The sequence below is a fragment of the Emys orbicularis genome, chromosome 4 (assembly GCF_028017835.1).
Source record: "Emys orbicularis isolate rEmyOrb1 chromosome 4, rEmyOrb1.hap1, whole genome shotgun sequence".
In the NCBI taxonomy this organism is placed as follows: Eukaryota; Metazoa; Chordata; order Testudines; family Emydidae; genus Emys; species Emys orbicularis.
Window position 1 is genome coordinate 22,942,740 of NC_088686.1, and position 144,179 is coordinate 23,086,918.

The 144,179-nt window shown below is 41.3% G+C and overlaps 4 protein-coding genes and 1 non-coding gene across 7 annotated transcripts in view; 2 read left to right on the forward strand and 3 right to left on the reverse strand.

The window, feature by feature from the left end:
- Positions 1-5,696: 5,696 nt before the first annotated feature.
- TECPR2 (tectonin beta-propeller repeat containing 2) lies at positions 5,697-71,626 on the reverse strand. Its single transcript, XM_065404399.1, has 19 exons — positions 70,880-71,626; positions 70,609-70,737; positions 69,457-69,588; positions 66,835-66,992; positions 62,468-62,780; positions 57,622-57,754; positions 50,851-51,336; positions 49,004-49,995; positions 46,838-47,021; positions 44,854-45,027; positions 42,534-42,714; positions 40,858-40,999; positions 38,344-38,584; positions 35,371-35,460; positions 32,017-32,265; positions 25,832-25,980; positions 7,392-7,533; positions 6,203-6,352; positions 5,697-5,897 (listed from the first exon to the last, which is right to left on the reverse strand). Exons 1-19 carry the CDS (start codon positions 71,096-71,098, stop codon positions 5,740-5,742), a joined length of 4,422 nt encoding a protein of 1,473 aa, XP_065260471.1. The 5' UTR covers positions 71,099-71,626; the 3' UTR covers positions 5,697-5,739.
- A 5,848-nt stretch (positions 71,627-77,474) lies between these two features.
- Positions 77,475-87,552, forward strand: CINP (cyclin dependent kinase 2 interacting protein). Of its 3 annotated transcripts, none has more exons than XM_065403848.1 (5): positions 77,475-77,526; positions 78,919-79,090; positions 79,888-80,014; positions 84,796-84,925; positions 87,237-87,552. In XM_065403848.1, exons 1-5 carry the CDS (start codon positions 77,520-77,522, stop codon positions 87,437-87,439), a joined length of 639 nt encoding a protein of 212 aa, XP_065259920.1. In that variant the 5' UTR covers positions 77,475-77,519; the 3' UTR covers positions 87,440-87,552. The 3 variants fall into 3 exon arrangements, with proteins under 3 accessions (XP_065259920.1, XP_065259921.1, XP_065259919.1); XM_065403849.1 differs by having other exon boundaries at positions 78,922-79,090; XM_065403847.1 differs by lacking the exon at positions 77,475-77,526 and adding an exon at positions 77,533-77,638.
- Positions 87,553-91,969: 4,417 nt separating this feature from the next.
- On the reverse strand, positions 91,970-109,510 carry ZNF839 (zinc finger protein 839). Its single transcript, XM_065403667.1, has 8 exons — positions 108,662-109,510; positions 105,915-106,847; positions 101,468-101,719; positions 100,548-100,640; positions 98,948-99,100; positions 96,914-97,054; positions 94,581-94,719; positions 91,970-93,355 (listed from the first exon to the last, which is right to left on the reverse strand). The coding sequence occupies exons 1-8, from the start codon at positions 109,508-109,510 to the stop codon at positions 92,343-92,345; spliced, it is 3,573 nt and encodes a 1,190-aa protein (XP_065259739.1). The 3' UTR covers positions 91,970-92,342.
- A 1,291-nt stretch (positions 109,511-110,801) lies between these two features.
- Positions 110,802-110,875, reverse strand: TRNAI-AAU (transfer RNA isoleucine (anticodon AAU)). Its single transcript has one exon. It is a non-coding gene; the product is annotated as a tRNA-Ile (tRNA).
- Positions 110,876-128,536: 17,661 nt separating this feature from the next.
- MOK (MOK protein kinase) overlaps positions 128,537-144,179 on the forward strand; it is a 17,344-nt gene continuing 1,701 nt past the window's right edge. Inside the window, exons 1-7 of the mRNA XM_065403986.1 lie at positions 128,537-128,571; positions 130,889-130,959; positions 137,750-137,828; positions 137,973-138,021; positions 139,201-139,379; positions 143,025-143,126; positions 143,791-143,964. Of these exons, the coding sequence (XP_065260058.1) occupies positions 128,552-128,571; positions 130,889-130,959; positions 137,750-137,828; positions 137,973-138,021; positions 139,201-139,379; positions 143,025-143,126; positions 143,791-143,964 (674 nt within the window). The 5' untranslated portion in view covers positions 128,537-128,551. The remainder of the gene's footprint in view (positions 128,572-130,888; positions 130,960-137,749; positions 137,829-137,972; positions 138,022-139,200; positions 139,380-143,024; positions 143,127-143,790; positions 143,965-144,179) is intronic.

Genomic DNA, 144,179 nt, shown 5'->3' on the forward strand with positions numbered 1-144,179 from the left:
ATATCACCACTCTGCAGGCTGGCTATATGGCAGATTTTCTAATCCTTTAATCATTATTACTCTTCTCTGAACCCTCTCCAATTTCTCAACATTCCTTCTTGAACTGTGCATACCAGAACTGGACACAGTATTCCAGCAGTGGTCACACAGTGCCAAATACAGAGGTAATATAACCTCTCTACTCCTAAGGAAATGTCAGGACCTTTGGTCAGTATCACAGTGTGCTCATTTGCAGTTGAGCATCCACATCACCATCCAAATCTTTTTTAGAGTCTCTGTTTCCCAGGATAGAGTACCCCCTTCCAGTAAGTATGGCCTACGTTCTTTGTTCCTGGAGGTACACATTCACATTTAGCCATATTAAAATGCATATTGTTTGCTTGTGCCTAGCTTACCGAGCAATCCAGATCACTCTGTCTCGGAGACCTGTTATCTTCATTATGCCACACCTCCAATTTGTCACTTGCAAACTTGATCAGTAATGATTTTATGTTTTCTTCCCCCAGTCATTAATAAAAGCGTTAAATAGCATAGTGCCAAGAACGGATCTCTACAGGACCCCACTAGAAACACCCGTTTGATGACTATTCCACTTTTACAGTTATCGTTTGAAACCAATTGAGTAGCCAGCTTTCAATCCATTTAATATCTTTTTAGTTTTTAATCAAAACATCATGCAGTACCATATCAAAGATCTTATAGAAGTCTATTACATCAACACTATTTATTAACCAAACTTGTAATCTCAAAGCAGGATATCAAATTAGTTTGACATTTGCCATACACCCATGTTGATCAGCATTAGTTACACTACCCTCCTTTAACTCTTGATTAATCAAGTCCCATCTCAGCAGCTCCATTATCTTACATGGCATCTATGTCAGACTAACAGGCCTATAATTACCTGAATTATCCCATTTGCCCTTTTTAAATATTGGCACATCAGGGAAATTCCAGAAGACTGGAAGAAGCTAGAGTTCCAAGACTTCCTGGAAATCAATGTTCATGGTCCAGGGAGCTCTAAAGCCAGCTCTTTTAAAACTCTGATGCAAGTTATCCAGACCTGCCGATTTAAAAATGTGTAACTGTAGTAGCTGATGTTTAACATCTTCTGAGATACTAGTGGAGAAAACAGAATAGAGCAGAGGTTTGTTAAAAAATTGAAGGCCTTTAACTCATAACTGGATTTGCTACAAAGCATTTTTTTATGGGGTGCTCCTTAAGTCAATCCAGAACTCAAGAAGGTGCAATCTGTAGTGGCCTGTTAAGCAGTGTTTCACACTGGAAGAAAAAGACTCTTGAGCTTCAGGATCTGCATGGGCTGCCTATTGGTTTTGGGATGATTTAAGGGGATGGTTTTAGTCTAAAGAGCTAGGCACCTTCCTATTTGGCAACATCTACACTGGGAAAATGTATTGGTTAGAAAATGTTAGCACCAATGTGAAACCTGACAGCATCTAGAATAGACAGGAGCAAGTCATATTTAAAAATGTTTGGTGGTCATGGCTGGGATCAGGAGAGGCACTGAGAGGAATCCCCCTAGATTTAAAAGTGAGGGAACAGCACTCCCCTCCAGTCTGAAATAGCCAGTCTACTAGCCTTCAGGATTCTACTTGTTGGGCCTGATGCAGAGGGAGGAGCATGATGGGGTTGGGCACGTGTGAGGGTGGGGAGTTCCGTAGTGGTTGAGGTTTGTTGGCAATTGTGGGAGTTTTCTTGTTCTTGCAATTTGTGTCAAGGATGCAAAGGGGCATAGGGAGGTGCTGCTTTTTATATTTGTATAAATATTTTTTAGAAACTGAAAACAAACCTGCAATTAAAAGTTTCTTATTTCCTTAGCCTCAGGAGAACTTTTATTAGAAAACAACATACATACGTACATAATTCATCTAGTATACAATTCTCCTCAATGCTTTTGACAGTTAATGTACTTCCAACAAACATTTCTCCTTAATACAACTTACTTTCTTCTGTTCAGTCCTGCAGTGAAATCAATATGAAAACTAAACTATTTTCATCTGCCAAGAGCGGTAATCTATACTGCACCCATCCCTGGGCACCTGACCTGTAAACTGTGACTTGACAATTACTTCTGTGTCATAGCAATGGATTGAGGTTAGAAGCAAAAGATACAATTTCACTGCAAGCTTCAGCAGAAGCTGGGTTTTCAGGACAAAAGCTATACTGATCCTCACTGAAGACACTAACATCTGAATCTAAGCAGGAGAGCCAGGGTGGTCTTGTGGTTAGAACCTGGGAGTCAGAAGCCCTGGCTCTGACGCTAATTTATTAATCCTTGCTGTGCCTTCCTGTGTGAATCAACCTCTCTGTGCCATAGTGAGTACCATAATGTCCAATATCCCTGGGAGGTAGGTGGGGAGGTGGACTCAATATACAAGTGCTTTGAGATACTGGGATATTTACAAATGCTAAGTATAATATTGAGGGCACAGATATTGTTTGAATCCTCTTCATTTGTGTCATTCCTATGCAAGACCTTCCTTTAATGTGCAAATGAAACTTCTGTACATTAGCAAAGAAAGTGGTACCATGATATCACAGTAGCAAATGATAAAAACATAGGAATGGCCATATGGGTCAGACCAATGGTCCATCTAGCCCAGGATCCTGTCTTCCACCAGTGACCCGTGCCAGATGCTTCAGAGGGAATGAACAGGAGAGGACAATTATTGAGAGATCCTGTCGTCTAGTCCTAGAATCTGTCAGTCAGAGGCTTAGGGACACCCAGAGCATGGGATTGCCTCCCTGACTATCTTGGTTAGCAATTGATGGACCGATCCTCCATGAACTTCTCATTCTTTTTTGAACACAGTTACACTTATGGCCGTCACAGCAAGTTCCACAGGTTGACTCTGCATTGTGTGAAGTACTTCTTTATGTTTGCTTTAAACCTGTTGCCTATTAATTTCATTGGGTGACCCTGTCTGTCGATTACCTGTTACAGAAGGCCAAGATCAAAGGCCTGAGCTGTATAAAGAAATGAGTGATCTGCCCAGCCTTTGTTTTGGTTCTGAATTTTAAGGCAGATAAACTTGTAACCACAGGGAAAACCCAGTTGTTGGTTTTGAAGGTGCACCTCAGTCCCTCCTATTCTCTCCCTGTAGCACATGATAGTCTAAGTCTCCTGTAGGCTGTAATACTTTGGCCACATTTTGGCTTTAGTGTGCAGGTGTTGGGTGGTGTCCTGTGATATACAGGAGGTCAGACTAGATGATCTAGTGGTCCCCTCTAGCCTTAAACTCCAGGTCTATGACTCAGGACTAAAACCTACAGAGTCCTAGGTTGAAGTTGGGGGTGACCTGTTTGCAATAAGGTAATATTTCTTACACTGGGAATGTCTTATGTTGTATAGTGCTCAAAGAACTTTGATGCATGCGTATGATGCTTTGAAAATAGAAATTGTGTTCTTTAATGTACCCAGCCCCCATCATAGTGTCTGGCCCTTCTGGCCATTGCTGGGTGGTATTTCATATGCATGTTTCTCCAGCATCAAGAGGAGTTCCCAGGATGAACAGACTCCCTTTTCTATTTGTCAGTCATAATAATTGAGGCTCTGAATACAGTAGTTTGAAAAAAGTCTAGTTTATTGCACTCTCTCAAAGCACAACAAAAATAAAAGAAAATCAAAAGTACTGAAATAAAAGAAAGTAAGGAGGTTAAAAGTGTTTCAAATTATTACCTGGGTTCAGTTTTAATCAAATTACACAAAAAAGTCCCATCAATTTAGAAGGGCTTCCAACACCAATTAATATTAATGAACAAAGCAAAGTACAATATTATGCAGTGTACAAACAGCTAGCAAGCTTGAGCCATTACCAAGATGACTTTTTAAAAGTGTAATAAAAAAAGTGTCAGTATTAAATAACACCGTTGTATCTGAGCATCTGGTCCTTGACAGGGAGTGAGGAAGACGTCTTGTCCCTCCTCTGAACTGGCTGACTTGGGAGCTGCCACAAGATATCTTTAAACTGAATTTCCACTTGCCAAGGGGTTCTCAAAACACCCTGCCATGTTTGTATATAACAAACTGGGTAACTTCAGAAGCTGAATCCATTAGAGTGCAGTGCCAGGCAGACTAAAAAAAGAAGAAACTCTGTGGCAGTCTCCATATACAGATGAGAAAGAAATCAAAACAGATCAGCTGTCAAAGGGAAACAAATCTGACCTCTGCCCAAATCACCCCAGATTTAAAAATCAGACAGAACCAAGTCAATAATACACATGCTATATTTAAAAAAAAGTGAACCAAGTTAGTTCTCTCTACAGTCAGATTTACATTTAAACCTTTCACTGTGTCTATTCCAAACCAAGCACAGAACGTGCAAGAGCTATTTTGAAAGAGAGCAGAGGTTAAAAGGAAACTTCTTTCTATGCATTGACTCCTAGGTTCTCAATCCTGAATTCTCTCTCCACTTTTTCCTCATCTCCTCCTGAAGCTGGCTCATTTACAGCATTGGTTAGCAGCTGTTTAAACATTCTGATGATGTATGAGTTTAGAATGAACACAAAAAATATTCTTCCGCTTACATCAGTGAACTCAAGTTCTTTTCATCTACAATTCTAGTCTTTACAAATGAGGTATCCTTTAGAGAACATTTAGAATATAAAGAAAAATAAACAGCACTGATTAATTTATTCAGCACGTTGCCCAGTTCATTAAACACCTCTGCTGCAACATTTAAGACACTTCAAAATTTAGCTAATGTAGCTAAAAATCACAATATTGTTAAGCACCTCCCCACAATATATCAAACTTTTTATGGGAGATAGAATTAATTCTATCTATAAGAGAGAGAGAGAGAGAGAGAGAGAGAGAGAGAGAGAGAGAGAGAGAGAGAGAATTAATTCTATCAATTGCCATATTTTTTAAACTGTCTGAATTTGGTACTTTAAAAAATAAGTCCAGGCCATAAAGCACTGGCTATAGGCACAAATACAGTGCATCAGGTACCAAGAAAGCTGCCTCACACAATCCTGCCAATGTACCAGAAACCTGATCCACAACTTTGCTGCTATTCCAACCCTGGGCCTCATGGAGCAGTCAGTCAGTTTCTTGATGGTATGTGGGGTGGACAAATATCCACCTGAGATTAGGGTAATTTCAAACTTCTCATCTGTGAATGAAACCAGTTATTGAACCCAAATGTCCAGAGATGGAAGGTCAGTGAAGCATTGGAGATTTTGAAATGAAAATGGTCCAAACAATATTCATTTTGACACCCGTGCTGTAGAATAAGTTTTTAGTCCCTATTGGGATCATCTTAAATTCGTACGACACGACAGACGGCATTTCTCTAACTGGAGTTTCAAGTACAGGAAGAAATTGAGAAATATTGAATGTTTCTGCTATTGAGAAATATTTAATGTAACAGAAAGCCTTCTCAAAAGAAGTACATATATATTAGTGTGCATGCTGTTGTAAAATATTCACTTTCACTGCTAATAAGGTTAACAGAGTTATATTTCCAAATGAGCTGCTAGGGTAATACAATTTAACAATTTCAGTATGCCACACTTACTGTCTCCCAAGAAATACTGGAACAAACATATGAATGCACAGTTTGGGGGTTATTTGACAGGTCAGTTTTTTAGTAAAAAAAGTGCTAATATTGCATTTTAAATACAAGTGACTTTAAACCCCAACATTTTCTATGCATGTTACTGGAAATATAAGCATTGCTCTCTCGTTATTCCACTGCCTCACATGCTTGAGTGCCTTCATATCACTTCCCATTCATCTTCAAAATCATCAGGGTGAAGCAAAACAGAAGTGTCACTACTTTTTTGCAAGCTATGAGAGTGACTGAATGTTTTCGTGAGGCGCTGAAGAAGGTATCCTGAAGAACCAATCGCCCACAGTTCATCTAGAGGTGTCACTGCCAAGCAAAAGTTATCCAGATTTTAATTAAAGCAGTATGTTCCAGTTGCAAACACTCAAAAAGCAGCTTATATTTCACTAAATTTTTCTAACTGGACCCAAGGAAGAATTTGGGGGGAGGGGAGGAAGAGGGAATTATAAAAGCTAAATTGATTAGTCATGGTCAAATAACAAAACAGCAGCACTTAAAAATAGTATTTATCTTTACTAATAATCAATTTGAGCACCATCAGGTAGAACACACAATAGCTATCATAAGATCAGTCAGTGAAGGTTTCAGCTCATCATACAGAACTGACTTGCCTGTTAAACAAGACACACTCCCTGGAATCTTCTTCCAGTAGTCTCCTGCTGGGTTTTTGTCAGTAATGCCATACCGACGTGCTACATCTCCATTTGGACAGCATGCCCAAACAGTTCTTGTACTTATAGCCAGCTGACATGCCTGCAACCCTAAATGGAAAACAAGAAGGAAATAATAACTAAATGCTTTCTTATTAAACTGTATGTAACATAGTTTCATATAAGTAAAGCAGGTGAGATTGAGGTATTTTTATGTAATTCTGTAAATGTCCCATGGGAGACGTCTCTAGCATTAAAGGTACCAAGGCTGTAAAGTTTTCCACATTTCTTTCTTGACTGTCCCTTTGACTTTAAGACGGTTGCCCAAGCATGAGGGCAGAATTTGGACTTAAGAGTTAAGATGGACATGACAACTTCCTCATTATGATGAAAGTGGGAATAATCTTACATTTATTTAACACCCTTTCACCAAACTGAGCTCAAAGGATTGTGCAGACTAACTATGTGGATGTATATAATTTCCTCCTTCCCTGCACAAGAGCGGATTCCCCCCTCCCCCTGACAGAAATGCAGTCATTTCTGGAGTGGAATTTGGGAACTTTTTAAATGCACACAGCAACACTACTCAGCCATTTAGGACAGGAGGTCAGGAAGAATACTGTATCCAACTTCAACCAAACTTTTTGGCAGGCAGATGGAATTTGTCCAGGACAAGGGGGTTAATATATGTAGATTTGAAAAAGGAGATGAAGTTTTTAATAATCACATGGGGGCAGGACCCTGGTTTTTTCATCACATTCAAAGACAGAACTTCCAGGCGCACAGCAGCCCAGACACCTTGCGGAGCATTGCTTTAGTACCAAGTCAGAGGGAAGAGGGCACCACCAGCACCGCTGATTGCAACAACTTGGAAATGGTGCGGTGCAGCCTAATCTACAATGGAAACACTTCCAGAATCGGAAATTTCTCATCAAGGGGCACTTACAACGTTTAGTGAAAGTGAGACCATATTTAAGAGACACGTACTCAAGTCAAGATAAGGATTATCTGGTAACCAAATCAGTCTTGTTAATCACAACAATCTAGCACGCTTGGCATTGGAACAGCTCACTAACAAAAACAGAATTAAAGTGTTTCAGGGATTGAATGTGTGAGAGGAAGCACATAGGAATATCATCATTATTTTTACCTGGTACATGTTCCCAGTCAGTGCCTACTGGCATTTCTTCTGTAATTCCTATTCGTACATGGACATTCCATTTGCTATCAATTGCCCATAGCATCTGATCATTTGGACTTGAATGAACACTGACCAAGTTTATTCCCACTGGCTAGAAACAAAAACAGTACTTAAAGTCTCAGGCAGTACAACATTTAAAACAGGACAATTCACTCTCTTACAGATATCTGCTATGGAAGTAATAAAATATGTCAGACTACAGACAAAAAACAAAAACAAAAACCCAAACCCTGACAGTTTTCCAAATACAGACCACACTGCATAGTTACCATGTAAAATGTAATGTTTCCTCTATGTTAACGCGTTAAGGTTGCAAAAAAGGAAATAATCTGGGCCGGCATAAATTGATGCTACTTTGTTTTCAAAATCTAATTGTTTTATTAATTAAAAATGCATATTTTAATTTGCAACATCCAAGTTCAGTAATTGCAAACCTAAATTTTATTATTCCAATGTTCATATAAGCAAATCAGTCAGCGTTGCAACTGGGATAGGGCGAGATTAAAAATGATTTGTAAATTCAGTAGAAACCTTCCTATGCAAAGCAACAGATGCACCAATTCATTATTTTCTTACTGCCTTCTCAAATTCTCCCAGCATATTTAGATCTTGACCGGTATTGACAAAAAACACACTGGACATTTTTTAAAAGAGTCCAACTGTCTCAGATTTGGGGCCATTTGGTGACTTGCCTTCACTGCACCCACCCTCACTATTACTGAGGGGGTCTGGCTTTGCAGGTTATGTCTACACGGCGAGCGAGGGGTGTGATTTGACACATACTCACGCTAGCTTTCATTGAGCTAGCACAAGTATAAATAGCAGAAGAGGTGCAGGATGAGCCATGCCAAGTACAAACTCACCAGTTTCAGGCAGGTATGTACTTGGCTACCGTTCTACCACAACTACACGGCTATTTATACTTGAGATAGCACAAGTATGCATACACAAGCAGAGGAATCATACCCCTAGCTCGTAGTCTAGACATAGCTGCAGATACATCTTCTTAGGTCTGGATCACCCACATTTTCACTAGAATATCTGAAATCCTAGTTTCCTGGGAGCCCAAGTGAAACATTTCCCTCACTCTATTCCCAGGCATCAGTCCTTATTCAGTGAAGACTCCCACTGAACTCTGGGGAGCTTTGAATGAGCAGGGGGGAAACTTATTTTATAAGCTTTTATGTGGTGCTCATCACTATAGTCTCCAAGTCCCTCACAAACACTAATTAATTTAGCCTTATCACTCCTGTCAGGTAGGGGAGTATTGTCATTTTACAGATGGGGGCAACTGAGTCAAAGAGAAATTAATCTATTTCCCAAGATTGCAAAGGAAGTCTGTGTCTGAGCCAGGATCAAAACCCAGATTCACCCGGCTCCCAATCTTGTGCCTTAACCACACCATCACTATGTCTTTACCTATTAGGACAGCGGTCCTCCCACTCATCTCAAATATGGAGACTAAAACAGACGGTGTGGTTTTCAACATTTAATCCAATGTACCTATAAACAATGAATATTTGGTTTTCTGTCTTTGCCTACAAAATCATTTTTTGAAAGTAAGTTTCTGTTCTGCTAGCATCTAAGTGCTTGGGAAAAATCAGTGCTGATTAAGCAGTTTATAAATACAAATACGTCAACTTCCAAACATCAGTTGTGAAACGACATCAAGAAATGACAAGATATAAAACAGATACAACAGAAATGTTTTTCACTAGCTCAGTAGTTCTACTTAAGTTACCAGTTATCTCAGTAAACAAACTGCTGAATTTTCAGGCTTGTTTGATTAATTCTATCAGTTTAAGTCTTTTTCTTGGCTCCTCTCTTGTGTCAGGGGAAGTGAAGGCAGAAAAGTTTTCCACATCTGTGTGTAGAGTTCTGAAGATTCCATCCGTTAGACCCTGCTACCCTTGAGGTTCTGCATTACAGCTCTACTCATTCAGGTTCAGGAGGACCGAACAGGACTCTCCACAGCCTGGCAAAGCCAATCATCTTTAAGACACATGCGTTGCTACTCAGTGGCGGAAGGCTCTCCACGACTTCTGGGGACTAATCTAGAAGTCTCTTCAGCACTTATAGCCTAGGCTGGAATCAATCTAAAATCAGACACAGGTGTTCCACATTACCAGTAGTTTGGTCTTTTTTGGGGCTATTTCTGTTACCCAGAAGTCTCCTACTGAGTAATGTCTATAATAAGTTTCCAAAAGAAAGGAGATAAATTAAGGAGAAACATACATGGCAGAGCTAACCATGTGTGTATAATCCTTTCAAATAAAATTCTGCAGTGGCTAAGCACTTTTGGTATTGAAAAAAGGAGGGAAGTGTGAGATACACAATATAGGAGGTCTGTCAAACTTTTTGCATTCAGGTTTTTTAGCAGCAGATTGGACCAGAAGTATGTTGAATTTAATGCTTATTTGTTATTTGCAGAAGAGGAACAAGTCAGATGCACAATAGCAGGAAAGACTATGAAGATTTGTTCTTGGAACCCACCTGTTTTTCCTGTTCGAAAGAGCAGCATTATCAGTAATGCCAGAGAACAGTCAAAGCAACATTAACTCTATTTACTGAAAAGCTAGAGCAATCACTTATTTCCGCAGTATGGCATGAAATCAGAGTGTTAACCAATGTACATATGTATGTATTACTTGCACCACATCAATATGTATTACACACACAATATGAATATTGTATGTATAAATGTTGGGCAGTTATGCCAACTGAACTGTATTATTTTTCTCACAATGCTGTTCATTCTTGCTCCCTGGTATCTCTATAATACCTTGGAACAGGACAACTCATAATTTGGCATAAGTGGATAGGAAACAGTCAAAAGCAAAATATATCAACATCCTGCCCCCATACAAGCAGGGGAGGTACCTTCATGACCAGTATCTAGAATGCTAGTATCCACAACAAAGATTAGAAATGTACAGAACAACAAGTTAAGAAACTGGTAAAATCCAGTGGGTTGGATCTCAAGTGACGTATACAGTACAGTGCTTTCTAACTTGTAAACAACGATCCTATAGAAACAAGTATCAGAGGGGTAGCCGTGTTAGTCTGGATCTGTAAAAAGCAACAGAGTCCTGTGGCACCTTTAAGAGTAACAGATGTATTGGAGCATAAGCATGCGTCTGACGAAGTGGGTATTCACCCACGAAAGCTTATGCTCCAATACATCTGTTAGTCTTAAAGGTGCCACAGGACTCTCTGTTGCTTCCTATAGAAACAAGCGGCTTTGGGGGCATAACTTTGAAGTACACCTTCTGTGTAAGGTGAACATGCTGAGAGATAAGAATTGCTTCCTGGAAGGACAGTATGTATATCTCCTTTTCATAATGTACTGTTTTACCTTTAGACAATACATTTGGCTAAGTTTGGTTATTTGGTCAAACATTTTTCATAATGAACCACAAGTATAGTAATACGTGTAGCCAATTTGACAACAGTATGAATCTTCCTTCCATCTTCTGCTCCTAACTCGTAAATGTACCAGATTTCTAGAATTTTTTGGCACCTAAGCTTTAAGAACTCCATATTATGTTAAACAAACATCTTGGAAGGAGGATGGGCCAATCCTCTTGACCTCTCCTATACCCATTTCAAACTTCAAGCTCCAAAATATATTTCTCTCACAAATATTTTAAGGTACAACATACGAGACCAAAAAAAAAAAAAAAATTGGGTGTAGTCAGCCCAAACCCAATTAATTGTACTCAAGCTGGTCATACCTAAGTCCACGATTTTGGCATGGACGTTACAAATTGTGAATTTAAATGAAGTCAGTGAAATCTTGGAAAAGACTGGAGGTGGGGGGAGACTTGGACAGAAAACCCATCCCATATTCATGCTGCAGTGGCAGCTCCCGTCCTGAGAGGCTGATCCCAGCTTTCCACATCTGCCCCTCTGTAGATTGAGATAGAGGGGCAGACCAGCCAAATCTGAGTGGCACCCAGACAGGAGCCACCATTGTAGGGTGAGTGCGGGATGGGCTCTCCAACACCCACCCCCACTCCAGCCATTTCCAAGTTTTAACAGGCTTTATTTGGGCCACTGAGAACCAAGCCACTGAGAAATATATTTTCCTTGAGGAAATCCCTGAAGAAGCACATGGCTAATCTGCAAAAAGAACAAAAGCTACATGGCTCCTGCCAGGAAGGCTAGTGCTTGCTCTCCAATCCCTGCCCACCCACCCCTCCGTGCCTTTTCATTTTCCCCCCTGCACTTCTGCTGTGAAGTTTACCAAAAAAAAAAAAAAAAAAAAAAAAACCCACCCCCAAAAATACCTCTCCAGCAAATCATCAAAGATCTACAACCTATCCTGAAAGATGATCCCTCACTCTCACAGATCTTGGGAGACAGACCAGTCCTCGCTTACAGACAGCCCCTCAACCTGAAGCAAATACTCACCAGCAACGAGACACAATACAACAAAAACGCTAACCCAGGAACCTGTCCTTGCAACAAAGCCCGATACCAACTCTGTCCACATATTTATTCAAATGACACCATCATAGGACCTAATCATATTAGCCACGCCATCAGGGGCTCGTTCACCTGCACATCTACCAATGTGATATTTGCCATCATGTGCCAGCAATGCCCCTCTGCCATGTACATTGGCCAAACCAGACAGTCTCTACGCAAAAGAATAAATGGACACAAATCTGACATCAGGAATCATAACATTCAAAAACCAGTAGGAGAACACTTCAACCTCTCTGGTCACTCAGTAACAGACTTAAAGGTGGCAATTTTTCAACAGAAAAGCTTCAGAAACAGACTCCAATGAGACACTGCTGAGCTTGAATTAATATGCAAACTAGATACCATTAACTTGGGTTTGAATAAAGACTGGGAGTGGCTGGGTCATTACACATATTGAATCTATTTCCCCATGTTAAGTATCCTCACACCTTCTTGTCAACGATCTAAAATGGGCCATCTTGATTATCACTACAAAAGTTTTTTTTCTCCTGCTGATAATAGCTCATCTTAATTAATTAGCCTCTTAGAGTTGATATGGCTACTTCCACCTTTCATGTTCTCTGTGTGTACATATATTTCTTACTAGATGTTCCATTCTATGCATCTGATGAAGTGGGCTGAAACCCACAAAAGCTTATGCTCAAATAAATTTGTTAGTCTCTAAGGTGCCACAAGTACTCCTGTTCTTTTTGCGGATACAGACTAACATGGCTGCTACTCTGAAACCGGTGCCAAAATTGTCGTCTTCGTGCTCAACTAATCCAAAAGTTCTCTCTAAAGAATATTCAGTACAATATATTTCTAAATAAACTCTTTCCTTACAAAATATCTTATCAGGACTAACGTGCTTTAAAAACTGTCCAACCACACATCCATGCTATTGGCTTGCTTATTTTCTATATGCTTAAGATAACAAGTGGGGCAAAGCTAGAAAAAAAAAAAGTTAAAGCTAAGCAAATTAATATGAGTGACAACAAAGACAATTTTCAAACTATTTTTACTGTGTATATGCACTGGCACTGCCACCCACCCACACCAAACAGAACACAGCGTGGGGTAGTATAATGCTTTTATGGGCATAGCTTCATTACTCACAAAGGTGAGAGTTATACAAGTCATCCTAAAGGATTGCTAATAGAGTCCTTATACCACCACATCTCATCATGTATTTTGTGTATGTTAATATTTTACAGAAAAGCCACTATGAATATTTTAGAGAGTTTTAAAATATTTTGCTGGTATTATATTTGAATCCTTTCACTTCCAGATCACCTTAATGCTTGAGCGAAATAAGAGTGCTAAATGCAGGTATATGGTTGCAATAGAAATACTATTTGGATATGAAGTTGTTTTATTTAGTTTTAGTACTAGACTATCAAGGATCAACTTGCCAAAAGGTAGAGTACTTTGGCATGCAAACATGCATGTGTATTTTTGCATGCAGACCTACAGTGGCACAATTACTAAAACTGCACGCCCAATTTGGGCACTAAATACCTAAAAATCTATTTGCATGCCCAAATACCAGATTTGCACCTACAATTACAGTATTTGCACTTGAAAATAAAGGGATTGCAATACACAAACTAGTTCATATGTGGACCTCAGTCCTCAGCATTTAAAATTCTGAACCTCAATAAGATCACCTCCATAGTTTTGGAAAGTATAGGATGCCTCATTGAAGAAAGGAGGGGATTTCTCAGAGAAGCAAGCACTCTAGATTCTAGTTTCAGCTCTGTTCTATGCTGTATCTGGTAACGGTCATTATCAAAGCAGTTTTTAAAAGCGTTAATTCATGTGATTTAAACATTCTTAAGAAGTTTGTGCTGCCAATGCCAAAATGGAGACGGTAAACAGAACCCTGCTAATTTTACAAGCCAACACCGTAGTTTCTCACTCTCCAAACTCACCAAAGTAAATACAAGTGACCTTGCAAAGCCATTTATAGAGACAGAGCAAAACTAGATATTCCATTAAAATCACAGATTAGGGTTAGTAGGGTTACCATACGTCCGGATTTTCCCAGACATGTCCGGCTTTTTGGTCGTCAAATCCCCGTCCGGGGGGAAATTCCAAAAAGTCGGATATGTCCGGGAAAATAGGGAGGGGTCGTGGGGCTTGGATCCGCGCTGGGGCCGGCGCGCCGGGGCCCGATCCGAGCTGGAGTCGCCAGGGCCGGAGCCGCTCAGCCGGTGCCCTGGGGCCGGAGCCCGTGGCCCGGAGCCCGAGCCGAGCTGGAGCCGCCGGGGCCGGGGCAGGCCGGAGCCGCTCGGCCGGGGCCAGCGCGCTCGGCCGGAACCAGGGCCGGTGCCCCGGGGCCCGAGCCGAACCGGGCCAGAGCCACCAGGGCCGGAGCAGCTCAGCCGGGGCTGGTGCCCGTGTCCCGGGGCCCGAACCAAGCTGGAGCCACCGGGGCCGGCGCGCTCCGCTGGAACTGGGGCTGGCGCCCCCGGGGCCCGAGCCGAGCCGGGCCGGAGGGGCCGGAGCCGCTCGGCCGGGGCCGGTGCCCCGGGGCCCAAGCCGAGCTGGAACCGCCGGGGCCGGGGCGGGCCAGGGCTGGCGCACTTCACCGGAACCGGGGCCAGTGCCCCAGGGCCCGAGCCAAGCTGGAACTGCTGGGGCCGGGGCGGGCTGGGGCTGGCGCCCCAGGGCCCGAGACGCTCGGCCAGGGGGCCGGACTGGGCCGCGCCTCCTCGCGCCCCTCGCCCCAGTTTACCTGCTGCCTGCCTCCCTGTTTCAGGCTTCCCGCGAACATTTGATTCACGGGAAGCAGGGGAGGGGGAGCGTTCAGGGGAGAGGGCGGAGACTTTGGGAAAGGGGTGGAGTTGGGGTGGGGCCGGGGCGGGGAAGGGGGCGGAGTTGGGGCGGGGCGGGGCCCCTTGGAGTGTCCTCTTTTTGTTAGTTTAAACAATGGTAACCCTAGGTTAGGGTCTTCTTTAAACAGCCATTGATCCAGAACTGAATACAGCTCTGAATACAAGACCAGCATAATTTCCATACTTGCTTTAACCTGATTCACATTTGAGAGGACAACCAGGAGAAGCCTTGGAGAGGGTTTTTGTTTTGTTTTGTTTTAATTATTTTTTTAATCTCAGCTGCTTGAAACAGCTCACATGTTTGAGCACAAGTCCAAGTGGAGAAGCTGAGGCACCCCTCAGGTGCACACTCTTGTTTAACTTTAAGCACATGAATAGCCCCATTGGTTTCAGCAGGACTGCTCATAAGCTTAAAGTGACAGTTATAGGTGTCTTTATAGTATTAGGGATGTAGGGTACATCTACACTGCAAAAAACCTCACGGAAGCAAGTCTCTGAGTCTGTCAATTGAGACCAATATGGCTACAACACCACCGCACACAAGAAACTCTACTGTAATGCACAGGCACAGCAGGGCAGGGATAAGGTTTGTGTGCTGAACTTTCTGACTTTGGTGCAAGAAGAAAAAAAACTGTTAATATGACTAAAGGCTGAGATTTTAAAGATTCTGATAGCCAATCTGATAGCTTTCTTCGATAGGATAACGAGTCTTGTGGATAAGGGAGAAGCTGTGGATGTGGTATACCTAGACTTTAGTAAGGCATTTGATACGGTCTCGCATGATATTCTTATCGATAAACTAGGCAAATACAATTTAGATGGGGCTACTATAAGGTGGGTGCATAACTGGCGGGTTAACCGTACTCAGAGAGTTGTTATTAATGGTTCCCAATCCTGCTGGAAAAGCATAACGAGTGGGGTTCCGCAGGGGTCTGTTTTGGGACCGGCTCTGTTCAATATCTTCATTAACGACTTAGATATTGGCATAGAAAGTACGCTTATTAAGTTTGCGGATGATACCAAACCGGGAGGGATTGCAACTGCTTAGGGTCATAATTCAAAATGATCTGGACAAATTGGAGAAATGGTCTGAGTTAAACAGGATGAAGTTTAACAAAGACAAATGCAAAGTGCTCCACTTAGGAAGAAAAAAATCAGTTGCACACATACAGAATGGGAAGAGACTGTCTAGGAAGGAGTACGGCAGAAAGGGATCTAGGGGTTATAGTGGACCACAAGCTAAATATGAGTCAACAGTGTGATGCTGTTGCAAAAAAAGCAAACATGATTCTGGGATGTATTAACAGGTGTGTTGTGAGCAAGACACGAGAAGTCATTCTTCCGCTCTACTCTGCTCTGGTTAGGCCTCAGCTGGAGTATTGTGTCCAGTTCTGGGCACCACATTTCAAGAAAGATGTGGAGAAATTGGAGAGGGTCCAGAGAAGAGCAACAAGAATGATTAAAGGTCTTGAGAACATGACCTATGAAGGAAGGCTGAAAGAATTGGGTTTGTTTAGTTTGGAAAAGAGAAGACAGAGGGGACATGATAGCAGTTTTCAGGTATCTAAAAGGGTGTCATAAGGAGGAAGGAGAAAACTTGTTCACCTTAGCCTCTAAGGATAGAACAAGAAGCAATGGGCTTAAACTGCAGCAAGGGAGGTCTAGGTTGGACATTAGGAAAAAGTTCCTAACTGTCAGGGTGGTTAAACACTGGAATAAATTGCCTAGGGAGGATGTGGAATCTCCATCTCTGGAGATATTTAAGAATAGGTTAGATAAATGTCTATCAGGGATGGTCTAGACAGTATTTGGTCCTGCCATGCGGGCAGGGGACTGGACTCGATGACCTCTCGAGGTCCCTTCCAGTCCTAGAATCTATGAATCTATGAACTATGACGTTGTGCAGTCTATATGGTTTTATAAAAATTTGATAAATGAATATAATGTAACTGGGATATGCTTCATGCAAAAGGTCTCTTGTAAGGTATCATTACAAAGCTTATAATCTACTGAGTGTGGTCATCCTATTGGTATAAATGTACCACTCTTGTATCTAAAACTAGAAATATAAAATATAACTGAGGGCCTATTGTAATTATGCAAAGTGTGGGCCATTAATGGTGGTTTGGAATCTTGATGACTCCCATTAACCAGGACCATTGTCTGCAGATGGCTGTGTTTTACCTGTGAGTCTTACTGTATGTGTGTGCGCGCTGGCAAGTGGGTAATGAAGTCTTGCAGTGACATGTGATCATGTCACCTGAACTGGAATCCATCTTTAACCTGGTGCTTTTCCAGTGAGGGGGGGTGGAAACCAAGAGGGACAAAGGGTTCCCGCCTTATGCAAAAGATACATAAAGGGGTGGAACAGAACAAAGGGAGTGAGAGGAGCCATCATGAAGAATCCCCTAGCTACCACCTGAGTTGGAACAAGAGCTGTACCAGGGGAAAGAATTATGCCCAGGCCTGGAAGGTGTCCAGTCTGAGGAAAAAACTTACTGAAGCATCTCTGAGGGGGAGATTATCTGTATTCAGTTTGATTAGACATAAATTTGCGCATTTTATTTTATTTTGCTTGGTGACTTACTTTCTGTCTGTTACTACTTGGAACCACTTAAATCCTACTTTCTGTATTTAGTAAAATCACTTTTTCCTTATTAATTAACTCAGAGTATGTATTAATACCTGGGGGAGCAAACAACTGTGCATATCTCTCTATCAGTGTTATAGAGGGCGAACAATTGATGAGTTTAGCCTGCATAAGCTTTATACAGGGTAAAACGGATTTATTTGGATTTAGACCCCATTGGGAGTTGGGTATCTGAGTGCTAAAGACAAGCACACTTCTGTGAGCTGTTTTCAGGTAAACCTGAAGCTTTGGGGCAAGTAATTCAGACCCTGGGTCTTTGTTGGAGCAGACGGGAGTGTCTGGCTCAGCAAGACAGGGTGCTGGAGTCGTGAGCTGGCAGGGAAAACAGGAACAGAGGTAGTCTTGGCACATCAGGTGGCAGCTCCCAAGGGGGTTTCTGTGATCCAACCCATCACATTAACATTGTGAAAAAAATTCCAGTGTAAAAAAAAATGTAGCATGTGTTTCTTTAAAGGTCCACCACTCAAGTACTGCTGGACAGGTTTTCTTCAAACTTTCCCCCCCAAAAAAACCACCCACCAACCAACCCATTTCCCCTTAAGTGAACAGTAAAATTTTCGAAATTACCCTTTGAACGAAAAAGTTATAAACCTTTGAAAACAGGACCTTATAGTAAACCTGCTCTCTCGCTCTCTCAACCACAGTTAAATGCATATAAAGACCACGAAAGCTTATGCCCAAATAAATCTGTTAGTCTTTAAGGTGCCACCAGACTCCTTGTTGTTTCTGAACAGCTACAGTAAGTATTAACAATGTGTTCCACCTAGAACAGTCAGTATGCCTGATCTGGCCATTGCAGAATACAGAAAGTTGGTGAGTAAAAAATAAATCTTGATTAATCTTTCCTAACAAAAACAATGAACCAGGAACATCTGCACCCGAAGACAAGAATCTGTGTCCATTATTACTAGTCCAATCTGAAAACTACAAGCAAATGTTGCTCAAAAGATACTCTTGTTCTACAGACTGTGTCCCTTTGAAGGTCTCACACTTCAGTACTGACTAGATCCAGTCCTTCTTGGCCTTTAAAACCAGATGAGCTTAAGCCTACTCTGAAAAAAGCAGCACTGACTCTCTCAAGCATCCAGAAACTGGTGCTTTAATTACAATTTTTTGTGAATTAATTTATTCTGGGATGAATCATTTTATCTCTAAATCTCGCATGAAAAGCCCTTATCCAGCAAGTATTCCATCACACACCTAACTTTAAGCATGTGAGTAGTTCCACTCAAGTCAAGGCATGTATTTAAGTACCTTGTTCTAAACATTTTATAGAAAGCTGTGCCAGAGACAAGTTAGAAGTTGAAGATTATCTTTTCAGTTACTTAATCCTGTAAAGAGAATGGTTAAGGAATATTTTTTTTAAATAGCAAGGCATAGATTTATCTGATTAAAATAATTCACAGAATATATTGGTGAAAATATGTCAACAGATGAATGCGCAGGTGCATTTCAAGAGCCCTGATTTGATTTGAAGTAACAAGCAAATGGATATTTGAAGGAGGAATGGTGTCTTCCCCCCCCCCCCCCCCACACACACACACACTCCCAACCTTCATTTTTTTAAAGATATTTATTAAAAATTACTATATTGAACAAGCCTGTTAATTTCAAGGTAAACACTTGCTTTTTGGGCAAATAGCCTAAAGAGAAGAAAGTGAAAATACCAGTTTAAGATGAATGTTTTTAAAAGTAACACACAGAAAAACATCACCACGCACTGCAGTAATCTAGTCCCAGAGTCTTTAGGGTGTGGTGAAAACATTTTTGGTACCGATAAGAGTAGCTATCAAACACGTGACAGGCTGCACGCATACTTCCTGCACCATGACGGTAGCAATATCTTAAAACAAAAAATACTGGAAGGCTAGAATTCTTAGCAAAAGCAGCTTAGAGTATGTTAATATTGGCTTTCTTGACCGGTAGGAAGAGGAAAATTTTGTCTCTCACTGGACAATGGAATCAGTTTGAAACAAATACTTTCAACAGTTTTTATTAAAAGTGTTGAAAGAGTGTGAGTGTGTACGTGCGTGCACGTGTATATGAATGATTGCCTGCTAATTAAAATACTTCAACTACAAAGATGGTTTCTAACAGAATAAAACGCTGATATTAAGGAAAAGCAAATACTTGAAACGAGACACTATGGAATTCTACATCAGCCGAATAAGCCACTTTAGTGGGAGCCTTGATAAGCTGTATTTAACCAGTTTCATTTATCTATAACATGCACTGACTAAAACACTCATGTGAAGCATTGCCAAGTCATTGTTTGCCTTCCCCCCCCAATTGAAAAAGACAGTCCTCTAGGAAAATCCTCTCCCCCATCACTGCCTTGAATAGGTCCCACGTGGCTAAGGAGGGCTGGCACTGGTTCTGCTGAAACTTTGAAAAAACTTTGAACAGCCTTACCGGGTCAGACCAATGGTTCATCTAGCCCAGTACCCTGTCTTCCAACAGTGGCCAGTGCCAGATACGTCAGAGGGAATGAACAGAACAGGGAAATTATTGGGTGATCCAGCCCCTCTTGTCCAGTTCAAGTTTCTGGCAGTCAGATGCTTAAGGACACCGAGAGCATGGGGTTTTGTACCTGACCATCTTGGTAATTGCCATTGATGGACCTATCCTACTTGAACTTATCGAATTCTTTTTTGAACTCAGTTATACTTTTGGCCTTCACAGCATCCCCTAGCAATGAGTTCCACCAGTTGGCTGTTGTATGAAAAAGCGCATCCTTATGTTTATTTTAAGTCTACTGCCATTAATTTAAATTGGGTGACCCTTGGATCTTGGGTTACATGAAGGAGTAAACAGTCACTTTCTCCACACCATTTATGATTTTAGAGACCTCTATCATATTCCACTTTAGTTGCCTCTTTTCTAAGATGAGCAGTCTCAGTCTTTCTAACCTCTCCTCATATGGAAGCTGTTCCATACCCCAATCATTTTTGTTGCCCTTCTCTGTACTTTTTCCCCCAATTCTAATGAGTCTTTTTTTGAGATGGGGTGACCAAAATTTCACACAGTATTCAAGGTGTGGGCATACCATGGATTTATATAGTGACATTATATGTTCTGTCTTAGGAACCATGAGGAAATGGATAATAACATTGATAGATTTTTGACTGCTGCTGCTGCACATAGAGCAGATGTTTTGAGAGAACTATCCGCTATAACTCCAAGATCCCTTTCATGAATGGTAACAGCTAATTTAGACCCAATCATTTTGTATGCATAGTCGGAATTGTGTTTTCCCATGTGCATTACTGTACATTGATCAACACTGAATTTAATCTGCCATTTTCTTGCCCAATCACAGAGTTTTGTGAGACCCCTTGTAGGTCTTTGCAGTCAGCTTTGGACTCAACTATCTTGAGCAATTTTGTATCGTCTGCAAACTTTGCCACTTAACTGTTTACCTCTCACTGTTTACAGTAATGTTTCTTCTAAGGCAGTTTTAAGGATTGGTTATGATACACAATGAAATGTGAATGGGTCACAGATTTTTAACATTTGTGCAGAAAATCTTAGCATTCTAACTGTGCTAAAATGGGTAAGTTTTCTGCTGGTGATAAAGTCAAGTTGAAAGATCAGACAAAAGTACATAGATTTATTGTTTGTTCTCCTGTGTGCTTAGGAGCCCTAATCATGGACCAGGATCCCATTGTGCTAGGTATAGTACAAACACAACAAAATGCATGTGCCTGCCCCCAAGGAGCTTATGATTGTCAGAAGTAGACTGCTTAGAGGAAATGTAGAAAAGTCTTCAGGATTCACTAACTCAGACTACAAGAAGCAACGAAGAGTCCTGTGGCACCTTATAGACTAACAGATGTATTGGAGCATAAGCTTTCGTGGGTGAATCCCACTTTGTCAGACGCGAAGTGGGATTCACCCACGAAAGCTTATGCTCCAATACATCTGTTAGTCTATAAGGTGCCACAGGACTCTTTGTTGCTTTTTACAGATCCAGACTAACACGGCTACCCCTCTGATATCAGACTACAAGAGATCATTTACAGCCAATTACATGAACTTCAGCAGTACTCATCTGCTAATTAAAGAAAGTGGATGGCACTTACACAAAATGGTCAAATAGTAGCCATCTAATTAGGTAAATCCTTTCCCTTCAACACTAGCCAGAGATTAAATGAAAAACTTGGTTTAAACATGGTAACTTCATTCCACCTTCTCTCCACAACGTCTTTGTTATAAAGCAGAGTAGAGATTAGTAGGTGAATTGCTTTTCTCTGTTTATTTTTGTAATTCTGCATCTACTTTATTACTTCTTTAGACTGGGTGTCTTGGAAGCACTAAATTTATATTTCATAAACATTCTATAACACTGTATAGCTGGACACATGATATAGTGTAGCATTATCTTTGTATAGCATATAAGCTTTTCATTTTATTGCTTTCTGTATTTGCTATAGTCAAATCATACCACGAAGAGAGATTTTTGACCAGTCTAGTCAATGGCCTTATATAGCAGCTCCCTTAGGGCAAAGGTATCATTGACAGTTTTAAACATGTTTTGTAACTTTTAGAAGTGTAGAAACTACAAAATGGAACAGACAGAAGTCTAGAAAACCACTGTTCAAGATTTTCCAGCACTTAATCTAGTCTTCTTGCTGATCACAATTCTAAGGTGTTGGATAAGACAGGAAAGAATGAAACAAGATGATATAGCAGATCTTCATTTACATGAAGTGGCACAGCAATCATTGTCCAGACTGTGGGGAAGAGGACGGAGAGATGGAGAACAGGAATGCCTACATGTCCATTTTAGATTAGCTAATCAGATTCACCTTTCTTAAAAGTAGAGGTGCGGTTTAATTGTTAGCTGATTTTATTTTGATTAAAGTCTTCTCAAAACTGCATTGTTCCTGAATACAGCCCATGAAACTACTTGAATACTGATATATAAGGAAAGCTATGATAGCACAGCTTCTGAGCACTGACATTGTTAAAGCAGAGCCTGTAGTTTATGGGCACTTCATGAATCCTAAGCTCTGGAATACAGAAGATCATATTTTTTACATTCATGTGAGATTGAATTTTAAAACTTACATACATTCTATATTTTCAGAGAGCTTCTGTACCTCAAGCAGCTGAAATGCAGTTTTGCCCTTTGATTTTCTTCTTTAAACAGAAAATATGATTGAACTATTCGTAAATATTTCTGACAATACTCTTGCTGCTATGAATATATAGTGATGCAGTATAAACTCTGTGTCAAGTCAATTAAGGGACAAATATCAACTAAGGAGCAGCTAATAGTAAACTAGGTAGTATTCCCTGAAGGGCTCACTAATCAGTCATTGATTTGTTACATTTGCTGGTCAAATGTTACGTTACCATTTGAAAGTTTATGTATTTTCTTATTTTGCATTCAGTCTTCACATGTGCATGAATAATTGCCCTTTTAATACTGTTGTAATGACTTGATCTAATGCCCTGGAGTTGCCTCAGGATTATTATGTAACCAATGAGTTTTCATTTTCACTGCAAGAAAGAGTTTGAATTTTTTGCCTTTTGATGTTGACTTATTAAATTTGCAATGCTGAAATTTGGCAAGAGGACACGAAAGAACTACATTGCTCTGGGTATAAGAAAGTTATCAGCTGGAAACACTGCATCTTATGGGAAGATGCTGTCACCCAGATGCTTCGGGAACTGTAGGAAATAACTATGTTCAGCCTTATCCAGTTGGTAAAAGCTAACGGATTGTCAGAGGTTACTTCAATTTGATATTTTTGCTGTTGGAAAGCTCAAAGTAGAAAACAGGTTGGTGGTGCTTTTCAATTTTTGTTTTTATTTTAAGTAATTTTACCTATGGGAAAAGCTCATAATTGGGTTTGGGTTAGGGTTTCTCCCACCTCCCCCTTTTCTACATAGTCAATAGGCAGAAACTATGCTTTTCATTGATTATGTCAGAAAGAACCATATGCAGCAGCCATAGAAGGGCGAGTGACGTAATCTACCTTCTATTGCTATAGTCATTGTTCAAAGGACAGTTGGTGGTAACTTATTGGTCTGCCCCTCTCCTTTGCAAAACACCCTCTTCTTCAAAAGTGGCCACCTGTCTGGCTCATGTCCATCAACCCCAAGCAGTCAAGGAGCCTGAGCACTGCTGTGTTAAATGATGAGGTGCAACAGAGCCTCATTTCTCTGTTGCCTCCTCCCCTTTTACTGGTAATCCCCTGAGGGAGGCGGAACTGGCAGCTGGCTATCATGAGATAAGCAAAGCTAAAAGGGAATGATGTAAAAACAAACTATTTTTGTTTGTCAATTATACATGCTGGGATTTAACTTCATTCCATATTATGATTTTTTTAGAACACTACATTTTAAAATATTCAAGAAAAAGTCTGTAATGTTGTTAATGTGTGACTGGAAGATTGTGGTTCTCACAGCGAGAACTTCACATTAGCCACTTTTAATTTGCTAGCAAATTAAAAAGAAACAACCCCAGACACCCCCCCACACAAATTTTATAGTTCAAGCTTCCTTTTTGTCCTCTTTTCCCAAGCAAGTGTTATTCAAAACAAATGATTATACAGCAGCACTGTACTTACCTATATCTGGTAAGGATTCAAACCTTGGTTCTATTACATGCCTATAAAGCATCTTTGTTAATAAAAATCTGTCATTTTTAGTAATGATGGGAAACAAGACACTTTATGAGCTTTGCAACAGTTAAGAAAAATTCTTTAAAATGGAGTTACACAAATTGTGTGGGGGTATTGGGCAGGAAGAGCAGCATTTTCAGGATAAGTTACGTGTAGCATTCTGAGATCTAGGACTTACAAAGTTTAAACCTGGCAATTGCAGCCCAGCAAGCCTAACTTCAGCACTGGGCAAATTGGTAGAAACTACAGTAAAGAACGGAATTATCAGACACACAGATGAACACCAATTGTTGGTGGAAGAGTCAATGTGGCTTTTGTAAAGGGAAGTCACATCTCACCAACCTAATAGAATTCTTTGACAGGGTCAACAAGTGCATGGACAAGGGTGACCCAATTAATATAGTGTACTTGGATTTTCAGAAAGCCGTGACAAGGTTCCTCACCAAAGGCTTAAGGAAACTAAGTAATCAGGGGATAAGAGGGAAAGTCCTTTCATTGGCTAGTAACTGGTTAAAAGATAGGAAACAAAGGGTTATCAGTTTTCACAATGGCGAGAGGTGAACAGTAGGGTCACCCAAGGATCTCTACTGCGACCTGTGCAGCTCAACGCAGTCATTAACTGTTCACTCCCTTTTCCAGATCATTAAGTGTCAAAGTTTGCAGATGATACAAAGTTATTCAAGATAATTCCAAAGCTGACTGTACAGAGTTACAGGGGGAATCTCACAAAATTGGGTGACTGGGCAACAAAATGAAAGATGAAATTCAGTATTGAGAAGTTCAAAGTAACAGACACTGGAAAAAATAATTCCAACTATGTATCTAAAACGATGGGGTCTAAATTAGCTGTTACCATACAATTAAGAGATCTTGGCATCATCGTGGATAGTTCTCTCAAAACTTCAGCTCAATGCACAGCAGTAGATAAAAAGGCCAACAAACTGTTAGGAACTAATAGGAAAGGGATAGAAAAGTAAGACCAAAAATATAATGCCACTTTATAAATCACACTTTGAAGATTGTGTCCAGTTCCAGTCTCCCCATCTCAGAAAGGATATAGTGGAACTGGAAAAGGTTCAGAGAAGGGCAACTAAGATAATCAGGGGTATGGAACGGTTTCCATATGAGGAGAGACTAAAAAGATTAGGGCTCTTCAGTTTAGAAAAAAAAAAAAAAAAAAAAAAAAAACTACTAAGAGGGGATAGGATAGTGATCTATAAAATTATGAACAGTGTGTGTGGGGGGGAAAAGTGTTATTTTCCCTTTCCCACAATACAAAAACCAGGCGTCACCCGATGAAATTAACAGGCAGCAGGTTTAACACAAACAAGAGGAAGTACTTTTTCACACAACGCACAATTAACTTTTGGAACTCATTGCCATGGGATGCTTGATGGCCAAAAGTATAACTGGGTTTAAAAAAAAAAAAAAAAAGAAGAAGAAGAAGAACTAGGTAAGGTCATGGAGTATAGGTCCATTGATGGCTATTAGCCAAGATGGTCAGGGATGCAACCTCTGACTGCCAGAAGCTGGGAGGGGAAGACAGGGTTGGATCATCCCAAATGCCCTTTCTGTACTCTTCCCCTGAAGCTCTAGTACTGGCCACTGTCAGAGACAGGATGCTGGGCTAGATGGACCATTAGTCTGACCCAGTACGGCAATTTTTATGTTCTTAAATTCAGACTTTTTGCGGTTCTCCATCTATCACCTTTTCAGAAGGAAAAGTGTTGAAGTTCCTTGATTTTCAAGGCAGATCGCTAAATTACCACATTAAAAAAAAGTTATGATTCACTGTTTTACCTGTACAGGTGGCTCAATCATTATCCACGCAGGAAGCATCAAACTTGGGTTTAGAGGCTGAGTTCCTACACGGAAGTAAACGCCGCCACTAGTATCACACGCCCAGATGTGCTGATTTCCACATGCCAAACTGGTCAATTTTATTGCTCCTAATGATGAAGAGACGGTTAATAATTTGGCATGAACTTTTAAAATTCAGCTAATCTCTACTGTAGAATTTGACGTTTGATTTTACAGAAATATTTCTAAAAAACTAACATTCAAAAAGTTATCAGTATAATCTATGCATTTTGGTAAAAGGGAGAACATTTGCGTAAAACTCCAGTCTAACAATAAAGCAAATGGGGGAAAAAATGAAGATCTCTTTTACATTTCATGCGTTTATTCTAGTGATTTCTCCTCATCTGTCTAAAACCGCCTATTTCATGCAGTATCCTGCCATTGATCAACAACATTTTGACAGTACATCATGTTCTATCACTACTGCTAGAGAACAATGTAATTCAAATGATTATCGTCAGAGAGTAAGAGGCAGAAACCATATGAAATATATTTTTTTCCTATGCTTAGAGAGAAACTTTCATGCGACCTAAAGTGAACTTTCTTCTGCAGTTAGTCATGCTTATAGAATCTTAATGATCTAGGTCTATAAATACATGTCAGCAATGAACATTCCAAATGTTACCAGCAAATGCTAAGGGTGGGTTAATATTTCAAGGTTAACAAGCCTTCATTACTTGTGTTGAGTAAAAAACCTATTTGAAAAGCGTCTCCCTATTTGTGTCACAACTTTCTTATTTTATAGTGGTCACAAGAAAACTATCAATGCTTTAATCCTAAATAAACAAGCTACATGAAGGCATATAGCTCTGAAACAAGTGTGTTCCAGAGTTCTTAATTTTATTCTCTCTCTCTCTCTTTCACAACCGGATTACAAATACCCATCAAATTAAGCTGTGAAATGTCTATGATTTATAAGGATGGGAAAGAAAGCCTATATGATACTGTAGACTGAAATGCTGTGATCTTGAGAATTCTTACTCTTTCATCTTCATTTACTTTTAAAAACATCCATACTATCCATTACAGTTAACATTTGGATTTTTTTCTAGTGTTAAAAAAAAAAATACAGACTTATATAGCCTTTCAGAAGTGGTGAAATTCTTACTCTTTCATATTCATTTACTTTTAAAAACATCCATACTATCCATTACAGTTAACATTTGGATTTTTTTCTAGTGTTAAAAAAAATAATACAGACTTATAGAGCCTTTCAGAAGACAGCTACAAAGTCACTATTTAAATAAAACTCCTTGCAGCACAAAGTATGTCTGACAGCAATAGTTTTATGAGAGAGAAGATGGGTAAGCGAATATATTTTATTGGACCAGCTTCTGTTGGTGAAATAGACAAACTTTCAAGTTCTAGAGAGCTGAAGAATAAATAAAAGACATTACCTAACCCACCTTGTGTCTCTCATTCTGGGACCAACATGGCTACAACTACAAACAGTAATAGTTTTGTTACATAATATCTCAGCTGCTTAAATGTTTTGATCCAAATAAGCATCAGCTCACTCAAACATGGAGTCATATGTCATTTACATGGCATTGCTGGTATTACTAACCTCTAAAGTAAAATATGACATGCCAAAATACAGTCATTATGTAAACATTTTCAGCTTTTTTTCCTCCCCCTCTCTTATTGCTTTTACCTTAGGGCAGGGGTAGGCAACCTATGGCATGCGTGCCAAAGGCGGCATGCGAGCTGATTTTCAGTGGCGCTCACACTGCCTGGGTCCTGGCCACCGGTCCAGGGTGCTCTGCATTTTAATTTATTTTTAAATGAAGCTTCTTAAACATTTTAAAAACCTTATTTACTTTACATACAACAATAGTTTAGTTATATAATACAGACTTATAGAGAGAGACCTTCTAAAAATGTTAAAATTTATTACTGGCACACGAAACCTTAAATTAGAGTGAATAAATGAAGACTTGGCACACCACTTCTGAAAGGCTGCCGACCCCTGCCTTAGGGAAAGGTCATGCTAACCACCATTCATCCACAAAAGAGGACAGAGGTATTTCTACGCGTGATTCAGATACATTGTTTATTGTTGAATTGTAAAGGTCATTCTACCGTGTTTAGAAACCTTGACACTGATAGTGTAAACCTTAATCAAAACAATTTACCAGATACTATTCTACAGTACATAGTGTAGGGACTGGAGAAAGGTACAACTGACATAATACAAAATATTTCAGCATTTATCCTTGGAACATGCTCATCCAATTCCAAAGTCTGCATCTCTTTTTACAACAGTTATATGAATGTTTCAAGACAGTTTACTACTTTTAAAACTTTTCCATGAATAAAATTTGGCATCTAGATTTGACAATTATTTTATAGTTATTAAATTTCTTGGGCCACAATGCAACAAGCTAAAGACCTGATTCAATAATTCACTGCATGTGGATGCACTGCTGTGCCTGCACAAAGCCCCACTGACTGCAGAGGTGGACCCGAATGCATTAAATTGAAGGACTGTGTCCCAAAATGGTAACAAGATGATGCAAGATGTTTTATTGCACCAACCAGCTACTGTCAATGATTTCTTGGCCTTTCCCCCCTCCCAATGGATAACTGATCTATAACAGAATCATTTCTTAATCCAGTGGTCACCAACTGGTCGATTGCGATCAACTGGCCAATCCTAGAGGATCTCCCAGTCGATCACGATCTCTGGTGGTGTAGTGGGGCTGCCACTAAGGCAGGCTCCTTGCCTGCCGGCCCAGCCCCATACCACTGCTGGAAGCGGCCAGTGTGGCCCCACGGGCAGGGGGACAAGGGTTCTCCCTCCACGTGCTGCACTTCTCTGCAAGCACCGCCCCCGCAGCTCCCATTGGCTGGGAATGGGGAGCTGCAGCCGTTGGGAGCTGCGGGGGCAGTGCTCACAGAGAGGGGCAACGCGCGGAGCCACATGCCCCCCATCCCTCTCCCCCAAGGGCCGCAGGGGCACATTGGCCCTTTTCAGGAGCAGCGTGGGGTTGGGGTAGGCAGGGAGCCTGCCTTAGCAGAGCTATGCTGCATTGCCAACTGGGAGCTGCCAGAGGTAAATGCTGCCTGGCAGGAGGCCACACCCCAGCCCCCTCCTGGAGCCAGCACCCCATACCCCCTCCTGCACCCCGAACCCCTGCTCCAGCCCCGAGCCCCTGCCCAGAGCCAGCAACCCATACCCCCTCCTGCACCCTGAACCCCCTCCCAGAGCCAGCACCCCATGCCCCAGCCCTGACCCCCTTGCCAGAGCCAGCACCCTGTACACCCTCCTGTACCCCAACACTCTACCCCAGCCCAGAGCCCCCTCCTACACCCAAACTCCCTCCCAGGGCTTTCACCCCACACCCCCTCCTGCACTCCAAACCCCTGCCCCAGGCTCAGCCCAGAGCTCCCTCCCACACTGTGAACCCCTCGGCTACAGGCCAGAGCCCGCACCCTCGCCTGAACGCCAGCCCCCTACCCCAGCCCGGTGAAAGTGAGTGAGGGTGGGGGATGGAGTGAGCGGGGCGGGGCTTTGGGGAAGGGGCGGGGTAGATTCTGGGTTGCCCTTAAATTCAAAAAGTGATTTTGGGCATATAAAGGTTGGAGACCACTGTCTTAATCCTTAAATCATGTGTCAACTATTTAAGAATTTTGTTTATAGAAATTAATACTAGAAGGTATTTAAGGTGATTTGAGTCAGTTAACCCACATATAGTGCATTACAACTATTGTAAGATACACTACAATAACATCTATAATTCACTGTAAAGATATGACTAATCAAACTTTCTATGCAGCCACCAATGTATGCCAAGAAAGAAAAATACCAGTTTAAATACTCCTGACCCATCATGAGAGTTCCTGTAGTCTTTTCAGGAGTTTACATATTGTAGCAATGACTGAAATGACTCCCAGCTGATAAGCCAATTTACATTTTAGTGTCCATCCTCTAGCCCTCTCCCTGCTCACTGGCTCCCAAGGACAGGTTTCTCATGCTAAAGAATTATTTGCTTAGTACAGTCTGGAGTCTTCTATTACAAACCTCCCTGATCCACCACCACTACCACATGATTTACATCTAATGCGTCACATAAGTCTGGATATATCAGAAGTGAGAAATGTACCAAAACAGATCGAGTGCAGTGTGGGCTACTGTATGTAGCAACAGAGTGGGACTGGAGAGACCTAAGGTCTATTCCAAGCTCTGCTCCAGGTCTGCTGGGTGATCTTGGGCAACTTACTTCACTGCCGTGCCTCGGTTTCCCTTTCTGTAAAAGGAGGATAGTGGTACTTACACCTCCTTTGTAAAGTGCTTGACATCTACTGACGGAAAAGCTATAACAGCTAGGTATTAACCATGAAATTGAAATATCATCACCTAAACTGCTAGAAAATAATAATAATGATTATAAAAAAGAGGTCCAAAGCCCTGCTAGGCAAGTGAGGGAGCCTGTTGGTGGCCTCACTCATGAACCAGTGAATGTGAAACAGCTTGAGAGGCATTCAAATTTAAGACATCTTGGCAGCTGGGAGTCAGTCCAATTAAAATAAATAGGTCATATTCCATGCTGAAAACTTGAAGCTTTAAACATGGACAATGTTTTTTCTGTGCAAAACTTAATTTTTTTTAAAAAAAATAAAGATTAAAAATGTTAACTGTTTATATAATTATGTTACATAAAATGAAGTCTGCTGCTTATGCTTGCCTAGCTTAAAACCAGCTGAACTGATTTTCATCCAACTTTAAAAAAAAATTCACCTTTGATCTTATGCCAAATGCAGAAAATTTCATCCCAAAGGAAATGTGAAGTTAAGAGCCAATTTGGAAGTGACGTTAGAATGGACTTCATTCTTAATTATGACAGGTTTCAGAGTAGCAGCCGTGTTAGTCTGTATCTGCAAAAATAACAGGAGTACTTGTGGCACCTTAGAGACTAACAAATTTATTAGAGCATAAGCTTTCGTGGGTTACACAACCCCTGTAGTCTGTCTTTTGTTTCAGTTTATTTCAAGTATACTGGGGGGGTGGAGAGGCTCCTTCTTTAGCCAGCTGAAGACTAGTTGCATCCGAAGAAGTGGGTTGTAACCCACGAAAGCTTATGCTCTAATAAATTTGTTAGTCTCTAAGGTGCCACAAGTACTCCTGTTATTCTTAATTATGTCACCTTCGCATGAATCAATTCACTTGTCTCCAGGAGATTTGCATACAATATAGTGTGGCAGCTAATTAACAGTGCACAACATTAAAGACTTTAGGACAGGAAGTAGAGACATACATCAAAGAAATAGACATGTAGAATAAAATTGGCTAAACTGCTCAGTAGCCAGGACACCCCATTGCTTATGAAGAGAGTCATATTGGGAGAATGCTTGTGGTCATTAAAACGATCAAGGACTACGGTTTTATGTCTCATCCAACCAAAGACAGCAACTTCAGCAGCACCATAGTCCCCAATGACAGGTTTCAGAGTAACAGCCGTGTTAGTCTGTATCCTCAAAAATAACAGGAGTACTTGTGGCACCTTAGAGACTAACAAATTTATTAGAGCATAAGCTTTCGTGGGCTACAACCCACTTCTTCGGATGCATATAGCCCACGAAAGCTTATGCTCTAATAAATTTGTTAGTCTCTAAGGTGCCACAAGTACTCCTGTTATTTTTATAGTCCCCAATGTCATGCTGAGGCATAAGTTCAGTATCAACTTGAACAGAAGAGCATCACCAACTGACTCACTAGCACTGCTTTCTGAAACAAACAGTTTTCCTTGAAGGGCTCCCACCCAAGTACTGACTGCTTTGCCTGATAAGATCAGACAGACACAAAAACAAAACAAAAAATACCCTTTGCAAAATACCATCAAGTGAACAGTGAACACTTAATTTGACCAGAGCTCAGAGAGCCGAGAAGCACTATAGCAAAAGGCTATCTAAAAGCATGCCTGTTATTGGAAAACCCTGGGATTTTTTCTGACATTTTATAAAGTTGGAAAATTATACATCTTTACTAATACAGCAGTTATTTTCAGGTGTTATTAAATCCAATAAATCTTAAAATTTAAATTGGTATTTGCAAAGCCAATGAAAAATGTAAGAGAATTTTAAAAAAAAATCTGTTTAAAAATAAGTTGAGTCTTTTCGCTTACCACAAAAAGCCATACCTAGCTGAGAAAGGTCCAGTTTTGTCCAGTGCATCCCAGCTGGGCAACTTGGTGAAAGTGTTCTGATAAAGACCTGTCCTTGTTTATCCAAACCCCATATGGCATCCTGGCAGGCTGAATAACACACCATTTCAGCATCAGGCGGTAGCTGAACTGAAGAAGGATGGAACTGAGGATTCTGATCACTAACACAAAACAGATCCTTGTTGCTTTGGCATAGCCACAGAAAGCTTCCTATGGAGAGAACATGTGTGTTACTGTTAAAATCACTCCTAATCCATTCTCGAAAACTTAAATAGTTGCTTCACTCTACCATTAAGTGCCGAGTGCATTTAAAAACAAACCATCAGTCTTCTGAAATGTATTCTTGGGTCAAGATTTTCTAACCTAAATTCCTAGATTTAGGCATCTAAAATAAGTGGCCTGATTTTCAAAGTGCTGAGTATTTAACACTTTATTTGGGAGTAAAAATTAGTGTATTTACACACACACACACACACCCCTGCGACCACTTCTTTCTGTCGTCCTTCTATGTTGCTTGCAATCTCTTCTCCCAAATTCCATTGCTGCTTTGGTTTTTCCCCTGGATGACATTAGCACTTGTTCAAAACCAGACAGACAGTCTTGCCTAAGCAAAAGGTGCTAAACAGGTCTATCCTAAACAAAGGAATGTGTGTTTACACCTCAATTTACATACAAGTAGTAAACAGGTCCTCAAGACAGCAGGAGGAGGAGATGGCAGGAAACAGAATAATTTGCATGTTAGCAAACAAATGGGAGACCAAAGAGCACAGAGCCTTCACCACCAGACTGCATGTTGCCTTCCTCACTGTTTGGATAAACTTTACTTTGAGGGGTAACCTTCAGAATAACCCACTTCAAAGGTTCATTGGACTATAAAAGAAAGTGGCAGAAAACCAAGTTTTCTCTTTCACCCAAGACAACAAAGGCACATCTTTGGGCTTCTGGGAGTGACCCTGACCGAGGAGTGGGTCAGTCACCATCTTGACTGTGGGTGAAAGAGGCCATCTTAAACAAAGCCTTGAACCAAAACATGCTAGATTAAGTTTTAGACTTTTAGATGCATGTTTTCACTTTTATTTGCTGGTAACCATTTCTAACTATCTCATATACATGAATACACTTAAAATCCTACCTGCTTTCATTAATAAACTTGTGTTATTTTAACTCTAAACCAATCCAGTGCTGTATTTAAACTGAATTGTTTGGTAACTCCAGTTAAAGCAGAAAACTCTTGAATATTGACTCCTTAATGGGACAATGGACCTTAATATCCCTCTGATTGTTCCAGGACAGGGCTGGACATTTCAGAATACATGTTTCTGGGAAAAGTTGGGGCTGGGGAGTCACTATGCCAGTTGTTAACCAAGGCCGGTGGAAGCCAATGGAAATCTGTGGTATTGCAGATAGGTTCTAGGATGGGCCTCCAGCCTCCATTTTTCTTTTGGGTTAAGAAGTAATGGGAAACCCTTCCCCGTGTTGTGGAGGAACTTGTTCCACAGCACATAAGTGTAGAAGACAGTTTACTTCTTGTCATAGAAGGTGCTCATGAGAAGGATCCCTGAAGAGGGACGGGGATGAAGGGAAGTAAAGGGAATCAAGTAGCCCGTGTGTATGATTTTTAGGGCCCACTTGTTGGTGGTGATGGAAGACCACGTCAAGTAAAAGGGAGTAAGGCAGTCCCTGAAATGGAAGATGGATGGTGTCATCAGCACTGTAGAGTGGGGAAGTTCATTCAGATCCTCGACCAAGCCCTCAAATGTCTTGCTTTGAGTATACGGTTAAGTTACTGAACTATTTTAACGCTAAATGAGCTAACTTCGTGACACTGCTGGGAACGCCATCTCAGGATGGTTGAAAAGGAACTGAGGGGGGTCAGGTTGTGTGCACGCTAGATGAGGTGCCAATGGCGCCACAAGACGGGGATCGCACATACTGAAATTCTCCAATCAAAGGCACGGAGATACTCCACTTCAGGTGTTGGTGCATCTCTGGGGCATCACTTGAAAAAAGAAAAAAAAGGAAAAAAAAACCCCACAAATTTGCACCATGGCAGTTTTGCTTGAAACACAGTAAACTGCAAATTACAGCTTACTTTGTCTACTGGTGGCTGGTCATGAATGGCAGAAACTGGGGCAACTACAGACAAGGCCTTAAGCACCTTAAATATTTCAGAAGTGTTTCCTTAACATGAATCCACCCACCTCCCTAATAATATATTGGACAGATTACTTTCAAAACATATGCAACTAAGGGAAGGTTTATATATTTTTAGAGAAGTTACATTATGCTTTTAAAAGAAAATAGAATAATTTTTTTTCAGTCCTAGAGACAGAGAGGAAGGATGTGGTTAAGGCACTGGACCTAGAATCAGGAAATCTGAATTCCAGTCCCAGATCCAACCACAGGCTCTTGATGGATTTTGGGCAAGTTATTCTCTCGCTCTCTGTTTCTTCTGCTGTAAAATAGGGATAATATTTCTCTCTCACAGGAGTGTGGTGAGGCTCAGTTTATATCTGTGATGCTGTGGTGAAAAGTATATAAATAAAATACTTTAAAGAAACTACCCTATTTTATTTTTTATGCCGTGCTGCAGTCTTCCAGTGATGATGATGGCAAAAACTGAAGGGGGTGTCAGCTCACTCGCTGGAGAGCTTTACTGACTCCAATAACCTAATAGGTTAGGCTGCCTAGCTTCTTTCCCTCTAACTGGGTAGTCCTGCTTTAAATGAATAGACTTCCCTAGCACCAGTCACCATTAGCAGCAAGTGTACAGATTAGAAACCCAATACAGAATATGGTATTGAGGGCCAGAATTAGCATAAGAACAAGTATGGTAAAATGCAAATGGTTGATAAGAAAATGTGGATTACAAAGGTTCCACTCCCCCTTCCTCCCCCCCGATCTTTGGTGGCAGACCTACCCAACTCCTTAGCATCTATGCACATCACATCCATTAAAGCTATATTTGTTTTTCCCTCCACATTTAGTGACTCAGCACCCCTCCAAATGAGAGATATGTAACTTCAAAAAGACACTAAACACATTATTCCTTGCATGAGCCAGTAAGGATGCTCAAAAAGCAGCACACTTTACTCAAGGCCATTCCACTGCAGTCCCACCATGGTTTATCTCCAATAACTTAGACAGTAGGAAATTCTAGCTTGTTCCAAAAATATGGGACTTCTGCACACCTAATAGACAAAAACTCTGGACTAGTTCAGCATTATGGAACCTGTTAGCATCATTTCAGCTATCAACTCTAATGCATGAAGTCAGTTTAATTATGGTATAAGCTTATATTGAAGATTCACTAACCTTCTTTAGTTGGAGCTGTGGAAGCTAACACAAAAGCCCATTTTGTGGCAGAAACAGTACCTCGAGGCACAATATTATTCCAATATGTTCCTGAAAAAGAAAGTAAAACAATAATCATCATGAATCACACACTTTGCAACTTAAATGTTATGACAAATTCTTTTGTTGGAAATTTTTTTTTAAAAGATCTGAGGATTTCTGTTGTAATCAACTATAAAATGTATTTGTTCTAATCAATATCCGATATTGCCCTGGCCAAAAAACATTATAAAGCCAAATGACTATTTATTAAGATTGAAGAATCCCCATGTTTCCCACCAGTTCATGCTCATAAGTTTGAGAGACTGTTTTCTTGTTAAAAAAAAAACACAAAACACATCATTTTTCATTATTTTAGTGCATTTATGTCACTAGACAGTTTGTTACATCATCATGGATGAACACCAAATCAACACATAGATGAAGAAGTCATCGCAACAGGGATTCTTTCAGGTTCAATGTTGAAACATTTGGCAACTAGCGCAAAGATTATATCTGCTGCTTCTCAGTCCTGTCTGGAGGTTCCCCTTTGTTGCAAGCTTATATGAAATGATCAATTAGAGGTCACCTTTTGTTCTAAGCACTAGCAGCAGTTTTGACCCAATACTTACAGCTGAAGATTGTGCTGACTCTTCAGCAAAAGACTTTGTGTGACCTTTGTAAATCTAAACAGACAAAAGTGAGAAGGATGTTCTTTCCCATCAAATGCTAAGTTTCAGAGTAGCAGCCGTGTTAGTCTGTATCCGCAAAAATAACAGGAGTACCACAAGTACTCTAAGGTGCCACAAGTACTCCTGTTATCAAATGCTAAGTTTGTTACTTGCAACCTTCTGCCCTTCCAGGGATACTGATCATGTAAAATTAATTATAGTTGTGTAAGGCTAAGATTTAGTCATGGGTATTTTTAGTCAAAGTCATGGACACATCACGGGCAAAAAACAAAAATTCATGGCCTGTGATCTGTCCATGACTTTTACTATAAACACCCATAACTAAATCTCTGCTCCTGGGGCCCCACAGCTCTGGAGAGCCCTGGGGCACTGCTGCTCTGGAGGGCCTTGCTCCAGTGGCAGGGGCTGACTGCCCCTGGCGGCCCACTGCTCGGGTGCTCCCCGGGGCTAGCCACCCAGGGCTGTCCGAGCAGCAGCCAGTGTGGCTTGCCCCGGGGCCGCTCCAGCAGCAGCAGGTGTGGCTCACTCCAGGGCCACTCCAACAGCTGCAGATGTGGCTGGCCCTGGGAACAGCTACTCAGGTGGTCCTGAGGTCAGCTGCATTGGCTGCTGCGGAAGTCACAAATGTCGCAGAAAGTCACGGAATGTGTGACTTCCACGACCTCTGTGCCAGAATCGGAGCCTTAGTGATCAGCAATGCCAGTCATTTATTAGTCTTCTGAAATGCAAAATCCAGTATGTTGCCCATTCCCACTTAAATGACAAAAACAATGTTAATTTCTTGCACTTATGGCCAAATCTCACCTAAACTGGACTGACTGGGTACCATTCACAAATTGAAAGATCTGCAGAGCAAATAAAGTCACACTTTGTTGGGAAGACACTATTCTTTTTTTATTAGACAAATACAATTCCATGCAGATGTTTCCTCTTTAAAGTCGTTGGTATAAAATACTAACAACCCCACAAGTCAAACAAATCTAAAAGAAAAACATCTGCACAACCTGCAGAGATCTCTTCAGATGGCTTAGATGTCAACCAATAAGCTTTCCAGCATCAGTTTTCTGCAAATCTTTTCTTAGGCTTGTTTAAATACATGTCAAGCACTTCTATCTAGTTTAGTGTTTGAGTAATCATGAAATCTTCTCTTAATTCTTAATCTAATCACACACTCAGAGAGAAGGAACAGGAGTATTTTTTGACAGATTCCCTGTGTAAATACCGGGTACAGTACTACATAATCCTTCACCTCATCTAATGAGAGAGAATCCTAAAGGAGCATCTAATCTGGCATTTTTTGGCTACTATACTGCTATCAAGAGGCCATCAGTAAACTTTTTTGGTAGAATAAGAGGATAGTTTCTGTACTCAAGTTTAGACATATAGCTTTAGGAACATCTCTCACAAAAGGACTGAGAGGAAGAATACAGCTCTAAGCAGCCTCCAACAAGTCTAGGGAAATCCTCTTGAAAATTACTTTACTGTTTGAGCAGGACTCTTCACCTGGTTCCTTTCCAAGAGGGAAAGTCTACTTACATTGACAGAACAAATCAGAATGGCTTGAAGACACAGCTGAAAAGGCACCTAGGCCTGCAGATGAAGCCAGGATTGTGTGAGATGAGAGCACAAAGGTTAGAGGCTTCTGGCAGTAGACCAAATCAGTCATGAGCTACAACATTCATCAGCCAGGCTAAAGTCATTAAGTGTCTTGTTTAGTGTTCAGCATGTTCTCTCATCAGATCATAAGTAGTAACACATTGCTCATTTTCCTAAACACATTTCCCAAAGTGATCACTATATTATTATTAGTGTACAGCACCATACATAGGTACCGTAGCACCTAGTAGCCCTAGTTATGGACTGAGACTCCATTGTGCTAGGTGCTATAGTGCATGGTTGTGTGATATTAATATGTAACTCTCTTTAATTCAAGATATGCGTGCATGCACTGAAAGAAGCAATATGACCTACTTTGTGGAAAGCATAACAAGCTCTGAGCAACAGGCTCCCAAACTTGCCTTCTTCACAGTACTACTTTTAAAAGGGCAATTACTCAAACCAAATATTAAGACAGCATCCCGCAATACTGTCTGCATTCCCACTCTAGTTTAAGAAACAAAAGCTTTTGCAACTTGCTCTTTAATTTGCTGTGGCTGAATTTTACCCATGGGTGGGCTAGGGGAATGGTAGGGGGGGCAGAGTGGATGCACTAGTTAGTTTCTTTGATTTTTAAAAAACCCAACAGGTGTAAAAATGCACCAACCTATTAGACTTCCCTTTGCTACATGGAACTCGTTTTTGCCTGAAGAGATCCAGACCCCACTACTGTTGACTCCAAGAAGGCTGGGCTGACATTGAAGCTGCTGTGACCAAAATGCCATTCGAAGTTTCTCCGCCACCTTCTCTACTGGAGCCTGGGCTGCTGTTGCCACTGTGTGTGTTGCATGGATTATTGTCTGGAAGAGGCTGCATTGGTCAAACACGACGTAATCTGTAATGCTTACCTGGAAAAAAAATGTTCTGGAGAATCAGTTAAACTAGGGATGAGTTATAGGACCTTCCATAAAAAGCATGGCAAACTAGATACGTTGCAGAGGTGACGCATGGGGGGAGTTATTTTCCCCTTAGCCCTGCTTCGTCCCCCACAGAGGAACGTGCCGCGTGGGGGGAGGGGGGGGGGGGGGGAGGAGGAGAAGAGCAGTGACTTTGAGGTCGATGAGTTTGCCCACATAGGCTGCATAAAGGGAGGACAGGGAGCAGCTCTCCTGACTCACCACACAGTCCACGTGGAGAAACTGACCAGCAGGCACAGAGCGCCTGGTGTTGGTGCTCACCCCTTTCCCCCTCAGCACCCTAGGGGGGCAAGGAGGAATGTTTGGGGGAAGGGGGAAGCCAGGTGTTCTCTGCTAGCAGGTCAGTTTCCCCCTCATGATCAGTGTAAGGGGAGGGCAAGAAAGCAGTGACCCAAGAGAGCCAGGCAGCTGAACTGCTTCGCAACCATCTGTGCAGTGTACAGCCCAGTTGAGTGACAGAGTGAATTACTCCTGGGGTAATTGGAATTCTGCACCTGGCTCAGCTGCTGGGGGTGGGGGAGAAGAGAAACAGGACTTCCTCTTCCCCTGGAGCAGCTGGGGCCAGGTCAGATTCACCCCCAGAAACCTCCCCGGCTGCAAGAAGCTCTGCACCCCTCCCCCAGTTCCTGTCCCTAATCACTCCTCAGCCATGGGGAGAAGGGGTCACTGTATAGGAAGCTGCCCCCCCAATCTGCCCAACCCCTTTGCATTCAGACCCTGCCAAACGCACACACCCAGAACTTCTTCCACTGAGCCCCGTGCCCAGACTCCCTGTTAAGCCCCTCCCACACACTTGAATCCCTACCCCATCTAGGCTTACCCCCCCACACCTGGATACCCCATCGAGGCCCACCTCCCCACACACCTGGATCCCCCACCAAGCCTCACTCCCCCACACCTTGCCACCCCAAATATAGAAGTCAAACTACGCTTATGATAAAAAGATGCCTCATCTGCCTTCTGAATAAGGTTCAGGAGTCTCAGGAACAGTGTTCCTGAGTGAACCTCAGGAACCTCTCTACTGAGTGAGTGGAAGAAGAAACAAGTTTGAGTCCTCTTGAGTTTTGATGGATTTAAGTTTTAGGAGCCTTGATTACAACCCAGAATCACATAACAGATAACAGCTTCCTATATAAAAAAAATAAAAAAAACCCTAACCAAAAACAAACACCTGTCCAAAATTTCTTGGTATTTTTATCTATTTCAAGTACTGCAGAACTCTGCTGCACCTGAAGTCCCTTCATTTGGGGAATGGTCAGAGGGGAAAAAAGAATCTCTCTTCTTCCCTGAAATTGTCCTGGAGCCTGGCAACAAAGAGATGGATCTTCATATAGCTTCATTTAGCTTCCCCAGAGGAAGACTATCCATGGGACTCACGTGAGCTGTTTGAACTCATGTTAATGGCTTTCAGCAACCGCTCCTTAGTGGCCCTGACCCAAGAAGGTGAGAGACTATATGGTTAATTGCCCAAGCTCTATTATAAGCAACTAAGTATAACCATGCTTTAGAGCATTCAAAAAAAGGAGGTAATTCCTGCTTTTATGGGAATGTGCATCAAGGTAAGACAACTTACTGATGAAATTAGATGTCATCTCAAAACTATGTTGTCCATGCTGCTCCAATACAAAATTCCATATACACACACACACACACACACACACACACAGGAAGATATTTTTGACTAAACCACTCAGGAAAGACAGGCGGAGGAGTGGACAATCCGCCTCCTCCAGAGATGATCGGGGGGAACAAAGACCCCAAAACATAAGTAAGGATGTGAACAACATGATCAGGGATTCTATACGGATTCCTGAGAATAAGCCCAGTAAGAATTGTTTTTGTCATCGTTTTCCCCTTACAGACTCTGTGGCTGAAGGAAGCAGTCCTGTGTGCTTTGGAACTAGTTGGATTAGGTGAAAAGCAGCCTCCCTGCATTTTTTTTTTTAATTGGGCTAAAGGAAACTGTCCTGTCACTGTTTTATTTTTCCTCTGGCTGATATTGCAATGTTTAACTCCTTTCAGGGAACAGATTTAAAAATGGGCCTCAGCCACCAGAGTCTGGTCGTTCCATTACAGGTGTATTAATAATGCTTGTAAGCCTCCAAGCAATTATTTCTTGATATTTTTAGGTTGGGATCCCTGCAAGAAAACATCACAACGATGGAATGGTGGACTTTACTGAAAGCTGAATAAGGAGTACATACTTGCCACCAATGGTCATCATCTCCTTGCGGTTTCTTTGAAACTACACCAGTTCTGAACCATAGATTTCCATGTATGTCCAAAGCCCATAACGTCTGTTGGTCTCCAAGCGTTATGCACACTGGTTCCAAAGCTTGCATTTCACTGCAAATGCAAAAGACGTTTTAAAATACATAACACATTAAAATCTTCCTTAAAACCTTCAAAATAAATAAGAAACTAGAGTGGAAAAGAAGTTCTTCATATGGTACTACCAACATGTAAAATAAAACACATCTTTGGACATCTCCATATTTATCCAGTAACTTAAATTTTATTAGATATCTTCCTACGAGTAGAATTCTAAAAGCAAGAATAAGCCTCCTGGAGTTGTTTTATGTGAATATCAAGACTACAAATATCATAATGGACCAGTGTTTAATTCTTCAGCACATAACAGTACAGAAATGATAAAAATAGTAGCTATCGATTTTCTGCAAAAACTTTAAAATGTAATGTCACAAGCTTTTTTTGTTTTGTTTTGATTTTGTTTCTCTCCATTGTGACTAGAACATTAAGAGCACAGACAGCATAATCTTGAACTGGTTATGACTATACAATAAGGACAGAAGCTGATCTTGATTACAAAAGCTTCCTGTATGAAACAATCACACGTCTAAGCCCAGAGAAAACTGATCACTATAAACAGTATTTTTAAAATAAAAAAAGTTAAGTTGGCAATCCTATTCTGATAGTCACTTCCAACATGCCTTCCAGAATAGTTCAGAAATCTCAATTTGCATTGATTTGAACAGTCCTAAAAGTCAAGTCTGAGAACATGCAGGATACCTGGTTTATAAGTCAGTCTTGTGTATTTACATAGAAGAGATTCAACTTTCCTCGATGTAATAATTGGATTCAAGTTGTAGATTTGAACATTAGTCCCGTCCCCCCCTCTAATCTTTCAAAAAAATAAATAAAAATTAAATACAAGGGTCAGGTTAAAGGCTAATGTTAAAGTAATTACCTATTGGGAAAGAAATCAATGCCATATATGCAAGAATGGACACATTTCCGTACATTTTACAAGATAATATAGGATGTAACTACTCTCTGGATCAGGAAGGCAGAACAAACTGGTCTGTTGCTGATAAGCTAAAAAGCAGGAATTCTGGTGAAACTAGCTACAGAAGTAAAATATACTACCCAATTGTATCTGAGGTGAATTTGGGGGTGAGATATCCAGTGCAACTTCTAGTCTTGTAAGTGACTGACTGACAAAGTCAACTGTAAACATATACATGTATTCTTGAAAAATAAACTATTAAATATTTGGAGATCTAATTTAAATAATGGGAGCACCATTATAGCACAAATGAAAGAACTAAACAGTGTAAAAAAGGCCTATTTCATTAATTCACATTTCAAGGATTCTTCCACTGTTTTCCCTCCCATACACGCTTCTGTTAAACATTCCCCATTCACCACCAATAAATGTCTTCCAAGTACTGTCCTTTTTTGCCCACTGACTGATTAAAGTGTGACGTAACAAGATGCACTGATAAGGTAACCTGAGGATTACAATTTGGATGCAAAACGCTTTATAAGCAAGAGGTGAGTGGTTCAATTACCGTAAGATGAAATACCCATGAATGAAAGCAACCTTTTCTGTCATTCTGATTAAACACTGCCCAATTACCTGATAATATCACACTTCCACAGTTCTCCTTCAGGACAGAAGCTGCTTACTCCCTCTCGATAGAGAAGCACCCGCTGCTCAGTCAGTGCCCACACTACATTGTTTCTGGATGTAACTTGAGATAGCGGATACATACAATCAACCTTTACTGCTCTGGCACATGGACGATCCACACTCAGGCCTGGAAACAAAACAAAGAAGAGAAGGCGTGGCTGCTGTAATTAAGTGGTGTTGTCAAATCAGGTAAGTTAGAGCACAAAGGGAAAAATTCAATGAGCATGTTAACATTTTCTTGTATATTCACTTTACTGTAATCTCCATAGACTTAACATTTAGGGTACGTCTATACTTACCTCCGGGTTCAGCGGTAAGCAATCGATCTTCTGGGATCGATTTATCGCGTCTTGTCTAGACGCGATAAATCGATCCCAGAAGTGCTCGCCGTCGACACCGGTACTCCTGCTCTGCGAGAGGAGTATGCGGAGTCGACGGGGGAGCCTGCCTGCCGCGTGTGGACCCGCGGTAAGTACCTTGTAGTTCGAACTATGATACTTCGACTTCAGCTACGTTATTCACGTAGCTGAAGTTGCGTATCTTAGTTCGAACTGGGGGGTTAGTGTGGACCAGCCCTTAGTGTAGAAATGTTCAGTTTATACTTTAACAAACAAAACACTGTACATCAAGCTAGAATATTTAACTCAAACATTTTCAGTTTAGTAACTTCGTGGAGAGCCCACCATTCTGCAATTTCCTCTCCTTCCCTCCTCCAAGTAGCAGTATCAGGAATCTCCATTTATAAAATGTTAATCAATAAACAGACTAGAAATGACTTGGAATGATTCAACAGGTGAAAGCTCTTGTAATATCAAAAGATGTTAGACAATTATGGTACACATTTAGACACATCCATTCTTCTAAATTGCATATATTCCTGTCCAGAACTATATACAAATTGGATTTTCATGTCTGTGAGGGAAAAGCTCAAGAGAGAATTAGCTTTTTCTCAAGTTCTCATGCTTCTGAAGCAAGAGGTAGCTGATTGACTATCATCAGTCTAGGGGATACCAAAAAGGAAGTTATAGTAGTCAGCTTCTAACTTGGGGGCACAAGTTCCTGGTGCAACTGTTAGATGGGATGCTGGAGGTACTGAAGGGATTGTTCTCACCCTACCGTTACTGTCTTTCTTCCTGGTTGCCTTGTGTTAAAAGAGACACACACTGGAGGATTTACTTTGGCATCTAAGTCTATCTATGAAATCCACAAATGGTAGAACGCAAGCTGTTAAACCACCGTCCAGCAAGAGAGGAAAATACGGATTAAAAAACTCCACATAGCTCTCAATGTGTGGAGCCAAACTCATTTGCTACCATCACTATCACTGCTGAATAGTACTGCATGGTCCTGGGCAAGTTGCTTGATTTTGCTAACTAGTCAACCCCATTAACAATTTAATTTAAAAGGAGGATATTCTTGAAAATATGCTGGATATTTAAGTTTCCTCAAGTAGAGCAATTACAAAGAATGTATATATATTTAATTTTTTATTACACATACATATTAGATATACTTGAGAAAATTGAACAGAATATGACCCATTTTAAGTGCAAGATAAGGCAGAATTGCGATAACCATTTGGAAATCTTGTCGTTCCACCCCCACCCTCACCCCCACCCCAGGCTTCCATGACTCTGCCCTCTTCTGGTTCCCCTCCTAACTCTTGAATAACTTCTTCAGAGTGTCCTTTCAAGGGCCCTCCTCATCCCCCCTCCAACTTTCTGTGGTTGTTCCACAGGACTCTGTCCTTGCTCTCCCTCTTCTCCCCCCGTCTATGCAGAGAGGAGTTGTAATCTCATGTGTAAATACAAATTCAGCCACCACCTCTCTATTCCAAGCCTGTCTCCTTATGTACAAATGAAAATACAGGCCTCTTTCTGACCTCTCCTGTGGATTTCTAGCCATCAGCTCAAGCTCAACATGGCTAAAACAGAGCTGTTAGTCGCCTCCCTATTGCAAAACGCCCCATCTATAAGATACTGAGGGCAGGGACTGTTTTTTTTGTTCTGTATTTGTACAGCATCTAGCACAATGGGGTGCTGGCCCACGATTTGGGCTAGTTGCTATGGTAATACAAACAATCTTTCCTTGGCTTGTATTATAACATCTCATAATTGATTCCCAAGATAAAGAATTTCTCTGCCATGAATATGTAACAGTTTCATTCTGGATTTGGATCATGGTTTAAACCAAATCATGATGATTTCACAGATTTACGCACTTCTGATTCTCATTTACAAAAACTGTAAGACAACAGTTTAAATACCTGTTTGCAGATACAGATCTCCATTAGTTCTGATAATCCAGGCAGTGTCATCACTTAAAGCTACAAATACTGTCTGAGGTAAAGCCTCATACCAGTGGCGCTTTCCTTTTATGGTTACTTTTCCACAGGCAAATGCTTTGTTAGTTTTCTGTTCAATCTTCCAGAGAAGAGCCCCTGTATAAAAATGAATGGTGGGTGATACCAAATATTGATTGTAACTTTAGAGACAGCTGGTCTACTGTACACACAACAAAATTATTAACAGAAAAGATTAATGCCAGCCAAGTTAACAGAAAAATGCAAAATTTAGCAAATCTTTATTAATCTTACATAACGTTACATTTGTAAAATGTTTTAAAGGGAGACAACAGTTACCAGCTTTACAGAGAGTTGCTGAACCATATATATTGCCACAGACTAAATCTTACTGAAAAATGTTTTTACCTCATTCACTCTCTAGTCATGGTTATTTTCAAAATATCAAACACACAATATCCCGTGCCAAATGAAACAAATATTTAAAGGCCAAATTTACAGATGGCCCCAATGCTAACTTCTGAAACACACCTGCTACTTCTACAGACAGACACACTAATCCCGTAGCTAATCACAGTTGTCAGGTTAAAAAAAAAAAATTCATATATGCAGCACAAGACAAATTTCTGTAACATGTATATTCTCTATTAGCTCATTAGCAGTAGTAAAGTTAAAGTTTATAATCTCTGTAGGTCAGCCACTGGTGAGTGACAGTCAAATACTTGAACAGGTGTGACATTCCACAGAGCAGAGGTCAGTAGTACAAGCAGACAGAATTTACAGATGCAATTTCAGGAGCTAGTTTTCAAAATCTGGCCCAAATTTTGCTTTGTAAACAGTCCTATCATGAAAAGGTAACAGAGCAGTGTAATGGAATTCAAAATCTAAACATGTCATGCTTGTGAGTTCAAATGGCAATCAGTGCAGCATACTGATACATTAATAGCCTTTACACAGAACAGGAAATACAATACCCAGAATTGCATTATTTGATTCTGTTTTCTCCTCTTTGGTCTGTTTACATACTCTTATAAATGCTATCAGATCCCCATCAGGGTTCAGTCACTGACCAAATGTGACAATTTAACAAGAAACTGAAGAAGTACCTCTTCCTATCCTTTAGACAGGGCAGTAAGGTTATCAGCTGCTTTAAGTGGCAAGAGACGGAAAAAGAAATCATGCTATGGGAGGAGACTAGAATGAGAAAATGGTTGAGAAACCTGCTTACAATCATACCAGCACTGGAGCAATCTGAAAAGGTGAACAGGGTACAAGTCCACATCCAAAACCTGTTCCCTCCCACCCATCCCAACTTTCATTCCCAGGCCACCAAAAATAAATTTTAAAAAAGTCAGTCAAAATATAACAATGTGTGTGCTGGGAATGGAGGGTGGAGAAGGGGTGGTGGTAAGTTCACTTTTATATCAAAGCTACATTTTAATTAGAAAGTCTTATTTAGGAGTAGGTATTTTTCAAATAAAACATGATATTTTGTTCAGAAAATAACCTCTTATTTCACAATTTAACTATAAAATGAGAAGCTAAAATAAAAAGATTCAATAATGCATCAGCGGTATATTTAAAACCGCTCAACAAACAAATTCATATTCTGCTATTTTGAGAACAGCCATTTATGCTAGAAAACAGTACTTTAATATTCCAGGAATGCAGCCACATGAGCCAAGATAGCCTTTTCACAACTTTTAAAAGACAGGTGGTGCAAGTGAATTGGGGAACTCGGTCCACGTGTGTTTTGTAAAACAAGTCAGATTACAGACAGCAAAGCAATCCTCACTGACTACTATAGACACGGATACACGAAGTACTGGGATGAGGGGAATACACGCCACATGTAGTTATACAGTTATATTAAAAAGAGCTTAATTTGCACAAATTTATACATTTTAATTTTAAAGGTTAACAAAAAGTGAAACGCAGTTTAACCAACCTGAAGGCGAGACTGCCACCTGCTGGACAGCATCTTCAAACTTTTGCCACCGCAGACCTGCACTAGGTAAAGCACTACAGTAGAGACTACCTTTGTAGTCCAGGCACCAAATATACTTTTCTGATACAACCAGGCTGAGTATCCCATAGCCAGGGCCAGAATATCCCATCCAGCTTTCTGCAAACTAAAAACTGGAGAGTCAGAACAATGTCAGGTATCTTCAAATATACAAGAAAACAGTCATACATACAGCATACATACATAAAACAGCAGAAGCATTTTTTAAGAATCAGAATGTAAACATTAAATTACATCAAAAGAATAAATGCCTTTGATAAAACAATCCTATCACCAGCCAGGTGATTGAGTACATAGTGCTACATGTTGCCACCTGTATTTAGGAATAACTCATGCAGGGCCAAACACAAACCCTGCGGGGCGGCCGGTCGGCAGGCAGGGAAGGACGCGGGCTGTCCTGCCAGGCTTGCTGCAGACCAGGCACCGGCTGGGGCAGACGGAGCGCGCAGCCCGCTCCCCTCCTCCACACCGCCGCCCCCTCAGGGCAGCCAAAGCAACGAACCAAAAAGAAGAAAACCTGCGGGGCGGCCGAAGCGGCAAAGCGCCAAAAAAAAAAAAAAAAAAAGCCTGGAGCCGGCCCTGAACTCATGACAGCTGGGATTGCGAGTCTCACCAAAAAAATAAATAAAACAAAACCCCACACTATCCTCCTCCTCCCCAGGGCAGTCCAAAAATCCATCAATATTACCCTGTTAATTGAAAGAAGCAAACAAATTACTTATGTAAACAGCAACACCAAAATGGAATATGCAAAAGCTTTCCAATCCTCACTAATGTTTTAATGATCATTTAACACAAGGGAAAAGGGCCCTTTTGGAATACACGCTTGTGAGTGAGGAGAGAGGATAAATTGCCTGCTCTGACACCTTTGGGTCCCTCTGCTATACAAAAAATAAATAAATAAATAAATAAATAAATAAAACTCAAGGCTTGTTAATGGAATATTATGGATTTTACAGCCTATATTACCAAGCTAGAGTCCTGTAGAATAACTAGCTCCATAGCCTGTACATTAACTAAAATACTGAGGTGCATTTCAAAACATTGCAGAAGATGAGTTTTTCCCCTCCAGATTCTGAAATTCACAGCCTTCTTTCACTATTTATAGAGTATATCACTTAAGGGAAATGAACACAGCTACATTTTTATTTAGTTTGCAGAGTGTTATTTGGGACATCAAGTCAAAGTATTTTACCTGTTGTTGATACAAGTTACACCAAAAGGTTACTGTAGCTGAAGGAGACAAGACCTGTAATTTTTTTCAATTTGCTTACATTGTGTATTTAATAGCACTTTGAGCCTGACCCTGCTACAAATAAAGTCAGTGTTAAAACTCCCATCACCAGCGGTTCAGGATCAAGGCCTTTGTAGTAAGTTTCACTCTTTCCACTGTACAGTCCATTAGTTAAATTTGCTATTTCTGTGGCTCTCTTCCACACAGCAACAGTGAAGGAGAGAGAAAAAACAGAGGAAGGAAAAAAACTCAACATTTTAAATAATATGAAAACCCAGTCTTAAGTTGTAACTGACAATGTCTCTTTCAGCATCAATGTGCTCACTGCTGTACAAAACATGAAAAAGACACTTGTCCCTGCCATGTCAACTTACGATTTAAATAGGCAAAGATTAAATAGAAATGCATTAAGACCCCAAACCTGTGAGATGCTCAGCATCTTCCATTCCCACTGAAAACAATGAGAGATGAAAGTATCCAACATCTTGCAGGATTGGGCCCTGAGAAACTCAAATGATTGTGCTACCTTAGAGCACTTCTTGGTATTGTACTGCTTTCTGGTGGGTTCACAACAGCATTTTCACTGACTTAGGACAAACAACTCCTTTTGAACAGGTGTTAACAGGCATTCCTCCTTCAGCACACTGAAAACATAGCCCTCTGTATACTGTTTTGAAGTTTGCAATAATAATTTGCATTGTGTATTGGATATGCTTAGTTTCCCCATTTGAATTTTACTTGCTGGATCAATGAGAAGAAAACACTTCCATAAATAACTGAAGAAGGTGGTTTGTGATTGCTTCTTCTAGAATACTGGCATCTTAACTATTTTAAACTATAAATGAAGCACATACCTGATCTGATTTTAAGAGCATTATTTCATCTAGGCTTGTTCTGGTCATATCCTGGGAAGTAAAACTTCCCCCAATTTCTGTCACACTAGTCTCTGAAGATGAATATGGTAGTCCATGCCCATAAATATCCTCTTCATCACTGGATGCAGATTTCTCAGTCCTGGTATCGTGTGTGTTGGTTACCCATTCAGCAGCACTACACTTAGCTTTGATTGCATCCTCCAAGTCCCATCCAGAAACCGCAGACTCTTGTGAACACACATCTTCCCTAGAGATGTCAGGCTGGGGATCTGTAGGGTTTTCTGAGGCAGTATTTATTAAACAATGTGGCTGCTGCTCTCCCCTGTGAGCTTCATCACTTCTTTCCTGTGCCAGTGATTTTTCAGCATTACATGTGGTATTAAAACCTAAAGACACTTTGTCTGTGATCTTAGTTTCTTCAAAAGCATTTTCAGTATCCTTCAGACTTATTCTAGCTAAAGTTTCATCTACTTTACATAGCACAGGAAAATTCTGTTGTTCCTCTTGGGGTAACAATTTAGAATGGCATTCAGTATTTTCAGAAAGCAGGCTTGGATTACATTCTGTTTCATCGCTACCCCCTACGCCTTCAGTGAGGATTAAGAGAGGGTTGGAGAACAGAGTAGGTGTAACAGCTGGTGTATTCATTCCACTGTCCCTGTTAGGAAGTTTTAGTAATTCAATTGTACCTCCATTTTCTTCCGAATCTGTTGCAGTACTAATGCATGGAGACTGAAGCACACTGAATGATTCCGAGCCATTATCCTCCTGCAAGACAGCATGTGACTCCACACCGAACTCACTTTCCTGATCTGGAGAACCTGTGCTCAAGTGATCTATACTATAGCTCATTAGGCTAGAAGTCATGGACAATGAATCTGCATTTAGAGAATGTACACTATCACCAGAAAACTGACGCTCATAATTTGGTGTACCTTCCAGAGAGCTGTGGTTTTTCCTCGTCACATTTTCTGATCTCAGAGAAAAAAGGAAAAAAAAAAAAAATATTCTTATTAATAAAACTTATCCAAGTTCAATTAAAATAAAAGAATGCAAATATTTCTACTGTTAATGAGCAAACAGGAAATTTGTATTTTTAGAAGCTGGAGTTAGTCCAAATTTTGACACACTAAGAATTATATCACTTCTCCATTGGGTGGCACAAACTGACACAGTGAGAATGCAGAAGTATTGTACTCACATATAAACAGCTTGATTAAGGTTTTATTAGAATGGTCAATGTAATCTTAATAGGCAAGAATTCAAAATTGTAATACCAGTTTATTACTAGGAATAAGAATTGACAATATAATCTAATCCATGGTACATAAAGAAATGCTTTTTACCTGGCAAAGAAGTGTTGCTTATGGGTGCGAATAGTAAAAATATTTGACTGTTTTTATATTCTAAGTGTAACAAAGAGATTAAACAATAAAACAGAAGTGAAGTTATTAGCATTAACCCTTTTTTATACTCACGGTTTTTTCTGCTTTGCATAATGTTACAAATAAATGTCAAAACAAACTTAAAATCAGAATAGAAATAATAAAGAGCAAGGAGGTCTGCAGAGAGAAAAATGACACCCTCCTGTAAAGATACAAGTTTATTACTTTCTTAATGGGCTTTCATCCTCAAGTGAAAGGGCAAGACTACAGATCAATTACTGTTAGGTGACAAGTAATGATTACTGAAAGACATGTCATCATAAACGTAAGACTTGTCTTTAAAACCAAACAAAAACTTATGTTTTTAGTGAAACAGATACCAAAGGTGACAATAATTCTAAGAAGTGGCAGAGTTAGAGAATGTGTTTTGTTTTTTTTTACCTTGTCTCCTCTTCTTCTTCTTCTCCTTTTTTATTTTGATGGGATTTACAATGAGTTCCTGGTCAAAGTCTTCACAGCTGATTATGCTGAACCGTTGTGAAGAAGGTTGACTCTCTCTATGCACTTCAGACAATGGTTGGTCTCCACTTGTCAGGAGACTAGAGCCACTGTCCACAGAATTTACTGAACTGCTCCTGCTTCTTGATTCACTAGCTACCGAACAGCCTCTTTTTCTTGTTTCACTGCTTAAGTCCCCCACTCTATCAAGACTTTTCTCCGATACCAGTGTTGTTTCCAGATCATCTTTCACTAAAGAATAAGAGTCATTTTTATCACCAATAATTCTGGAGGAAGGAACCATTTTTATTTTTTGGTGTGTTTCCACTGAAGGGCCAGGCAATACAGATACAACCACAGATAGTGGGCTCTGCAATTTGGGACTCAAATCTGGTAACAGACTCAGCAATTTTGAATTTGCATCTGAAACTGACAAAACAAAAAGAACAACACACACTAAGGCCTGGTCTACACTAGGAGGTTATGTCGAATTTAGCAGCATTAAATCGAATTAACCCTGCACCCGTCCACACAACGAAGCTATTTAGTTCGACATAGAGGTCTCTTAAATTCGATTTCTGTACTCCTCCCCAACGAGGGGAGTAGCGCTAAATTCGACATGGCCATGTCGAATTAGGGTAGGTGTGGATGGAAATTGACGCTAATAGCTCCGGGAGCTATCCCACAGTGCACCACTCTGTTGATGCTCTGGACAGCAGTCCGAGCTCGGATGCTCTGACCAGCCACACAGGAAAAGCCCCGGGAAAATTTGAATTCCTTTTCCTGTCTGGGCAGTTTGAATCTCATTTTCTGTTTGGACATTGTGGCGAGCTCATCAGCACTGGCAACGATGCAGAGCTCTCCAGCAGAGGTGACCATGCAATCTCAGAATAGAAAGAGGGCCCCAGCATGGACTGATCGGGAAGTCTTGGATCTGATCGCTGTGTGGGGCGATGAGTCCGTGCTTTCGGAGCTGCGATCGAAAAGACTGAATGCAAAGATCTACGAGAAGATCTCAAAAGCCATGACAGAGAGAGGATACAGCCGGGATGCAACGCAGTGCCGCGTGAAAATCAAGGAGCTGAGACAAGGCTACCAGAAGACCAAAGAGGCAAACGGACGCTCCGGATCCCAGCCCCAGACATGCCGTTTCTACGAGGCACTGCATTCCATTCTAGGTGCGGCCGCCACCACTACCCCACCACTGACCGTGGACTCTGAGGATGGGATATTGTCGACGGCCGGTTCCTCGGAGATGTTAGCGGACGGGGAAAATGAGGAAGGAGATGAGGAGGACGAGGCAGTCGACAGCGCTTACAACGCTGATTTCCCCGACAGCCAGGATCTCTTCATCACCCTCACAGAGATCCCCTACCAACCGTCCCCAGGCGTTAACCCGGACAGAGAATCAGGGGAAGGATCAATCAGTAAGTGTTTTAAACATGTAAACATTATTTTGAACAGAACAGGAATATTAACAATGGGTTTTTCATGATTAGTTTGCCCTAGGCGCTCTACTTTTTAGTCCTTGCCAGTGCAGCTACTGGAAAATAAGGTCTATATGTCCGGGGATAGAGCTGAAATCCTCATGGGACATCTCCACGAAGCTCTCCTGGAGGTAATTGGAAAGCCTTTAAATGAGGTTCCTGGGGAGAGCGGCCTTATTGTGTCCTCCGTGGTAGGAAACTTTTCCGCGCCAGGCTATCATCAAGTACTCTGGGATCATTGCCTTGCAGAGCATGGCGGCATACGGCCCTGGTTTTTGCTGGCTTTCACGCAGCATGCGTTCTTTCTCTGTCTCAGAAATCCTCAGCAGAGTGATGTCGCTCATGGTGACCTGCTTAGAATTAGGGGAATGTTACTATTGAGACTGCTTGCCTGTTCCTTTACAGAACTGTAACCGGCGGTTTACAGCCACGCAGTGGAGGCGGGAGAGGGGCAGCATACAGGGATCTTTCCCGGGGACAGCCGCGAGGAGGTGGGACAGGGGCAGAGTTCATGCTTGCCGGATTGCCGGCAGCAGGAACTGGCCAACGCTAGGAGCATTGCTTTGAACGTGAAAGGAGGGCACTGCTATAATTTAAGTTTTAAGCAGCCAAAAGTCTACGGCTTACCAGGTCAGCCTGCTACCCGAATTCCGCTGTCCTGCCCCGCTTGTCTGATCTCCACTGCAAGACCCCAGCACTGAATGCGAAGGCCGAAAATTCGACCTTGTCCTGAGTGCGCATGTGATAGATGCTGTGCATGGTCTTGTTCACAGAGAAAGACTATGTTCATTGTTCACAAAAAATTATCTTTTTGAGGAATTCACTCCCTTTTTCCCATCCCACAGCTGCGACTGTCTCCCGACCTACCCTGGCATCCCCCTCCCAGAGGCTGGCGCAGATTAGGCGGAGAAAGAAGAGGACACGGGACGACATGTTCTCAGAACTTATGGGCTGCTCCCGAGCCGAGGCAGCCCAGCAGACCCAGTGGAGGGAGAACATGTCGCAATACCATCGATCACACATTGAACGGGAGGAGAGGTGGAGGCAGGAAGACCAGCAGGCGACTCAAACGCTGCTTGGACTAATGAGGGAGCAAACGGACACGCTCCGGCGCCTTGTGGATGTTCTGCAGGACCGGAGGCAGGAGGACAGAGCCCCGCTGCAGTCTCTCTCTAACCGCCCTCCCCCGCCACAAAGTCCCATACCACCCTCATCCAAAGTCCCAAGAAGGAGGGGAACCAGGGGCTGTGAAAACTGTCACTCCACCCCTGCAGACTGCTCAAGTACCAGAAGGCTCTCATTCCCAAAAATTTGATAAGTCCTTTCCTTCCCGCCTCACCCAAGCCCCCGTCCCAGTGTCATCCCCTAACTGTGTAGTTGCTAATAAAAAATACGTTTCTGTTAATTACTGTTTCCATCATGTTCTTTTAGAGGAGAGTGTGTTTGAAGAGTGGAAGGGGGTTGGTAATTGGAGAGGACAGTCACCTTTACCAGGGTACAGACACGGGGGCAGGTTCAGCAGCAGGTCACACACACATTGCAGTCACTAGGCACCCTGGTCAGTCTGGGAGGTGGTTTTCATGTTCTTAGGGGGGGGGGGGGGGCCTATGTGACTTTGTGGCGGGGGAGGGCGGTTAGAGATCTTATGCAGCGGTCCTTATCCTGGATCACAGAGCCACGCAGCAAGGGATCTGTAACCGTCCTCCCCCGCCACAAAGTCACATAGCCCCCACACACAGAGTCCTGAAAAGGAGGGGTGGCAGGCTCCGTTGAAACAACCAGTCCACCACTGCGGACCGCTCTAGGAGCAGGAGCCTGTCATTCCTCGAGTTTAGAAGCGTTCTTTCCATCACTACGCCCGCTCCCCACCACAGTCTGCGTCCCAGTTTCAACACTTTACCGCGAAACCCGTAATAAAGAAAACGGGGTTCATTAACAAAGTTCCATTTATTTTATTTTTAAACGTGTGTTGGAAGGGGGGGGACGGGGTGAACGGGGTATGTAGCTGGAGAGGATAGTCAACATTAACCGGGTAAAGAAACGGGGGCAGGTTCAGCTTCTCTTTAAACAAAGTTAAGTCACAGGTTACCCTGCTCACTGAGGAACCTAGCTTTCAAAGCCTCCCGGATGCACAGCGCGTCCCGCTGGGCTCTTCTAATCGCACGGCTGTCTGGCTGGGCGTAATCAGCAGCCAGGCTATTTGCCTCAACCTCCCACCCCGCCATAAAGGTCTCCCCCTTGCTCTCACAGAGATTGGGGAGCACACAGCAAACTGCAATAACAATGGGGATATTGGTTTCGCTGAGATCAGAGCGAGTCAGTAAGCTTCTCCATCTCCCCTTGAGACAGCCAAAAGCACACTCCACCACCATTCTGCACTTGCTCAGCCGGTAGTTGAAGAGTTCTTTTTCAGTGTCCAGGGCGCCTGTATAGGGCTTCATGAGCCAGGGCATTAGCGGGTAGGCTGGGTCCCCGAGGATCACTACAGGCATCTCCACATCCCCAACAGTTATTTTGTGGTCCGGGAAGTAAATACCTTCCTGCAGCCGTCTAAACAGACCAGAGTTTCTGAAAACACGAGCGTCATGAACCTTGCCCGACCATCCGACTATGTTTGTAAAACGTCCCCTATGGTCCACCAGCGCTTGCAGCACCATTGAAAAGTAGCCCTTTCGGTTAATGTACTGGCTGGCCTGGTGGTCCGGTCCCAGGATAGGGATGTGAGTTCCATCTATAGCCCCACTGCAGTTTGGGAAACCCATCGTGGCGAAGCCATCTATGATGACCTGCACGTTTCCAAGGGTCACTACCTTTGACAGCAGTAGCTCAACGATTGCATTGGCTACTTGCATCACAGCAACCCCCACGGTAGATTTGCCCACGCCAAAGTGGTTCGCGACTGACCAGTAGCTGTCTGGCGCTGCAAGCTTCCAGAGGGCTATGGCCACTCGCTTCTGGACAGTCAGGGCTGCTCACATCCGGGTGTCCTTGTGCTTCAGGGCAGGGGACAGCAACTCACAAAGTTCCAGGAAAGTTCCCATCCACATCCGAAAGTTTCGCAGCCACTGTGATTCATCCCAGACCTGCAGCACTATGCGGTCCCACCAGTCCGTGCTTGTTTCCCGGGCCCAGAATCGCCGTTCCACAGCATCAACATGACCCATTGCCACCATGATGTTCACGGCGCGGGGTCCCGTGCTTTGTGCAAGGTCTGTGCCACTCTCAGACTTCATGTCCTCACCGTGCTGCCGTAGCCTCCTCACCCGATTTCTCAGCATCTGCCTCTGGAAAAGGTAGACGATAAGGTGCGAGATGTTGACAACGGCCATAACTGCAGCGATGGTCGCAGCGGGCTCCATGCTCGCAGTGCTGTGGCGTCCGCGCTGTCACTCACCAGAAGAGTACGCGAACTGATTGCCCGCCGGCACTTTCAGGGAGGGAGGGCGGGAGTGACGGTTGGATGACGACAGTTACCCAAAACCACCCTCGACACATTTTTTTCCCCAGCAGGCATTGGGGGCTCGACCCAGAATTCCAATGGGCAGCGGGGACTGAGGGAACTGTGGGATAGCTGCCCACAGTGCACCGCTTCCAATGTCGACGCTTGCCCCGTTAGTGTGGACTCACAAAGTCGAATTACTGTCCTTAGTGTGGATACACACGTTCGACTTTGTAATATCGATTCCACATATTCGATTTAAGTAAAATCGAAATACTCTCGTAGTGTAGACATACCCTTAGTTGTTAAGTAATTAGAAGTACAGCTCTTGGAAAGCGTCCTAAGAAAAGTAAGGTTTTAATTCCCAGAAGGTATGCTGTCTAAACCAACAACATTTCACATCAATACTGTGCAGTAATCTTATGTAACTCATCTATATTGAAATGACGTTATTTTAGCAATAGCTCAATTCATGCTCCAGTGTCTGCACAAAGCTTCCATTAATGTTAGCCAGAGTTATGCCTGTATATTGAAAGAGACATAGTCCTTTAGGTTTCAGGGCCCAACTGTGTGCAGTGCTGAGAGAGACTCCTACACCCTCAACTCCCATTGTCACCATTGAGGCGTTTAGCATCTTGCAAGATCACGCCCCTAAATTTAATCCCCCAGTTAAACCATTGCAGTCAAAATCAAAGAAAACATGTTCCAAGAGGACTTCTTTCCAATAGCACACAGAATTAGAGGTTGCATATTTGTCTGGATCTCTAGTCTTGCATTCAAGAGCATTTTAAGAATTTAATTGTCATGATTGTTTTTTTTAACATTACTATTGTATCCAGAACACTTTAAAAAAAAAAAAAAAAATCACAAGAGGCCTGTGGGTGAAGTGCTGCTTAAAGAACAAAGCTATTCTTGCACATCTATGCATTAAGATAAATGAGAGAGAATAAGTCTCTAGAATTTGTAGAGACTGTTGTATATCTTATTTAGTGGTATTTTGTTAGTACTGGAGCAAAGATTAAAAACCACACACAAATGGCATTAAGCAGCCCAAATGCTAGAACGGCAAGTAATGCCTGAGAGATGTCTATTTCTCATGCTAAAGTGATATCTGCACTGCATGAGAGCATATCTGAATCTTTGTTTCCGTCTGTGGATGCATTTGATATTTTAAAATTGTTCAAGTGCATATTTCCTTCTGTTTTATTTTTATCCATGATTTTTCATACTGCCTTTTTCCACTACAGAAAGAGCACCAGTAAGATGAACAAGTTCATTTCAACTCTGCAAGACCTTTGTTTGACACAATTTCATCCAGTGCTTATGATCCCTTCCTATACTTATGGCCACTTTTAAGAGTATAAAACTCATTATCCAACACAACTACAAGAAGAAATTAGAAAAGACTGTCAATGAAACATTACCAAGGGAAGGGATAATGCACATCTAGAATGTGCTGCACTCCAGCAATCACAACCTCGTGTGTCGTTTCTTGGGGACTGCTGCCAGGTGGAGTAGGTTAGAGCAGTTCCCAAGTCATGGCCAATGCAGAGCCACCCTCAGAAGCAGAGAGCTATAACCTTTTCTCTAATGGTTACCTTTTTCAGCTACAAAGAGCAGACACTTGGCTCAGTTGAGAATCTAGGCCTTTTGTAATCTTAAGAAACAGGGAGACAATTCTACAGAAGTTGCTAGAGGAAGTTTCTTTAAAGGAACAATACAAGAACACTTTCCATGCACCACTTTCTTTAAAAAGGTACAAATTAAAGTTGACAAATCTATACAAACCTATTGATACAAGTCCTTCAGGTCTACTTGAAATTCTTATTATGTCTCTATCTCCCTTTAAGAGAAAAATCTCATTGTTGGTACAAGACACAGACACAATATCACCAGATCCTTCCAAGCCACCTATTATAGCCTGTTAAAAAAAAACAAAAACAAAAACACACACATGTAAAGAGCATTAATTAAAAAAATGACTACTTATACTTAGGGCCCTACCAAATTCACGGTCCATTATGGTTAATTTCACAGCCATAGGATTTGAAAATTGGTAAATTTCACGTTTTCAGCAGTTTAAATCCGAAATTTCACAGTGTTGTAACCGGGGGGGTTCCGACCCAAAAGGGGATGGGAGGGGGTGGTCACAAACCTGTTGTAGGGGGGGTCATGGGATTGCCACCCTCATTTCTGTGCTGCCTTCAATATTTTCAAAAATAGGTGATTAAAGACAGGCTTCTATGTCCATATTTAAGCACCTAAATAAGTGGCTTGATTTTCAATAGTGCTGAGCATCAGCAAAGAAGAATTCATACTGAGATGTCTGGAGACCCCAAACACAAGGAATATTTAAAAAAATGCAAATGATGCATACAACTACCAGACATTATCATAATTTTACGCTACTGAGGATTTTGACTCTCTAACCATCCGCTCATTCGTTAATTCCTGTCCAAGAGATTTGAATCAAATCACTGAACTTCAATGAGAGTGGTTTGGGGAGGGAGAAGAGCTCTGACCACAAATCGCCAATATAATTTGTACCAAAAATAGAGGGATAACCCAATAATAATGACACTACTAAAGGTGTGTCTTCTCTCTCATATATACCTTTTAAATTGGAGAAACTGCTTATAGCTTTCTCTTTATAGAATTCAGAGTAGCAGCCATGTTAGTCTGTATCAGCAAAAAGAACGAGGAGTACTTGTGGCACCTTAGAGACTAACAAATTTATCTGGGCATAAGCTTTCGTGGGCTAAAACCCACTTCATCAAATACAGTAGGAAGAGATTTTATTATATATATATATATATATATACACATACACACACACACACACACACACACACACCATGAAAAAATGGGGGTTGCCATACCAACTCTAACAAGAGTAATCAATTAAGGTTGGCTATTATCAGCAGGAGAAAAAAAACGTAAAGGTGTATATATATACACACACACACACCGGACCCTCGCTAGAACGCGCGTCTATATAGCGCAAATTCGCATGTAATACAGTCGCGGCCATGGATCCCAAATTTAATTACTTTAATTGCAATTCATTTTAACGTAGTCCCCGCGTTAACGCGGTACCACGCATGGATCCCAAATCCCGTGTTCTAGCGAGGGTCCAGTGTATATAGATCTTCCAACTGTATTTTCCACCGCATGCATCTGATGAAGTGGGTTTTAGCCCACGAAAGCTTATGACCAAATAAATTTGTTAGTCTCTAAGGTGCCACAAGTACTCCTCGTTCTTTTTTCTTTATAGAATGTAAGTGCAATACTTGTGTGTGTGTGGGGGGGTAAGTTTTGCAAAGCATAAGAACATAAGAACATAAGAAAGGCCGTACTGGGTCAGACCAAAGGTCCATCTAGCCCAGTATCTGTGTACCGACAGTGGCCAATGCCAGGTGCCCCAGAGGGAGTGAACCTAACAGGCAATGATCAAGTGATCTCTCTCCTGCCATCCATCTCCATCCTCTGACGAACAGAGGCTAGGGACACCATTCTTACCCATCCTGGCTAATAGCCATTTATGGACTTAGCCACCATGAATTTATCCAGTTCCCTTTTAAACATTGTTATAGTCCTAGCCTTCACAACCTCCTCAGGTAAGGAGTTCCACAAGTTGACTGTGCGCTGCGTGAAGAAGAACTTCCTTTTATTTGTTTTAAACCTGCTGCCTATTAATTTCTTTTGGTGACCCCTAGTTCTTGTATTATGGGAATAAGTAAATAACTTTTCCTTATCCACTTTCTCAACATCACTCATGATTTTATATACCTCTATCATGTCCCCCCTTAGTCTTCTCTTTTCCAAACTGAAGAGTCCTAGCCTCTTTAATCTTTCCTCATATGGGACCCTCTCTAAACCCTTAATCATTTTAGTTGCTCTTTTCTGAACCTTTTCTAGTGCTAGAATATCTTTTTTGAGGTGAGGAGACCACATCTGTACACAGTATTCGAGATGTGGGCGAACCATGGATTTATATAAGGGCAATAATATATTCTCAGTCTTATTCTCTATCCCCTTTTTAATGATTCCTAACATCCTGTTTGCTTTTTTGACCGCCTCTGCACACTGCGTGGACATCTTTAGAGAACTATCCACGATGACGCCAAGATCTTTTTCCTGACTCGTTGTAGCTAAATTAGCCCCCATCATGTTGTATGTATAGTTGGGGTTATTTTTTCCAATGTGCATTACTTTACATTTATCCACATTAAATTTCATTTGCCATTTTGTTGCCCAATCACTTAGTTTTGTGAGATCTTTTTGAAGTTCTTCACAATCTGCTTTGGTCTTAACTATCTTGAGTAGTTTAGTATCATCTGCAAACTTTGCCACCTCACTGTTTACCCCTTTCTCCAGATCATTTATGAATAAATTGAATAGGATAGGTCCTAGGACTGACCCTTGGGGAACACCACTAGTTACCCCTCTCCATTCTGAGAATTTACCATTAATTCCTACCCTTTGTTCCCTGTCCTTTAACCAGTTCTCAATCCATGAAAGGACCTTCCCTTTTATCCCATGACAGCTTAATTTACGTAAGAGCCTTTGGTGAGGGACCTTGTCAAAGGCTTTCTGGAAATCTAAGTACACTATGTCCACCGGATCCCCCTTGTCCACATGTTTGTTGACCCCTTCAAAGAACTCTAATAGATTAGTAAGACACGATTTCCCTTTACAGAAACCATGTTGACTATTGCTCAAGAGTTTATGTTTTTCTATGTGTCTGACAATTTTGTTCTTTACTATTGTTTCAACTAATTTGCCCGGTACCGACGTTAGACTTACCGGTCTGTAATTGCCGGGATCACCCCTAGAGCCCTTTTTAAATATTGGCGTTACATTAGCTAACTTCCAGTCATTGGGTACCGAAGCCGATTTAAAGGACAGGTTACAAACCTTAGTTAATAGTTCCGCAACTTCACATTTGAGTTCTTTCAGAACTCTTGGGTGAATGCCATCTGGTCCCGGTGACTTGTTAATGTTGAGTTTATCAATTAATTCCAAAACCTCCTCTAGTGATACTTCAATCTGTGACAGTTCCTCAGATTTGTCACCTACAAAAGCCAGCTCAGGTTTGGGAATCTCCCTAACATCCTCAGCCGTGAAGACTGAAGCAAAGAATCCATTTAGTTTCTCCGCAATGACTTTATCATCTTTAAGCGCTCCTTTTGTATTTTCATCGTCAAGGGGCCCCACTGGTTGTTTAGCAGGCTTCCTGCTTCTGATGTACTTAAAAAACATTTTGTTATTACCTTTGGAGTTTTTGGCTAGCCGTTCTTCAAACTCCTCTTTGGCTTTTCTTATTACACTCTTGCACTTAAGTTGGCAGTGTTTGTGCTCCTTTCTATTTGCCTCACTAGGATTTGACTTCCACTTTTTAAAGGAAGTCTTTTTATCTCTCACTGCTTCTTTTACATGGTTGTTAAGCCACGGTGGCTCTTTTTTAGTTCTTTTACTGTTTTTCTTAATTTGGGGTATACATTGAAGTTGAGCCTCTATTATGGTGTCTTTAAAAAGGGCCCACGCAACTTGCAGGGATTTCACTTTAGTCACTGAACCTTTTAACTTTTGTCTAACTAACCCCCTCATTTTTGTATAGTTCCCCCTTTTGAAATTAAAGGCCACAGTGTTGGGCAGTTGAGGTGTTCTTCCCACCACAGGGATGTTGAATGCTATTGTATTATGGTCACTATTTCCAAGCGGTCCCGCTATAGTTACCTCTTGGACCAGCTCCTGCGCTCCACTCAGGATTAAATCTAGAGTCGCCTCTCCCCTTGTGGGTTCCCGTACTAGCTGCTCCATGAAGCAGTCATTTAAAGTATCGAGAAATTTTATCTCTGCATTTCGTCCTGAAGTGAAATGTTCCCAGTCAATATGGGGATAATTGAAATCCCCCACTATTATTGGGTTCTTAATTTTGATAGCCTCTCTAATTTCCCTTAGCATTTCATCATCACTATTACTGTCCTGGTCAGGTGGTCGATAATAGATCCCTAATGTTATATTTTTACTAGAGCATGAAATTTCTATCCATAGAGACTCTATGGAACCTGTGGATTCGCTTAAGATTTTTACTTCATTTGAATCTACACTTTCTTTAACATATAGTGCCACTCCTCCCCCTGCACGGCCTGTTCTGTCCTTCCGATATATTTTGTACCCCGGAATGATTGTGTCCCATTGATTGCTCTCAGTCCAAAGCGGTGATGAGGGTAGTGGAAGGGAGAGGACAAACAGTTTGATAATACATTATTATACACTGACAACTCCCTTAAGCTTTTTTCTTTAAATATAAAGCATGAACAACTAGAATTTTATAGACATATGTACGTTTTCCTAGGTGTGTGGAATTCACTTTAGGCAATTAATTTCTGTACTTTAGACTGTAAACCTTAGATAGTATAAATTATTGTAGATATTAGATATTTTATCTTTATGACAAAATTAATGTAACCAATTCTAAAACCTTTTATTAAAAAAAAAGTTTAACACCTTTTCTTAGGTCACCACAACATAACAAATGCAGACAAATATGCAGATACAGACAAGAGTTAATACTGATATGATGCCAAACTGTTAAGGAACGAAAAACGCATCCACTAGATAAACCTACCTGGTTCATAGTGTCAAATAAATAGATACTATATTCGTTCCAGCTCAACACCCATCCTTCCTGGGAAAGGCAAGAAATGAGCCCAAGGTGTTTCTCTGGGAAGCTGTAATTTCCTTTGTCAGATGACTCCAGCCGAGGATACAGTTCAAAGGGCTTTATTCCGCCAGCAAATACATCTTTTAAAATAAATGTGGCCTGCACAGTTCCATGGACATCAGACTTCCAGAGGCGGAGCCCAGGTCTTGAAGCAAATAGTGTCAGGTCACTTTGCTTACACAGTCCAGGTATAAAACATGCTCCATATTTGCCAGTGCTAAGATGTAAACAAAGATCTGTAAGAAACTTGTAATCAATTTAAAAAAACTGAAAAAAGAAGAAACTAAGGTATTTAGTCACTGAGTTTACAATCACAAGTTGAACAAAACAGTATTTTCCCTTGTTTCCATCAACAAGGTATTATGGAAATCCATAGTCTGCAACACACAAGTTTGAGTTAATATGCATTAATCAAGGATATAGCCTCAAAACACTGAACTGTTCTCTCAACTCTAGGGAAAGTGTGGGTTGGAGAAGTCAGAAAGAGAAGAGTGTCCTCCCAACATCTCACAATCATGATGATGCCCTCCTTCCTCAACTCTTCCCACAAAAGTGATCCCTTATTGCAGTGACCCTTCCTCCAGAGGGAAAGTCTGCACACTGCTCTAGGATATGCTGAACCTTCAGTTGACTCTAGAATCACTAGGGCAGGGGTCGGCAACCTTTCAGAAGTGGTGTGCCATGTCTTCATTTATTCACTCTAATTTAAGATTTCGCGTGCCAATAATACTTTTTAATGTTTTTAGGCCTCTCTCTAAGTCTATATTATATAACTAAACTATTGTTGTATGTAAAGAACATAAGAATTGCCACAAAGGGTCAGACCAAAGGTCCATCCAGCCCAGTATCCTGTCTGCCGACAGTGGCCAATGCCAGGTGCCCCAGAGAGAGTGAACCTAACAGGTAACGATCAAGTGATCTCTCTCCTGCCATCCATCTCCACCCTCTGACAAACAAAGTAAATAAGGTTTTTAAAATGTTTAAGAAGCTTCATTTAAAATTAAATTAAAATGCAGATCTTATCAGTTTACTGTGATCCTTGCCCTTGCTTTTCCTTGCTGAGTTTTCCAATGTCTGGCATGTATTTGGATACTTTAAGCTGCACACAGGCTTCTGAGTGATCAGTTGTTAACCAGCTCCGAGAGGGACAGAGGTCAGATTTCATGTGTGAAAATACCTGTTCACACAGGTATGTGGATCCAAATGCTGAAAGCATTGCAAATGCAATTTTCTTCCAACAGTTAAATTTCACTGGCAGGGACGTCCAGCAGGTCAAAACAGAGGCCCCATGATCTCTCTCGGTAGCTTCAAGTGCACTCCGCAGATCTCCAAAAACTTTGATGCTTTTTAACTGAATGAGCTGCATTTCTAAATCTTCAACACCCATCCACTGAAATACAGACAAATACAAGTCGCTTTTGTTGAACTTTTCAGGTTTAATTAGAAAAAGAAAGCATTAGGCCAAATCGCTGGAAATCTTGAAATCTGTCAGAAAATTCTGATTCCAGTTCTTGCATGTACATTCCAATCTCATCGACACTGACAGTGCAATGTGTCGATAGCTCTTTTATGTGTTGGAAGTAGTGAAAAGTCGAAGTTCGAATATCCCGAGAAAAACCTGCTAGTTTTACAACAAATGCCTTCCAGGCTTCATAAAGATCCAGAATGGTTTGCCCTGCACCCTGGAGACAGAGGTTGAGTTCATTTAGGTGAGCGGTGATGTCAGTTAGAAACATGAGCTTACACAGCCATTTATCATCATCCAGTTCGGGGTAGTTTTGTGCTTTTTCTGACAAAAAGGCCTTGATTGCATCAAAACAGTTTACAAAGCGCACCAAAACCTTTCCACTTCACAGCAACATTCGGTGGCTAAATCGTGGCATGTCGTTATAAGCATTGTCCGTCTCTCCTAGCAGTGCTTGAAACTGTCTGAGTCAAAGCAGATCGAGCAACAAGGAAATTTACAATTCGCACCATTGTACTCATCACATTATTAAGCTCTGAATTAGAAATTTTAGCAAACAGATTTTCTTGATGGATGATACAGTGAAATTTGACTGTTGGGCAGCCAATTTGATCTTCAAGTAACTTTACAAATCCCTTCTGTTTTCCGACCATGGCAGGAGCACCATCTGTTGTCACACAAAATATTTTTCTGATGTCAACTCCTTGTTCTTCAAAATGGTTTACAAAACTTTCCACTATATCTTCCCCCTTTGTTGTGCCAGGCAGGGGTTTTAGGCAACAAAGTTCCTCTTGGATTTCATCGGAAGCACAGTATCTTGCAACAACTGACAAACGTGGAACGTCATTTATATCCACACTCTCATCAACTGCAACACTAAACACTGCTGTGTCTTTTAATGCAGTCGTTTACTTTTCGTTAATGTTCTCTGCCATTTCGCTTATGCGTCTCTCAACTGCTCTGGCAGAGACAGGCAGTTCTTTTATTCTAGATACAATCGTATCTTTATTTGGCAAATCATTGAACAAAACCTCCGAACTGCTGAGAAAAACTTTTTATATATTCCCCATCTGTAAACGGCTTTCCGTTTTTTGCAGTGCACTGTGCAATCTTGTACTGTAGCTTGATTTTTACTTACACTTAAGCATTTAAAAACACTGCTTCTGCCTTTTTGATCGATTCAGTCTCGTCTGCTTCGTCAAGAAAGGTTTTCTTGTGCTTCATTTCAAAATGTCGTTGAACACTTGATGTGCGACAAACACTTTCACAACAGAAAGCACAAACAGCACAGTCCTCCTTTTGAATAAATCCAAATGTGTCTGTCCAAAAATGCTGAAATGAACGGACATCTAACTTTGCTTTCTTAGGAGCTGACATTTTATCAAATGTACCCCTCAACTCACAGCGGGGAAAAAAAAAATCGCGACAGACAGCACGCACAACGTCAAACGCAGTGCGCTGTTCCACATGGCGTGGTATAAGCAGCAAATTGGGACCTAAAAATATCCCAGTGGTGCTGGAACAATTTTTAAGGTGGGGGTGTGCTGAGCTGTGCCCCCTCTTGCACCTGTCTGCACCCCTCACTGCCCCAGGCTGGACCCCAGCTGGCAGGGGGCCGGCAGACAGAACCCCAGGCTGGCAGCAGAGTGCCACTGAAAATCAGCTTGCGTGCCGCCTTTGGCATGCATGCCATAGGCTGCTGACCCCTGCACTAAGGAATGATGATGGGTAACTTCCAGCCTCTGCAAGCAGTGGGCAGAACTCAAGTCTTGTATTCTGATCCCCCACAAGCCAATGGCATTACAACCTCAGGAAGAGTCCCCTCACTTACAGAAATAATCCAGTCACAATAGCTGTATTAGAGTTACTATAGCCCAGTGGTTGCGTAGGATGTGCGAGACCCAGGTTCAATTCCCTGCTCTCCCATGGACTTCCTGTATAACTGTGGGCATGTCACTTACCCACTCTATGCCTCAATTCACCCATCTGTAAAATAAGGGTCCCTGAAAGGAGATGGACACTACCAGGACAAAAACTGAACATTAAAATGTAATGAAAATGATGCCCCTACGCCTGAGTTAGTCACGGGATACACACATGGGCATATTCCTAACACCTGTATATTATAAACATTCCTTCAACACTCAAATATCCTCAGGCTGTTTAAACATATACAATTACTGACAACGTATTTCAGTTCCCAGACTGTCTTTTTTCCTTCCATATCCAAGATTAAGCAACAGGACATGCCAGAAAACCATGTTACAGGAATTTTTTTTAATATTATAAAAACTAAGAAAGTACTTTCAACTTAAGACACCTTTTTAAATATTTGCTGTATCCTTTCACTATTAAAGAGTCAATCATAGCAGAAAGGTCTGAGACTATTCTATCACTTTCATGTTACATAGGAATTCTAAAAGCTCACCCACAAAATTGAACCCTCTTTGGTGACTGCTATGTTTGTATCAAGCCACAGCAGCTCCCAAGCTGGTGGGAAGAAAGTTAAACTTTATAGTTTAAATGGAAAGAAACATCTATGCACAGTAGGGTTGCCAGAGGGTTACACAGTCACAGTCATATTTTTCAACAAGGCAGAGTAATTTCATTGAAAAATAATAATTGAAGGAATAAAGATAGTTAAAACTCTTAAGGGTAGGATATTAATATAAGTGGCTGCTGTGGCTAATAAGTTTGAGCAGAAAATGATGCTGTATTATTTCACTGCTCAGATCACTGGGTCCCTACAGTCTATTCTGAAAAGCTAGAATGAACAGATGTGCCTGCATTAAGATTTGAGAGTTACTTTTTTCTGGGCTGTGTTCCAACTTGCTTGACAGATTTTTCTTCTGTGTAAAAAAGTAGTGTTCTCTGTAAAGTAGAGACCAGCAGCACTTTCTGGCTATAATCCAATTGTACAACTGAAGATGGCTCTTCCAATACCAGACTGGAGTTGCAAATACCCTTTAAAGACACATGAAATTAAAAGTCAAGCCCTTTTCGAATTAAAATATCTGGTAGTAATTTTTTTTTTTTTTTATTAGAAAGTGTACTGGTTGCTTTAAGTACTAACTAGGGCTGTCGATTAATCGCAGCTAACTCACGCGATTAACTCAAAAAATCAATCACGATTAATCAGTTTTAATTGTACTGTTAAAAAATAGAATACCAATTGAAATTTATTAAATATTTTGGATGTTTTTCTACATTTTCATATAAATTGTATTCTGTGTTGTAATTGAAATCAAAGTGTATATTATTTTTATTACAAATATTTGCACTGTAAAAAATGATAAAAATATAGTATTTTCCAATTCACCTCATACAAATACTGTAGTGCAGTCTTTGTCCTGAAAGTGCAACTTACAAATGTAGGGAGTTTTTTTTGGTTACATAACTGCACCAAAAAAAAAACAAAAACACCAATGTAAAACTTCAGAGACTACAAGTCCACTAAGTCCTACTTCTTGTTCAGCCCAATCACTAAGACAAACAAGTTTGTTTACATTTACAGGAGATAATGCTGCCCTCATCTTATTTACAATGTCACCAGAAAGTGAGAACAGGCATTTGCATGGCACTTTTGTAGCTGGCATGTAAATACCTTGCAATGCCAGCTATGCTAAACATTCATATGCCCCTTCATGCTTTGGTCACCATTCCAGAGGACATGCTTCCATGCTGATGACACTCATTAAAAAAATAATGCATTAAATTTGTGACTGAACTCCTTCGGGGAGAATTGTATGTCCCCTGCTCTGTTTTACCTGCATTTTGCCTTATATTTCATGTTATAGCTGTCTTGGATGATGACTCAGCACATGTTGTTCATTTTAAGAACACTTTCACTGCAGATTTGACAAAACACAAAGAAGGTACCAATGTGAGATTTCTAAACATAGCTACAGCATTCGACCCAAGGTTTAAGAATCTGAAGTGCCTTCCAAAATCTGAGAGGGATGAGGTGTGGAGCATGCTTTCAAAAGTCTTAAAAGAGCAACACTCCGATGCGGAAACTACAGAACCACCAAAAAAGAAAATCAACCTTTTGCTGGTGGCATCTGACTCAGATAATGAAAATGAACATGAGTCGGTCCGCACTGCTTTGGACTGTTATCGAGCAAAACCCATCATCAGCATGGAGGCATGTCCTCTGGAATGGTAATTGAAGATGGAGACATATGAATCTTTAGCATATTTGGCATGTAAACATCTTGCGACGCCAGCTACAACAGTGCCATGCGAATGCCTGTTCTCACTTTCAGGTGACATTGTAAACAAGAAGCAGGCAGCATTATCTTTTTAATCACGCAATTAATTGCGATTAATTTTTTTAATTGCATGACAGCCCTAGTACTAACAGATTAAATAATACTCAGTGCTTTCAAAAATTGTCCCTTGAATTCATTCAAATGGATTTCAAACTCTGACATCCCACTGGTCTGTGTGAATTATACGTATAGATAACTCCATACTATGAAGTTCAGTTTCTACTGGCATACTAGCTATCACATTTGTCTGAGTTCAATGGGAACTCCACTACACATTCCCCTATCCACGTTCCTCCATCCAACTGATGGAGTTCACAAGAGAACGAGATGCTGATCCAATTAGTGGCATTAAATCCTTTAGTGTCTGTCCAGAGTAGAAAGAACTGAGGTTAGATTGGGAGAGCATTTCCTCCCTCAAGTAGATGCAAGTTAATACCTTTATCCTCAATGTAATTGGTCAAGCTAAACCTTATGTAACACATTACTTATACAGACCCTCAGGAAGATTAAATTCAGTGGTAGTATTCTGCAAAGCCACCCAGTGGGCCTCAGCTTCATCTTCATTGTACACCGCGGGATACTGAGATATGAAGTGTTTCTGGAGAAGCACTGGATCACTGTGGTAAGGAAGTGCCTTGCATTGCTGAATAGTAACCTTACCAGAGAATTAAAAAGGGGCACTGGTTGGACTCTAAAGGAAGCTGCATCCAGTCCACTTCAGACAGATAGTTGGTGGGCATGACTGGGTGAGAGGGAGAGAAGTAGATGCAAAAGTAGATAAAAATGGGAGGAGACGATCACTGTCTACATTAGTTGTAATGAAGAAACCACAGTGCTCCACGTGCCTTACAGATAAACAACTTGACTACGAAGAACTGAAGATTTACCCATTTGCTAAATACACCTCTACCCCGATATAACATGACCCGATATAACAAATTCGGATATAATGCGGTAAAGCAGTGCTCCGGGGGGGAGGGGGAGGGGCTGCGTACTCCGGCGGATCAAAGCAAGTTCGATATAATGCGGTTTCACCTATAACGTGGTAAGATTTTTTGGCTCCCGAGGACAGTGTTCTATCAGGGTAGAGGTGTATTTAATTAACATTCTTTCAGACAGTCTTAAACCAGAATTTTAATCTCCAAAGAAATATTTACCTGGTCTAAATCCAGAGCAGAATAGACAATTTTCCCTTTGTCATCACCAGAGAATAATTTCATTCCATTGGGACTCCAAGCTAAGGCTGTGATGCTGCTTTTGTGGATACCAGCCACATCAAATCTCCGAAGCTGCAAATTGACACCAAGGGAACACAAGAAAGAGTAATGGGGAGGGGGAAAAACAGACCCTGGGCATATTCAGTGACTCAGCTTCAAGTATTAGCTCTGAATTGACAAAGTTAAAGTTATCTTCATTCCTAATCAGCAATTTTATTTAATTTCATCATACATCAAGAATTTCATGGAAGCGTTTTTGACCAAGCACATTGTTTAAGAATGCTACTAAAGAAAAAAATTAATATTTTCATAAGATGAATACATGATTAACAACATACTCACAAGATATTTCATTATACATGGATTTCCTGATCCTCACCATTTTAGATGTGCAAAATCATTATACAACAATTTATTAGGAAAGAACATTTATTTGCCCTATAGTAACTGTGTTTCTTCAAGATGACGATGTAATTGCAGATCCCACCATAGGTGCGCACCCACAAGCTCAAAACCTTTTTTCTAATAATGTCTGGTGGGATCACAAATGCACACGGGCATAAAGAGTGAAGCGGCCACAACCCTCTTTCAGTTCCCTTGCAAAATGAAGACTTTGTTAACTGATTACTCCAAAACCAGGGATGGAGGGCAAATTGTGGAATCTACATTGACATCAGCTTGAAGAACCACACCGTTACTGTAGGGTAGGTAACGATTTTTCTTGGTTTGTGTGTCAGTGTGGATCCGGCAAGCAGTATCCTCTTCAGGATGGCAGGCATGAGGACTATCAGCTGCATTAGTCAAACAGAGAGTAAAGTACCCTAAACTTTGGGTCTGATCTGGCAGCCAAATCCTGTGCACAATGCTTGACACAGACCCGAGCAGGTTGCGCCACATAGCAGCTTCAGCCATCCCACCCTTTACCTCCTCACATGGTAGCATGAGGCAGCACAGATGGCATGAGCAGGCCTGATGGACACTGCTAGACAAACGACTCGGAGCATACGCATTTGCCGTGAGAGCCACACTGACATATAGTCAAAGAAGATCATATTTAACATCAAAGAAGTTGTAACCAAATTTAACATTTACTTGTTTGTTTCTTCCAGGTAACGAAGAGACAAGTTGAAAAATTGCAACCCGGCCTGAAGCTGTACCAACAGCAACAAGATCATCAAAGCAGCTCAACAACTTTACAGCAGTAATAGATTCAGTCTTCCCCTGTTGAAACAAGACAAACAAAATTGCAAAATTAATTAAAGAAGTTTCCTGAAGGAAAGTTCTGTAAGCACTAATTTGCCACCAACAGCTAAAGAAGTATTGAAAATCTTATGATAAAGCCAGGCACAAAGTTAATTTTTACCTCTAAATTGTATTTTTTCATCTGGTTTAAATGTCTGCAGTACAGATAGAGCATTCCAATGCTACTGCCCACAGCAATGTAGTCCCCATTGGTATCAAGCGCTGTGAGGTACACCACAATGGAGCGAAATCCCTTTTGGACCTTCGTAGGAATGGCATTGAGGAGATAGTACAGGGGGCAAAACTCCTTAAACGTAACTGGTAGAGCTGCAGATGCCATGGTAAGGGTTAGTTTCAGCAGCTTACAGGCTGGAACAAACACATTTACTTCACACTAAGGAAACCTGAAAAACAACAAACACCTTTAGTTAAAATGTATTCTTTCCAAATGAGCTAACAGAATAGCTGTAGTTTGGTACAAACAGCAACCAATTAAAAAAAAGTCTCACTTAGTAGAACAAATCATTCTACAGCAAGAAACTGAACATTTCCGCTCAAATTGAGTCAATATTACCATCAGTGCCAAATGGTGTCCATTGTAATTACCCAACAGTTGATAAGCAATTTTCTCTCCAATCTTGACCAGCACAGATCTGCCTAGACTGAGCCCAAATGCAGCATTCCACTCTCAAAAGAGAGGGAAAAGCATCAATTGACTATGGTACAATTCATTCCTATTTGGTTACTGAAAGAGTAAAATCAGATTAGCATAAGATTAAAAGAACTGAGTGCTCACTGCATGGCACAGAACAAAACATGCAAGTACATGCAGGAGAAAGACTCCTATAAACACTGGGATCAATCCTAAAAGCACAGAGCCAACACTACCAAAAAAAAAAAAAAAAAAAGGGATTCTGGATGGACTCCCCCTGAAGGTCGAAACAACAGACTGGACTTCTACATAGAGTGCTTCCGCCAACGTGCATGGGCTGAAATTGTGGAAAAGCAGTATCACTTGCCCCATAACCTCAGCCATGCAGAACACAATGCCATCCACAGCCTCAGGAACAACTCTGACATCATAGTCAAAAAGGCTGACAAAGGAGATGCTGTCGTCATCATGAATAGGTCGGAATATGAACGAGAGGCTGCTAGGCAGCTCTCTAACAGCACGTTCTACAAGCCATTACCCTCTGATCCCACTGAGGGTTACCAAAAGAAACTACACCATCTGCTCAAGAAACTCCCTGAAAAAGCACAAGAACAAATCTGCACAGACACACCCCTAGAACCTCAACCAGGGTATTCTATCTACTACCCAAGATCCATAAACCTGGAAATCCTGGACGCCCCATCATCTCAGGCATTGGCACCCTGACAGCAGGATTGTCTGTCTATGTAGACTCTCTCCTCAGGCCCTACGCTACCAGCACTCCTAGCTATCTTCGAGACACCACTGACTTCCTGAGGAAACTACAATCCATTGGTGATCTTCCAGAAAACACCATCCTGGCCACTATGGATGTAGAAGCCCTCTACACCAACATTCCACACAAAGATGGACTACAAGCCATCAGGAACAGCATCCCCGATAATGTCACGGCAAACCTGGTGGCTGAACTTTGTGACTTGTCCCCAAATGTGAAATAGTTGTGGGTGAGGACAATGTATACCTTCAAGTCAGCGGCACTGCCATGGGTACCCACATGGCCCCACAGTATGCCAACATTTTTATGGCTGACTTAGAATAATGCTTCCTCCACTCTCGTCCCCTAATGCCCCTACTCTGCTTGCACTACATTGATGACATCTTTATCATCTGGACCCATGGAAAAGAAGCCCTTGAGGAATTCCACCATGATTTCAACAATTTCCATCCCACCATCAACCTCAGCCTGGACCAGTCCACACAAGAGATCCACTTCCTGGACATTACAGTGCTAATAAGCGATGGTCACATAACCACCACCCTATACTGGAAACCTACTGACCGCTATACTTACCTACATGCCTCCAGCTTTCATCCAGACCACACCACGTGATCCATGGTCTACAGCCAAGCTCTAAGATACAACCGCATTTGCTCCAACCCCTCAGACAGAGACAAACACCTTCAAAATCTCTATCAAGCATTCTTACAACTACAATACCCACCTGCTGAAGTGAAGAAACAGATTGACAGAGCCAGAAGAGTATCCAGAAGTCACCTACTACAGGACAGGCCCAACAAAGAAAGTAACAGAACACCACTAGCCGTCACCTTCAGCCCCCAACTAAAACCTCTCCAGCGCATCATCAAGGATCTACAACCTATCCTGAAGGATGATCCCTCACTCTCACAGATCTTGGGAGACAGGCCAGTCCTTGCTTACAGACAGTCCCCCAACCTGAAGCAAATACTCACCAGCAACCACACACTGCACAACAAAAAAAAACTAACCCAGGAACCTATCCTTGCAACAAAGCCCGTTGCCAACTCTGTCCACATATCTATTCAGGGGACACCATCATAGGACCTAATCACATCAGCCACACTATCAGAGGCTCGTTCACCTGCACATCTACCAATGTGATATATGCCATCATGCGCCAGCAATGCCCCTCTGCCACGTACATTGGCTAAACCGGACAGTCTCTACGCAAAAGAATAAAAGGACACAAATCAGACGTCAAGAATTATAACATTCAAAAACCAGTCGGAGAACACTTCAATCTCCCTGGTCACTCAATTACAGACCTAAAAGTGGCAATAGTACAACAAAAAAACTTCAAAAACAGACTCCAACGAGAAACTGCTGAATTGGAATTAATTTGAAAACTATACACCATTAAATTAGGCTTGAATAAAGACTGGGAGTGGATGGGTCATTACACAAAGCAGAACTATTCCCCCTACTGTTACTCACACCTTCTTGTCAACTGTTGGAAATGGGCCATCCTGATTATCACTACAAAACTTTTTTTCCTCCTGCTGACAATAGCCCACCTGGAGGATAGTGGTGGTTTAATGTACAGAGGAAGATATCAGATTAGAAGTCTCATCCTTAGTCCTTTACATTAATTCCTACCTCAACCCAAGATAGTTTTAACTAATAGTTATCAGAAAAACAAATCTACTTTTGACTGTTTGTGCTACATTTGGCTTGCACAATTAAAAACAGTTTAGGCAGTTTCATTTTCTAGTAGTTACACAGTTCAGCTTCACTTTGAGGTACTACCGGACTTTGAGGTACTCCAAAGCTAAAGAGTCCTCATTTGTTTTTTTTAAACAATGAAAATATTTGTTTTGTAGGTTATTAAACACAATGGGCCTAATCATCACTCCTTCCACCTTGCACAGTCACTTACCGCTGTGAAAAATTAATGCAAAGGTATAAAACACTCCACAATCAAAATGGCCATATTTGATACCCTCTTTGCGCAAACATAAAAGCTCAAGACAGAGGAGAATCAGGTTTCAAACATACATCTTGAGTTTAAACTACTGGACAGTGAACTTGGGTCACACATGCCTTCTTCTCTTTATTGATTATTCGAGGACAGCAATTGTATCTACTTTTCCCCTTCATTACTCGTATCAGGGAAACTGAAGACAAATGGCTGGAATAAACTGTTTTTCCAGACCAATTTTAGGAATGGTTCTGCATATTCAGTGGAATCAGCAATTGTCATTTTCAAAAACATGATTGCCATATGTGACAAATCAGGGCAGGATAAATAAGAGATTTTGCAGTGGAAATATAAGCAGCATGAAGTGCCTTACGATTAAGGCTGCGAGTCTGTCACGGAGGTCACAGAAGTCACAAATTCTGTGACTTTCCGGGACCTCAGTGACTTCTGCAGCCACCGGTGCCACTGACCACAAGGCCAGCCGCACCAGCTGTGCTGGGGCAGTCTCAGGCCACCACGTGCCTCCGCCCGTCAGAGCGCCCCCTCCAGAGCACCCAAGATTTAGTCGGAGTATATAGTACATGTCATGGACAGGACATAGAACCATGAATTTTTCTGTACTGCCCGTGACCTGTCCATGACTTTTACTAAAAATACCCATGACTAAATCTTAGCCTTACTTATGATGCATTCCACAACCCCATGAAGAAAAGGCACTCCTTCCTCTTCAATCCTCAAAAACCACAGCCAACCTCTCTGGCTGTTACTTCTCTAGTCTCAATAATGGGGACTATGGCTCAACAGCTGTGAAACAGCGAAAAGGAAGATGGTCTTGTAATTAAGGCACAAGACTGGGAATCAGGAGATGAGGGTTCAATTCCATGCTCTGCCACAGACTTGTGTGACCTCAAGGAAATTATTGCATCTCTCTGTGCCTCAGTTTCCTGACTGTACAATAATATTTCCCCTTTCTCACCCTTTGTTTTGTCTATTTAGATTTAAGTTCTTTAGGACAGGGACCATCTCTTATTATGTATATGCACAGGACCTAGCACAATGGGCCCTAACCTCAGTTGGAGCCTCTGTGCACTAAAATAAAATAGTTTTCCAAATTATTTAAGGGACAACTCAATTTGTGCCCCCTATGCTCTCATTATGAGATTTTCAGATTGGGCACCTACTTTTTTTTTTTTTTTAAATCAATAGTTTACATCCCATTTAAAAATATAGTCTTCAAAAATCTTACAGTTCTAGCACCAGGATACTGTCAATGATTTAAAACATGTCGCTTCAGAAAGGTTGCAAACTTTCCATTGTTGTGTGTGTTTAAAGAGCTAGTGGAAGCCCAGATTTGGACAAAATTAATATATAAAGATGTTACTAAGATTTTTATTTATGTTTGGCTTGCTAGTTATAAATCCAAATTATGTGTAAATATATTTTTATAGAATACAAAATGTTTATTGTCAAGAACTTTTAGAGTAGTCCACCTTGTACCCCCACAGGCAATGCATATTCACCACCTGACACAAAGATAGAGAGATTCAAAAAGCATGAAAGCCTAGAAATACTGTCCTGTTGCACAAGTAACTACATCACTATCCTTTGAATTGGTTCAAAAATTATTAATAACTGAAAAACTTCAAACTATTCAAGATTATTTTACTCTTAAACAAATGAGCTCTTACATTTGCAAGACTGATACTGTGAGTATTTGAAGGAGTCAAACATATCACAAGTATGATTAACAGTCCCCATCTTCGGACACTTCCACAGTGTATTTAGGTTCCAATCCTACAGAAACTTACAGAATGCTTAACTTTACTTAAGTCAATAGTCTTACTGAACTCAGTGGAATTACTCATGAGCTTAAAGGCAAGCACATGCATAAGAGGTTACAGGATCATGGCATTAGTTTGCAATATCACTATTTTTCATAATCATTCGTTTCTAAGGTGTTTACCAAAAAAACTAGCAACTTTAAAACATTTCAACGTTATCATGTTGCATATATATATAACAGCAGCTGAACAAAAACTAAGCTTCCATAGTTAAAATATTTAATTACCTATAGCTCATATTGTCCATTCTAATTAGCCCATGTCAAATTGCAATAGTTTTCCCCCCAAAATCTTTTTGCAGAGAAAGGAAAATAACAAATGTTACTTAAAAGCACTCATGTGACCTAAGAACTGGGAACTACATTTATGAAAGTGGGCACAAAAAGTTTATTTGCAGTTTAGCTTAAAATAACTTCCGAATTTGTGGCTTTAACTACAGCAGCATCAACCTTATTGTGCTGATGTCGCAACCATGTTACGAGACTTTATTAACTAACTAAATTTCTTATTCATAAAAATAATCACACGTCAGCACATTTTAAACTATTAAATAGCCTGACATTCTCTGTCCTGCCTCCATCCCCACACACTGCAAACTGTTTTAAGAGACACCACAGAGAAATTTGGTTAGAAAGTTTGTTTCATTTTCTTTTTTATTTAATTCTCAAGTTAAAAAAAAAAAGTTTCCCACTCCACACTCCGAAGAAATAAAAAATGGGATAGGGAGCGTGAAGCTGCACATCTTTGTAATTAGAGAGCCAAGGTAGGCAAGGTAATATGTTTACTGGACCAACTTCTGTTGGTATTACCTCCCCCAGCTTGTCTCTCTTATATCCTGGGACTGACACTGTTACAACTAGGCTGCATACCTCCTTCTAACGCCACCCCAGGTTTTACAATGTTTACAGGATAGTTGACCAGATTAACCGAATCAAGAACAAAACACCGGTACTGGCCATGCGCAACAGATTCCCCATGGGGAGAATTCAACAGGCAGCGAATAGCAGGGCTGCTGAAGGATGAAATGAAGCGGGGCTACCAAGCACCTCCAGCCCCTTTGCTCACCGAGGGAAGCAGAGTTTAAAGCGGGTGCAAGTATCCACAGCCTCGCAGAGGGGCGAACGATCCCCACCTGTTTCCAACAGCAGAGGGAGGACCTGGGGGGCCAGTTTCCCTATTTCAGCCTCTGCTGGAGCCCCAGCGACAGAGCAGCAAGGGGAGGGGGAGACGTGGGAAAGGGGCGGGTGGGTTGGGGAAGGGTTGTTGGAGAAAAAGGGTGGAGGCGTGAGGAGGAGCCCTGAGCGGCGGCTGCCTGACTCACCTCAGCAAGGGGCCGGGCCCCTCATGTCTCCCGGCCGGGCGGGGGCTGCCTCTGCGGGGCCCCGGGCGAGGGAAGACTAAGCCGCTGGACCGGGCGCGGCTGAGCGACGGCTGCTGGGCCCGGGGCGGGCGGGGCCGGACGTGAGCGCACTTCCGAGGGAAGGCGGGGCGCGGCCCGGCCGGGGGCCCTATCACGGCGGGGCTCGGGACATGGCAGGTGAGCGAGGCCCGCGGCCCCCGGGGGCGCATGGGAGGAGGGGGGTGTCTGTCTCCAGCGCCTGGGGTCGGGTACCAGCCGCGTGCTCGCACAGGGGCGCTGCCTTTTCGTGGTAAGCCCAGTTCTAGCGCCCCCCCGTTTGCCCTCCGAGGGCACGTGAGCCGGACTGCACGCGCATCTCGTTAGTCATATTCCGTTATTATCGTTACATTTCCAAATGCGAAGGAAATTGACCAACGCGGGCTGCGGGGCCTCGATCCCGCGGAACTGTCAGCCTGCGCAGCACCGTGAAGCCAAGGGGACGGGACCCCTCCCGTGCGTAACGTTCAGCGGGTGGCTAGGTGTCTAACCACACTGAAAGCCCAGAGTCTTCTAAAAGTTTCTTACTTACCCCCCTTCATTTCCTTGGCTGTTAATATTGTATTTTAACAAATTAGCATTAATGGGTGTTAGTAAAGTGCCAGGGTTGTTAGTTTAATGTTCGTGAAGCACTTTGAGATCCTCAGATGAAAAGTAATTTAGCTGTGTAGAGAATTAGCATCAATTGTATGTACAGCCACACTCAGTGTATGTTTCTAAATAACAGTATTATTACTAGCGGCACTACCTCTGAAATCTTAGCTTGCTTTGTATTATCCAGAAACTGTTTATGTGATGAACAGTAAAGTTGAGGACAGAAATTAGGTTATCATTTGAATCTGCAATGATTGCAGATATGAGTAACTACATAGATGAATAGTCCCATTGAATCAATGTTCCATTGATGCTCACCTGTGTAAAATTAATCATGTACATAAATGTTTGCAAGATCAAAGCCTTGCATTGTCATTAAAATCCTGTAAAAATATAAGGTGACATTTTGGCCCTATTGAAGTCAGTGGCAAAACTCCTATTGCCTGCAGTAGTGCCAGGATTTCACACTTCCTACCCTGGGAAAACCTACTGAAATATTCATGATAGAGACCACTAGGTAAAAAGGACTCGGTCCTAACAGAGTTAGTGACTAGCCAAGAAGTGCTATATTAAAATTTGACTTCAGAAAATCTAGCCATTACTTGTATTTGCAAAATACTATAGGATTGCTTATTAGTGGTTTTACAGCATTAGTTAAGTGTTATAATGGAATACCTCAATATGCAGTTTATTTTTTTTAATACCCTAAGAATGTGGTTATTTTACACTGAAAGGTTGACCAGGTTAGAAACTTGATTTATGATTAAAGTTAGTAGGATGCATGTAAACTACATTTTACTGAGTCAACATTCAGGAACAGAACAGCGAGGAATATACTGCATGAAGCCACATACAACTATAATGACAACATAAAACAGTGCATTGATTTGCTATTGTAGATTTTTAAGAGTTTGCATTTTCTCTCTTTTTTTTTTTAAGCAGCAAAGAGTCCTGCAGCTGTTGCTCCAAAAAGACCTGTCTTATCTGTCAGTGCAAGAAAAATTAAAGATAACGCAGCAGACTGGCATAATTTAATGATGAAATGGGAGACCCTGAATAATAATGGATTTACTACTGCAAACAAAATTGTAAACTTGAAAATTGGCACACCGTGAGTATGTTACAAATAATGACAATGTAGAGGTCACTTTTACTGTGAAACTAGTTTGTTTTCCTGACTGGGCAGCTTTTCAAGAGTGGACAGGTTTGATATTCTATACCAGTAGCATTTTGTGATTGTTTAAAATCAAAAGATTGAAATTCAGGTAAGGCTGTTTAAGGTAAAAATTGGATAACCTCATAAGGGCTGTATTTGCAGCAAAATGTTTTTATACATACAAATAATAAACAAACATTCAGTATTTAAAATGCTAAATTACAAAATTAGGGTTTGATCCTACAAACCCTTACTTGGGTGAGTTTTCTCTGACACACAACTCAATGTTACAAGATATCACTGAGGTCAAGAGCTTTGCAGGATTAAAAAAGGGATTGGCCATTTACATGTATAACAAAAAAACATCCTGAGTTACAATAGTAAAGATTTTAAAAAGCCAATAACTTTGGAAGGGACATAATTCCTGCTTCAGGACATAAGACAACCTCTAACTAATGGGAATTAGGAAGAAACTTTCCTTTTCCTGGTGGACAGGCTATTCCTTAATTGCCTAATGTAGGGTTCTTGTACTTTCCTCTGAACCATTTGGTACTAGCCACAGTTGAACACTGAACTAGCTAAACCATTCATCTAATCCTGTACAGCAATTCTTTTGTACTGTTCATGTGAGAAAGAGCTTGTAGGCTCAAGCCTTTTGTTAGTTGTGTAGAGGATAGCATAGACTTTAAATTCCTACAGTCTGTGAGTAAATGTGTGCACAGGTATTTGCACTAATATATGTTTTTGCTTAGATTTAAAGATAACAAACTGGAGATAGAATGTGACAACATTGCCTCTGACTGTGGAAAGCTGTCTCCAGACTATAATGAAGAACTTGAGATGTTCTGTGCAGAATTGCTTGGGACCTTGGAAAACATGGTAATGTTCATTTGTTTATCTTTCAAACTGTATACTCCCTAACCTGATCAAGCCATTGTTGGCAAGTGTGTTTGTCCACTAACTAAATCATTTTAAACATTTACTGAAAATAAACTTTCATAAGGCTTTCATTCAGAGAACTACTCTAACTTTGGATACGAATGATTAGAAGTACTGTGTACTATGTTTATTAGATTGACTTGAAAATTTAAAAGTTGATTTTACATCCCTCTCCTGGCTCTCCCTCTATTCCCCTTTTCATAGTATGATTTAAAAAAAAATCTGCAAAATAATACAATGTCAATATTGTACCTATTGTCTATTCTTTCTCATCCTAAATATGTTCAAAACAAAACAAGCCTCAAGTTAGAAAGAGGATAGAACAGTTCAGACCTAGTATGATGTGGTACCAATAAGCATATGTCTATGCAGCAATTAGAGGTGTGATTGCAGCACGTATAGGCGTACCCAAGCTAGCTTTAATCTAGTTTGAGTAACAATAGCAGTTAAGCACAGCTGCACAGGCTGTACAAGCCCACCTGGGACCCTGTGTACATACATGACCAGCAATCCCATGCAGCAACAGCTTCACTGCCATTATTACTCACCCATGCTAACTTTATCTAGCTAGCGTATGTGCACATGTTGTAGTCACACCTCCGATAGCAGTGTAAACACGCCTAAGAACTATATTTTGTTTGATTGGACATAATTCAGTTTCCAGTTTTCCTAAATGCAGTTCTGTGTTGCAGCTCCCATCTCTTTAGGAAACAGAGTGGACATTTGTTATCTAACCTACTTAATGAGTGGACACACTATTAAGAATTGTCACCCCAATAATTTTGGAAATAGCCAATACAGGTGAAGATTAGTGACGTTCCTACCGTAATAGTAGTTCATACCTTCAGAATGGTATAGTAACCTAAATTAAAAATAGAGAAGAAGTAATACATATCAGAAAAAATGTACAGCCTATTCACTTTGCAGAAATAATTTCATGCACCTCATTGTTAACTTACTCTGAATTTTATTTCTTAATTAGAATAACTTTAATATCCCTTAGCTATAAAGAAAAATGCCTTTTAAAATGATATTGGTTTGATGTTAGATTGAGCAGTTCTGTGCAAACTAGAGAAAATTCCAATGATTGGTATAAGCAGGAAAATACTCCAGATTCCTCAACAAGTTTGGTTCTCTGGAGAAAGTAAGAGTAATGCTTCTGTTTTTTAGTTTGAGTTACTGTCATGACTTAGCCCATTAAATGCACTGATGTAAGTTGTCATTCCTGTTGAGCAATTAAAGTCCAAGCATCTTGTGTTGTATTAGACAATGCATATATAAATACTTTATTTTCCACTGTTTGTAATCATATGTACCATATATTCAGGAGTTTACAGCATGACCATGATGCTCCTAAATTCTTTACTGTAAGATGCTGCTACCAGCCTCAATGATTTTATTAATGGTTTCATAGATTTCAAAGCCAGATGGAACGATTGTGATCATCTGCCTCCTGTATAACACTGGCCATAGAACGTCCCCAAAATAATTCCTAGAGCATATTGTGACGGGTTGGATCACAGAAACCCCCTTGGGAGCTGCCACCCAATGTGCCAAGACTACTCCTGCTTCTGTTTTCCCTGCCAGCTCAGGATTCCAGCACCCTGTCTTGCTGAGCCAGACACTCCAGTCTGCTCTAACAAAGACTCAGGGTCTGAATCACTTGTCCCAAAGCTGCAAGTTTACCCAAAAACAGCGTACAGTAGTGTGCTTGTCTTTAGCACTCAGATGCCCAACTCCCAATGGGGTCTAAACCCAGATAAATCCGTTTTACCCTGCATAAAGCTTATGCAAGGCAAACTCATAAATTGTTCGCCCTCTATAACACTGATAGAGAGATATGCACAGCTGTTTGCTCCCCCAGGTATTAATACATACTCTGAGTAAATTACTAAATAAAAAGTGATTTTATTAAATACAGACAGTAGGATTTAAGTGGTTCAAAGTAGTAACAGACAGAACAAAGTAAGTCACAAGCAAAATAAAATAAAATGCGCAAATCTATGCCTAATCAAACTAAATACAGATAAGTCCCTCACCAGTTCCAGAATGCTCCCTTTTACAGGCTAATCTCCTTTTAGCCTGGGTCCAGCAATCACTCACACCCCCTGTAGTTATTGTTGTTTGTTCCAGTTCCCTTCAAGTATCCTGGGGGGGTGGAGAGGCTCCTTCCTTAGCCAGCTGAAGACCAAATGGAGGGGTCTCCCCCAGGTATAAATAGGCTCTCTCTTGTGGGAGGAGACCCCCCTCCTCCCTCCTATGCAAAGTCCAGCTCCAAGATGGAGTTTTGGAGACACCTGGGCAAGTCACATGCCCCTGCATGACTCAGTCTTTACAGGCCGACGCCATTGTCCACATGGTATCTTGCATGTCTCCAGGAAGACTTCTTATGTGGATTGGAGCATTCCAAGATGCATTGTTCCCCAAGTGTTTCCTGATCAGGTACTTAACCTGGCGAATTCCTTCCTAAAGAAGCTGACCAAATGCCTCCCAAAGCTTACTTAGAAACCAAGCAAGCATACAGCCCATATTCTTAACCTCAAGTAGAAAATGATATATATATGTGCAAATAGGATGAATAGATATAGTAGACCATAACCTTTACGGAGATATGTTACCAGGCACAGGCAGCACAAAACATATTCCAGTTATGTCATACATACATTTATAAGCACCCCTTCCCCATAAAGCCTTATGGGGTACACCGTCACACATATCTTTTAGCAAGACATAAAATCTTGATTTAAAAATTGTCAGTGATGGAAAATCCACCAGACCCTTGGTAAATTGTTCCAGTGGTTAGTTACTCTCACCATTACCAGGGCCGGCTCCAGGGTTTTTGCTGCCCCAAGCGGCGCAAAAAAAAAAAAAAAAAGCCACGATCGTGATCTGCGGCGGCAATTCGGCGGGAGGTCCTTCGCTCCGAGCGGGAGTGAGGGACCGTCTGCCGAATTGCCGCCGAATAGTTGGACCTGCCGCCCCTCTCCGGAGTGGCCGCCCCAAGCACCTGCTTGGCAAGCTAGTGCCTGGAGCCGGCCCTGACCATTACAATTTTACACCTTATTTCCAGTGTGAAGTTGTCTAGCTCAGTGCTTCTCAAAGTGGTGGTCCGCGGACCGGTGCCGGTCCGCGAGCCATCGGCTGCCGGTCCGCGGCGAGTTTCCTCACAAGAGCGTCGAATAGGATAATAATATGGCACCGGTCCCTGGCACATTGGGGGGAAAAAAATTGCCGGTCCCCCACATCAGATAGCTTGAGAAGCACTGGCTAGCTTCAGCTTCCAGCCATTGGATCATGTTATACCTTTCTCTGTTAGATTGAAGAGCCCTTGTTAAATATTTATTCCCTATGTAGACACTTATAGACTATAATCAAGTCACCCTTTAACCATCTCTTTAAGCTAAACAGATTGACTCGAGGAGTTCAGTCACTATAAGGCATATTTTCTAATCATTCTTGTAGCTCTTCTCTGAACCCTCTCCAATTTATCAACATCCTTCTTGAATTATGTTCATCAGAACAGGACACGGTATTCCAGCAGCGGTCACAGCAGTGCCAAATACAGAGATAAAATAACCTCTCTACTCCTATTTGAGATTCCCCCGTTTATGCATCCCAGGATCGCATTAGCTCTTTTGACCACAGTGTCACACTGGGAGCTCATGTTCAGCTGATTATCCTCTACAACCCCCAAATCTTTTTCAGTCACTGCTTTCCCCATCCTATATGTATGGCCAACATTCTTTGTTCCTAGATGTATATACATTTAGCCATATTAAAAGGCATAGTGTGCTTACACCAAGTTTACCAACCAATCCAGATTGCTTTGAATCAGTGACCTGTCCTCTTCATTATGTACCCCATCTCCAATTTTTGTGGTCATCTGCAAACTTTATCAGTGATGATTTTATGTTTTCTTCCAGGTCATTGATAAAAATGTTAAATAGCATAGGGTTAAGAACCTATCCCTGCAGGACCCCACTAGAAACAGACCTACTGGATGATGATTCTCTATTTACGGTTACATTTTGAGACCTATCGGTTAGATCTATCAGTTGTTACCTTAGATAATGCACAATAGTTAATTCCCTTCTACCTTTCTAATCCTTCAAGATTACTATTAAGGAAAAGTGCCCACACTGCAGTTAGCACTTACTATCCTAATTATTGGCAGTTTTCGGAGGGAGTAAAAGATTGAAATTGCATAGAGACTGAACTGTTTTTCCATACCTAGAGGTGATCCCACCAGGTTAAGGCTGAGGGACATTGGTAGGGAAGCCTGCACTTTCAGTGCCTGTGTGGTACCTGTTCTGTAGGAAAGAGTAACTTTCACCCTCAGTCCAGCCCCTTTCACCAGTACTAAATTGTTATAAAGGAAGAAAAACAAGAATATTGAGACAGAGCTTTACCAACTTTCTGGGTGGTAAACTTGGATTTAGGATTTAAAAAAAAGACTAAAGCTAGGGAAATGTTCAAAATAGAAGTAAATAAACTGTACATGCAATGTTTGAAACACCAAGTGTTTCTCACATGAAATCTCTATATTAGTCCCACTAATAGCTATTTTTTGCAGCCATAAAAGTGAATTAGAAATTTCATGAATCTGGTTGAGGTAGTCACATAAAGTGTTTTTGAACTTCATTAATAGTTAATACTTGTAAGATCTTAGTAGCATAAAATGCCCCAAATGTTTATTAACTTGAAACTCTAATCATTCTCAGGCAAAAATACAACTGAAAATGGAAAAACTGTGTTCAACTACTAAAGGAATTTGTGATTTAGAAACATATCATTATAAAAATGGAGATTGCAGGAAACCACTCTTTCACACATGGCCCACTACGTACTTTTGTAAGTAGAATATTGTTTACTTGTAAGTTATCCATTAGTATTTCCCAATGAGGAGCATTTTAAAGGACATTTGATGTCATTTGAAATTGAAATAGTAATTTAGAAGAACTGAAAAAATATGCCCTGTTAACTTTTATCTAGATAAGATTGTAACTTTGCCTTATGTAATGAGAGAGTCAGTCTTTCTAACTGAGTAAGCAATAGAGAAGTTACTGCACTGGTTCTCAAACTTTTGTACTGGTGACCCCTTTCACATAGCAAGCCTCTGAGTGCGACACCCCCCTTATAAATTAAAAACACATTTTTATATATTTAACACCATTATAAATGCTGCAGGCAAAGTGGGGTTTGGATTGGAGGCTGACACCTCGTGACCCCCTGAGGGATCCCGACCCCCAGTTTGAGAACCCCTGAGTTACTGCATTAATTAACTTAAAGCAGTGGTTCTCAAACTATGGGGCGCACCTCCGTAGGGTGGTGTGGGAATGTGTCAAGGGAGATGTGAGCTGTGAGACTTTTTTTTTTTTTTTTTTTTTTTTTAAGAGCCCTGGCTGTTAGCCCCAGGTGGCTGGGGCTCCTGCAGAAGGGCTGTACACACCTGGGAGGAGGGGATAAAGGGGCTAGACGGAGCCCCACCGCCAGGGCTCTCCTTCTCCCCTCCTCTTCCCCCGCCCCAGCCCTCAATGGGAGGCAGCTCAGGCTCCAGCTCTTCCTCTCCTTCCCCCGCCCCCAAATCCCTCACCTGGAGATGGCAGCAGCTCCAGCTTGGTAAGGGAGGCAAAAGTAAGGGTGGCAATGGGGCATGAAGTCTGCCAAAGAAGTTTGTGAACCACTGACTGAGGTTATTGCCACTGACAGCTCACGTAAATTGCAAAGCAACTCACACATTATAATTACAGTGTTAAGACATACAGACAGATCAAGTTAAAACAAGCATCTGCAGCTGCTAGAAGTGTCAAAGCTGCAATAGCTACTCCCTATACAAAGAGCAAAAATATCTGGTCAGAAGCATTGAATCCTATTCTACAGTCCAATTTGTAGAATGGGGCTTATTCTTAGGTGGGAGATGGGAGTCCCACCTCAGTTAATTGTAAGACACAGAAGAGTTGTAAAAGGGCTCTGATCCAGAGGATGTCCAGACTGAGGAAAGAAAAGGCTCATCACTCTATCACCAAAAACAGGGAATGCAGATCCTTCCAGCATTCACTTGCTGACAGAGTGTAGGTGAGGCCTTCTCTGCCTTTCCAGTTATTTAACAATCTAAAAAAACCTAGCAGGCTTCAAGTGCGTCTGTTTGACAAGCAGCATTACTGCAGTTTTAGAACTCTTGGAACTCAGAAACTGGATGGCAACAGATTTGTTTCTCTGATTAATTGAAAGTAGTTCTTTTGTGCAGTGTGTCCCCTGCTCCTCAGTTCACTACCCTAGAATAGTGGGATTCTCATGTCTTGGTTTCTGCTGACCAGAAGACTGGCAGGGGAAAGGGGATGTGCTGGACCCTCTGTTATTGAAAAAATCCAAAGAAATGTGGTTGTAATAATTTTACCTACAATTCTGGCTGAATTCCATGGGCATTTTGGGTGAACAAGGAATGCAGGCTTGGGCCCTTATTGTCAAATATTTTGTTCACTTACTGGGTCCAGCAATTCAAGGGACAATAGCCAGAAACATTTTTTAAAATATCCTTACCAGCATTACTAGTAACTCCGTACATTAGACAAACATTTCAGTTTCAAACTATTTTCACCATTTATTCTTCACTCACAAAGAGTGTAGTTAGTTAAACAGATCAGCATTACTTCCTGGTGCTCAAGCACTTGCACTATTTGTGTTAATACAGTATGCAGATTATGGTTTAGTTGCCCAAAAATATCAAGGTATCCAGAAAATTTATGCAGAGTTTTTATTCAAAGTATTATAAAACCTTTACATTTTTAAACCAACATGTCCCTTTAAAGAAATGGGCTTAAAATAATACCATTTTTATAGCTGGTTCTAAGACACTGCTGTTGAGATGTAGAAATAAAAGGGGATTTTATACTGAAAAAGCATCTGTGTGGTAGAAATATATCCAATACATGAGCAATAAATTTGGCATTTCATATTGCAATGAAGAGGAGTGTTGTTAACTACTGTAAAGATCAGGATGGCTGACTTACCTAAAGAAGAGGGGGTAGTTATACAAGCTTGCATACTACAATAGCTATTTTTAAAAAAATGATTAGTATAGCACAAGTATTGATTTATTACTTTTTCAGAGTTGCTTATATATGATTAGAAATGGTGTGTGTAATTGTTCAATCCATTTCAGATGAGGTTTCTTTCAAGCTCACTGAAATGTACAAGAAGGAAATACGACTTAAGCAAACGATTGTGCAAGAGATTGCTCATACTGCTGACCAGGATCTTATGATGGTTTATTTATCGTCTTGGTTGTACCAGCCCTATATTGAGAACAGCAGCAAACTACTGCTAGAAAGCATGTTGCTGGAAACAGGACATAGACAAGTGTAGCATTTAAGACTACTTCTAATGATACTCATGTGACACTGAAGCAGCAACAAACTGCAAGGTTAATCATACGTTGTATTTTTATAAGGTTATTAAAATGTTTTTTTCCCTCTGTATTTAATTTTGTTTCATTTGTCACTCCTCTTGGTTGATATAAAGCAATTATCTAAGGTACTTATATTACCTCCTTCGCTGTAGTATCTGAACACCTCACAATTTTAGAGGTGCTATTTATCCCCAAATTACAGATGGGGAACCAAAGTAGAGAGAGGCTAAGGGCCAAATCCTCAAAGGTATTTATTTGAATTCAGTTGAAATCAGTGGGCATTAGGTGCCTAAATATCTTTGAGGATCTGGGTCTAAGATCACACAGAAGACTGCAGTGGAACAGGGAACTGAACCTGGATTATGGGAGTCTGAGGCTACAGCCCTCACCCCTGGACCATCATTCCTGACACCAAACTTGACACCCACTGGATGTCTTGCTACTTCTGTTTTGAACTGCCACACTACACAAAATCAAAGACAAAACATGTTCTGTTTTTTCCTTGTGTACATACCACACATTTTCTGAAGTTTCAGGGTAGCATAAGCAATTACTAAGATCTGAAACTGTACCACTGTGGCATGAGAGTTCTGCCACTGATTTAAATAGCAGCAGAGTCAATCCCTTAATGAAGTAGCTTTTGTTATAGTGAATATATACAAATCTAGAAGTATCACTATATCCAGCTTATTCTCGCTTCCCCCAAACAATAAAATGCCTCTCTCTGTTCTTAAATATGACTTTCCTATGTTGAAAAACTACAAGTTATGAAACTATTACACACATTGTAGAGCTATTTATAAGCATCCTTAGATCTGCTTCTGCCAGCTACAATAAGATGACTGTTAGCCCAAAACAAACAGTTGAAAGAGGAGCCCTTCTTTCTGACATGCCAAAAATTGAATGATCATGGAAATATTTACTGCTTCACCTTAAGTGGTCCTTCCAGGACAGGGATGAATCTGCTCTGGTAGCGGTTCAGTGCTCTCCAGCTGTCAAACCAACCCCTTTCAAAAAGCACTAAACACTTTAAAACTTTGAGATTATACATGACTAAACTTTACACCAGCATTTTGATTAGCCCCATTAAATAAGTAATCGGAAAACCTGTTGTGTTAACAAATATTGCTATATTAGAAATGGTCTACTTTTCTTACTTAAAGCTGCTTTGAACTGTTACTACAGATTTCATAGTATCACTACTTCCTAGCAATAAATACAGTGAGAAGTGTTATGGGACATTTCAAGTTCTCATGGATGTTTACAATGTACTTGCAGAAAAAAATGGGTGTTAAATTTTCTCCTCATACTATTTGGGCAGACAGTCTCCTTTGAACAGAGGAAGGATTGCACCTGACAGGCTGGTAAGCTACTATACTCTCACTGAAGTTCTAATCATTAAAAAATTCTAGAGCAGTAGAATGAGAAAATCAGCAATAAGTAGTTACGAATACAGCTTAGATACGAGTTAAATATGAGTCAATAGAGTAACACTGTTGCAAAAAAAGCAAACATCATTCTGGGATGTATTAGCAGGAGTGTTGTAAGCAAAACACAAGAAATAAGTCTTCCGCTCTACACTGCACTGATTAGGCCTCAACTGGAGTATTGTGTCCAGTTCTGGGCACCACATTTCAGGAAAGATGTGGACAAATTGGAGAGTCTAGAAAAGAGCAACAAAAATGATTAAAGGTCTAGAAAACGTGACCTATGAGAGAAGATCAAAAAAATTGGGTTTGTTTAGTCTTGAAAAGAGAAGACGGGGTCATAACAGTTTTCAAGTACATAAAAGGTTGTTACAAGGAGGAGGGAGAAAAATTGTTGCTCTTAACTTCTGAGGATAGGACAAGAAGCAATGGGCTTAAATTGCAGCAAGGGTGGTTTAGGTTGGACGTTAGGAAAAACTTCCTGTCAGGGTGGTTAAGCACTGGAATAAATTGCCTAGGGAGGTTGTGGAATCTCTATCATTAGAGATTTTTAAGAGTAGGTTAGACAAACACCTGTCAGGGATGGTCTAGATAATACTTAGTCCTGCCACGAGTGCAGGTGACTGGACGAGATGACCTCTCAAGGTCCCTTCCAGGCCTATGATTCTAGATACAGCTTACTAAAATTATGAGAGTAGATGTACTGTGTTCATGGAAACAGGTTTCAGAGTGGTAGCCGTGTTAGTCTGTATCAGCAAAAAGAATGAGGAGTACTTGTGTGGCACCTTAGAAACATTTATTTGGGCATAAGCTTTCGTGGGCTAAAACCCACTTCATCGGATGCATGCAGTGGAAAATACAGTAGGAAAATATATATATACACACAGAGAACATGAAAAAAATGGGTGTTGCCATACCAACTCTAACGAGACTAATCAATTAAGATGGGCTATTATCAGCTGGAGAAAAAAAACAACTTTTGTAGTGATAATCAGGATGGCCCATTTGAAACAGTTGGCAAGAAGGTGTGAGTAACAGTAGGGGGAAAATTAGCATGGGGAAATAGTTTTTACTTTGTGTAATGACCCATCCACTCCCAGTCTTTATTCAAGCCTAATTTAATGGTGTCTAATTTGCAAATTAATTCCAGTTCTGCAGTTTCTCGTTGGAGTCTGTTTCTGAAGGTTTTTTGTTGGACAGTTGCGACTTTTAGGTCTGTAATTGAAGAAATGAGTTTTGCATTTAGTTCTGCACATGGTAAGGTCTGTAGATCACTCTTATTTCTTGCAGCAGAAAATTCCAGAATTTAGGTCCAGCACCTGTGAAAATTGTCTTCTACATTCCTGAGACTGCCTGCTGAGTTTGTTCTGATGGAATGCAGCCATCATGCAAGGTCACAGTTGCAGTGGAAAAGGTGCTTTTTCAGGTAGCAGTCCTAACCACATGAAGTCTTGACACTCAAAGTCCTCAAACTAGATACTTTTCAATGGGGAGTCAATACAGAGCACAGCACAGGGGGAGAACTTTTCATGGTGACCCAGGTTAATAGGATACTGCATTCTGTAGTAATTGGGGCTTCTTTGAGGTATGTTTCAGTCTTAACTTGCAAGAATCAAAGTCATAAATACATAATTAGTGTCCAGGCTTACATCTCATAGGTCATAGCCTAATTTTCTGGACAATCATAAATGAAGTGACCATTGTTTGCCATGGTGGGCATCCAAAACAGAGCCCAAAACTGCAGGCTAATCCAACAAACTGAATGATGTTATAGAAGAGGCAAGTTCTTCAGAGCACTTCCATCTTATTGTAATCTCTATCTTAATTGGATACAGCTTTAGCCTGATGCTCTTCATTCAGGTGATTTTGCTGCCTCTGTATTGAGAAAGACAGTGCTGCTTAGACTGGACTGAAGGAGAGGTCATCTGCATATTGCAGGTACTTCCCTGTTCTCAATAACTCTCACCCAACCTCATACAGATGTTGAGAAACTTAGGAGGACAGAGTCTTGCAGGCTTTAGAGGTGGAGGAACAATTACCCATTGTGACCTTCTGAGGTCAGAAAAAAGAGGAATGTCATGAGCCATTTAAGGATGGTTGTGGTCACCTATGCAGCTTTTTAGAGCAGACAGGCTTATTTGGGTGATCAACAGTATCAACGATACTAATCAGGATGAGTATGAATGTACTTCTATTGTCTAGACAGGTGGTGGTCATCCACCAGAGCATTCAATTTAATGGTGTGTCAGTACCATGTTATGTTCTGAAGCCTACCAGTGAGATCGAAGATACTAGCAGCTAACGGGCAGCAGAAACTTTTTTTTGCTAGCTTCTCCCTTACCTTGCTTAGATAAGAGGTTAAAACTCAGTGCTATGTCTATGAGAAAAACTTTTTAAAATATGAAGAAGACTGGGCTGATCTAAGGGTAGAGGTCTGCTTTGTTATTAGCAAGAGCAAAGCTTACTTAATAGTGACAGGCTCTGAAAGATGGTGCTTCTGCTTGGCCAAAAAGATGGGGTCTTAGACAAAGCTCTATCAGAGATGGAGAGGAGCCTGTGAGAGGAAGGAATTTAAGAAAAAACACTTGCTATCGTATAAAAAAAATGCAGATTAATGTTCAGATAAGCATCTCACAATTGGTTGTCATACAGCATCAGCACTGTTTGACTTTACCTTGCATCTTAAACAAACCTGGTCAGATACTCTTCAGAATGCTAGTAGGAATCAGATAATGCTTTGGGGTTCTACAGGACTGGTATCTTTGCATGCTATCTTGCAGAAGTCAAGAGTAGATAGTAGCCCATGCTGATCTGTGTTGTGATCTGGGAGTTTATACTGTCACTTTTCTCAGTATCATTTTTGAAAAATGAAAGTTTACTTGGAATACTGAAATGCTAATAACTTATTTTTCCAGTTATACATTTGTGTGACAAGTCATGTGCACTAATAAAATAACTTGAATATTCAACTAGCTGCAATTAAGATAAAACACTCTAATACAGGTAAGATAAAACCTCCAATATATAGAAAATACAGCTCCTTTTAATGTTTTTATTTTGCCCATATACAGGTTGCCAGTATACAGCATAGCACTGACAACAGGCAGTGCAACACATTATATTGCATTTCTGTTGGCCAAAGAGTAAAACTAATATAATAAAAAAAGGTAATAGTGCATCAAAACTAGGGTTGACAGGTATCCACACACATCCCCTCACATACACTCAATTAAGAGCACAAGTTGAATCAAAAGTCATTCCTTAGAATTTTTGGTTGCAATACTGCTAATATAAACATAAGTTATAAAAAAGTACAGGTCATAGAAATGTTTACAAATAAGTTAATTTCAATATTCACATTAGAAAAATATACATTTGATATGATCAGTCTTTTCCAGAAGAAAGCATGTATAAATAAAACAGGTTTTTATATTTATGGCTCCACTTCACTTTGCGAGAGCAAAATATCTTCACTTTGGCCATCTGCTTCCATCGCCAGTAGTGCTTCCACAGTTTCCAAAGGAACCCCCTCGGGGGTGCGAATGTGCATTGTAGTACCATCAGCATTAGTTACAATCACAATGCCTTCTGCTTGAGACAGAACAGCAGTACCTGGATGAGATAGAATAAGCCCATCTGCAGTCTGAATAAAGATCTGTTCGTGTCCCTGAGACAAGAATTCATGGCTCTCATCAGCAATCTCAAAGGCTACAGTTTCACCTACAGTAACTGCATTCTCTAGCTCATGTTGTCCAGCATGATGTTCCTCTAGCCCACAAGAGAATTCAGTCAAGTTTTTAATTGGACTTTCAAGATTCTCCCGAGTGGATATGGAGGTTTCCTGTACAGGATTCTGATGTGGGTCAGTTTGAGTCTTGTATGAATGGTCTACTGGCACAGTGCTTGTTGAAAAGACTTTTTCAAGCTGCTGCATCTGATCAGCAATATCAGCATCATTAAGTTGTTCAGACTGTTCACTGGTAATAGTGTAACTCTGGTTTTCTTCATCTTGCTGAAGTTTCTGATATTTTCCATTATGATCAGTTTCTTCATTCATTGACAAGTTGGTACTCTGATTATCAATCACATCTTCTGATACCATGGAGCTACAAAATTCAGAACTTGTCAGTCTACCTGCTGTGTTCTCATTTACAAAGTGTGCTTGAACAAATTCTTCTGGTGAGCTATCTGCCTCAGCATGCAACAATGCTTCAGTACATGGTGGAGATGTGTTACTTGTACTATCTGGTCCCTGTATACTTATGAGTTGAGAGCATTCCATTCTCATTTTCATGGACTGAAGGATATCTGAATTTTCAGAGTTAGTTCTAGCTTCTAAATCAAGTGATTTGTGTTGCTCCCCAGTATGCTTTGCACTTCCAGTTATGCAAGGAGTAATACCTCTGTCTTCGGAGAACACAACCATCCCATTTAGTGGATTAAAACCTGAACAGTTGGGAAAAAATGTTACAGCATGTTGTACAATAATATGATTTTGAACTCTCAAAAGTAATTTTCTACAAGCATCTTTCTAAGATTTTATCTAGTTTTCCCTCCATCAAGTAGCATTGGATTCTTAGAACAGAATTATGCTATTGCCCTATGAATAATGGTACAAAAATTATACTTTTCTAAAGAGTCAGAAGTATACTTCTACTCAGGCTCTAGAAGTAGTTCCAGTAGGTTCCGTATTTATTCTCCCAATGGCTCCATATCAAATGACTTTAGTTTATAAAAAAGGGTGGTGACGGGTTTTTGAGTCACAATCCTGAAAACAGGATCAAAGATATGCTGGGTTCTTTCCATCATGCATGTCACTAGTAATAAGAGATGCAACAGCAGGCCAAATTATGCCCCTTCTGGCACCTGTGCAACTTTGTTACCTTTAGTAGGTTTTCACTGGTATTGTCGATTGGACCTTAGTAAAAAATCAAACTCAGTAACAAACACTGATATGCCAACTCATTCAATTTTAGCTGTTTCCTCTTCATGGTTAACAAGAGTCAAAACTTGTTTTTGTCATTAAGATATTGACTACATAGGAGACCTGTCAGGTAAGAAAGTGCCATTTTTATATGGTCAGGTTTTAAAGTGGAGCTGCACCTTAAACTAGCACAAACCTTAGTGGAGGTGCTAATGAATCAGATACTGTTTAACTTTATTGACTTTTTAAATAAATGGAAGTACAGCAGAAAATCCTCTTGTAAATGAAATAAGAGGAATGTGGTCTTGTAAGGGATACTTTAAAGGAGGAAAAAGGAATATCTAAAAAAGTGAAAGGGAAGAAGGGGCAAAAATGAGCAAAAGCACAGAAGCTTGTACTAGTGGCAAAAGAACAGCTATATAAAGAGAGAGGATAAAAAGGTGTAGTTCTTACACTGATTTTATCTACACTCTGACCAGCCCCACGTTCTGTCTTTTCTGTGTTTGTACAGTCCCTAGTACAATGGGGTCTTAGTCCATGATAGGGGCTCCTAGACACTGTGATAATATAAATAATATTCTTAACTCAGACTTCTCAGCTAAACTATCATTTAAGGACCTACAGAAACAAGTGCAAGACTAAGTTGAAGGCATGGTCATGACATCTTTAGAGACAACACAAGATAATGGAATTAACTGAACTGCACCAAAACAGAACAGAGTTGGTAAGTTAGAAGTTAAATGTTACCGTCTTTTGTAGTCAGTGTAGACAAGTTCCAGCTCTTTTCCTCTTCTCCATTTTGGCTACCATAAACATTTTTCACATTCTCCAATATGCCTTCTACTCTGGTCCTTTTAGCTGATGGCAACAGTTCTTCATATGAACTCTGTCAATACAAAAACTAGTAGGTTTTAGATCACTTGCAGAAACAGACAATTTGTGATCTTTTCCAGTACTAAGTATAACATTACTCCCACCTACAACAGCTTTTCAAAGCTAGGGGGCCCTTAAAAAAATTCTAAACACAATCTAGAACTTTTTAAAAGATGTTTTCTTGTTTTACAAGAATTGCTTCACAATTTGAGGGATGGGTCTGAGAGAAGTCTCACTAATAAGATCTGACACAGCTCACACAAGGAATACCTACTATAGAAGAAAATCTCTCCTCCCTCCCCACTCCAGCTTCAGTAAAGGGCAGTGAACTCCCTGCCATGAGAAGTGAGAGTGGGGGTGGGAAGGCTGACAAGGTCACAAGTTTAAGCACAGGCAGAAAAAAGGGAAGATGTTGCCATCATTCCTCTCTAAAGGCAGCTCTGAGGGCTCATCTACACTACAAAATTAGGTCGACTTAATTTAGGTCGACCTACGGGCCACCAGGGTAATTCAGTCGGCTGTTGGTGTCCAAATTGCCCTCCTTCTGCCAGTGGAGCACATCCTCACCAGGAGCGCTTGCATCGACTACAGTGGGGCATTGCGGGGCACTGACAGCCAAACATGGCACACTGACAGCCACTGGGGCTCACAGCTGGAGCCCCGGCCTCAGGGTAACAGCCCCAGCTGCGAGTCCAACTGGTTCAGTTTCACAGCATGGAGCCTACTAGCAGTGAAATTGACATTGTCTATTTCACAGCTGTTATTGTCTCTGACTCAGAGCTGTGGTGCTCTGAGAACCCGGGGGCTCAGCACTGGGCAAGGCTCACAGATGGAGACAAGAAATTGGCCAGGCTCAATTTCACAAACCCAAGATTACCAGCAGTGAAACTGACATTCTTATCAATTTCACAGCTTCAAGTTATAAGCAGGTGCTGCTGACAGAATGACAGCCAAGAGGTGATGTAAGTAACAGCATCTGCATGGACACTGACCCTAACTACACCAACAGAAGTGCTACACCTCTCATGAGGTGGAGCTGTTATGTTGGTGTAGCAGGCCACTTACTTGGGTGGAAGCAGCATTCTAGTGTAGAAACTGACATAATTAGATCGACATAAGCTGCCTTACATCAGCCTAACTCTGGTATAGAATAGACCAAGCCTGAATTGAGGCTGCCATCAGAGGAGAGGAAACTATCTATCTGCTCACTGCTATAGCCACAGGTAACAGATTAAATATGCTAATCTGATCCTCTCAGAAACAAATGGGCTGGTTTCACTCACCACTGTTAGCCACCTAATTAACTGCAGCACTCACTTCTCCCCCATTACTTAAATTTGCATGCTGGCCAGTCCACCTTTTTCAACACAAGCTACTGTTCTCTTCCAATAGCATGATACTTCATGTCAGCCTGCCAGATCCCACTTTAGACCAGGGGTTCTCAACAAAATGTTTGGTGGCTTCAGAGTGCGCCCATGAACTCTTGCTGGTGGCCGCTCTGACAAATTTTCCTAAAATACTTAATAAACTTTAGGAAAAACAAATAAATATACACATACATGTCCAAATCATTGCAATTTATTTATGTAGGGTTTTTTGCTGCCTTCCCTGCCCCCCCCATGGAGCCTCCTGGCCCCCCACCGCCCCCAGACCTTGCTGCATCCCCCTACTTCCCCCCATTGCCCCAAGCTCCCTTCCACAGCCTCGCACCCCAGGTTCATTCCACTCCTCCTCTTGACCACAACTCCAGGTAAGGCCAGCCATGCTGAAGTACCACTGCCCTGGGCTGAAGCCCAGAGCCAGAGCCCCATGGGTACAGTGGAGGAGGGGGCTGAAGCCCAGAGCCCAACACCAGAGCAGGGAGGGGGCTGAAGCCCACTCCCCGAGTCCCACAGATGAAGCTGGGCAGGAGGGTGGGGGAGGGGGGCAGCTGAATCCAGTCCCCTGGAGTAGCACATCCTTAATGAGGGAGTGAGGGCAAACACACTGAAAAGCAAAGCTCTTTAACTAGCTAATTTTGATATCTTAAAGAAATACCCTCCAATAAGATATTTCATTGTTACTGATTCAGAAAACTGTTACATCTGGAAACATCACTTTAATAGAAGTCAGGTAACACAGTTGTGAATATTCAAGAAATAAATTATATTACCATGTTTTAAGCAGCTTTAACTTGTTTATATATTAAATTCACAATTATTCTGTACCTCGTTTGCTCGTTTTTTCCCTGATATCTCTGTAAACATCTGCTCACCAACTGTTTTAATTACACATTGTGTGGAAGAGTCTATAGCTTTTATCTTTTGTTTTCCAAGAAGCTTCTCTGTAATTCCTAGTGATTCAGCAACCTATAAAATAATTAGGGATAACAGAATATAAGTGTGGTTTCTCCTACACCAAATTTTCAATATTTATATAGTCAAATATGTTTCTAAAACTGATCTAGAAAGACATTCAACACTGGGGTCCACTCTATCAGTCACAACATATATACAGCTTCTCAAGCTATTTTAGACTACAATAACTTCTACAATTAGCCTCCATTCAAATTAAGCATCTCCTATATAATAGCTAAAAGTAAAAATCAAGAAAAGAAATCAAGCTTAGAGCAAGAACTAGGAATGTAGGGGATATGGCGCACAGGTCCAGAGTAAGTTACTGTACAGCAGAGTTTAACAAAGGACACTATAAAGGTTGTTCATGACTTGAAGTTCTCCCAGTCTCTCTTTTTTTTTTTTTTTAAATCCTTTTGTATCTTCAGACTCAGTACACATTCTCTTACCAATTTTTGCTCTATTTTGTGCACGCATTGGTTTGTTAGTATAGGGTTTCTCATGAATGCTGGACTTTTTTTTTTTTTTTTAAATAAGCACATTACAGCATGTGTTAAAAAAAAATCAAAGAATTATACATGGACTTTGCAAAGAGAAGCAAAAAAAAGGTAGGTCGAATTTTGGGCCTACCAACCTTGACAGTGTCCCTTTAAACTGGTGCAATTTCATTTCTCCATAGAGGAAACATCATGATTGAGCAGTTACACAAGATAAAGTCAGATGAACACATGTAATAGTAAAACAAGGCAAACTTTTGGTATATATTATGATTCTGCCATGATTTATTCTGAAAAACAAAATATTCGATTAGCCAGTGCCAAAACTGCATATTGTATTTCATTTTTACCTAGGATTACTCTATCTGTGAAATACAATTTCCTCTCTTCCCTTCCTCCCCTGGATTTTCCAGTTTGTCCTGTCTTCTCTCCATCTCACTCAAATTAAGATCTTTGGAGCAGAGACTGTCTTTTGTGCCTTGTTAAATACTGATCATGTTGTTTGCACTTTAAACGTTTTGCTAGCAGTAATATGTACAAAATATTGTGTTATTCACTACTGAAAATTCGACAGTGATACACCATTACTTGGAGAGAGTCATTTCATCCCAAGCATCAGGAACTGTAAGAGATGTGAGAGATTCCAATATAACGGTCTCTCTCACCCAATGCTAAGAAGTGGAGTAGTGTCTGGAAAAATTGAACTCTTTATACCAAATTTGTATTATGATCTGCACAAACAAGCATTAAAAACTGAAAAAGCTATTAAAGAACTAATCTTTGTTGTGTTACATGCCTCAGTTTGATTATGTTCTGTTAATGAGCTTGCTGAATTTATACTTTCATTGAAATATTAAAAATAAATACATTTTCAAATGGTTCAATTATAGGGTATCTTTAAACTGTAATGTTTACTAGAAAATAAACTTTGGCAAATATAATGGATTTGTCTGCAGGGGGCTCTTTGCATCTCTGTCAGATCCTCAAATACCACTTATTTTAGCTCATCCCCAAGGTCCTCATGTGGTGGCCACTTCCTTTCTAGCCAAACATGGGATGGGATTATGTTAATGCTACTGTCCATCAGAGATTATGTTGAGTCACCAAAGTACCCCTGGGCAGCAAAGCATAGCTTCACACTATACTAAGCACCTGGGGTTTTGATTTGCATTTTGTAGTCAGCTATCAACTAAGGCTGTGGTTTAATCAAATATTTTCTATTACTAATCAAATTCCAAAAGATAAATATTTTTTAATCTTTTGGTATGTGTTCTTCAGTTTACACTTTATCTCCATTTTCTCTTACTAGGAAGTTGTTTTTCTGTTCACTTATGCTATATAATGCTTAGCAAGAGAGAAAAACATTGCTGAACATTCCCAAAGAACCGCCCTCCAAAATGTGTCCTCTTACCTTGGGATCTTTTATTTCCACAGGCTGCTGATAACTCAGAAAATCAGAATTACTGAAATGGTCTTGAGACATTTTCTTTACCATATTATGTAACTCTTCAAATTCTCTATAAACATCTGGAAAAAAGGCTTTTGCTGGGTAACCTTTTTCAACCTAAATGGAAATAAGCAAGAATATTAAATATGAAATCTAATCCAATCAGCAACATATAGATTTGTTTTGCCTAGCACTTTTTTCAATCCTCATTTTATTAATCTTACCAATCAGTCCAGAAAAGAAAGGACTGTGGAATCTTCAGAAATAACACTGATGAAGCAGGCAGCAAAAATTAAAAGTATAATCTGGCAAACTATCAACCTTTGACTAAGTAGGGATATTAAAGAAGGTACTAACAGTGATTCCCCCAAGAGACAGTGACCCCCTCATAATTTGGCCCCCACACTTTAAAATCCAACAGTTTCACCAAGTACAAAAATCTCTTGGGTCTTCTGTTAAAACTTGCAAGCTACTGTCTGTAGAAACCATTGATTATATCTATCCTGTGAAAGATATTTTACTACTATGTAAAACTTACAAACAAGTTAATTGACTTTGTTCTTGAAGTAATTGATACAATGTAAACAAACACTATAAGCTGTTAAGTGACTTTCACTTCATTCGATGGCTCCTAGGACAGACCCCCACCCTCTGTGATTAAAGGGCCGGGAGTCTCAAATGAATTAGCACACACTCTGAAAGTGGTGGAGACAGTAAATTAAAATATGGTTAAGGTATGGAATGTATGCTGATGAATGCTTGATATACATGGATGGTTAGGGAGGTGCCAGCCTAGAAAGGAAGTATCCATCGGCCGAAGAATGTGTCTAGTGGATGACCAGAAAACCCCCGGAGGGTAAACTGGGATCCACCCCATCACCTGGAAGGATGAGAAACACAAACTTTGGACAGTGTGGAGCCACCAGGAATGTGCCACTTTGGACAGGAATGTGTCCCATCTGCTGATTGAGTCAGCAACAGCAGGATGAAACAGCTCCCATAGACTAACATAGGAATTAATTCCTATAAAAGAATGGACTCTAAAGACTGATGACTTTGAGTCTTTGGTTCTGCTGCCAACCTCCAGGAGCATCAGGTGCATCTGACACAGACTCGGCTCCATCCTCATGACCAAGATACCTGGCCAGTAACTTGGCATGAGCAACTTCTAGGCTGGTAACTATAACACCTATACAGAACTTGAATGAATGATTGTGTGAATGAATCTATCTATATCTATCTATCTATCTATATGTGTGTGTATAAGGAATAAGTAGTGATAGGAATAAGTAGTCAAACAACGTTGTTTACTTTTATCTTTTGCTTTATCATTATATTTACAATAAATGTGGCATCTTTGCCTTATCCCTCTTAATAAGATCCTGCTGGTTTTTATTCTATTGGTATAACAACTACATGAGACTCAAGGGTGAACTCTAAAATGTCTTCAGCCTTCATATGTCTAACATCGAACTAAGATTAATTCCCAGAGAAGTTTTCATGGTGTACCTGAAAGATAAAATCTCCAATAATTTAATATATGTACATGATGAGAAAAGCTCACCTTCATCAGTAGAAATTCATACACAGTAACAAGCTTTGTCAGGCGGGGAAGAGCCAACTCCATTAAGTCTTCATTGTCACATTGTTGGATTAGCTGGTAAAGACCAAAATAGTTTCTTTAGGGGGGAGAAAGCCAATATATGCTAATCATCCCTTAATTCATAATGTAAAAAAATCTCAGTTCTCCATTATAGGTCACAATAGTCACTATCAAAGAAATGGCATGTGGTAAGGACCAATTCACTTTCCTTTACAGGATCAATAAAATTAAGTGGCTTTAAGAATAAATCTAAATTTAAAGATTTGACCAGAAAAGTTAAGAAGAGTATGGTCCAGTCTTTCGACACAAGCAGTTAATGATCAGTCTCAGTAACAATTGTGCACTCATATGAAAAGAAAAGTAGATCTTAATGAATTAAGCAAATAAGCACAACCATAAGCTCAAACCACAGTAATGTGCAGGAAGCTCAGAAAAATATGACAATTACTTAGATTGTAAGAAAAATATTTTTAGAAAAAGATGGACTCCTTTTTATTATACATAATTTTTATATATTAATAGACACACATAGTAGCAGTGGCAGTACTAATTATTTTTCCCCAAAACAGAGCCAAGAGTGCATCAAATTACTAAGAGGCCAATAACTATTATCCACAGGACCAGTTTCTAAAAAAATCTATATCTTTTACCAATAACTTGATTTATATGTTTTGCTTAAAAACTTATTTAAAATTTCACTTTGGTATTTAAATAACCCCCAGGCCTCCTCATTTATGCACATACATGTCTAGCTATATGTCAAACATACAGCAGCTCCTTGGAGAGCACATCCTCACTACATTTTGATTAAATTTATCAGATTTTGGCAGCAGGCAGGGAAAAAAAGGTACATATGAAATAGTTGTAGAAGGGAACCGTACCTCTTTTAGTCCAGCTTTTCTTCTAAATATGATGTGTTCTGTTGACACATTACTAAGCGACTTAGAAGGGGACCGACCAGGTCTATTAAGTCTTCCTGAACACATTGATCTTCCAGTCATCCTCGGTCGGCCGCGTCTTTTAGGTCGTCTGGGTCTTCCAGATCCATTTGGCATTCCAGGTCCCCAATGTACTAAACCAGTCTCATTTTGTTGTGCTGCCAACAAAGGTCTGTCTGTTGCAGATTTACCAGTCTTTATAAAAAATATATACAATAATCATTAAAACACTCTCCCTCCCTCAATATGCTGCTGAGAAAATCTCAGTTTAAAATATTTAGCGAAATTATTCAACCAAATGCTCTGAGTATCCCTAAGCTCTCTTTGCCAGAAACTGGGAATGGACAACAGGGCAATCACTTGATTGCCTGTTCTGTTCATTCCCTCTGAAGCACTTGGCATTGGCCACTGTTGGAAAACAGGATACTGGGCTAGATGGACCATTGGTCTGAACCAGTATGGCCATTATGTTCTTAACTTCAAGTTAGTTTCATTTACTATGCAATTTCAGTATTGTTAGATATGAGTAAGTACAGCTGCATGAATATTTGCAGGATTAAATCAGGAAGAGGCTAGGGACACAGCTGCTTCTGTAATTTGTTGTCACTATTTGTAATATTAGTTCTCCTGCTGATCCATTAAATTAAGTACAATACACAGAACAAAGGGAATTTGATCATAAACAAGAGTAGCCTATGGTCTTGTCAAAGAGCTGCTTGCTTCAAAGAGGGTATCTTTTATTTTAAGAGAGAAAATAAAATGGTTTTATATTATTAATTTAGATTAAAAAATAGCATAATAGATCTAAACAAAAAGCTCTAGTTGCCTTGATGGTTAGTTTTACAATTTCATAATGATCACTCAGCAGCATAGGCGCCGACTTCCCCTCTGCCCAGTGGGTGCTCGAACCCCCACCCCGACCCCACCCCTGCACTATCCTTGCCCCGCCCCCATTCCACCCTTTCCCTTCCCACCCCCATTCCACCCCCTTCCCCCAAGTCCGCGCCGCACCTCTTCTCCGCTTCCTCCCCCGAGCGCGCCACGTCCCCGCTATTTCCCCTCCCTTCCGGAAAGTCCTAAGCACCAAGCAGCTGTTAGGCGGCGGGTGGGGGGGGGAGGAAGCGCTGGAAGGGAGGAGGAGGAGCGGGAACGGAGTGCGCTCGGGGAGGGGAAGGAGGCGAGGAGGGGGGAGCTTGGCTGCTGGTAGGTGAGGAGCACCCGCTAATTTTTCCCCATGGGTGCTCCAACCCCGGAGCACCCACAGAGTCAGCGCCTATGCTTAGCAGTATTAAGTTCATATATGAATAACAGACTCAATGCAGCAGCAGCATTAAGCAATCAAATGGAAGGAAACAAATTAACTCAGCCAGCCAGAATACCAAAGAAACTATCCACTATTCCAGAAACATACCTTCAGCTTTCCCCCCAAAATCCTGTCAAATAAACAGTTCTGCAGTGAGCCCAGGAAGTCATCAAGTTCAGGCTATCCTGAATTTTGTGTTTCCCTGTTTCTAAGAACGTAAGAACAGCCATATTGGGTCAGACCAAAGGTCCATCTAGCCCAGTATCCTGTCTTCTGACAGTGGCCAATCTCAGGTGCCCCAGAAGGAATGAACAGAACAGGTAATCATCAGGTGATCCATCCCGTCACCCATTCCCAGCTTCTGGCAAACAGAAGCTAGGGACACCATCCCTGCCCATCCTGGTTAATAACCACTGATGGACCTATCCTCCATGAATTTATCACATTCATTTTTGAACCCTGTTATAGTCTTGGCCTTTGCGACATCCTCTGGCAAAGAGTTCCACAGGTTGACTGTGCGTTGTATGAAGAAATACTTCCTTTTGTTTGTTTTAAACCTGCTGCCTATTAATTTCATTTGGTGACCCCTAGTTCTTGTGTTATGGGAAGAGTAAATAACACTTCCTTATTTACTTTCTCCACACCAGTCATGATTTTATATACCTCTATCATATCCCCCCCCTTAGTTGTCTCTTTTCCAAGCTGAGAAGTCCCAGTCTTTTTAATCTCTCCTCATACGGAAGCTGTTCCATACCCCTAATCATTTTTGTTGCCCTTTTCTGAGCCTTTTCCAATTCCAATATATCTTTTTTGAGATGGGGCGACCACATCTGCATGCAGTATTCAAGATGTGGGCATACCATGGATTTATATAGAGGCAATATGATATTTTCTGTCTTCTTATCTTATCCTTCTCTTAATGATTACCAACATTCTGTTTGACTGCCGCTGCACATTGAGTGGATGTTTTCAGAGAACTACCCACAATGACTCCAAGATTAGTGGTAACAGATAATTTAGACCCCATCATTTTATATGTATAGTTGGAATTATGTTTTACAATGTGCATTACTTTGCATTTATCAACATTGAATTTCATCTGCCATTTTGTTGCCCAGTCACCCAGTTTTGTGAGATTCCTTTGTAACTCTTCGCAGTCTGCTTTGGACTTAACTATCTTCAGTAGTTTTGTATCATCTGCAAATTTTGCCACTTCACTGTTCATCCCTTTTTCCAGATCATTTTTTAAAACTGTTGTTGTAGTCTCAATACAAACAAAGTCAAGCTATTTAAGCAACAGTAAACAATGGATATGCAGGAATACAATATTCACTACACCAAAAGAGGTTACAAAAATATAAAATTTTCAAAAATAGTCTCAAAGCTATCATAGAAAAAAGTTGGCAAAACAGAGTCCAAGAATCTCTCACTGAAAGCTACTTTGTTCCCCTAGCTAGCTAGGGTATTAAAATGAATGTCCTAAAGATTCATGTGATCAGGCAGTTTATAAATATCTTCAAATGGTAATTAATGTTACAATAATTCAAGTGTCCTCTCAGTTCTATGAACGCATCTGAGTCCTAACCTTCAATACCTCCTGCTTACGTTCCAACAATAGCCCCCCTCTTTGCACAGACTTCCCAAATTTAGTGCAGTGTTACCTATAGACTAGATGCAAATTACCAAACTCATTCAACTGCGACTGAAGTTTTTAATTTGAAGTGTGGGTCACGGGTGCTATTCTTCCTCCATAATCTACCTGTACTGATAATCCTCTTAATGTTTCTCGATAACAATCATAACTGACAATGGCTTATGGCCAACAATATAGCTATCTGGCAGGACAGAGACAAAATCTAGCCTGGTGACTCAAGCAGCCACAATAATTAAGTCGATTTATAGACTAGTAAGTCATTCAGTTACCAAGAGGAAATTTTGTGTGGCTCTCATTTGTCAGATAGAAATTTCAGATTTTCTGTAGCACTATATTCAGCCAATCAACAGTCCTAAAGATTTTATGGCAAAATAAATTCAAAAGACCACTTTTAGGTTTTTCTTAAGTCCCCATCACCACAATATACAAATACTGCACAGGCAAATTAGATCTATATGATGAGCCAGTTGACTTCATGGAGCTTTCTGTTCTTTTTCCTCCCCAAGTTGTAGAAAACTCTGCTTTTTGTTTGTAATTATCTACTAACCTTATGTCATGTCTCAGGCTACCCACATTCACACTTCTGGAAGCAACATCACATTCACAAAAACGCAACAAATATAACATTGCCGCATCCAAAAGAACAGTCTTCCTAAAAAGGCAGTTGTGATACAATTATAGCTCCACTGTTTACACTGGAGACTTTCTTTTGCAGCAAGAAGGCCACAAAGACCATTCATTTCTATTGACAAATGCACTTTACTATGAAATGGACAGTTTAAAACCAGTTTCTTGGAATCTCTCCAACTGAAACTACTTACATTTTTCTAACGCAGGGAATTGTATTCTACCTACCCTAGATTTCCCTCTATAGTTTCAATTGCAGAAGTTATGCTTCACTTCCAACAGTACACTATATAGCATAGCTGTCCACGGACAGCTGAGTTTCAACCCAGCAGAGGCTGTATTTCAGTGATGGGTCAAACTGACTCCTGAATATAGAAGATGGTTGGGGTTTTTTAAGCCTTTTAAAATGAAATATACATGAACTGCAGAGTGTTTTTTCCTTATGTCAATGCTGAGAAATAAGCGAGGTTAGTTACAAAGTCTAAATCTTATTCTCCCCCGGCAGGTCACTAAATTTTTTTGTTCGTTTGTTGTTTATTTTAAAACTTAACCAATGGTCATACATATTTATTGCAGTTTCAGACAAGCAGATTGCAACTTTTCCTAATTCATTCCTATTCTCTTTTGGCCATGCACATAGGCCACTACCTTCAATCTATGTAAAGAATTCCCATTGCCAGCAATAGGAATTCAGTATCTGAATTAGTGTAGAATAAGGTTCTAAAATTGCAATAAGGTTGGAGTGAAATTGCCTTTATATTGTTTATGAAACTGCGTATTATGCAGAAAGCAAACTACTACTTTACCTGTTGCTCACTCTGTGAAGAAGCAGTTTCTTCCAAACCAATAACTAGTGAATTTTCATTATTTAAAGTGACAGCAATTGGTTGCGAGAGTGTCAGACTCAGAGTTTGATCATCTGCTCCTCCAGAAATATCCAGAAACACACTTCTATTAGTTTTATTCATTGAGACTTTTTGCTGTGTAGACTCCAGTTGTCCATGACCTGGATTAAGTTTATAATGTCGTGCTAATCCTCCATTTCCTATGTAGGATTTTTCACAAGTCTGACATTTAAACATTTTGGGCTTTAGGTTATAATTCAAAGGATTGAATAATGCATCCATTCCCTTTGCTTTCCCCTCATCGTCATCTTCTATGCTTAGTTCGGCATAGTCATCAGAATCAGACTGATGACCATCGGCCAAATCTTCTGTTTTAATGAATTTATAATCTTTCGCTTTATATTTTGGAGGGCGCGAAATCCGTCCACAACGAGTCTTCACTTTCAAAGATTTTTTTAGCTTCAGTTCTTCTTTTTGCTTTTTCTCAAGGCTCGAGATAAGAGTATTTGCTGAACTGGCTGCCACCAAAGTAACATTTCGAGACTCTGTAGCAGACACTGTGGCACATGTAGTTTTTTGTCCATTCAGTGCCTGGTGTGTGGGAATCTTATTCACTGACACTGGTCCATCAGGGGCTAAAGGTCTCTGCACAAGTAGCTGAACTGGAGGCTCAGAAGAACTATGCAAGAAAAACTGTTGCTGCTCAGTTCCTGTTACAGGCTGTATCCTAATAATCTGGGGATTAATAATATTAAGTCTAGACAGACCAGAATTCCTACCAACTGGCTGACTCGGTGTTATAGCTTTGGACTGGACTTCTGCAACAGGTGGCACTGGCTTTTCATTTTCCTTCATCTGCCCCGGCTGCACTTGAACACAAATGGCTTCTAATTGCTTTAGGGGGGAAAAAGTTGAAAATGTAAAAGTACAATATTATTTATCAAGATTTTACATCTTTGTGTATAAGACCTTAAAGTGAAACATAAAGAAACTAATACATCATCCAGTTTTCTTACAACCCTCAAGGAACATATTTCCTTCCTTCCAGCTACTAAATTATCACACAGTTGCATTTGTTGCTCAGATAAGGAATTTCAGTTTACTTTGTATATCATATCACTGTTTTATTTTTAATGTCCATCAACCATGAATTTAGTTGTCAAAAACTAAAGAATAATTTCTGCAAATGGATCCGTTGGGCAGAGCCCTGTTGAAGTCAATAAGGGGTCACCTGTGCAGATTCAGTTGCAAGCTCTAGACCTATGCTGTGAATTTGTAAACTGAATAAGCACATCTCACCCACAGGACAACTACTGTCTATTAATTTTGCAGGCCAAGTATTAGGCCACAGTTATACCCTAATAAATGCACAGTTCAAAAATCCTTAAGATGATATAAGCAACTCAGGCCTCTGGCCTATCACCTTCTGTCTGTCCTCCTCTCCCCACCCTATTTATTTATTGTTTTGTTTTTTAAAAATCACACCACAGGGCTAGCAAGGGACTGAGGAAGAGTCAAAGCCTGTCTATTGCCTCTTACTTGAAAAGTGTCCATTTCTCTAGCTGCAAACCACCCATCAAAGCACTTAAGCACATGCCAAAGTGCAAGCACACAAATAATAATCCCTCTGATGCTGTGCAAACACATGCTTAAGTGCTTTGCTAGATCAAGACTTAAATGCACAGCTCTCCACTTAAAGGAAAGTCTACAAGTTAATTGCTTCTAGTTGGCAAATAATCCCTCTCCCCCCTCCCTCAATTAAGCAAATACTATCCCCAAAGAAAAGGCTCATTATTATTATTTGTATTACAGTGATGCCCAGAAACTCTAATCATGGACCAGGATCTCACTGTGCTAAGCACTGTATGAAAGGACAGAACAAACAAACAAACAAAAAATGTAGTCCCTGCCCCAAAGACCTGACAGTCTAAATTCAGTCCAGACTTCTAATTTCAAACGTCAAATGTTTCTATTATAACAACACCCGTTCAAGAGTGTGAACAGAGATTTTTCTGTTTTTAAAAACAGTCTTCCATAATACAAACACAGCTGAACGGATATTACTCACTTAAAAAAAAAAAAAAAGTTACTGTTGGGCAAGAACCAAACATGGAAAATCTTAGCCCAAAACGAAAATATTGGGAAAGTTAAAGAGTGCATGAAAACAAAAGTTATAACAGAAACAGCTTTAAAATCTCAAGTATAGCAGGCAGCCACTGTAATAAAAAAAACAAAACACCCATAGATCAATGGGCTAGCACAAACTAAGTACCCCAAACACTCATTTGCTAGATACGCTAGACTGACAGGTTACATTGGCCTAGTCGCTGTAAAGTAGTTCTTCCAAATCATGTTGGACAACATGAATTACATGAATTCTGCTAGACTAGAACATAGGTCACGCTGACCAGCACCTGTCACCTCCATTCAACAGTATACGCTCTACCTTGTTAGAAACTGAGCTGCTCCCAACACCAGTGTTCCAACTATTAGACTGGAGAAATCTAATTCCAAGGCAGGTTAAACTGATCAGGAAATTAGGGTCAGCAGTGAAACTAGTGCAATAGCACTCAGCAGTTTCATCACTGAGAACGGGCCATGACTATTCAATGTTCAGCACATTCTAGTGCCCAGGCCCAATTCTATATTGGAGACCACTTTCACATTCACTTGACCCTTGGCTTTCCAAAGACTTCCCCTTTGTTTACCTTGTGTACAAGGCACCTGGTGGTACCGATAGTTTTGCCCTGCTGAAGGGCAACCTGCTGGGCCACATTCTGCAACTGCTGTGCTGCATTGTGCATGATACTGGTCACCAGCTGGGACCCGGAGGCAGCAGTCAGGCTACAGCCCTGTGGGGATCTGCTGAACCCTGATGCTGGGGGCATGAGGCCAATCTCCTGGGGTAGCGAGTACCCCCCAGCTCGGGGAGGAGGCAACAATAAGGATCCAATGCCAGCTCCAGAGGAGGGAAGAAGGGGCGGTGGAGGCTGCTTCTGGGCCCTGCTCACTTGTTCGATGACCCTCTGCAGCTCCTCGGGGGCCAGGGGTGTCGCTGTGGCCTGATGGCCGGGAGGCTGAGCCAGTGGCTCGGCCTGACTCCTCTCCGCAGGCAAATTCCCAGGCAGCCCAACTGCCTGGTTCTCGGTCGCCACCACCAGCTGCTCCTCCGCGCTCAGCTCAGCCCGCTGCACCAGGCTCCCACCCGGCTCCAGGTAGAGGGTAGTGCCGACGGCGGAGGAGCTGGCAGCCAGGCTCTGGGCCAACTCCTCGGTCACCGCCAGCACCTGCGATCCCTCCTCGGTGGGGGATCCAGCCTCCAGGGGGGCCAGCAGGCCCCCGCCCTCCTCAGGCTCCAGCGGACCCAGCAAGTCACCCCTGGCCGCGACCGCCCCGGGGGGATACCCAGGTCCCAGCAGGCCAACCCTCTCCCCGGCCGCCGCGCTGTGGCGAGCCCCACGGGCGGCGGCCGGTCCGGGGGGCTCTTCCTCAGCAGGAGACGGCGGCGATGCCACCACCGCCGCGCTCTCTCCGCCCCCATCCTCGGGAGCCGCCATCTTGGCAGCTGTCGGGGGGCGGGAGACGCATTCGGCCCCCAGGTCTTAAAGGTGCGGAGCGAACCTAGAGGAACCGGCAATGCGGGAGCCAATGGGGGCCGCCGCTGCGGTCTGGACACGTCATCATGGAAGGGGCGTGGTCATATGGACGGACTGGGGCCCAGGAGGGACAAGACACTTTCGAAAGCGTTTTCCTGTGCGATGGTGCTCAGTGTAATACAGTTGAATTCGGTATACACTCATTCAACAGTATAGTTCAGTGCAATTCAATTCAGTGCAACACCCCACAAGTAGAATTCAAAACAGTGCAACTCATAGGGCGTCAGTACGTCTGTATAGATAGATTTGATACACCATGGGATAGACAAAAAGCATCTGAAACTGATTACAGTGCTTTTAAAAGTAAAAATAAGGGGTGGGGAAGATCTCAAGCCTTTTTTTTGTAAAGTAAATTGTATTCAAACCAAATGTCAGCCTGTTTTCTGAAACACACAAGATATAATCCCCCGATTAAGGGGTTTTAATGGAAATGCCAAGTCAACTTTACCCACAAAGGTATTACCTCACTGTTTTAACATTTTGGCTCTGATCCTGCAAAGATGTGTGCACGTGCTTACCCTCAAATCTATGGGATTAGGTACATGCATAATTTTTTCAATGAGCAGCACTCTGAGTCTACCCTGACTTTTAACCATTTCATTAGGAATGTTTTCTTCACTTTTTTAATTTGAAGTAGGGCAGTTTTCTCTGCATGACAATATTTTTTACAACCAGTTTTCAGAGTAGCGTAAAATTATTCAAGAGAATCAAGAGAGACTAGTTTTCTACTTTTAAACGTTCTAAAGCAAAAATAAAGAGACTATTTGAAATTTGTGGAGGGACTATTTTATATCTACAATTTACTTCTCAACTCACATAAATGTGCTGTGCTGTTACTCTTTTGCTGAATATATATTTTTAAAACTATTATTTTGTATTGCACCAAGTAATGTGCTATAGCAAAAACATGAAAAGTCAAATATGAGTGTGCAGATAGATGCAGGCATAGGTTCCCCTTAAAAACTATGGTGCTGCATTATAAGGTTATAGATCTTTTAAAAAGCTTGATGGAGAGGCAGTTTAAACCTCACCCTTTTGGTAGCTGATTGAAAGTAAAATAATCTCAGTCATTATTTTATAACAACATTTTAATTTTAATATGAGCATGTTAATTTGCGTTTTTATCCATCAAAACATATTAATGGAAAGTCAATGTAATATAAAAAAAATTAAAAAAGAAAAAATTGCGTTGTGGCCCGTACGGGGATCGAACCCGCGACCTTGGCGTTATTAGCACCACGCTCTAACCAACTGAGCTAACCGGCCACTTCGTATTAAGCGTTTGCACTGATCTCCATAAGAATAACACAGGAACTACTGTTGCCATTTCTCCCCCTCTAGTTTACTGTACACTCGTGTAAATATTGCCTGTTCCCGAGACAATGTATTCAGTTCCCGCCCCGACAGCGGGGTCCGGGGTCCAGACTCCAGACCTTGTAGGTTCAATAAGCATATTTGAGCGATTATACAAGCCCGTTCAAAGGGTTCAGACTGGGGGCCATGAGTAAGCAGGAGCAACAACCCTAAGGTACAAACAGCCCACAGGTCTCATTCATTCAGGCTAGATTCATAGCTGGTAAGTTATACCCCCACGCATGGCTTTTTAAAAGTGACTCCAGTTTTATTTCATTAAATCGAAATATTTCTTTTGCCACTTATTTTAATATTATTTATTTATTTTTAATTCCCATTTATTTTACATACTGCTTTTTAAACAAATATTGCATTGGTAAAATATGAGTCACGTATTATTTTCTTTCTATAACTTTTGGGTTTATTGTAAATTGTATCTTTATTTTACGTTAAAATAAACTTGTATTATTTATAGATGGTCAGTCCTGCAGCAAATCTTGCAGTTTTCAGCTGAGATTGCTATGTAGGCCATCAAACAAGAAAAAGAACCACAAACAGGGGGAGTGCAAGTTAGTAAACCAGTAATTCTGTTTAATGCACATGCATCAAATCCACTATTTTTCCCCCCTAATATTATAGGTTCTCTGGCAAAGCTGATGAACTTCTAACTGGATTGTAGCCACACCACTTTTACCGCTAGTTGTTTCACAGTGAATGACAGGTGGTAAGGATCAACTGTAGGCTTAACATACCTACCTAAATATGACTCTGAAAAGAGGAGGTAGTACTCACGTTACGTCTAATCACTGTTGCTATATTTAATGTATTGAATAAATATGGACCTATCTATACAGTACTATATACTTAATATACTTCTAAAATTGTTCATTAACCAGTAATTTTGTGTGGGTGTAGCAACAATTCATAGTTTCATAGGACTGGAGGGGCCCTGAGAGGTCTTCTAGTCCAGTCCCCTATGCTCAAGGCAGAACAAAGTATTTGACCATTCCTGACAGGTGTTTGTCTAACCTGCTCTTAAAGAACTCCAATGACAGAGATTGCACAACCTCCCTAGGCAATTTATTCCAGTACTTAACTACCTTGGCAGTTAGGAACTTTTTCCTAATGTCCAACCTAAACCTCCCTTGCTACAAAATAAGCCCATTGCCAGGGCCGGCTTTAGCAAGAGTGGGGCCCAATTCCTGGGGGCAGGGCTTGCTGCCGGCAAGCCCCGCCCCCAGGAATCGGGCCGCGCTCCAGCTGGGGTCGAGGGGATTGGGTCCGGGCCGGAGCCGCTGGGGCCGGGTCCAGGGGTGCTCGGCCGGCACGCTCGGCCGGGGCCGGCACCCCAGGGCCCGAGCCGAGCCGGGCCGGAGCCGCTCAGGCCGGGGCCAGGGGTGCTTGGCCGGTGCCAGGACCGGGCCGGAGCATTCAGGGGAGGGGAGGAGGAGGAAGTGAGCTGGGGGCGGGGTGGACAGCTGCGGGGCCCTCTTAGGCGCGGAGCCCGATTTAGCAGAATCGGCTGAATCGGCCTAAAGCCGGCCCTGCCCATTGCTTCTTGTCCTATCCACAGAAGTTAAGAACAACAATTTTTCTCCCTCCTCCTTGTAATAACCTTTTATATACTTGAAAACTGTTATGACCCCTCTGTCTTCTCTTTTCCAGACTAAACAAACCCAATTTTTTTGATCTTCCCTCATAAGTCATGTTTTCTAGACCTTTAATAATTTTTGTTGCTCTTCTCTGGACTTTCTCCAATTTGTCCACATCTTTCCTGAAATGTGGCACCCAGAACTGGACACAATACTCCAGTTGAGGCTGTATCATCATGGAGTAGAGTGGAAGAATTATTTCTCATGTCTTGCTTACAACACTCTTGCTAATACATCCCAGAATATGTTTGCTTTTTTTGCAACATTGTTACACTGTTGACCATAGGCGCCAACTCCGTGGGTGCTCCGGGGCTGGAGCACCCATGGAAAAAAATTGGTGGGTGCTCAGCACCCACCGGCAGCTCCCTGTGGCCCCGCCCCGCACCCCTGCTCCAACTCACCTCCGCTTCCGCCTCCTCCGCGAGCGTGCTGCTGCATCCTGCTTCTCCCCCCTCCCTCCCAGCACTTGCGCTGTGAAACAGCTGATTCGCCGGGCAGGGAGGGGGGGAAGAGGGGGAACGCAGCGCACTGGGGGAAGAGGTGGGGCCCGGGAGGGGATTTGGGGAAGGGATCCAATAGGGGCAGGGAGGGGGCAGAATTAGGGTGGGTACTTTGGGGATAGGGTTGGAATGGGGGCGGGGATGGGGTGGAGTTGGGGCGGGGCCACGGGTGGGGAAAGGGGCGGGGGGCACAGGCACCCACCGGCGCCAGAGAAAATTGGCGCCTATGCTGTTGACTCATATTGAGCTTGTGATCCACTATGATGCCCAGATCCCTTTACGCAGTACTCCTTCTTACGTAGTCATTTCCCATTTTGTATGTGTGCAACTGATTGTTCCTTCCTAAATGGAGTACTTTGCATTTGTCCTTATTGAATTTCATCCTAATTAACGTAAAACCATTTCTCCAGTTTGTCCAGATCATTTTTAATTTTAATCCTATCCTTCAAGACATTTGCAACCGCTCTCAGCTTGGTATTCTCTGCAAAAATTATAAGTGACAGGTTTCAGAGGGGTAGCAGTGTTAGTCTGTATCAGCAAAAACAATGAGGAGTCCTTGTGGCACTTTAGAGACTAACAGATTTATTTGGGAATATCAACAGAGGGAAAATTACTTTTTGTAGTGCTAATGAGGCCAATTCAATCAGGGTGGATGTGGCTCACAGATACTCACACCTTCTTGTCAACTGTTGGGAATGGGCCACATCCGCCCTGATTGAATTGGCCTCGTTAGCACTGACCCCCCACTTGGTAAGGCAACTCCCATCTTTTCATGTGCTGTATATTTATATCTGCCTACTGTATTTTTCACTCCATGCATTTGATGAAGTGGGTTATAGCCCATGAAAGCTTATGCCCAAATAAATCTGTTAGTCTCTAAGGTGCCACAAGAACTCCTCGTTAAAAATTGTAAGTGTACTCTCTATGCCATTATCTAAATCACTGATGAAGATACTGGACAGAACTGGACCCAGAACTGATCCCTCCAGGACCCTACTTGATATGCCCTTCCAGCTTGACTGTGAACCACTGATAACTACTCTCTGGGAACAGTTTCCCAACCAATTATGCACTCACCTTATATTAACTCCATCTAGGTTATATTTCCCTAGTTTGTTTATGAGAAGGTCATGTGAGACAGTATCAAAACCTTACTAAAGTCACGATATACCACATCTACCACTTCCCCCCCATCCACAAGACGTGTTACCTTAAAACTTTTAAAACTTACTTCATATTTCAAATTTGTATGAGACTTTTAAATTTTTAATTGAAAACACAATACTGATACACTAGTACTGTTAAAAAAACACAAGCCTAAGTCACTACCTTCTACAAGAAAATGTATGAAAGGGCCAAATAATTCTGCAAGTTTGAATATATGTAATTTCTATGGAATTCTCCCAGTAAGCCCCATTTTTCACACTGTTTTACAGTTATACTGGGGGTGTGTGTGTGTTTTATAATAGTTTGTTTCTATAGCTTTGATGATTTAAAATAAAAAAATATTTATTTGTACTATCACAGGCAAGCATGGTGCTTTACAGAAACGCATAACAAGATGCATTTACAGTCCTGCTCCTGCAATGGGACTACTCAGGTAATTACAAATGTTAAGTGTTACAGAGACAAGGTGGGTGAAGTAATATCTTTTATTTGACCAACTTCTGGTGGGGAGAGAGACAAGCACTCTTGCAGCAGTCACTCCAAAGACGACATAGGAGTTTGTGAGGATGCAGGGGCCCAGGCGAACAGTGCAGGATCACAGCCTATTGTAGACACAGCAGCCTACAGACAATGCGAGCATGGAGGAATACAGTTCACCACAAAGATGGCTCAAAGAGTTGCCATTTGTGTAAGAGTACAGCAAGCCAGACGGTGGTGAGGGCCTGGGCTGTATCACTGCACGGTCATCTAGACCGCGTCAGCCTCAGCAAAGGACTTGACCAGGAGTAGTCAATAGGCGGACCACAGGCCAAAACTGGAACACCAGACACTTTTGAAATGACTGTGAAATCTTTTTATTTACTTATTATTATCATTATTGTTATTGTGGTGTGAAAAAAAATGTTCCTCTGGAGTCTAGACCTTCACTATTCCTTGACCAAGACCTTGACAAAATATAATTGACTACACCGCTGAGCAGTGTGACCTTCCCCTTGCCTTGAGAAGACCCCCCACAGCACTGCGGGGCTGCCCAGGTAGGGCCAGCCTAACCTAATCCTCCTCCCGCGCCCAGCCCACCCATAGGCAGCCTCCTCAGGGGCAGGGCACCTGCCCGGCCCTCAGAGCTTGGAAACCTGGGAACACAAATCCCTACTGCGTTTGCCCAACAGTCACGGACTGAGGCGCAAAAGAAGTCTCTACTGCACATGCGCAGGCGGAGCTGTGTGGGGTACAAGGGTCTGGTTTGCCACTGTGCATCATCTGTGAAGGACGGGTGGGGTGAAGAGAGAAAGCGAGAGGGTTGCTACGCCTGCGCAAACGGGGTCGTAAGTGGCCCGGCCTAAAAACAAGCTGTACTACGCCTGCGCGACTGTGAAACTGGGTAAAGATAGGTTTCAGAGTAGCAGCCGTGTTAGTCTGTATCCGCAAAAATAACAGGAGTACTTGTGGCACCTTAGAGACTAACAAATTTATTAGAGCATAAGCTTTCGTGGGCTACAACCGAAGAAGTGGGTTGTAGCCCACGAAAGCTTATGCTCTAATAAATTTGTTAGTCTCTAAGGTGCCACAAGTACTCCTGTTATTTTTTTGGGTAAAGATAGGAGAGACCGTAATCTCGCGCCATGGGAGAAGAAGGAGACAGTATTGCGCTTGCGTGCCGGGGGGAGGCAGCTGCATTGCGCTTGCGCGGCTTTGTGGGCGGGTGGGGCTGACTCGGCCGTGTTTCTGGGCTAGAATCCTGAGCCTGTGCGGTTGCCAGGGTGACGGGAATACAACATGGCGCGCTGACAGCTCTGCCGGGAGGGGTGGGCGCTGCAGAGAAGGCCTCAGCCTTTCCCTCCCCGTCCCCACACCGCTGAGGAGCCGCAGGATGAACAGTAAGGGCGGAGAGGGACGGGGTCCGGGGGCGGTGTGAGGGGAGCGAGGGAGAGGGCCTCCCGCTGGGGGTGGGGGGGGGGACAGTTTGTCTGTGGAGAGAGAGGGAAATGCGAAGCGGGAGGTGCTAACGGGGTGCAGCAGGCAGGATGTGTAAGTGGGAGCAAAATCGCCGTAGGTTGGCAGTGGGTCCTGTGGCAGGGAGCAGACCCTCCTAGGGCAGGGAGAATGGAGATACTGTGTGAGGACGGGGGTGAGGTGGTGTCTAAGTCTTGCTCTGGGGGGGGGGGCGGTGCATGAGGTGCTTGTGCCCCACTTCTCTTATGTGTGAGTGGAGGACTAGGCTCCAGTGTCAGATCCATTTGGAACAGAAATGGCCCTGCTATTGAGATGGGGATGGAATATGCATATTGGACTATGGGTTGGTGGGAGGGGGATCAGATCCTACTATGCAAAGATATATGAGGGAGATAAGTAGCTGGGGGAAGGACCTGCCCTCTGATTATTAATATCAGTAAAGGAGCACCACAAGACCCACCTCAGCCTCTTGGTTGGTTCTGATGCTGTTGATCATCTTTTCCTTGACTTTTTGCCCTCATTGGCTTTTGAGATACTGTCCTCTTCTGGTTTTCCTCCTACCTGTCCAGTCATTCCTTCATCAGGTTCTGTCCTTGGCCCTTTGATCGTCTCACTTTACAGGCTGTCCCTGGACAATATCTTCTCCTTACATGGTTTCAAATATCAACTCTGTGCTGATGACTTTCAAAACTTTCTCTCTACCATTGACCTGTCTCTTTCTAAACAATCCCATCTAATATCCCAGAGGAAATGTCAGAGAGATACGTTATCTTATCCATTTAAACTGTACATGGCCCCAAACAAACTCTTAAACTTTCCTAACAAACCTCCTCTTCCCCCTTTTTTATCACTGTTGGCACCATTCTCTTTATTACTTACACTGAACATGGGATTAATTTTTAATTTATATCTTTCTCTTGGCCTACAGCGTCTTCCTTCTCAACATCTCCATACTCCATCCTTTTCTTTCCATCTCCACACCCACATTTCTGGTTTAGTTCCTCACTGTATCCCACCTTGACTACTGCAGTATCCTCCTATATTCATAGATTCTAGGACTGGAAGGGACCTCGAGAGATCATGGAGTCCAGTCCCCTGCCCTCATGGCAGGACCCAATACTGTCTAGACCATCCTGGATAGACATTTATCTAACCTACTGTTAAATATCTCCAGAGATGGAGATTCCACAACCTCCCTAGGCAGTTTATTCCAGTGTTTAACCACCCTGACAGTTAAGAACTTTTTCCTAATGTCCAACCTAAACCTCCCTTGCTGCAGTTTAAGCCCATTGCTTCTTGTTCTATCCTTAGAGGTTAAGGTGAACAAGTTTTCTCCCTCCTCCTTATGACACCCTTTTAGATACCTGAAAACTGCTATCATGTCCCCTCTCAGTCTTCTCTTTTCCAAACTAAACAAACCCAGTTCTTTCAGCCTTCCTTCATAGGTCATGTTCTCAAGACCTTTAATCATTCTTGTTGCTCTTCTCTGGACCCTCTCCAATTTCTCCACATCTTTCTTGAAATGCAGTGCCCAGAACTGGACACAATACTCCAGTTGAGGCCTAACCAGCGCAGAGTAGAGCGGAAGAATGACTTCTTGTGTCTTGCTCACAACACACCTGTTAATGCATCCCAGAATCATGTTTGCTTTTTTTTGCAACAGCATTACACTGTTGACTCATATTTAGCTTGTGGTCCACTATAACCCCTAGATCCCTTTCTGCCGTACTCCTTCCTAGACAGTCTCTTCCCATTCTGTATGTGTGAAACTGATTGTTCCTTCCTAAGTAGAGCACTTTGCATTTGTCTTTGTTAAACTTCATCCTGTTTACCTCAGACCATTTCTCCAATTTGTCCAGATCATTTTGAATTATGACCCTATCCTCCAAAGCAGTTGCAATCCCTCCCAGTTTGGTATCATCCGCAAACTTAATAAGCGTACTTTCTATGCCAATATCTAAGTCGTTGATGAAGATATTGAACAGAGCCGGTCCCAAAACAGACCCCTGCCGAACCCCACTTGTTATACCTTTCCAGCAGGATTGGGAACCATTAATAACTACTCTCTGAGTATGGTTATTCAGCCAGTTATGCACCCACCTTATAGTAGCCCCATCTAAGTTGTATTTGCCTAGTTTATCGATAAGAATATCATGCGAGACCATATCAAATGCCTCACTAAAGTCTAGGTATACCACATCCACTGCTTCTCCCTTATCCACAAGACTCGTTATCCTATAAAAGAAAGCTATCAGATTGGTTTGACATGATTTGTTCTTTACAAATCCATGCTGGCTATTCCCTATCACCTTACCACCTTCCAAGTGTTTGCAGATGATTTCCTTAATTACTTTCTCCATTATCTTCCCTGGCACAGAAGTTAAACTAACTGGTCTGTAGTTTCCTGGGTTGTTTTTATTTCCCTTTTTATAGATGGGCACTATATTTGCCCTTTTTCAGTCTTCTGGAATCTCTCCTGTCTCCCATGATTTTCCAAAGATAATAGCTAGGGGCTCAGATACCTCCTGTATTAGCTCCTTGAGTATTCTAGAATGTATTTCATCAGGCCCTGGTGACTTGCAGGCATCTAACTTTTCTAAGTGATTTTTAACTTGTTCTTGTTTTATTTTATCTTCTAAACCTACCCCCTTCCCATTAGCATTCACTATGCTAGGCATTCCTTCAGACTTCTCGGTGAAGACCGAAACAAAGAAGTCATTAAGCATCTCTGCCATTTCCATGTTTCCTGTTACTGTATCTCCCTCCTCACTGATCAGTGGGCCTACCCTGTCCTTGGTCTTCCTCTTGCTTCTAATGTATATCGTCTCCCAATTCAAACTGCAGCCACTAAAGTAATCTTCCTTGCTGTCAATCTGATCACATTACTATCCTCTCTGAATTCCTACACTTGCTCTCCATCCACAGTTATGTTTAAACTGTTGATCACTCCCTTCAAGGCTCTATTTAAATCTGCTCCTCTCTACTTATCCTCGCTTGTCGAACTTTATGGCATTTCTACCCCACCAGTTTTCCCACCCTCATCTGCGGATTTGTCAATGTCGAACAATCACCTCTGTGTCTTTCATATGGCCACCTCTGCATTGTTAGACCTCCCTGAATCTGCAAATTTCAAAGTAGCAGCCGTGTTAGTCTGTATCCACAAAAAGAACAGGAGTACTTGTGCCACCTTAGAGACTAACAAATTTATTTCAGCATAAGCTTTCGTGGGCTACAGCTCACTTCTTCGGATGCATTGTTAGTCTCTAAGGTGCCACAAGTACTCCTGTTCTTTTTCCTGAATCTGCAAGACTTCTACTTTCTCGCTCTTAGAAACCCACTTCTCCCATGCTACCTATAGCGTATTTTGTTGATTTGTATAGAAAATCATTTTGTTTTCCTTCCTTGACTTCTGTCTGCCTTTCGGTCTATCCTGAAACTGCGAACTTCTTGAAACAGGGACATCCTTTCTTGTATGTCTAAAAAGTGCCTTGTTTGTTATGAATGCTACTGAAATCAATTCCTAATTGGGGATTAGGCCCTTTCTGTTCTAGATATTGTATACACCAGTGTGGATAAAAATGATGTTTAAATAAAAATTTGATTTAAATTTTTAAATAAATGATTGAAGTAAAAAAAATCATTAAAAAAAAATTTCTAGTTCTTTACTTTCTTTCCATTTTAAAGTCTTAAGTTGCTAATGTGGATGTTTTAAGAACGTAAGAATGGCCCTATTGGGTCAGACCAAAGGTCCATATAGCCCAGTATCCTGTCTTCCAACAGTGGCCAGTGCCAGGTGGCCCAGAGAGAATGAACAGAACAGGTAATCATCAAGTGATCCATCCCCTCTTGCTCAATCCCAGCTTCTGGCAAACAGAGGCTAGGGACACCATTCCTGCCCATCCTGGCTAATAGCCATTGATGGACCTATCCTCCATGAATTTATCTAGTTCTTTTTTGAACCCTGTTATGGTCTTGGCCTTCACAACATTCTCTAGCAAGGAGTTCCACAGATTGACTGTGCGGTGTGTGAAGAAATACTTCCTTTTATTTGTTTTAAACCTGATGCCGATTAATTTCATTTGGTGACCCTTAGTTCTTGTATTATGAGAAGTAGTAAACAACACTTCCTTATCTACTTTCTCTAAACCAGTCATGATTTTATAGACCTCAATCATATCTCCCCTTAGCCGTCTCTTTTCCAAGCTGAAAAGTCCCAGTCTTATTAATCTCTCCTCATACGGAAGCCGTTCTATACCCCAAGTTTTATACTTGTTTCCTAATTATTAGTAGAATTTGAGGCTTTATAGAGATTTTTTCCTACTGAAAGTTTCACACTTAAAATGCTAATCTGTACTGAAAAGTCAAGTTTACGTCCTCTAACATCGTTCCTTTGACACCACCGTAAACTCAGATAACCAAATAGCCCTACTGTTGGCAACCAACACCACCTTCCAACGTTATGAACTTCCACAAGTAAAGAAATGCTTTGACCAGGCTATTCTCCTCCATCAAGGCTTTCAGTTTGAAGTCAATAGGATTTGTGCTCTTAAATTGCTTAGGACTAGAGTAAAAGGGATTTAGGTGCTGCAATGCTCAGTGCCTAACTTTCTTGGTACCTTGCCATTCAGTGCAATCCACAGCCCTGATTTAGGTTCCTAGACTCTCTATACAATGCATGGGGAGAGTTAAGTGCCTAAGAACGGAATCCACAAAAGCCAGCACGCTGAGCAGAGACACACCTAAACTAGCCAGTAGGAAATGCTGAGGAGAGGGGTCTGGAAAAAGCTCTGTCCCTAAAAGGGATTTAGGTGTCTAAATCGGGGCTGGAGCTCTCTCTCTTTCTTACTGAAACTGCTCCACTGTGTATAATTACTTAAATATTCACTGGGCCTAAGAGAGAGAGAATGACTATGTAGCCCAGGGTTAGGGCACTCATCTGGGATGTGGGAGACTCAGGTTTCACTTCTCTTGCTCCAATGAATATTTAAGTATTTATACACAGTGGAACAGCTTTGCTAGGAGAGATTGAGAAAGACCTGCCCCACAATACCACAGGGACGAATGATAAGGGCACACTCCTGGGTATGGGGTGACACACATTCAAATTTCTTCTCCATATTAGGCAGAGTAGGGAACTGAGTCTGAGTCTTTCACAATCTGGGCAGTGCCCTTCCCAGTGGGCTACCAACACTCACTAAGATAGTCAGGACACAATGGGATTAGGGCTGTGAGGTAGCTGTGCACATTCTCATTGGCAGATTTCTAGTCACCTATGGGACTTCAACATCAGAAATTTAGGCACCTAAGGATTTTAGGCACTTTCAGAGTTTGGCAGCAGCTGAATGAAGGTTTTGAGGATCTCAGAGGCACCTAAGGCTAACATTTAGGTACCAAAAGTGTCAGTTAGGTGCCTAAGTCCTTTTGTGGATCTAGGCCTTAGCTTTTTTTGAAAATCCCACTCTTTGATGCCTATATATGGGTTTATTATTGAAAATTTTGGCCTGAATTTTTGATGTAAAAAACTTCACAATATATTTGTTAATGCACCGAAAAGAAAAGGATAACTTTTCAATAACATGGAAGCATTTTTGTTGTGAAGTGACAATTTTTATGCCACTAAGAGAAAATTTGTAATCAAAATACAATTTTAGTCCCTGATTTCGCAAACACTTATGCACATGTGTAACTTTAAGCCTGAGCGGTGCCTTTAACATAAATGAGACTTTACAGGGGCTTGAACCTGCATCATTCACGTCAATGGACGCTTTTTTATTGCCTTGAATGAGAGCAGGATCAAACTTCAAAAGAGTAAAATTTTGGATCTGCTTAAGTGTTTTCCAGGATCAGGGTCTTAGTCTTTAATATTTTGTTTTTGCCTAAAGCTCTTTTATAAAATTTGAATGATACCTTACCATAGTGGCTTTTCTAAATTATAGTTTAGTTAGATTAAAATGTATCATGCAAGTTGTAATAGCGCACTTTCCCCCCCCCCAAACCCTCACCTGATTTAAATCAGTGATAGACAAAAAGTGATTTAAATTACTCCATCCTGGTCCAGTGCTCCAGGCCTATTCTTCTGTGAGAAAAATACACTGGTGTGTTATAGCCAGACAAGAGTTCATGAACCAAATAGAGGTAGATGTCATGGGATCAATCAGAAAGCTTTGTTTTGTGGTGGTGGTGGTTTTTTTTTTTTTTTTTTTAATGTATTACATGTGCTTTTTAGCCTAGGTATTTTAAGTCTTCAGCACATATTGCTGATAGATAAACTGGAAATAAAATATGAAGATTCTATCTCTAAGGATAGCCTGATTTGGATTTTTATCGTGCCATAAAATCAACTATTTGCATGTACGAACTAGCAATGGACGGTGTAGTAGAGAACTATCGAGATTGCTGACTGTTACCATTGAATAACAGGTAGACAACTTGCTAAACTTTGCTGCAGATACTTTATATGTTTAACACAGAAACTGTCTCTGACAATGTGGGGACGCATTTAAAATGTCACCCACTATGCTATCATTTATCTCAGCCATAGTGACAGTTGACTTTAAAAAAAAAAAAAATAGTTGAGGAATGTTCTTTACAATAGTGAGGTATGAACATGCTAAATCAATGGTTGTTAAGGGTTATAAAATATTAGCAATCAGGCTTCTGAGCAGGATTCTGCCACCTCAGCATATTATTCCTGATTTGGTGTCTTTGTGATGGGTTTTGGTGCCCTCCTATATCGGTTTTTGAGATTCTGTTTCTGACTTGTAAAGTACTTCATGAGCAAGGACTGTTTATAATACATAGCATTAGAAAGTGTACTTGGTATTTTATAAACAGGCCTGTGCCTTGCACTGAAGATCTTACCATCTAAATCTGACAAGAAAATAGTAAAAGACAACAGTTCAGGAGAGAGGGAGCAGAATGTGGTGGCGATGAACAGGGAGAATAGATTTCTGGAAGAACTGGGCTTTAAAGAGGGTCTAGTGTAGAGAAATAGTGTTTCAAACATAAGAGCAGCATGAGGGAAGAGAAGGGAGAGTCTTAGAAGGAACTTAAAGAGCAAATGATAGACTGGAAAAGAGGAAAGGTTGTAAAGGGGAAGGTCACAGTAATAAAGATGAAAAGTGAAAGAGAACCTTGGTAATGAGGAAAGGGCAGATTTTAAATGATCTTAATAAGAGAAGAAGCATTCATTGCAAGAGTGGATGTGAAGGTTGGCTAGTAGAAAAGAAGAACTGAAGATGACACCTGGGTTGCTGGTACGTACAGGTCTGTCGCATCTTGCACGTATTTAACATGCGTGATTTCAGCTTTACGCGGTCGGCAAAAAAAACAAAAAAAAGAGAAAAATAACAATTTTAATACTGTACCTGTAGTGCGGGCGATTCCGCCTGCCATTACACTCAATGTAATTTTGACTATATGCGATTTTCGCTTTACGCGCTGACTGCGGAACGTAACCCCAGAGTAAGATGCGACAAACCTGTATCTGAAATGTGAAGATCCACCATCCAGCTTCTGGACGGTAGAAAGAAATTGCAGTCACTTCTGCCCTGCAAAAACTCCTGGATGCTTCAAGGAGAAGGGGTATGTCTCCACTACTGTATGGCCTGGTCCAGACCTAAACTTAGGTCTAAACTCCACACCCCGAGCAACACAATTATATAAATCTAACTCCCAGTGTAGACAGCACTATGTCGATAGGAAGGCTTCTGCTACCGCCTCTCACAGAGGTGGATTAACTATGCTGACGGGAGAAGCTCTTCCTTCAGCATAGTAGCATCTTCACTGAAGCACTATCGCGGTGCAGCTGCACTGCTGCAACCGTATCACTGCAGCATTTTAAGTGTAGACCTGTCTGTAGTTAAGCTGACCTAAGTCCCAATATGCAGTGGTTCTCAAACTTGTGTATTGGTGACCCCTTTCACACAGCAAGCCTATGAGTGTGACCCCCCTTATATATTAAAAACACTTTAAAAATATTTAACGCTATTATGAATGCTGGAGGCGCAGTGGGGTTTGGGGGTGGAGGGCGATAGCTTGTACCCCCCCCCATAATAACCTTGTGACCCCTCAGGGGGTCACGACCCCCAGTTTAAGAACCACTGCCATATAGACACCACTAGGTAGACAGAAGAATTCTTCTGTTGACCTTGCTACTGCCTCTCAAGAGGGTGGATTCACTCTAGTGATGGAAAAACCCCTGTTGCTCTAGCATGTGTCTATACTATGTTGCTGTAGCATAGCTGCAGTGCCGCAGTACCCTAAGTCTCCTATAGCTGTCAGGCATGAGGGTGTGAGGGAGGAAAGAGGTCTTTGTTACTTTACCTCTCCCTTGGTCTCTACTTTTTGGATTCTTCTCTGTGAATAACTCCACTGCCTGCTTCCTTTGTTGTTCATAAGCTTTCCCCAGCAGTAACAGTAGCATGAAACTGACATGAATTGGTTAACCTTCAGCTCACTGGTGGAGATGGTTGTTGAACCTATAGGTGTAGATGAGATTACCAAGGACAGAATCTGAAGGGACACTAAGCAATGAGGGGACTTGAGGGGATGAATAAGACTGGCTGATGGAACAGTCAGTATTACTGGAGCAGGACCAATCAAGTACATGTAGAGGAAGTTAAGGAAAGAGAAATATAGTTTGGGTCAAAGACAGGATAATGATACCACCCGCATTTCTGCGCTGCCTCTGGAGGTGGGTCTGATCTCCTCACCAAGAGCGGCTGTGCAGGGCCGTCCTGTCCCTCCCCAGCGTGGCTAGACTAGCAGCTAGGAGCCTCAGGCTCCCAGCAGCAGGGGAGATCAGATTTCATGGAGGAGGGCTGATTTCACAGTCCTTGACACATTTTTCACGGCTGTGAAATTGGTAGGGCCCTAGCTATGACAGAAAAAAGGCCTCTTGTATGTACAGAGGTATCGTGTCATGGAGCAGGGAGGTCATAGTTTGTACTCTGGGATTGTGTTAATGTATTGTACAATCAATAATATGAGCATCAGTAGGACGGGGCAGTAAAACCCAATTTGCTCTAATTCAATTTAATTTTTTTCCCAAATGATTGACATGTGAACCACCACCAAAAGCGTAATATTGAAAATCACCCAGCAAAGACAGAATTTAATGAAAATCAACTAAGGATAAATATAAAAATATTTACTGTTTACAACAAAACTTACTTTTAAATTTTAAAATTTAAATATTTTTGTTTTTAGAATATAAACCTATTGGTAAAATAGGCGAGGGAACATTTTCTGATGTTCTGAAGACACAGAGTCTTAGGGATGGAAATTACTATGCATGCAAACAAATGAAACAGCATTTTGAAAGGTAGGTATAGTTGATCATACTATTGCCCAAAATATGAAAACGTTGTTTACATTTATTGGGGAAATAAATATAAATTTAAGACTGACTAGAGGATTCTGAATACTTGTTCATGTGTATTGAAAAATATGTTTGCATACGTTAGAAAGGGGGAACTGAGGGCCTGATCATATAGCAAATTATTATTTGGCATTGTGCTTTCTACCAAGTAGACCCATTGATGTTACTCACTGTAGCAAATTCTATACCTGCTTGTCAACTGAATTGAGACCAGGATTAGAGAGAGAGGAGGACTGGGGTCTTTGTTCATTCCTATCTACTATTTGTTCCTGTCACCACTCTGGTCTTGGTTTTACATTTGTAAATGAATTCCTACCAGAAAGGAAAAGTAGAATATGTCTGAACATGCTCGTGTCATTTTTCTTCCTGCCATAAATGAATTAGTAGAAGAAGATGGTGTAAAGAACACCCTCGTTATCCATTGTCAGGTTCATTTTAAAATGTATTTTATTGTGGATTGTGTAACAGTAGTTATTTTCTCTCCCTATACAGATTTTGTTCCTCTTTGTATTTTGTATTTGCCTTTATTCACATTTGATTGTGTCCTCTAATAGTGGGCAACACAAGTCACAGTGGGAGCTCTTTCTTATTAGGAAAATGGGATTCACTGCACACCCACACACAGCATTCTCATCCAAATCAAGGTGCACAACCCCTAACTTTAGCAAGGGGCCAATTTCAGCTCTCAGTTAGACACATTCATTTCCTATTGATTTCAGTGGGAGTTACTTTATAACACTTGACGTTGCGTCTATTGCTTTGAAAAATTTCAGGTTTGATTCAGTGCTCTGTTGCTGCACAGATTATGAAGTCAATCAGATCTGCAGAGATTAAGGAAGAGTGAGTTTACCAACACAAATCCATCCTTTTCCTTTAAATGGAAAAAAAATTAATCAGCCAAGGCCACTGAATATAAACTTTCTACTATAGCCACGTTGTGCTGGTCCATTGGTACAATGGAGTCATAAACTCAGTGGATCTGGCCAGCTGGAGGAACAAGGTGTATGTAAAAGTGGTTCTGTCCTTAGTTACACTGAGTGAAGCTTGGTTACAACCCAGTATTTGGTCCAGAATGTTCAGAATACGCACACAAAGTTCTTGGCTAATCAATTTTAGAAATATTAAAAACTGAGAATTTGTTTGATTAGCTCTATGTATGAGGTTTATTTGGGAAAGATGGCAATTTGCTGGTGCTGAGTTTTGGGTTTTTTTTAATTGTGTTTGTTGTTGTTAACACAAACCAGGCTTCCATTATGTCTCACTGAAGTTATGATCAGTTTATTTTTGTTTATCAAGATTAAATCTTATTAGATGGTGAAGTAGCTGGCCCTGTCACGTAAACCAGTATTGATGAGTCAGTCAGTTTTACACAGTGTATTCCAAGTAAAATTACTATTATTTACAGATCGTTGAAACTGGCAGTGTATTTTGTGAAACAGATTCCAGCAATAGATTTTTATCAGGGAAATTCATACGGGCAGTTCAGATCTAGTTATACTCTTTTGACAAATTCTGCATATTTATCTTAAAATATAGGACATTTCATGTTGTTACTTATATAAAAAGGATCAGAAATAGCATCTTTTGAGTATATATTTTCCTTTTTTAATGTATATTGAAATTGATTAAAAACAAACATGAAAATTGTACTACTTTGGTTCTGAAAATAACCCTCATTGTGTAAATCAATTGACTGTGGTCATGTTTTGAATTAAAAGTAGGAACATTTCATTCCACATTTTATTTGGGACCATTCAGAAAAGCTAACATTAAGCACTGAGACCAAAAACATATCATGTTAGTTTTCAGAGATCTGTTTTAGTTTTGTCTCTTTTCTTATTAAAAAAGAAAACAGACTCTCTAGAGCTGAGACCAAATTAACAAAAATAAATACTAGTTATAAGATTAAGAAATTTTGAGTGTGTTCAACTCATTGCACTTAGATGGCCACCATTCCCATATTTACGAGGGATTGTGAGAACATCTTCCCTATGATGCGTTAAAGTCTCCCTTAGGTCTTGGACCCTCTGATAGTTATGAATGGCTAGAGGTTACACTTTTACTGGAATGTTCACTTATAGCTATAGGTAATAGTGATATAAATTGATCTTGCTAGTACAGGATAATTATCTTATTTTCATGTTGAAACACAAGGATTTTGGCATTTGGCTATCTCTTGATCAGCTTGTGAAAGGAAAAGCTTATCCTGTAGTGATTTGCTATATCTAGTGTCAATGCAAGGCCATTGAAGCCCCATAAAATGAATTTCCCCCCCAACGGTTTCTGTAGCTTGGACTTCTAATGATTAATTGAGTCCCAGGCATGAGTGACATGATTAAATACTATGTTTTAATTAGCTAGTAAAATACTGTGTTTTAGTTCTTCACACTAGTGGTTATTAATTTTAAATTGAGTTTTAACGCTAATGATTACACAGGGCTAGATTGTGACTTTAGGCATAGTCTTTAGCTGTAAGCTGCACCAACCCAGGAGTAGCCGTGGGAGTTATTGTGACTTGGACGCACAATTCCTCTCCGATTTCTTTCTTGCTGCTGCGGAGTAGTAATTTACTTCTGGTCTACACCAACAGTAAATTACTACCCACCTCTCCTGGGTCAGCCAATCTGGTCAGCAAGAAGGGGAAGTGGAGCCAGGATATTATCCATTTCCTACCCCATTCCCTTGCCCCAGGCAATTAACTCCCCAATTACTTCTGCATTCCTGGACCCCAGATTTGGGTAGCTTGCATAGGGACATCAGAGGAGGGGAGGTTCTTGCTCCCTTGTGTGGGGACTTAGTCACAATCTAATTCCTAACTTGTAAACTAGTTTTCCACTCTCACTTCTTTTTTAAATTACACATTAGTATCGAGCAAGTGAATAGTCTGCGAGAAATACAAGCACTGAGGCGACTGAATCCACATCCTAATATCCTTATGTTACACGAGGTGGTTTTGTAAGTACAGTGTATTTATTTCCCCTACTTCCTATATCCTCTATTTGAAAATTTTTCAGTAGCTTTTGGAGACAAAAGATAGTTTGGAGACATTTAACCAATTATTTATTCAACCAAAAAGGAAATCTTTGGAAGATCTGTCTGATTCTCCCAAGCCCTCATGCCTCTTGTTAGGCAAAGATATGATACAGTTCTAAATTGCACTTTTCAGTTTCTTTAGAGTGCATTGCTGCAAAAACATCAGAACTACAACATCCATACTAAAAATATGGGGAAACTGGTGACCTGGGACAAGAGATATTTTAAGCAATTAATAAACAAATTTATATTCTGGTTTTACAGGAAGGAGACTTCATGCCTACTACCCTCCAAGGCTCCATGTACTCCGTTGCACAGATAGACCAAATTCTGTAGCAAAGTTGACTTATTCTATTGCCATATAATTACCTTCATCCTCCTCACCCCTATGCAACTGCACAGAACTATGGTTCATTGCTGAAAATAATCAGGCATAACATTTGTTAATTATTATTTTCAAGGATTTTTTTTTGCTTTGCTCTTCAGGCTGACTTTTTCTATTCCCTGGGCCTCAGCTCTTGCAGTGTTATCCAAACAACCCAACTTAGAACCTACTTCCCACCACAAGTGCCAGAAGAGGGAAGCTAGTAGTCATCTTTAATAACCCATCTCCCAAGTTCCCTAGATCTAGCTGCAGCCCACATTGTCAGCCACTCTCTTGCTGCAAGGTGGACTCTATTTCTGGTTCCCCGATTCCTTTTTGCCTGGCTCAACTGAACAGTGCAGGGAGCATGCACTGTAATCAAATTAACACCTTGTTATTAGGAAAGGAAGAGGCATCCGTAGACAGGTCCCACCAGGGCAAGGAGACATAAAACTAAATGTCTGCCAGCTGCAGGAACATGATGAATTCCATGGCATTTGGGAAAAACATCAAGTTATTCATCAGCAGAATTGTGAAGTCCACAGGTGCCCTGTTTTGAGATTAATGAGGTAGGTCACACTTCTCGGGGAGATGTTTCAGCTCCCTGCAGAATCAAACAGGAAACACTGCATCAGTTTACTCTCTGTTCATACTCACAAGTTTTTCTGCAACCACAAGGGTTAAACATTTTTTTAAAAAATCTCAGATTCTGAAGTAAAATGTTTGAATGTCACAATTGTGGAATAGGCTGGGTCCTGCTTTTAATCATTTCACAGCTCCTATTGCATACATAGTACCAGGCAAAATGAAAAAGCACAGATGGACAACAATTACCGTTCTGAAGGTCATTCCCAATATAGACTCATAGACTTTAAGGTCAGAAGGGACCAGGGCCATCATGATCATCTAGTCCAGAGGTCCCCAAACTGTGGGGTGCAAGGGGGCATGGAGGAACGTTCGGGGGGTGTGGCTAGGGCCCGGGCCAGCCTCCAGATGAGGCATGATATCCGGGTCCCTGGCCACCAGCTCCGCACCCTGGGCTTTGCTCCTGGTCTCTCCCCTCCACCCCCTCTCCCCCAGCTGTGGCCCCAGCCTCAGCCCTCTTACCCCTGTCCATGTCCCCCGCTCCTGGAGCCATGGCACCACTCCCGGCTCTGGGGTGGGTGGGGGCGCAGACAGTGGTAAAGGGGGGCATGAGGTGAAAAGTTTGGGGACCACTGATCTAGTCTGACCTCCTGCACATTGCAGGCCACAGAACCTCACCCACCCACTCCTGTAATAGACTCCTAACCTCTGGCTGAGTTACTGAAGTCCTCAAATCATGGTTTAAAGACTTCAAGTTACAGGGAATCCACTATCATAGAAAACTGCGACTGTCAAAATGTAGAATTTAGAAAGTGACATACTCATTTAAAAATGTGACTTATTTTGGCCACACTGAACAATATTGGGCCCAGCTCAACTATTAAATATTTTCAGATATGGCACAATGCTTTTGTATCTCTTATCAATTTTTAGCATATACTTTATGGCTATATTATGTCTTGCTATTGCTATTTTATTGGGAGCTTCCAGACTGCATCATTGTGCCATATTTAGAGTAAAATCCATACAGTACTTGGAAGGCTAAGGAGGCTTCCTGCCAGGAGAGCCAGATGCAAAGAGTTTGGAAAAATGCCATTGTAAATTAAAATTATAAATCAATTTGAATAGGCTTCTCTAGGTAAAGGTTTGTTGAAACTGAAAACTACAAATTGCGTTATTGATGGTTAAACTGACTCTTTTGCTGAGTGGAGTACTTTTTGTCTACTTTGTGTACAAATGCAAATATAATTTTATTTCTTGCTCAGAAAAAAACCCTATTTGTTTCTTCAGTGACAGAAAATCTGGCTGTCTTGCACTAATATGTGAACTTATGGACATGAATATTTATGAGCTAATAAGAGGTATGTAGAGCATGTTTGAGTCATTCAAAATCCTCTCTTTCACAGACCATAAAGTGGCATTAATCATACTTTTCACTTGGCTGTTCATGTAATGGTTATATAGTATGAAATTTAAGCGTATATTGTACAATTTTAGGGAAATTTCTACTATTTTATGGCTGTTTTCTATACTATATAGACATTTTAAATTTAGAAACTTGTGCACACGTCTATTTTTAAATGAGTCAGAGTAGTGACTCTATAGAGCACTATTAATATACACAATCAAACATGAAAGGAAAACAGGGAAACAACCCTGATTGTAAAGCATGGAAAGTTTGTATTTCATTACATTATACATTTTCATTAAAAAAATTACCAGTTTAATGGTAAGAAAATTGTGCTCATTTTGTTTGAAAGCAGCAAATCTTTTAGTTGAAACATAATAAAGTTTGAGAACCAAGGTAAGCCTATTCAAGAAGGGCTCATGATAGAGTAACAGAAGCCTCTACAGCTTCTGCTAAACTTATCCCCATATAGGAAATCTGCCACATTACTACCTGGAACTTCCTTCATGTTCTGTAAACATTAGTTCCTAGCTTCTGATGCTAGAGCAGCTGTTTTTCAGTGTACGAATTAGGACCATGGGAGGAGTTTCCAGGAAAAGACAGTAGGATGATTTGTCAGTAACTAAAGACAGTAAATTGAAGTGGAGGAAGGCTAGAGTCTGTTGGTCATGTATTTTTAGAACTGTCTAAACACAAAAGTTGTACTGCTTTAATTATATGACCCCCTGCACTCTGTGGACACAGTTATAGTGGTGCTTGTATCAGTGTAGTTTATTCATGTAAGAGAAAGAGAATAAGCTATACTGGTCTATGGCACCTTTATACTTGGGTAAGTCCATCCACACAAGGGGTTGTACTAATAACTATATACGTTTAAAGAAAAATCACATGCCTAACCAACAGTTTTTGTACTGGCATAACTATGTAGACTAGGCCGCATAGACACTTTGAGAGCTGGATACTGGTTGCTGGCTGGGGCTAGGGAGGTTGTTATTGAAGTTTAATGTGCAGGGTGATTTCAAAATTTAAAATAGTCACTAGAAAAGCCAAAGTGCCCAGGGTATGATAAGTGGTGCTATAAAACCCAAATAAGCAAATAAGAGTATTGCTTGCTGATTTACAATCTAGAGAAAAGTTCCTACTAGCTTCAAGGAGACCATGCTTTCAGACCTCTTGCAATGGTGAATAACCCTGTTTCTTATCTATACATAGATCAAAAGCTGAAATTAGAATGCCGAAAAGTAGTTTAACTATGCTTGTCATTGTAAAAGTTGAGTCATGCAGTAGCTCGTGTCTTTGTTATTAAAACATAAATAATAGCCTTATTATAAGTCTAGTCTTCAGACTTGTGGTATCATTAGTAAGTCTGAGTCAGTAATGTAAGGAGCTGTCATCTACAATGGATTAATCGGATGGATTGTAAGCAAAACTTTCTGGTTCCAGAAAACAGATTTGAGTGATACTTACTTCAGTTCTGAAACATTAAAATGTTTAGGTTTGTACTTCAGAACTGACTGAAGCATTTGCTGTGTCACTTATTGTTCAGCTTAACGGTGAAGCTCACACCTATAATTTAATAAACAAAACCACCATATTAACTATTTCTTGCAATTGGAATTAACAAAATTCCAGTACTTTCAGCAGTGAGTCTGTTTTCCTTGTGTAGGGAAACAAGACATAGAGCTCCTCAGCTACAAAATCTTTAAAAGCCATTAGATCCTGTCAATAGGGCACTGGAGTCCAGGATTCTGCTCCCAGCGGACACTGATCTGCTGCTTGGCTTTTGGCATGTCATGTCAATTCCATGCTTGTTTCCTCTCCCAACCTCTATCTTGTCTAGTCTATTTAGATGGTAAGCTTTGTGAATAAGGACCACCTCTCACTGTGTTTGTACAGAGCCTAATACAGTGGCTAGGGCCTGTAGGTGTTACTAAAATAAAAATAATGGTCTTCCATCACAGGCACTCAGGTTTCAACAACATTCATCCCCACAGGGCTTGCTGACTCCCAATCTATATACAACCCCATTAGTCACCAAAATGATGCAATCACAGCTTCCTTGGAACCCTGTTTAAGAATGGAGCCAGCTTGTTGGGAGCTAGAAGAGCTGTTTGATATAGTTTTGAGGGAGGGAAAACACTTATGGCTCTAGGAAGCTATACAAGAAAGAGTGTGTCAAATAGAATAGATATCTGAAAGCCTATAGACCAGGGATCGGCAACCTTTGGCCTGTGGCCCGTCAGGGAAAGCCGCTGGCGGGCCGGGCTGGTTTGTTTACCTGCAGCATCCACAGGTTTGGCCGATCGCGGCTCCCACTCGCTGTGGTTCGCCATCCCAGGCCAATGGGGGCTGCAAGAAGCAGTGGCCAGCACATCCCTCGGCCCGCGCTCCTTCCCGTAGCCCCCATTGCCCTGGGAGTTGACCATGTCAGGTTGGGTCAACTCAAATTGAAACATTACAGTTTAGTTCAGTTTGATATTGAACTGCATCCATCTGAGCTGCTATGATACCTCATGCCCACGTTCTTTTTTATGGGCTGGGCTGCCTGGCTGGACTGCATTTCCCATGATTCACCACTGTCTCATCTCTTGTTTAACTTCTGTAGTGCATCATGGGAAAGGTACTATGGGGAGTCTGGGTCATAGAGGAGAATGGGGTATGAGGCACCTGATCTACAGCTTCACATGAGGCAGCAAGATAACATTTTATTACATTTTCAAATTGAATTGTTTTGGAACTTTCTGTTCTGTGCAAAAAATATTTCAACTTTGTCTCAATGAAACACATCTGCCAAAATATCAACATTTCCTGTGGGTGGAAATTCTGATTTTGAACTAGCAATAGCCACAAACAGAGCCACCAAAAAGAAAGGGCACCTGCAAAACCCAGCAATACTTGAGACGTGCCATTTTAAAACCTAGAAAATGTTCACTGTTAAGCTCCCAACACACAGTTGGACTGGAAAGTAAATTAATCCTTCTTAATTTTGAAAAGTATAGTATTCAACAACTTTGAGAATATTACCTGGATGATAGTTGCAACTAAATAAAAAGATCTCCTTTTGTAACGGCACTGTTCTGAAGCAGAAGGAACATATGGCTAATCTGTATATCACTCTGCTGTACATATTATTTTATTGATGCTTTCTCAGAGAGCAGACCTCCACAGCTGTGCACCCACACAAACTAGTTAACATTTCAGACTGTTTCAGTGTGCAGAAGAGATATGGATTACTACCAGTAAACAATATCTCTTTAGTGTTAATTATGCTTTAATTTTCTGAATAAAATTATGAACCCTGCAAAATAAAATTTGGAGAAAGGCATAAAACTACTACAAAAAGCTTTTTTTAAATCAGTGGAGACAATGAAAGAGGGGAAGCAAATGTCTAGAACCAGCTGGTCTGTACAAAGTTTTGGAATGAAGAAAATTTTCTAATTGGAACAGGTGTGTGGGAACAGCAATGTTTAGGAAAACAGCATTTATTCAATTCCTTATTGGCACTGGTCTTGGAAATTAATCCTATTTTTTTTTTTCTGAAAAAATTCTGTTTGACAGAAACATTAACATTGGTTATATAGATTAGGACTACTTTGAAAGTGTCTTTAAAACTACTCAAGTGAGGAAAGAATTATGACATAATTTCCTTACAAAGTTATGTTCTGAATAGAACATTTAGTGCCATAGAGCGCCTTCATTCACTATCTACAAACTAGACACGCAGCTCTATTCCAATGAAGTCAATGGGAATTTTGCCAGTGACTTTAGTGGAAGCAGGTTAGGGCTCTTAAGATCTGGAGAAGATTCCGTGGATACAAATGCATTGCAGCCACATACAAGGTAACATCTTCCTGTTGTGCTTCTGTTCATAATTATTTATTGAGTTAAGCTTTTATAATGTTGTAATTCTGAAAGCTGAAGAGCATTGGTTCAGTCCTGAAAGGTGACTTGCAAAGGGAAAAACAGTTGAGCTTGTGCCTTGTTATGAAGATGCCTACATTTTTTTTTTTAATTCTGTTTTTAACGTTAGTAATTCAGAGTTTGTCTGATGTGGAAGACTCTGTAACCTTGTCTACCCTAAGAAAGTTTTTCAAAAAATCCCATTGTTGCTAGCACTAATTAAGTTCCACTGATGACAGCACTGTTAAGAGCCCTAATGTAAATGCACCACTGTTTCAAGCATTGTTGTCTAATCTACATGGATTATGGTGACTGGGAAACTAATGTGGAATTTTGAGAAATGCCTGTCACTTTGTGTGATTTGTATTCCTAAGTGATTTAGGGACTTATGAATAGTTGACTAAGGGTAGAATTATCAAACTAGAAACATCAAGGGTCAAGAGAATGAAAGCAAGCAGTTTATTGGGGAAGGAATCTTTAGTCAATCATACTGTTTAAAATTGTTTTTATTAATACATATTACCTTCAGTAATTAACATTTTGGAATTTTAAACATGTCAAAGATTTGACACCCCATCCCTTTCAAATAATATTGTGAGCACTCACACATACATGGTCAGAGGTACAACAGGTCCTCTAGCAAAATCAAGGAAGACCAGATTTGACATTCCTGATACCTAACGGTAAAAAAAATCAGAAAACAAATAAGGGAAAGTTTTCAGGCTTTTATACACATCAAAGAAGCAAAAAAGGACCCGATCTGATTATTTTTTTTAAATCCTCTGCAGAATTCTGAAAAAAAGATATTGCAGGTTAGTCTTAAACAAAATTGTTACAGCAGACTCTTACACCAACAAGGGGATGAATTATCTTGTGGTTCAGGCACTGGACCGAGAATCTGGAAATCTTGGTTCTGTAGCTGGCTCAGCTGTAGACTTCTTTTGTGATCTTGGGAAAGCCATTTCACTTCTAAGCTTCAGTTTCATCATCTGTCAAATGGGAGAAAGTGCTCAGATACTGTAGTAATGGGGACCTGTGGCAGGCCTGGCACCGCCCCGCCCCTCTGTGGTAGGGGTGGGATGGGGTCTTGGAACCTTGCCACTCCCAAGTTCATGTGCCCGTCTCTCTTTGGGCGGATGGTTGCAGCCTAACAGCCTCCTTCCCCACAATCACCCCTTGGTCGGGGTAGTGGGCCTAGCGGCCAGAGTTCAGGTAACTCACCCCAGACGTCTGGGCGGTGTGGCCCCATGGCCAGGGTCCATATAAATCGCTCCCACGTTGGAGCAGTGTGGCCTAGCGGCCAGAGTCCATAGGATTCCCATGGTGGTAGGGGGACCTGGGCCCGCCCTCTCCACTGGATCCTGACCCAGGGCCCTGGTAGTGGCAAGTTCCCCTTGCCACCAGCTCGGCGGGGATCCATCTGCAACACGCCGAGCATCTTTGCAGCTCTAACGCCATTTGCCTCTAAAGTTCCCCTGGGTCACTTCCTACCATAAACGCCGGGTTCTCCGCTTCGGGAGGTCCTCTGGTCTGTTCCCCTCGTATGACATAATCCGTATAGGCATCAGAGTGTGTCCCGGCTTGGCTGGCCTCTGGATCCTGGTGCGTAGGCTTTCCCGCCTCGGGAGCTGGCAGCGTGCCTCCTTTCCCTCCAGCAGTCAGCCCAGACTGAGCAGCTCTGCAGGCTTTTATACCTGTTCTCCAGTTGGAGCATGCCCAGCAGAGCTTCCGGGGCGTGGCTTCCTCTGCTAGGAAGGAAAGGTTAACCCCTACGGTACTAGTGCGGGGCCACTCTGCCCCATCACAGGACCATACAAATGCCATTAAAGAAAAGAATTCTTATTGTCTTACTCTTTTAGGTATAACATTTATTTTTACGTGGCAAACAGTTCTACTTGGCAAAGAATGAATACAGATAGAAAATCCAAAGGTTGCAATAACATGTTTGGCTATATAATTAATTAGCATTATAATCTAAAGTTAGTTTTAGTTAATGAATTGTTAGACTATATTTAACTTTGAAGTAATTTAAAACTTGTTTAAACAGAGTCACTACGTTTTCTAAGGAATTTGCTAATTTTCTCTTCTTACTAATGATATTATAAATAATACAGCATTATTTAGAGGCACTACAGCAAAGCTCAAAGCCTCAAGAGGGCCTGTAGAAGGAAACAGTCTAAGTGATTATCAGATGTCTTCAGGACTCTAAACAAAAATGGAGTAGTCTTGCTTGTCAGCAGTCTTACCTATGTCAGTAAAACCCACTGAAGTGAACACGTTGTTCTGTAATTTGCATACCAAAACAGGAATAAGACACTTTGGGCAGTGCACTTGTAGAGGATTATATCCTTTCTAAACCTTGAATCTTATGCATCATTACTTTAGTGCTTACATAGGAAATAAGGCCTACCAATATGTTTGGAATGGAATATTTCTGCTATAATACAATTGGGAAAAAATAGATATATTATGTTACCATTCATAATACTCACAAGTTCTCTGGAGCAGAATCCCTCCCTACACTATGAAAAATCATGCAATACCAAAGCTGCCAATGTATAGGCAGTCAAATTCACAGCTGCACTTGTCAGACTATTCTGGTGTATTCTGAAATTTGTGTGTCTTCACCTTATGTCCTAGTTCAAATGAAATGCTGATTGCAATGGTGTTATTTTTGTATGACAAGTATAAAAATGTTAATCAAATTCTTCTTATTCATGAAGAAGGGAATATGGATTCATTATCAGAAGCTGAAAAGTAGATGTTACTTCTGTTGTTTACTTACTCACTGATATAAAGCATTTGTACAACTTGAAATTTCATTTGACTGTTCCACATTCTAGGGAGGAGAAAGCCATTACCTGAAAAAAAAATAATGAACTACATGTACCAGTTATGCAAGTCCCTTGATCACATGCACAGGTAAGACAATAAATTCAGCAGTAACCTTGCAAGAAGTATGCCATATGCTTATAATTAAATATTGCCTACAAATAATTAGAAACATAATGAATATGCTCATACTTTCATTGAGTTGTTCTTTTTGGTATTTTTATATTGGTGCAGAAATGGAATATTTCATAGAGATGTGAAACCAGAAAATATATTAATAAAGGTAAGTAGTCTTGTGAGATGATATCACTAATCTGAAAGTGTAAGTACATACACTAGTTTCTCAGAATAAACAGAGAAATGTATATCTTTGTAAGTGTGAGGTATAATTTTCATAGTTAGAGAGAGTTGACTCTTTGGTATATAACTTTAGTCTTGTGCCCTCCCCTCCTTGAACGGTGAATGAACAAATGTTTTCTGTTGCTATTGGATAAAAGCGTAAATGGATTCTCTTGTTCTATAGCTCAGGTGTAAGATTTGCAGCTAAGTCTGAAAGCAAACAAATTCACTTTTTCATGTATTAACTTTTTCCTTTCTGTGCTATTTCTGAAACAAGTGTTGGGACTCAGTCCTGCAGCTCTCTCTCTCCATGCTTAACTCCTATGGTCGGCAGAAGTTGTTCACATGACTGCACAAGGAGACCTTAAGTTGATTTTGTTTTTGAAAGATTCCTGTATTAAAAACTATCAAATGCTGGCAGAAGGCCTATTTCCCAGAGTTGTTTAGTAGTTTTGTTGCCAGAATTCAGCTCATTTATATTTATGGGATAGATTTTACTGTTTTAAAGTCCTTAGTGTGTCCCAAAATGAAACCAGAAGGAGGAAGAGGAACTAATAGAAAGAAAAGCCAGGAAAATATCTATCATGTGACTACTAAAAATGAGAAAACCAAGAAAATAACCTCATGTAAATATGTCACTTTTAGCAACCTTCCCCTTCAAGACTAGCTAATACATTTTACTATTAATGGTTTTCTCTAACATTTTTTGTGAAAATGTGCAGAAAGATACTAGTGTGTATTATGGGACATAAATGGCCTTAAATTTCAGAGGCACTTACAATTTAAAGGGCAGTTTTACAATTTGTTACCATAATGAAACATTTACCATAGCTGAGATATGCTTCATTGATAGGCCCATTCAGTGTCGCTGGAGAATAGGTTTTTAATAACATTTAAACACAGACATGCAATTTGACATTCCAAATCACCTCTTTTCCTCTTTTAAAAAAACAACAACAAAAAAACCTAAAAGTTAGTACCGAAAGCAAACTATAATTAGATTTATAATGGCTGGATCAGGTATTTCAGAAGGCTTCCTGCCTTTGCTTCAATATTTGACCGTTTTCTAATTTATTGGACAACATAAGTTTGTTTGTTTGTTTTGTCTGGGGTGTTTTTGCAGCAGGATACCCTGAAGTTAGGAGACTTTGGATCTTGTAGGAGTGTATATTCCAAGCAGCCATATACAGAATATATCTCTACACGCTGGTACCGAGCACCTGAGTGTTTGCTCACAGATGGCTACTATAGCTACAAAATGGACATGTGGAGCTCTGGCTGCGTTTTCTATGAAATCACAAGGTACAGTGCTAAGTAGAAAGAAATTAAGAGTTTGATTTATTCAGTGTCAAAGAAACTCCAAGTTGAGGATCAACTCATTATGTAATCAGCACATGGCCTGAGTAATATTATGTTAAGGGCATAAATGCAGGGCCTGTGCAACCTATTAGCGACCTAGGCGGTCACCTAGGGTGCTAGGATTTTGGGGGTGGCATTTTCTTCAGTGGCGACCGCAGCGGCCGGATCTTCGGCCGCCCCGGTCGCCGCCGGCATTTAGGCGGAGGGAGCTGGGGCAGGGGGGCGCGGGGAGGGCCGCCTGCAGCAAGTAGGGGGGGGGCGGCACGCAGGGGAACTCCCCGCCCCAGCTCACCTCTGCTCCGCCTCCTCCCCTGAGCACGCCGCCCCGCTCTGCTTCTCTCCCTCCCAGGCTTGCGGCGCCAAACAGCTGATTGGCGCCGCAAGCCTGGGAGGCGGGAGAAGTGGAGCAGCGACAGCGTGCTCAGGGAGGAGGCGGAGCAGAGGTGAGCTGGGGTGGGGAGTTGCTGCATGGCTTCCTGGGCGGGGGGGGGAGCTGCCACGGGGGGAGGCGCCTCAGGGCGGAGGGGGGCTGGGGAGCTGCCGTGGGGGGGGGAGCCTCAGGGCGGAGGTGGGGTGGGGAGCTGCCGCAGGCTCGGGGAGGGGGCGGAGCAGAGGTGAGCTGGGGTGGGGAGCTGCCGCATGGCTCCCTGGGCGGGGGTGGGGAGCTGCCACAGGGGAGGTGCCTCAGGGCGGAGGGGGGGCTGGGGAGCTGCTGCGGGGGAGGTGCCGCAGGGCTCGGGGAGGGGGTGGAGCAGAGGTGAGCTGGGGTGGGGAGCTGCCGCACGGCTCCCCAGGCGGGGGGGGGGGGGGAGCTGCCGCAGGGGGGGTGCTTCAGGGCAGGCGGGGGGTGGGGAGCTGCCGCAGGGCTCGGGGAGGGGGGAGGGCGCAAGGTGGAAGTTTCGCCTAGGGCGCGAAACATCCTTGCACCGGCCCTGCATAAATGTTGTTTTCCATGGTTTTCTAGAACTCTTTCATGCCTCTAGTCTGGAAGTTACATTAGGCACAGATCCTGACTTGTTTGGCACCAAACACATATAATAGCAGATTAACAATAAAGTAGCTGGATGCTTAACAGAAAGTAAGATTGCCACATGCCTTTATGTAATTAATTCCCCCTAAATGTTTTATTGTTTGTAATATTTTTCATGATTGAATAACTTCATGATTGAATATTTCTTAGTTTGGGAAATAGTGATTTTTTTTTCTTCTTTTCCTCACTGAGTCCTGCATGGCTCACTGGGGGTATACTCCCAGGAGTAGCCCGCAATGGTCAGTCCCGAGTCTGGTACTATTCAGTAGTTTCATTAATGACTTGGATAATGGAGTGGAGAGTATGCTTATAAAATCTGCAGATGACACTAAACTGGGAGGGGTTGCAAGCCCTTTGGAGTATAGGATTAGAATTCAAAATTACCTTTACAACATGGAGAACTGGTCTGAAATCAACCAGATAAAATTCAATATAATTGCAAAGTACTACACTGAGGAAGGAAGAATCAAATGCACAAATACAGAATGGGGAATAATTGGTTAGATGGTAATACTGCTGAAAAGGATCTGTGGGGTATAGTGGAACAACAATGTGATGCAATTGTGAAAAAAGCTATTATCATTCTGCAGTGTATTAACAGGAGTGTCATACGTAAGACATGGGAGGTAATTGTCTCTCTCTACTCAGCACTAGTGAGGCCTCAGCTGGAGTACTTTGTCCAGTTCTGTGCACCACCCTTTAGGAGAGATGTGGACAAATTGGAGAGAGTCCAAAGGAGAGCAACAAAAATGATAAAAGGTTTAGAAAACCTGACTTATGAGGAAAGGTTAAAAAAACTGGGCATGTTTAGTCTTGAGAAACAAGACTGGGTTGGGGTGGGGGAGAAACATCTGATACCAGTCTTCAACTACATTAAGGGCTGTTACAAAAAGGATGGGGATCCATTGTTTTTGGTGTCCACTGAGGGTAGGACAAGAAGTAACCGGTTTAATTTGCAGCAGGGGAGATTAAGGTTAGATATTAGGAATAACTTTCTAACTATTAGGGTAATTAAGTCCTGGAATAGGCTTCCAATGGAGGTTGTGGAATCCCTATCACTGGAGGTTTACAAGAGCAGGTTAAACAAACACCAGTCAGGAATAGTCTAGGTTTACTTCGTCCTGTCTCAGCACAGGGGGATGGACTTGATGACCTTTCAAGGTCCATTCCAGCCCTACATTTCTATGATTCTGTGCTGACACTGCAAGTGAGATATGATTATAGCCTACCAATGCTATTTTTAATCTATCTAGTACATGTGGTGTAACAATAGTAGAGTAGACATGGCAGCATGGGCTAGCAACCCAGGTACATACCAGGCTCTCCAGGCAGCTTGTACTCTGACTGCTAGCCTATGCTGCCATGTCTTCACTACTATTATTACCAGTGCTAGATAAATTAAAGCTAGCAGGGGTATGCCTTCCTGTGCTACAGTCACACTTTCAATGGCAGTGTAAACATACTGTTGTTGTCATGAGCATAGCAGTACTCAGTCTTGATAGTACATTTGAGATGTTAATATTTTTGCCTCCTCTGCTGATTTACTCTTTTGCAACAGTAGAGGAAATCAGTCACATGAGAGTCGACTCCGCAATTTAATTTGTAAAAGTTTGTTAAACCCCATTTTCTACCGGTTGTTTTGTGAAAAAAACAGACCTTACAGTTTGACTCTATGCAAAAGTGAGTTTTGGGAAAGCTATAATAAAATTTGTTCAGCTGACTGAGATCTGCAAGTGTGCAAGAAATTACAGAACTGGAGAGAGTCTTTGTAATTTCCATTATTATTATAATTCATGAAAATAGTTAAAAAAGGCAGTGAATATTTCCTGAACATCCTTGTGCTCTGGAAAAGGCAGCTGATCTGTGAGGCTTTCCTTTTCTTCCTTCTCCTCCACTTGCCTGTGTGCCGTAGCAATGGCAACAATTCTGCTCTGTCCTCCTCCCATACTGCCACCTTCTTGTTTGGTATGCAACGACCAGTGGCAGCATTTTTGCTTCTCTCTCCTCCTTCACCAAGGACATACAGCTGCTATTGCTCCTGCCACAACTGCCACATGAACTGGCAGCCCTTCTGCTTTGGCTGCTTGCTAACTAGTAGAAATAACTAATTTTATGTTGGGCAGAGGCCAGTTGACACACACAAAACCCAAATGTGTCCTTTCTCCCACAAAATAAAACTGACCCCAAATGAACTAACTCTACAGTACTCTCTTATAAAATGTCACACTTTCATCCCCATAAAAAACAGCTGAGCTTTAAAGCTCTGCAAGTAAGTATACTCCAGGTGAATGCCAAAGAATGTCTAAACTCTGTTGTAAACAGATTGTGGGAGTGGGGGCAGGTCAGGTTAGAGACTGTTCTTTTGCCTGAACTGATTTGCCCATTCCCACCAGAAGCGTGGGCAATAATCTAACACATTGCTCTCCTATTGCTGACCAGTATGAAATGCAGTCTGAAAACAGTCTGTCAGTTTTCAGAGCACCACACAGTGGCAGTCATTCAATTAGAACTAGTTTAAATCACTTTTAGTATTGCCAATTTTATTTCTTATCTTTCAGTTTCCACCCTCTCTTTCCTGGATCTAATGAATTGGACCAAATATCAAAAATCCATGATATTCTAGGCACCCCTGCTAAGAAAACTCTTAATAAATTCAAACAGTAAGTATGTAGTACACTCCCATATTTATTAATCTAAATAAAATCTAGCAGTTTTCACAATCAGCTTTTATTGTGAACACTTAAATCTAAATATAGTCATTGTCATATACCTTAATATTAATTAATATGTAAATACTTAAGTCTGTCTTAAGTGTAATTCCTAAATGCAATTTTCTGATCTCACAAGATTTCAAGTTGAGGGGGGAGGAAACTTGAACAGTTTTTTCTTACCCACATCAGGGATTTGTGTCCTGCAGCCTATACCAGCTGAACCATTGCTGCACAAACTTTGTGGTCAAGGGGACTTTCCTCCTCCACAAATGTAATGCTGCTTCATGCCAGTTGCCAGATAGGGGTTCTCTCCCTACCCAGAGGCAGTTCCTTTGTGATGCTCCCAGGCAGATGAGAGAAAATCAAAACTGTATTCTAGGTCTCACCTGGCAGTTTACCTCTGCAACATCTAGCATGTCAGTGATAATTTTATAAGGAAGGAAATTCTGTCATTTCAGTGCTTCTTAATTATTTCCCTTTTCAAAAACATAGTGATTAATTACTGTCCCTAGTCAGATTAGATTGACCTTTTAGGTATTTTTCAGTAAGTTTAATATTTGGAGGCAGTTTACATGAATGATAAGTGTTTGCTCTATTACTGGGTTTAACACAGGTCAAGAGCTATGAGTTTTGATTTCCCCTTTAAAAAAGGGACAGGACTATCTCCACATGTGCCTAATATCTCCCCCAAGAGCCTCTCCCTTATGTATGCGATGATAGAATACGATCCTGATCAGAGAATTGGTGCCCACCAAGCACTACAGCATCCTTATTTCCGAGAGCTGAGGTAAGTTTATACTTTCAATACAGGATTTTAAAGTTAGATCCCAAATTGCACAATGGACTGTGGAGAAAGGAACTTGGTCTAAAGTAAACCCTGAATTTATTAGGTTACAATCGCCTTGCAAATAACCATACCTGCAGTTTTCTTTATTTACTGCATTAAAACAACTGAGAAGTAAAATTCATATGGCAGTTTCTTTACTATCCTACTGGACTTCA

Bases quoted from the DNA above. Each gene is read 5' to 3' on its own strand.
- TECPR2 (XM_065404399.1), bottom strand. From the start codon at position 71,098: ATGGCATCTGCAGCTCTACCAGTTACGTTTAAGGAGTTTTGCCCCCTG. The intron at 69,589-70,608 runs GTAAATGTTAAA...GTCAATTTGCAG, and splicing joins TACCTGGAAGAAACAAACAA to CTTCGGAGATTTGATGTGGC. The intron at 6,353-7,391 runs GTAAAAATAATG...TTTTCCATTTAG, and splicing joins TGACTGGGAACATGTACCAG to GGTTGCAGGCATGTCAGCTG.
- CINP (XM_065403847.1), top strand. From the start codon at position 77,557: ATGGGAGGAGGGGGGTGTCTGTCTCCAGCGCCTGGGGTCGGGTACCAG. The intron at 80,015-84,795 runs GTAATGTTCATT...AATCATTCTCAG, and splicing joins TTGGGACCTTGGAAAACATG to GCAAAAATACAACTGAAAAT. The intron at 84,926-87,236 runs GTAAGTAGAATA...AATCCATTTCAG, and splicing joins ATGGCCCACTACGTACTTTT to ATGAGGTTTCTTTCAAGCTC.
- ZNF839 (XM_065403667.1), bottom strand. From the start codon at position 109,510: ATGGCGGCTCCCGAGGATGGGGGCGGAGAGAGCGCGGCGGTGGTGGCA. The intron at 106,848-108,661 runs GTAAACAAAGGG...TCCCCCCTAAAG, and splicing joins CCAGGTGCCTTGTACACAAG to CAATTAGAAGCCATTTGTGT. The intron at 97,055-98,947 runs GTAAGAGGACAC...ATTATTTTATAG, and splicing joins TGGAAATAAAAGATCCCAAG to GTTGCTGAATCACTAGGAAT.